We start from the raw sequence: 144,179 nt of genomic DNA, 5'->3' as shown, positions 1-144,179 counted from the left end.
CAAAAAAAAATACTATAGCTTTCCTATTTAAAAAATAAGACTTAGAATACAATCGCTGTCAGGATGTTATTATATAAGATAATTTTCTGCCATAGCTTTGTTCTACGATAGAAAACCTCAACAACTATTTTAAGTTGTGGTTAATTAGAGCATTGGCTAAGAATTTGTCAATGTTATATCTATATACGCATGTAGGTATATAGATATAACATTGAATAGTATCCATCTCCTTTTTCCTCAAAGTAAAATATTAGGTTTTCCTCAAGGATAAATTAGGGTAATTGGATATACCAACGCAATTTTGAAATTTTAATAAGATAATGCTAAGTAATTATAGAATAGAGTAGAATAGACATTTATTTCTGCGTATATGGTATCGAGATCTTAATATAATATAAATAGTTTCACATACGCTACCGTTGTCGGTGTATAAATATGAAAATTTAACGTACATTATGTAGTTATTGTAGATAGGTGACGTCGGCGGTTAGGACGCAGTTGTGAATAATCCTGAATAATGAAGAACCGCGAGACTACACGGCAAATATTTTAGTGGCAGGCGGCTAGGCGGCCATCGAGCGCTCCACAATTAATTCTAAGCAAGTCCGCAGCTACTCAAAAAAGCTCTCAGACTTTCATCATTACTTGCATATTTTTTGTTCCAAGTAGATCGAAAATTTTTTCGCGCGCCCTCGCGATTTTGCCACAGGGTGATTTATGATAAAAGTTATAAGCGGCATTTTTAATATCAACGAGCCTTTTAAACCTTAGCCCTTTGTAGATGCCGACGGGGAGATAACCTAATTAACAAACGTTATATATCATTGGGCAGCGAGCGCAAATATGAGATTTTATTTATTAACTGGCATCGGAAAAGTGGTAATGTATGCGGGGGTTGCGATGCTGGCTCGTATATTCATGGAGGCTTAATTGCTTCTTATCTTACATCTGCACATCGGCGAGATCACAACTTGTATGTATAACCGGCCGGTCCATCTGTCCGCCTCCAGCCGCGCTCCTCTCCGCCGGATACTCCCCCTAGCGGCGCTCGCGGTCTCATGTCTCACACCTTCAAACTACATCAATTACAACAAAACTTATGAATGTTTCGATTCTAATAGCTTTCAATATAAATAAAGTTAGAGCTGAGCTGAGCTAACGCGTGCAATAGAAATGTAAAAATCCGAAACATATCTCAGTATCTAAAACATTTACGTAATTTTATTCTCTTTTATTTACAAGCATGAGTACCTAAAGACCTTAATGTTCATTAGGTAGATAAGTACAAAGAAACAATGAAAAGAGAACATGAAATATGAAACATCTTACGTAACAGCTCGGAATAATATGTAAGCTCAACCACACCATCATATTACTGAATGAAACACTTCTACTCAACTTAAGCACCAACAGTCATGTAAGCAGAATTCGCTCTTACTACCTTCAAAATTAATATGAATATTGCTTGTAGCTAACCCGAGTTATTCACTTTAAACATAAGTTTTATGTTGGCGTTAAAGAGAGTCCGATTATTGTTATTGAATTACATATTTATGAAGAGACTAGCTTTAGCTCGTGACTTTGTGCACACATTAAAATTAATTTGTCTTCTTTCCATGGGAATTTTAGGAAATTCTCTTAGTATTTCAAGGAATTTATAAATATGTCCCATTTTTTATAATAACTGTCATGAAACATACTAAATTATCTAAAAATCAAGGTTTACTTGCGTAAATTAATGCAGAAAAGCTCTATTAGTTTCAAGTCACAGAAGGACGCTTCATCGTGAACAGACGCAGCGACGTCGCGTAGCCTAATCGTTAGTTTAAAGTCAAAGTCAAAGCATTTATTTCAATTAATCCTAAATTAGGCACTTTTGAAACGTCAAATTGAATTGTCCGTCAGTCTGTCTGTCAGTGAAGCTAGGCTTTTACGTGAGTAAACCGTGATTTTTTGTTATTTATGTTACTTTTCTACGACTATTCGTTTCAAGTATGTACTGTTAGTCGCTCAGATACTAGTAATAAAATAATTTATTTGTACATGTCGCAACCAATTAGCTTAAAAAGATATTCAACTAACAGCCTAGCCAGTTTAATAAATGATGATGATGAGTTTAATAATAATAATAAATGATATCGCAGTACAGTCCTAACCTAACCTACCGTTCTGGTAGCCACTCAGTTTTAAGGAAAATTCCTTCACTATTTAACAAACGGCCTGAACAATAAATTCAGTCATTCAGTCAAACAGCTAATCATTTAGGCGGTTAGTTAAATGGCTAATCTTAATTAACCTTATTATATGAATCAGCTTTATTAGCATTGACATATGTACACACATACATATGCCACATATATATTTATATTGATTCGATTGCGTGCACCGGGACAAAGTATAGAAAGCCACAATTACTCAACTCCATTAATTAATAGTTTATCAAATTAGTAAAATGATTTATTGTATTCTTTCGATTTTGTTACTACATGTCATTGTACCGTTATTACTATTTAGTAATACTAGTAAATGCCTATAGAGCAGTTAGTTTGAAGGTTAAATGTATCTTTCTAATAATTTACTGAGAACTTTCATTAGTTTGTGCAATAAAATCTATAGTTTAAGCCTAGATGTTTCCTTAACTGTTAGAAATCGTGTTACTAAGTCACTTTTGTTTAATGTTTAACGAAATGTAACCTTGGTGTTAGTGTGTACAATGTATCTATAGATTGTCTAACTGCACTCAGAGTCTTTTAATGGTTACTTAACCCAGTCCTTAGCAATTGTTGTCGGAACAAAATCGTTACTAAGGAATAGTTTGAGCAATCATTTAATGTTTCTGAGTACAGCAGTTAGTATTGAAAGCCTATTATAATTGTATGGTTTTCTAATACTTTTACACGACAAAGGGGTAAATAGACGCGGACATATTGAACGAAACACCCTGTGTAGGTATGTGTGTTATATTATGAGTCCAATGTAATAAGAGCGCAATGTCACAATCATGAACTATTCATCCTTCTATACTAATATATTAAGCTAAAGAGTTTGTTTGTTGGTTTGTTTATTTGATTTGTTAATTACTAATCGAATCATTATTTTTGTGTTGGATAGTCCATTAATTATTGCGAAAGTTTATATAGGCTATTTTATTATAACATCATGCTACGATCAATAGGAGCCGAGCGGAGCGGGTGAAACCACGCGAAAGTTGAATAATAAAAAGATAGAAAAAGAAAACAATATATTTTTCTACTTAATCCGACAAATCTATACTCGACAAAAATAATCTAGTTGATTAATGACACGTCCCTCGATTATCGTAATTAAAGGAAATCTAAAATACATGCAGATCAAATACCTTGCTTTCTGCTTACCCCAAGATTAAGTTACACATTACACAAGTATAACAACAACGGCACACAAAGCGTGGGATATGTAACTAATATTCTGTAATGGTGTATCATTATCTATTTAGACAATTTGTTAGTCATGAATATTATTATTTTAAACGTGTTTAAGTACATTTTTGAGATTAAGATAAGCAGTATGCATCAATTGCTATTGGAAGTTGCTAAAGGAGATAGTTGCAAACCCTCTGATGTAGAAAAGCATCGTAGTCCAGTACCATCACGGGCTGTTGATAACAACATCACAAGAATAGTATCGTCTCGTTGATCGAGGAGCAATAAAACAATGAAAGAAGACGCAAGAATAACCTCTAATTACATGGGACCGTAAACCTGTACAATTTGTACAAATTACATTTATTCAATACTAGCTGTGCCCGCGACCTACGCGTAGTAACGTTTTCCAGCGCAACTCTCGATGTCATGGGAATTCTGGTATAAAAACCTTTCTTGTGCTCCATACCCTCCTCTTTTACGAAAGTTTGATAAATAACTATGTTGCCTAAGCATAAATTTAAATGAGAAAATTCAATTAAAGAGAAAATAATAAAATATCACATTTTTGAGTCCGGTATCTAGTTTACTATCTAGTAACATAAACTATTTTTTTAAAATATTTTTAATGTACAGTATTAACGCCTCTACAGTTGTATTATACGAGTATAGATAAATAGAACTTCTCATTAACCTACAAACAATAATTAATTTTTTGAATAATGCATTTTGGAAGAAAACAAGTCAAAACAAAAGACTATCCCATTGCTTTCTCTACTACGTCAGAGCGTGAGCGCCTCAAGTTAGTGTTGTTGCAATCAGTGCCCAGAGCCGGACTGGCGTTACTTATGTATGGTGACCTTTAGAACCCCTCGCGCCGTCTGTTGTGAGGCCGCGGCCGCGGACATAAATATATAATATATGAGGAACTATGTTACATACAGTATATGTACACCTGTTTCCAAACCAGGTGTTCTTCATGTCGTAAATATATTATACTTGCATTTGCCAGTGGTTGTACACCCACTTTTCATCATTTCTGTTATTAGTCTAGAAGGCCACGTTGCGGCAAGAATGGGCCGGCTCGACAAGAGTGAAGCCATGGCCTCACAGAACACTGACGTGCAACAACGCTTACGTTGTGTTTCATTGTGTGAGTAAGGATACCGATGGCCCAATTACCCCCTTCCCAATCTCCCCAATCTTCAAATTGCTAATCCCCAAAGGCTGGCAATACACTTCTAACACCGTGTTTCTAGTGTGCATGGGCTCATCGTCAGGAAGACCACCACCATAAAAAAATCCAATTACGTTCATCTTGTTCAACCAAGGAATAACAACTCCATATACAGTAAAGCTACGTGTTAACCTATAACTGTCTACTGCCTGCTCACCACATAAAAAAAACTTTAAACACATGAAAAACAAAACAGTAGAAGTTTATGTTAGTTTTGTTTAGCAGCGGCTGAGCAAACGAAGTCGCAGTCACGTCAAGTCGATTTTATCACGATCCGCACCAACTACCACTAGAAACCATGAAAATATCAATCATTACAATACAAACTCATATTTACCATACATTGCCATTTAAGTTTTAAGTTGAAACTGTACCTTTGAACCAAACCTGTAATGTATACTGAATAATTCGATATTGTTGTTTTCTGTGAAGTTGGCAGTACTGGGCAACGGAAACGGAAGCGCCAGGTTGTGCTGGTAATGAATTTGCGCGGGCGGGCGCCGCCCTAGGAAAATAAATTGCCCCGTAGTTCCCTTGTTTTGTTTTTAAAAGCTTCAGTTAAGTCGAATGAATTACAGCCCAAGGTATGTACTTTTAAAATTAGTGAATTTAAAATTACCATTAACTTAATCGCACAGTTTCTAAACAAAATATTTATACAATAAAATAAAGTGTAATCGAAAACGTAATTTAATAATTTCCCATCGCTTTATGTAAGTCAACAATAACAATCAAAAATGTATTAACTTCAGAATGAATCACGACCGTTATCCGAAATTAATTTACAATGCATTTCATTCTTTTTTGTAACTTGTAACTGATTTATTCTGTCGTGGATTAAGACCTAGCCTTTTTATGACGTTATAAATTTAATTTGCAAGCAAAAAAAATGTAAATTGCTCTTTATGAAGCTAAACAAAAAGCGCGTCACGTGACGTGTATATAAAAAGGCAACACAGGCCGACCGTTACACGGCAATTGTATGAAATTCAATTTGTGTAGTGTAGTGGGTGCCGCACACTCGCACCTCGCCAGCGCCAAACACTAGCGCCGTGAATAACAATTATTGTGTTGATTACCGCGGTGCGGCGCGTCTAATAATTCACTCTATGGCCTAAACTCTGTAATTACGCGGATGGAAACGTCGGCTCACCGTTTGAGATAAAAATCGTAGTGGGCCAGCCAGTGCCGGGCGCGAGCACTCCGTTCCTACCGCCGCCCTCGGTAATTGCGGCCTTTCCTACAAACAACATAAACATTTATTTTGTTATGATCAAGCAAACGTTTTGTTTTACACAGATTCGTATGATATTATTGTGTTGCCTTTGCTAATGTGCACTTGACAGCCGGTTACGAGAGCGCTTTATTTATGTTGTCATGCTGAAAACGAAATGATGCCGCATTTTGAACACAATTTATACGAATGGGCTTTGACGTTTTATTTGATAGTGTACCTAATAGTAATCTTTTACTTAAGAATGAAAGTAGTTCAAGTAAGTAATACTTAATTACTTAATTCCTACTTAGTAACAACCGAATATAGAAAAATCTTATCAATTATTTTATATTATTAATTTAACTCATTAATGTATTTCCTTACCTTAATAAAACGGGTACCTATACTTATCACCAATAAACGTGACGACATTGTTATCATCAATAACGTCACGTTACTCTATCGTTAGACTCTCAAATTAGTTTCGACATAGCAATACGTCAATGTTCCTAATTAAATTAATATTCCGCATATGATTTTAGTCACATACCTAAAATATAACATTTATCAATATAATATGTAATTTACTTTATACATATATACTATAAATTAACGGATATTCTAATAATACTTAATTGCATATTTATCTTTTCCTTGTTATAGGTATGTATTTAATATTAAGTATATATAAATTTGTTTAACGGCACTTAGTAACTAGTAGGTATAGGTAGTCATATGTGTATAATGATGTCATATAGCGTGAGTATATTACCGCAGATACTGATAATACAAGTACATACATAGGTATATTTGAATAAAACCTTATTTAATTAATTAACTAGATTTATCCCGCCAGTTAGCAGAATACCAATATAATTTAGAAATTAATTTATTATAACAATGTAGGTACTACCATATAAGTTGACGTTGACGTGCGCGATTACATAAAACTATTACCGTATATGTCCTTTCCTTACTCTCAAACTATCGTTGTACCAAATTTTAATCGAATAGGTTCAGTGGTTTAAGAGATAGAGAGTCCTGCGATTTTACCACATCGTTTCTGTTCCCGTTAGATTTCCGGCATAATAAATACCTTACCCCCTTTCCAGGGGTTCCTGGGATAAAAGCTATTTCATAATCTTTTTTCGTGTTTTAAGGCCACATCTATACCAAATTTCATTTAAATCGTTTCAATGTTTTAGTAGTATGTATGTTGTAAAAGTTTTCTATTCTCCCCCCCCCCCTTTCTACCCTTAGGGGATGAATTTGAAAATAATTATCCTACCTTAGTGCTACTCTACATTCCGCAAAGAACATTCATGCCAAATTTCAGCTCTCTACGTTTTGGCTGTGCGTTGTCTATCAGTCAGTTAATCACATATGTGATTAATTTGCATTTATAAAAGAAACCCTCTTCGCAAGCTACTATTATTTGGATGAAAAACAATCACAATAATGTATGCTTTGTTTACGTATCAAAGCTTATAAGTAGTTCGTAACTTCAAGCGTATCATAGTTTGTAATAGTTGGTTTCTAAGAAGGCGCGCGGCGCGGCGCGGCCTGTCCAAATTACAGGGGCACAACCACCGCGCTCGGCCCAAATCTACGCTGCCCAAACAATCGAATTAGCTGTAATGACTCCCATGCACCTAGTAGTTTAGACCCCTTTCTGTGCCGACGACTTTCACTTGTAATATCATATCGTTTCTCGTTACAACCAAAATGTTATTGGTGTCAAGAACAATTGATTTACAAATTGTACCTTCTCAGTATTTACCGGAAAACTGTAATCGAAGAGTAACAAAAAACCTATCAAAACAAAACATGCAGAAGATTGTATCATATCCTGTTCTATTTAGGTTTAATTTACATTAATTTAGTTCGAACACCGATACCCAATGATTAATGTACACGGAGCGGAATAAACTACAAGATAAATTAACGTCAATTTAATACCTACTCGCATATCTAACAGACACTGTATACCTACATAAAAAATCCTATTAGTCCGGCCGAGCTCGTCCAAACATTAGACAAAAAGCCGACATCGGCTACATAAATACATATCGGCGGCTAGTCTACGAGACCGCTACCAATAATTACCGTTTATTATAAAGGGTGAAATAAAGCGCATTCCAAACAAACGTGTCCGTGGTACATTCGGTAGTAGGTGTCACAGGTCGTGTCTAAACTCATCAATCTTGTGTTCGTTTAATGTTGTTCATAGAATACGAGCAGCGAGCGGCGAGCGGGCCAGGCCGCGGCGCTACGAAACAAAACACTCGCGTGCACAATGAACGAACGAACAACACCGATGGCGCGCAAATGGAATACGGCCAGCGACGCCATTGTCGATACACAAAAGAAAGGCAATCATTCGACATGAATAAATATCTTTGAATAATGTGGGCCTCACTGCTTATAATGAAATGTTTTATGTATTGAAATTATCGCGTATAAATCGCTTTTATCCGACGCTACACTTCCTAGTTAATGTTCGATTCGCGGTTTTGTTATCATGACAACGTTAATTCGCTGAATGTTTATCTTTTCAAATCAGTTTACAGTATATTAGTTAGCTCAATTGAAATACAGAATTGGTTGTTATTAAAATTGTTGTATAGTTACGACTTAACCATTTATATTTAGGTGTTTACTTCATTATGATAATGATACCATAACACCTGTGTCCTTATAGATAACATCGATTGCGCGTGCTGTCATAAAATTTTGCGCTTGTAATTTTTTAAATTATTTATTATGGAACAGGAACACTTAAAAATTATACCAGGAATGATATAAAATTTATAAGTATCAATGCCTCTCCTAAGTTTTGCTAAAAGTAACTTCTTAAAGTAAAAGCAGCTATGATTTGGGTATTTGTTACATAAATCAAAAGTACGTAAATAGAAACGAAACAGTTCTCAAATTACATCACAATGCACCAGCAACATATAATGACATGGTAATTAATTAAATCCGTAACTTAGAGCACATAAGTAATTATTTTTATGCGTCCATTACAAGCAACAATACGAGTACATAATTACCTGTTCTCAGTAAACAATAGTCATCAACGTTTTTTATTAACTAATTTTATCCCAACATTGTGTTACAAAATTAATAAAGCCTGAAATATGCCCAATGACAGACCTTACAAACTATGACCATGGCGTTTGTGAGCTTTACTGGTCTATCTATCTATCTATCTATCTATCGTCTCGCTTTTTTATCCCCAAACGGGTAGACAGAGGAGCATATTACGGCACGTAATGCCGCTGTACAATGTACACTCACTTTTCACCATCTGGTTATAAGTCCCGTAAAATGTTAGTAAGTAAGTAATAGGGGGTGAGCCTATTGCCAATTGCCATATATACATGGGTGTACCCAAATATTTATCTACTAATAGCAATTCGTTAAATAAAAATTATCCTTGAACGTATGTTAAGTGGTATTGTAAATTAAATGGTATATGGTCGAATTTCGACCACTAGGCGACCACTAGTTAAATGTGCGAATATACCTATATTCGAACACTAATTGTCATTTACGTAAATGGCATTTTGTACAAAACCACAAACCAAATCCGCTTCGGAATGGTCTCACCGACACCCCGATTAGTACAATTAGTGAAATACTTGCATTTCATTGATCTTTAATCGAATCACGAACCGTCTCATCTTTCGTTCACAGCGTCCATCAGTTAATTTTTCCGGTGTGTTTCCGAATCTAATAGCATTAATTAATGGAGTGCGGGAGGGACGGCGGCGGAACGAACCGGGCCGAGAGGGACTGGACTCACGATCCTCCACCAATAAATCAATTTAATCTAATTTAATTTAAAGCGAGCGATCCTTCGGCAGGACGGACCAAGTTTTTCGGATAGTCACGCAACCTTCAACGTGTTTTTTACATTTCCGACGACATCCTGAACTGAGGATAGGAACATCAAACAACATGGCATAGAGGCAGGCAGGCTCATCAGGACTTAGAGGATACGTTGAATAAATTATTATTAAAAATAAAAACTAAAAACATGTTTTTTATCACTGCCTTCACCAGAAGAAGTGGAGATATCTAATTAACTCATACTCGATATATTTACCAGTACGTACTTAGCAGGTAGCCCAGTTCCATCATCACTTACCATCGAGCGAGAAAGCAGCCAAACGCCGACCCATCAAATGTAAAAAAATCCATCGTCAAGCCAGCTCATCTAACCTACATACAATTGCTCCGTTTCATTAAGATACAAGTAAAAATGTGTTCAATACAGATTCTTAGATGTTTATAGCATAGTTAGTTTCAGGTCGACGTAATAAGAGCCTATTCAAAAGTACCTAATATAAGTTTTCCTTGCGGAAGTAGAATAAATATGTGATTTAGTCACCTATTGCTAATAAATTGATGATGCAGCCATGTAAGGTCGTGTAGCTATACGCGATACGTCATTCTGGCGATGGCGTATCGGTTTCGTAGTAGTTTGTAGCCCGTAGCAAACTATACAACCGCAAAGGATAATAGGTGATATTGGGGCTACCTCTCTTTAGAACCGGAGCTGCGGACTACCTAGCGGGTTTACTGGGGCTCCGGGTCGAAAAACAGGAGAAGGAACGGGGTGGTTTTTAGTCAGTAAGAGTCTGACACTCCCTCTCGCCTTGCCCAAGGCGGGAGAAGTCAATGGATGATTTCACCCCCTCAAAAAAAAAACCTCTCTTTAGAAATAAGAGATCTATGGATCGGTATTCTTATACTGAACTAAAATTTGTATCTACACAAATCAGTATGTAGTTTGTTTTTTATTACTTAAAACTTGCTTTTATTCAGAGTTTCTAGAAGCAAGGTAGATTTAGGTTTATTCATTCGGTACGATACTTACCTACGGTTTATTCATCTTAACCTAAACTATACGGGTTATCCCTACTCAAATATTAATCAAGCTGCTGCAGTCATGTACGCAACAGCGTTGGTGATTAACATCTTACCGTTGCCCTAGTAATTAATGTATTTTAATATAATTATATTTATAAATAATCATTTTCCTGATAACGTGCACAGGAAATTGAGTAGCAACAAATTATTTAATGTTCCAGCTACCAGGATGTACGGCCAGACACGTGTGATGAGGTCATGACTGAATACAGAAACGTTTCAAACAGTAGCCCAATTAGTGCACACATTCCCACATCAATCAATACGTACCGCCGGCTACTTGGATACATGTTACCGAATAAATTACTCTCTAACAGTACGTGTAACATCATTTTGCGCTTCATTATAACTGGCCAGGCCCACAATAATAAGACACACATCAATAGCTAATTCAATTTCATCTCGACAAATTGAATTTGTTCTACAGTGTGAGCGTACATTCTTGTTCGTACAAAGAGTATACCAACAATGAAAGGCCGAATACCAACAGCGGCTACCGGGGCGGCGGACGAGCACCGAGCTGCCTGCGAGTTGGCGGCGGCCACACAGCTCGCCGTCACGTTTCCAATGAGATCGGTGCCGCGATGACACCCTTGAAATGTTTTTAATAGCGTGATTTATAGAGCAAATTAAACATTTGACTTGCCGTGAATTTGACGTTGAGTGGATCAGTCACGCACGGACACTGCGCCCGCGCTGCCTCCGTCTCGAATGTACAGTCGAGCACTGTACTACTTCATGTACCTAAATTAAGATTTATTACCTTATTTGTTAATAACTGTTTTCATTATGTATTTGGTTTCTGTGTCATTTATTATAGGTACATTAACGTGACTAACTAAATACCAACTGGCCTCTTTCTGTGAATGAACTACAGAGTACACAATTTTATTAAGTAGGGAAGTCCCCTACCTCCAAAGTTTTATTCTAAAATTTTTATCATCTCGAACTACGCAATAGCGAGTGGCCTGTTTCATTTAGGTATGCATGACACATTTTTCGTGAATATGGTTAAGCATTACAGGGTCGTCTTTTACAAGTGTAATGAAAATTTTACCTTAAATTGCGTCATTAGATACTTCGTAAACAAGGTGATATCGCAGAAACAAAATATGTTAGTGGCGATAACTCTTCAGTCGGCGACAGTACATGAGTGCGCGCGACAGTCTCCCGTCCGGTGGTCGGATCAGATTAATACGCGTCGCATCGCTACCGTCTACGGAAGGTTTTTTACATTGGCAATACCGTGCGTGCGTGTGAGAACTGATTTCCACCGCTGCCGATTTCAGCACCATCTAACGGGACAATATTGAATCACTGGCTGTAATAGAACTTGTAGAACCCACTGTGAAAGTACGAAAAACTAATAAAAACTCGTCTTAATCACGTCGCTCAAACCAACCGTGAAAATACATTTGCAGTTTATTTATCGAAGTGTTTTTATTAACTTAAACTTATACCAACTGTGGCAGCGTGTTGGTATACTTTTGACAGCTATTAACAGCGGCAACGTCCTATCATGATCATAATGGAACTCGAATAAAAAAACTGATATTTAAACAAAGTTTTCTAAGATGACTTTCTTAAGAAACTCTTATCGATATCATATTTAGTTGTGGGTACTTTTTGGTGCTCAAAATTTTCAGTTACAGCACATATATGTATGTACATACCTAGTCTAAAATTACGCGCAGTGTGTGCCAACAGATTAGACATTGATTAATACATCTTTGCTTACCAATAGGACTTGGAACATACGTAAATGATACATAGTGTAGTTATGTAGCATTCTAATATTTTTTTTTATAATATAGACCGGTGATCGTGTTGACTGATCACTTGATGGTAAGCAATAGCGGCCGCCCATGGATCCCGAAACACTAGACGCGTTACAAGTATATTGCCGGCCTTTTGAGGGTTAGGAATTTAAGGGTTATTTGGGAATCAAGGATTGGGAAGAATACGAAGGGGTGTAATTGGGCCTCCGATAATATCACACACACAACGCAAGCGTTGTTTCACGTCGTTTTTCTGTGAGGCCGTGGCTCTCTCACACTTACCACTTTACACACACACCTACCTAAATATTACCATTTAGTCTAATTTAAAAGGGTTTTAAACTCTCACAGGTCAGTAAAGCAAGTAGTAAAGTTGGCGATGTAGAGGAGTTCAATCAGTGCGCTGTCATCCAATATTTGTTATAGGCTGCGCAGCCGCAAGTGTCCATTGTTGATTGTACGCAACTACTCTCAGTCCCCACTGAGTCACTGAGTAGTCACTCGTTAGACATTCAGCCTCCCATTTCTTATTTTGTTTGTTGTGTTTCATGAAAAATATCCTATTTCTTACTAATATTATAAATGTGAAAGTTTGTGAGCGTTTTGTTAGTTTGTACGTTTTATAAATACGTTTACTCAATCGTGTGAAAACGGCTGAAGGCTAAAATTTAGAACAGGAGTACCTAGAGGAAGGGGGAACCGCTGACAAAAGTTCGTAAGTAATTTACATACGAGTACATTACATTACATACCTAAAAGTCGAACAATGTAAGGAAAAATGTTTATTATGGCGTGAATTTGCACGCGACTCATTATCTTTGCAAAACCCGACCTTTTAATTATGTTTTATTATGAGGAAAACGTAGATTTTTCGTAAAAACCTAAATATACGGTACTAGCAAACCCCAGCGCACTCCGTGTTGCCACCAGATGAGCTTTTCTCTTGAATTTTTTTCAGATTTTTTTTTTCTATAAATTTCACGGGTCCCGAGACCTTTGTGCGTTCGTTCTGGAAATATAGTGTCAGGAAGGAAGACCCTACGGATAACTAAGTAAGAGTAAGTATAACTTCCTACTCCTCCAATGATATCTTCTTTGGTTGATTGATTGCAAAATCAAACGCATTTTGAGACTAGAACGCTTCGGTATTTCGGGGTTTGTTAGTGTAATAAATAACAATTTATAAACACTGATAATTGAATTGAAAACATTGTGAGAAGTGAGAATTAATAATTAGTTAAGTGGATACTAGACATAAGTAATTTATTTATGTGCATAAGTAATAAACTCATTTATGATGCATAGGTATATGCATCATTTGTCTTCAGTCGAAATTTAGCCAAATGTGGTGTGGTTTGCGTAATCATTTACCGCCTACTTAATTCGTTCTGTGTTCTGGGAACTAAACTAATAGGATAAGCAAGCTTAACCACAATGAGAAGGTCTTCGTACAGGTAAATAATTAATTATATATGTTTAATATATAATTTGAGACAGAAATCATAATTAATAGGTTTTGAAATTATAATTAATTCAAAATCACACATTGACGGCGAAGCACCAATACCTCCGACATCTTTAATTGGATTGTCTGGACTTTAAAAGAGACTATCTCTGAGTTTGTTTCGGCATTTCTTCTCAGAGTAATCCGATAGGAAATGCCAGCCTCGTCTAGTTATTTGAGAGATTGACGTGTAAAAGAGTTACATTGTAACATATTTGCAAAAAAAATATCATTTATTATTATTTATCCAAACGTTCAAATTTTACACAAATTAAAAAACCTTTCACTTCTTGGGTTTTCATACATTACTTATACAATTTTGATTAATTTCGAAAAAACGTCAGTTAGGAGGTAATTGTACTTCCCCGTTCGACATGTCACCATAGCATAAGTACGAAACACTTCAGTTGCGCAGTGGTACCATGGTGACATGTTACTCGAGGCTTCACTTTTCTGAATCACGTAACGTACCTGTTAACACTTGAATATACATAGGTAACCTCCCCAGTAGCCACCAACTGCACAAAGACCGGGTCCTCCTAGTAGACCAATCCCCGAATCCACGTGGTGCAACGTACGTCAGCCCGCAGGTTATGTGGGACTAAGTCTTACCGATTAAAACCACAGACTTCTTCCTTGAAAACAGCGACCCTCTGGTCGCTGAGTACTCGAGTGAATGAACTCACCAGTGACACTAATTTTATGTTATCACGTCCATGTTAAATTCTGCGGCGATTCGTAACACTTATCGTACTCACCTTATTAAATAACGTACGTAATCCCGACCATGTATAAAATAGCGCTAGTAAAGTTGACATCGTCGGTAAATCCGTCGGATGCAAACAAAAGGTGTTCGGTGGTGGGACCGCCCGGCCTAGCGCCTGAGGGTAAACGGCACTCAATTTACCCATTTCTCTATATTAATTACTAAAACAGCCCCCGGCCCGTTTCTTTAAACATAAATAACAAAAAATGACGGATACGTCACGGCAGTCGACTCCGCTGATTATATTACCACCCCCCTTTTCAAGCTTAAACGAGTTTAAGGGAGGTGATTTATCACACATTTAAAACTTAACCTCGTATATTAATTTTGTAAAATCCATATAAAATGCTTCACTGTCGGACATCACCTACCCTTTAGATTCGGTTAAATAGAGCAGGGTAGATGAATGATTATGTAAACAGCCGCCCCGGTAGGTAGATATACCTACCTACATCAGCTTATGAGACATGAATGTTTCAATATTCTTTTATAAATAAAGTTATAAATTTCATTTTATAAATATGTAGGTGATGTGGGTTGACAATCTATTTTTCATATTTTGAGAGTAACTTGGTGGTTCTGTCTTAAGTAGGCTGTTGGTTATCAAAAATTATTAGACTGTTCTATTGAAATAATTTTATTTAAGTAATAACTTGGCACTGATTAAATAATAACAGAACAAATAACTGAAACAATAAAATTTAGGGACAATTATTTTTAATTGTTGTTTAACAGAATTTATATTTTTTTATTATTATTATATACTTAATTAAAAATATTCATATTTTTTATTTACATTTCTTTCTTAAATAATTTTATTTAAACCTAAGTATTTCGTATGAAGGTAACCTAAGTGTCTACAGTTAATAAAAGGTTCTATTCATCAAATATTTACTTTTAACTATAAAATGATTTTACATAATTTTGCAACACCTGAAAGTATAATTTATAGACCAGTTAGCACTTAGGTACCTATACTTATTTTTAATATATACTAAATACCTATAAGTAAATCATTATTCTAGTAGGTTTACTTTCAGCCCTGAGGAACATCTTAAGTTCATTCTATACAATTGCTCCGTTCCATCATTTTTATTTCACATATTTTATTGTACCTACAATACCTATCCTGTTTTTTTAATTAGTATAAGTAAGTTATATGTGTAGGTATATAGCTTGAAATGTACCAATGACTCCGTCAGCCTGTTAACTATTCTGAATTTGAATTTAACGGTCACATTTAAATAAAATTCACAGTTACACTGAATTCAGCGGTTTCTGGAAGTAATAGTGCAGATTATTGATAATATTCTGAAAGTTCACTGATAACTGGAGGTGGTCCAGGGAAGAGGCAGGGTACATGGAGGGCCACATGGCCGCACTCAGCGCCACCAGCTCCGGCTGGTACCACTCCGGCGCACACGCCGCGCTCCTGCTGTCCTCTACACTCGACTTGTCCTCTGCACTACTCAACAAACTGTCTATAGAGAACGACTTCCTCCAACTGTCCTTTGTATCATTCACTTTACAAGAAGTAGCAGCCACTGGTACATCACACGCTTGCACTGGTTGAGCCCTCATGTTTAACTGGTCAGCTAGATAACGCCGATTGAAGCTCGCCAACGCAGCCAGCTCCGACTTGAAACCATCCTTCTGCTCAGTGTGCAGCTTGAACCTCTTGCGCCTCCGGAGCAGCGAGCCGTTCTCGAACATGTCGAAGGCCTGCGGGTGCAGCGTCCAGTAGGCGCCCTTGCCGGGCCGGTCCGGGCGCCGCGGCACCTTCACGAAGCAGTCGTTGAAGGAGAGGTTGTGCCGCAGCGAGTTCTGCCAGCGCTGCGTGTTGCGCCGGTAGTACGGGAAGCGGTCCGTGATGAACCGGTAGATCTCCGACAGCGGCAGCATGCGCTCCGGGGAGCTCCAGATCGCCATCGCCGTCAGGGAGATGTACGAGTACGGGGGCTTCTGGTCACCGTACGATTCACGCGAGGGTCGCGGCATGTTCGATAGTGCTAAATGCTAATGATATGTGTCGGGGCGGTGTGGCCGCGCAGGCGTGGCGGCGCTGGGCGGGGCGCGGCGAGGCCCCGCCCGCGGCCCCCGCCCGTCGCCTCAGATATGATAACGAGAATGCCACTCTGCAACAAACCACATCTCCCCAGGGACTATCATTACTGCAATGATTGACTGTGCACTTACCTCCTGTTGGTTTAAACGTGCACCACGCTAAATAGACGTCTCCTGATAAACCTCGCTGTAGATAGCTGGGTTTCTTTCTTCTTACTTACCTTAGTAAGTAGACCTCTTTCAATAAATGCTAAGGTATGATTTTTATGGTTTAAATAAAACATGAAATACCTGCGTAACCTAATAGGTACTTAGGTACATCATTTAAATTTAAAACAACGCTAAAGATTCAATTGTTTTAATGTTGGTAAATATAACCAGGTACCTACCGTAAATATTGAATAAATTAAGAAATCATTCATATAATTACGTAATTTTGCCTCAATTTTTAAAACTAGTTCCTAAGTATTATAATCACTTGCGTAGAGTTGTCAGCGCCATCTGTTGTCGGGTAGCTAAATAAGATTACGAAAAATGTAACATGGTTTAAGAATTTTATTTAAAACTGTACCAAATAAATGTTTGGCAATATAATCCTCTGATAAAAATCATATATGTAGAATCTATACGCAATGTGATGAAAAACCTCAATCCCAATTTTATCGTCATCAGTAGGGACAGAGGCATTGTATTATTATTTTCTGCTTTATTTGTTATCATCGATAGATCAGTCTCTAAAAATAAAAATAACATAATGCTCAACAAACCTTACAAATAAACGCCAGGGTACAAATGAAAAGCACCCGTTATTGTAACAATCTTTATTCATACATTTCACTTACACATGATAAATTACTGATCAACAATAAAAAGTTTACAAATCTCGGAGGAGTGTAAAATTCTGTATATAAGAATAATAAAAAGTTTATCTAAAATGGTTGGACTATGTACTTCATTCTTTCTTTATGTCTCAGTGGTTTACAGCTTGCCAGTGAGCTCAGGAACCGCCTTGAACAAATCGGCTACCAGACCGTGGTCACTGACCTAGAAAAAAATAAAAATATTTATAAAAAACATAGAGAAGCTATATTTTGTGAAAACTAACGGGCTTTTTACACGTCTAGGTAAACACGTTGTTGTTTTAATAGGCTTTAAAAACAGAATTTACTATGTTAAATAGTAATTAAAAATGTAAATTTTTCGTACTTTGTATTTTTTTAAATATAATTGTTCATTTAATGAAATGATCGTCTTAATAACCGACTTCCCAAAAAGGAGGAGATTCTCAATTGGGCCGGTATTTTTTTAAAGGGTCTTATCTAAACAAAATAACGTAACAACCAATTTTCTTCCTAAATCAATATAAAAACAATTTGATAGAGCAATCAATCTGCGTTCATTTGTTACGATGCAGATAAGGCACAGATAAAAAACTATACAGCCTTGACTTGTTGACATTTATAGATAACTAGAGTAACGAATTAACTGGCTAGTAAGAATATATAACACACATTTAATTTATTGATTACCTAAATAAAGAAGGCGCATTATTCTGTAAGCCAGGATCTACAGTAGATACAACCATGAAAACACCGGAACACTGACGTCCAGCGCGTCTCAGGGACATAACTGTTTCAGTTATAGTGGTCCTATGTTTTTCAATATCCTTAATATACATAGTAGTAGTTGTTATGAAATTAATGTCTGAAATTAATGTCTTTATCTCTTATTTTTGTAATTAATGTCAGTTATGTTACCTGGAAGATAGGCGCTTCAGGGTCCTTGTTGATGGCGACGATAGTCTTGGAGTCCTTCATACCAGCCAAATGCTGGATAGCACCACTGATGCCCACGGCAATGTATAGATCCTGTAAAAAGGGAATTATGATATCTTAATATACATACTTAACTTTTAAAACATGTTGGATCCTTTTCATTTTTAATATAAATACGATTGATATTGAATTTAATTTGACCTTATCTTAAAAATCTTTACTTACAGGTGCAACAATCTTGCCGGTCTGGCCGATTTGCAGGTCGTTGGCCACGAAACCAGCATCTACGGCTGCTCTGGAGGCACCTACGGCGGCGTTCAGCTTGTCAGCTAGGTCGTACAACAGCTTGAAGTTCTCGCCTGACTTTAGACCACGACCTAAACATAATCAAATATAGTTAAATCTCTACTAGATCCTGCAAAAATCTGGATGCTAATGCTAAATGAATTTAGTTCAGATTTTATATTTATTTTGTGGATTGAAGCTACACAACAACTGCAGTTGTTTATTTACTTAAACTCCTATTTGGAGATGAGTTGTTATGTCTTAAACCTACAAAAGATTTGTTGTTGGACTCAATTCAACATTATTTATTTTATTACATAATGCAGAAATTACATCTTTCATTAGAATTACATAAGGAATTAATTGGCAACTAACAAGTTTCCTATTGGAAGATTTGGCACAGAGTCCTAAACAGATATTTCTATGAGAATCAATGTACAGAAGTAATTTTGATAAAACTGTGTACTTACCACCAGCAACAATGTTCTTGGCACTGGTAAGTTCAGGTCGGTCAGACTTGGCGAGCTCCTGGGAGACAAACTGTACGAGGTCAGTCTTGTAGTCACCCTCTGGTGCCTTGTCCACAGCTGCAGAGCCACCCTCCAGGGGTTCGGGAGGGAATGCTGTGCTACGGACAGTGATCACCTTGATGGCATCCTTAGCTTCCAACGTGAGGATTGCATTACCTGAAAGAGTTCAAGAAAAGATTTTACTCCCAATTCTAATCTCCCTATTGTGGCATGAAAATATACTCTATTTATGAAAACAAAGTCCATCAAATAACAAGGCCAAATGAGAAGTAGATTCTATGCAAAAAAGCCTTTATATAAATTGCAAAAGAAGTATTGCTATTCACATGGAACTATTGTAATTCAAATTTGTTCAATTGTGTAAATGACTCAAAGACTCAAACATGTTTAAATCTATTATGTTACCTGCATAAATAGTTCTGATGAAGGTGTTGGCATCCTTAACTCCAATGATGTCAGTGATGGGTGAGACATCAAGTTTAGCAGCTACTCTGGGCAGAACAGCCTTGCCAAAAGCAGTGGCTGGGGCAAGAATGTGGGTGAAGTTGAATTGTTTCTGAGTGGCCAAGATGAGAGGTGTCAGAGTCTCAGGAGTGAGGCCCTTGAATGCATCACTTTCGGCCACCAGCACTTTGGAAATGCCGTTTGCTTTGGCTACAGCTTGAGCTGCCTGGAAATAGAAACAAAGAATAGTTAATGAATGAACATTTTTAACTACCTACCTACTTTTAAGGGCTTTCAAATGTATGTAACATTATTCTTAATAAGAAACTTACTGGTCCGCACTTGGTGCCAGCTACCAACACAGCAACATCACCACCGATCTTCTTGGCAGCACTCAAAGTGTTCTGTGTGGCTGGCGACAGAACTTCATTGTTGTGCTCTGCTACTACCAAAGTACTTTGAAGACGCCTCAACTGGAAAACAATAAATCCAAATTGATCAATAATTCAGCATGTAGATACCCATTGCTGGGCAAAATATTAATAAATATGACTGAATAATATTTGCATTCATTATTTCCCTCATTTTAGTTATACAAGATATCTAAAGAGGTTTGATTAATGGATACTTCTTCAAACTTTTTTTTAAGAAAGCAATAAACTTATCAATATTTGTGTTGTTCAATACCCTCTGTCTTCATCCTCTCATGCCTCTGTGTACATCGTTAAGCGATGAAAATGAACGTATAATATGTGGTATTAAGCGATGCTCTCCATGCTGATTAATGATTTAGGTAATGATAAGAAAAACAGTTGAAAAACGTTTTAACAATTTTAGCTAACAGCAGATTGAAGGTCACATGAAGTATTCTAGTAAGACATAATTCATAATAAATATCAAATTAAATAATGTGATTTAGTGAAACATAACAAAACTATAGGAAAATAACTTCGTTGGTGTGTAGATGAAGCGAGTCGAAGGATAGAAATAAAACAAACCTGCGTTGAAAAGAGCAAGTGCCTGCTGCTTGGAGAAAACATTTTTGTTAACAATATACTGTAGTATTTCACTGCCTTACTTAAAATTACACTATTTACAATTTTTCTAAAAGGTTACAAAGTCCAATTCACTGTACTTTACTTCTAGACATAGATATAAAAATCTCTCAGATACGTCGACGCGTTTGACTTTGACGTTGACATTAGTTTAGTAATGTCAAGCACTGTATTCTTGAACCTTAACTCTATCTGAGAAAATCATTTTAAGGTAAATAGAATAGAAAATAAAATGCACTGGACTAAAATGACTTTTTATTGAAATTATATTTGTAATAAAAATAAAATGATAAACATCTGCGACTAAATACTAGATACAAATCTATCAAACTATCTTTTGAAAGCGGTCAAGAACCACTTGGCATTGACAGTGACACTGACAGTTCGATCAATACAAACTTTTAAAACACTTGTTTTCTTGTTTTCTTTCGTAGTATAGTTTAATTTGTCCAAGTCGTAACGAATAAACTGCGTCATCGAATTTAAACTTTCAGTATTGAATTGGCTGTTACAAAGAGTAGCCGCCAAACTTGTTGTATTTTGCTATTAATTGAAATATAAATTATTTAAATAAAAATCATGACTCCAACCCCATTGCCGATAGTATCTATCACCCGGCGTGAAACTTTTAGTGCCTGTCACAGGTTGCACAGGTAAGAAAAAGCTTGCATATGCATTACTTGCAGAAATCTGATCTTTGTGTAGGAATTTCTTCATAGTAACATGAGCCATGTTGCACAACCATGCAACAAGTAGGTGTAATGAAATCGCCATCGACGGAACAACGTGAGTTATTCAATTACAGGGATTAGGGGTCCTTGATCCCCTGGGTTATCAATTCCCAAATCACTACTGTATATCTACAATATCTACTGATTATTCATTTTTATTCAGAGCCCTCTTGTACAATTCAATTCTAATAAGAATTAATTTATTTTCCAGCCCAGTTTTGTCTGATGAAGAAAACAAAAAGATATTTGGAAAATGCAACAATCCAAATGGACATGGACACAATTATGTTGGTATGTATCTGTATATCTTGTTCACCTTACAAGTTATAGTCATTAGAAACTTTTAGACGGAAACAATGTTATACAAGAAAAAGTTCCAAGTTAATTTTTTTTTGCTTTACAGTTCTGGTAACAGTGAAAGGTCCTGTAGACCCTTCGACTGGCATGGTGATGAATGTACATGACCTCAAAGAGTACATAAAGGTTGCCATCATGGACCCCCTTGACCATAAAAACTTGGACAAAGATGTTCCATACTTCAAGAATGTGGTAATTAACAATCTTCATAATTAATCACACTAGATATTACACAACATGAGAACAGTTAAATTAAATTATATTTTAATTACCTATACATATTGTCTAAAGTTGTGTAACAATAAGGGCAAAAGGTTATCTCATTTACAACAGATCTCTAAACATTTTAATTGACGAATTTTTTCACTATGATCTTTGATCTCTTTACTATTGATTATAATTGATTTCCTATCAGAATATAATGTAATGATTATGTATGTTATAGGTGAGCACAACTGAGAATCTGGCTATTTACATTTGGGATAGACTTGTGAGTGTGATGGAGAAGCCACAGTTACTCCATGAAGTGAAGATTCTAGAGACTGAGAAGAACCACATAGTGTACCGCGGTGGTAGCACCTATCCCAGGAAGAAGTTTGATGCATCCAAGGTACATCCCAATGTCCAACATAATGTATCTTCTGACTCTGATTAATTTTTATCCAAGAATCTATATTGACCTAAATATATTTTATAATGTATTGCAAATGTTATCGACAATATTTATGGATCTGAATTTATTATCATGTTATTAATATTAATTAAACATTCCAGCTTATTTTCCTATTCCTGTGTTTTATTTACAATTGGGTGTTTATAATTAAAAAAATATATAAAACTTTTAATTTATTATATTCCATCATCACATTTTTCTAAATCACATGGTAAAACTAGTACTTAGCTACTAAACGTTTTACAAAACAATTTGTCTTTTTATGTCAAACAAGTTAACTGTCATTACACTGGTCAACACATAGACATTTATCAGACTTCTATATCACTTGTCATAAAAATGGGAACAGCTTGTTCTAAATTAATACCAGCCCTAACACACTATAGAACTCCCAAATTAAGTTTTTTTTTAATATTTTACTTCACATGTATTTGTTAACAATACTCCAATAGAACTTTATCAAGCATATCTGATATTTAAATATTTTTAATGAATTTTGTTATTATAGAATGATCAAATCATTAGTTTCTCATCGAATTGCTGTCTGACTTATGGACTAATAATCCAAATATTAATAACTGAAAATTTGGATTCAAATTACATGTTAATAAAGTTTACATTCATTCACAAGACAACAAATAATGTCATACTTTTATATAATTCTAGTATTACACCAATAAAATTACTCTTGACACCTAATAATACTTTAATTAAATGTGTTGCACACGACAATTTTAAATATTAATTGTGGCTGTGCACAAGATTTAGATTTAGGCATAACAGCTAGTCATAGAATAAATATTGTCCATGTCTGATAAAATAATGAGCATCAGTGAGGAGCCATCAAGCTACAATGGCCCCCTGTAAGTAAACACAGGCAGCATTTTTCAGCAAAACATACTGTAGCAATATGTATGGACATCTAATTTTTAGACAGGTTTCTAATACAAGCTGTGTTCCACACAAACTATTGAAAGAAAAAGCTAGATACATTCAATCATCAATTACTTGTATTATTTTGTACTACCCACGGTAAAATTTATATTCTAACTGTATACAAAATAAGTAGCTACACACTTAATCTATCCTACAATAATATCTCAGATATATTTGACATCACATTGTTTTAAGTAAATATGTAATAATAGGTACTACTACTCTGAAAACTGTTTACCATGGTGCTATCCAAACATTCTCTGTTCATGACATAATAAAATCTTTTTTTATATATCATATATAAAATAAAATCTTTTTTTTATACAAAAATATGGAACTCAAGCCATATTAATATTTTCCATTATAATAAAAAAGTAAAAATAAATAAAATTCTATAAACTAGGTACATATTAACATAGTAAAAAAATAAATTTAAAAAACTAATAATGAATATTTTTTTTATAAAATATAAAGTGATAAATAATTAAACATACGCATCACAGCGCATTAAAAATAGCAGGTCAGTTAGCATTCATAGAAATAAGTAGATTTTGAATCAGGTTAATATAGATTTCAAAGTATCTACATGACTAAATGTTATCTACTCGAGCCCATTACGGAACGCAATTTACTTCACGCGTAGAAACATCGTAACAATTTCAAATTATTACTTCATAAACATTTCATTGTCATCATAAAAATAGAAAAAATATATTTTTGGCGCAATTTAAAAGACCATTTTTATAGATATGTGCCTACACATTATCTATGTACAACTACATAGGTACACCAATTTTATCAACTGATAAATAAAACATAGGTACATGATAAGTGCATCGACCATCCAAAGTGGAAATCAAACATAAATCAGCCTTCGACAACTGCCAATATTAGATCCAGCCCCAATGAGAACTAGTGCTAAAATGACTAGATTGCTAGATTTTTGTCTGTCTTGAAGGGATGTTTCATGGTTACATATGGTATGCCTAGTTCGAATTCGTTGACTGGCCAGTACTTTAGCTGAGGTTTTTGTTCGGGACTCTCCTCTGTGGCGTTGAAATACGCGAACAGCACGAGGGCAGTGTAGCTTGCGATGAAGATGAGGACGTGCCATACTCCATGCATGTAGGGGAAGTCGATTGAGAGCCACGCGTCGCAGAACATGCGGTCCATCACCCAGCAGAATATCGCCAACAGACTGACGGCGACAGAGCGCACACCTAGGCGGTATACACGCGAACATTTCACTCTGAAACGTAATTAAAAAACCCAATGTTATAAAACTAACAAATCAAAGTAACTGATATTATATTATAACATGGAGATAGGTAGATACTAACACTGATAGCTTATTATAGGTAACAGATAATTGGCGAGTGTTTCCTTAGGTAATTCTAATTAGTACAAAATATAAGCTACTTATAATTACAAACAAAATAATACGTTAAAAAATAAAACGCATCTGTATAGTGGAAACCTGCTAGCCTATTCTGTAACTTTCAATTAAAAAGGTGCGCCACGCCATGTCACTGGATGTAAAAATAATTTCGACAATGACGGCAGAGAATGCGATCGAGCTCCCTTTGAAAGATATTACGATCGAAATTTAAACGAGTACCTACCTAACCAACTCTCCATACATAAATCCAAGAGTCGGCAGAGCGAGTGTCATCAAGGCAAAAGCGTTAGCTGCCGGATGCATGACTAGGAACGCGGTCAGTAGTACCGACGTGATGGCGGAGTAGATGGCCAGGCGACGTCTGAAAATATAATTAATTATGTATTAATTATGTACTACGACTACGACCACTCTACCAAAAGTGTAATGATGAGGCTCTCTAGGTAATAACGATTAGGTACAAACAACATCAGAATCGGAAACAATGTCTAACTTCGAGATTCTACAGATCGTCCTGTATTTTATGTAAGCAAAGACAAAGAAAGATTCAATTTAAAATTAGTTTAATGCAGTGGACCTGTATCTAAATTAAGTAGCATTTTATCCTGTCTACTTTTGCAACTCCTGGGTCATTCTCGCTCCTGATCTGAGTCGCTTCAAAAAAATATAAAAAATATTTTAACATATTAATAAATGATACAGTGGACGGAACCAATGGTTAGAGCTGATAAGGTTGTGCGTAGCTAACGACCTACTAACAAAAAGAACACCCACATTTGGTGCTTCTTATCGAATAACGCTTTGCTTGTAATCGTAACTAACATAGCATGAACATGTTTTTTCTTTCAGATTTTAGTTAAATTCCAACAACCTGGTGGCTACTGGCTGCGCTTCAAATTGATGTTTCGCGAATTCGATTCTTGCAAGGAAACGATTATTTACTGGACATTTATCCAGTTTTTTTAGTAAAAACGGATAAATGGATACCCAGTATTTACTCGGTATTTTTCCATTTTGAGTATTCATCCAAAAAATCGCCCATCTATATATATCTAACTTAGTATATAGGTAGATACGCAATTATTCTTCTATGAATAGAATTGGATGATTAAGATAGAGCTACATTCTACCAGCATATATCACCTAGATATAAAAAGATGAAGCCGAAGCTGATGAGCCACAGCACAGCCTCATGCTGTAATGCACTTAAATAGTATGCACCTACCTACCTACCTACCTACTCTATGTACCTTATTCATTTTGTAGAATCGACTCACAATTCCTACAATTGAAATAAGTACAAAGAGTTGAAATTAATAATTTGTATCAAAACAAACAATAAAAGTAAAACGCGCAAAGTCACTGTAGGCAGGTTGGTATTTGGCTTGGTCACGCAAACATTAATGTACTTTATTCATGATTAACCTACATCTGCAGCAAATTACTAAACTATAACCTTGTAAAATGTTTCAACCTACATGTTAAAGATCCGTTACATATTAAATTCGTACTGAACATTTGTTTACAGATGTAAATAAATAAGAATATTCGTGATTCTAGGAATTACGAGAAATCATAAATTCACATCTTCCTGCGACAGCTGTTAAACTCATAAAATTAAACATTTGTAATGCATATTTCCAGTAATGTATGTAGGTACCTACTTTAGTATAATGGAAAAAATAAACACATAATACACAATATATTATGTTTATTTCGTACTTAAAATGTCGTTTTCTTATCGGGCATGGCCTAACGCAACGGTGGTGTTACTCTTACGCATTTTATAATAAGTACTTAGGTAGGTACACACACAAGTTATCTTACAGTATTACTTCCATATACATATCCTCAGGCTGTATATGTATAGACAATAGTTACCGTATGGTTAGCAAGATGCTAATAATGCTAAGGCACTATGTGGTACTATATACTATTATGGCACTCGTATATTCGTGCATATTAATTTATACCGTGTGGGTACACAAACAAACTGGCATACACACATTTATTTATAAATATTAATCAATCACACGCCTAAGTGGCAGGAAGGACCCACTTGACCCTAGGCCTTTAATACATTGAATTAGGTCAAATCATCCGGTTTCAATAAGGCAAGTAGGTACATACAAATAGAAATTTTGATAGGGTATTGTCGAACCTTACCTACCTACATGTGTTTTACTAGATTTCACTAGATAATAATATGCTCGTAATAGCCACTTTCTCTCGATTTCTAGCCTTTTCCATTTAAAAACAGACTGGAAAGTACCTAATAATCTATTGTCATGGGTCGTAGTGGGGAGAAAATTGTAAGTACCAGTGTTTGTGTTCTTACAATTAATTATTACGTCCATATTCATATCACGCAACTCTATGCAATATTCATTAGGTAGGTACCAAGTTTACTAAAAATGCAATTTTGAAACTTCCATGACGCCGTGGCTAATGGCGCAATAGGCGCTAAAAGTGAACCATAATGTGTTTATACCTAGTTCTTATTAGCGAATTCACATAGTAATTACCTAATTATAGTAAAGTTTGTTAATTTATGCTAAGAAAAGTTAAGTGCCTCTGCACGATTTAAAAAACAAGGAAGTATCAGGTAGCTCCCGAACTTCATGGCCACTCCTATATGTGAATTAAACTTCAGTTATTACGCACTAGTATTATCTAGAGTTGAAACTACAATAAGTTATACAAGAGATCGATATTAGGTACCTAATTGCCAAGGGCATAGATTCGGCCCTATCAACCGTATCAAGGAGAGGAGATAGGTAGTGGTACAGTACAGCCGTACCCCGAAATACAGATTAGATAATACAAGTGTTAATCACTGCGTAACAACAAGAGCCCTAATTCCCCGTTCTCCATATGAATATCACTTATGTTATTATTAAAGTATATTTGGAGGAAACCTCGTCCCAATTTTTGGTACAAGGCGTCAAGTCCAGATACGACTGCTCTAACCGACCGTTCTTAATTAATTCTGGCTATTGATGTCGTCGTTCAGGGCGCTTTGACGATATTGACAATAACCTTCTTTTATGCCGCGGTATGTTGTTTGGTTACAATGTGGAGGCCTCGTAGGTACCTACAAAGCGTGATTACAACTACGCATTATTACCTTAAGCTTCTAATATCACGTATCGCAATGCTTAGGTAATTGGTTTTGTAGTAGGTGACTGGTAGCTGTAATAATGGCTTGCAAGCTGTCTGTAAGTAAACATTGTTATCTCACATACACATTGACACAACCGGCAGTGAGACTAACGTTAGATGCGTCATTGTATTGTTCGGGAAATTAAGTAAATAACTACCTACCTACTGATGGCACTGATTTCTCATTATGAAAGGTTTATTCTGTTTACAAAACAGTAAAAACTAAAAACATTATAGGTGACTCTGAGAGAATTGCTAAAAGGATAAACTCGTATATTTCGCATAGGACAAGTACACAAGTACTTATTTAATATTATTTAATTTATAATCAATCACCGTATTGTATTATGTATATCCTCCATCTATGTATACACCTATGACCAACCATACCATCCTATACCACCTATGATGAACACTACACATCATGAATTTACAATTGATGGGCAGATTACATTATTAACTCTTGTTACTCTCATCTTATGCGCTATGTACGGCTCGTAACCTTATACGACTGATTTTTTGGTAGTTTGATAGAAGACGAGATTTAGGCCTCGATCATTGACAATTGAAACTGGGATAGCTCGCGAGATTCGGTAAATAGTTATGCGAAATTTTACGACTGGAGGGACTTGTATGTAATATGTCCTTACATCATACATAAGGGCACACTCATAGGATGATTGGGAAGGTAATTATGTACCTATAATATACATTAAAACCTTTTTTATGATAGAGATAGACACTCATGTGAGTGTTTATGTTACGGTAAAAGTGAATAATTGAAAATTATTAATAATTATCTACTATTATTAATAATTACCGAAACTCGAGGTAAAAGTGATAAATTAATCACATTTGTCGGTTATTATTAATAATTTTACCCTAGTAGTGATAAATGTAATAAATGGCCTAGATGTAATTTTTATTTCAATTTAAACGGCAATATATTATACTTGCACAACAAATATTTATTGAATTCTATGACAATACTTTTAAAATTTTAATTTGATGCATTTATAGGTGCTACAGAAGATTTACAGGCAAACCAAATATGATTGTTGATTATTGCTTTTAGGATTCGTGTTGATTTTGTTAATGAAACAATAATTGTTCCGTGTCTGTGCTTTTCCTCCCGCCCAATCAGAAACAGGAACCTAGTTACCCAAACTCCCATGTCCGGTAAGCACCTGCGTCAGGCGGTAGGTGAGGACGCCCGGGGCATCTCTCTAGCCCCTCCTCAAACAGGGGGGACTTACCGCTGCAATGACAGCGAGCCCAGATAAATGTAGAAGGGCACTATTTAATATTCTAGTTCAGAATATGTGAATTTGTTGTCCTTTCGGTTTAAAGGAAGTACAAGTAACCTTATTTGTATGATCTCTAATTAATATAATCGTAAGACTGTGTTTAATATTATAAATAAATACCTGCTGGTCAAAAAACATCGGGTTTATATTTATTTTATTACTTTCACCAATATGTGTCGTGAATTATTAATAATTACTACTAAAAGTAATAAATTCCGTCCGATTATTCACATTTACCAAAACGTGTGGTTACTATTAATAATTTTGAAAAATTATTAATAATTTTCAATTAATCAGATTTACCGTAACATTTACATGTTTTGCTGTGCATAGGTATTAATTATTTGTACAACTGTACAGACAGTTAGCAGTATTTGCTTATCGAACAAACAGACATCAGGTGCTATGGCACATAAAATATACACTACCTTACCTACCTTAGTTGCTAGATTAATATTTATCAGTAGATTTTTATGCAATAGTCTGATTAGATATTTTTAAGTGATAAGTTTTATAGCTATCAAAATTATGTATTAATTTTTATTTCAACCAAATATATTAGAGAAAACTTTATTATTGTGACATAGTTTATTTATGAATTTCATAATAATGTGAAGTTTGTATGGATATTGTTTAAATGATGACTAATAAGGTAATAACTTAACTGGTAAAAAATCGTTGTTGTATTAAAAAACTAGTTCCACTTCTTTTTTTCTACTGAAAGGGTTTTCAGTAGAAAAATAGTGATATGATGTTATGTTTTTACCCGACTGCGCCAGGAGGAGGGTTATGTTTTTTTTAAAAAGTTCCTTATCTAAATTAATAAAAAATCATGGCTTTACTCACGTAAATGAATGGAGAATAGCTCTAGTAGAGGCGGCGACATCGCAAATGCTGCTCATGATGAAGAGTCCCTCTGTGACTCGAAATTAGTAGAGCATTTCTCCATTAATTTACGTAAGCCGTGATTTTTAATTAATTTACTAAGTCTCTCGATAGTTATTATAAAAATATAAGTTCCTTACCTGTTTCCATCTAAAAATGTAGGAAAGTATCTCTTAGGCAGGAACATCGCAAATGCTGCTATGAACACCCACAGTATAGCCAATTCATCCATAAGCTGCCCTGAAAAGATAAATACCATTGTTAAAACTATTATTATATTGTCTATCTAAGTTATCTAAGTAATGTCCATTTGTGCAAAAAAAATAGGGGGAACTCTTCTCTTTGTTTTTTGACCCCTAGACGAGAAATCTTCATGAAGCCCCCTTGCCTAAGGTGGATGTAATCTACTGTCAGATAGGCAACTCTGACTCATTTAAACGGATTTATATTTGAATTTATTGTGTTCTAATTAGATTCAAACAGAATAAATTCAACTAGTTTTTATATTGTTACAACTAATCATTATTCTGTTAAATTATATTACAGTGGTTAAGAGATTAATCCAGATATGACCTAGAGAAACATGACAAACAATATTATCAAAACAATCTATGTTATTGAAACTCCGTTTTATGTTGATTAAAAACATCAAAGCTGCGAAACAGTAAATAGAGTCATAAATATGATATGATTTTAAAATGAAATCATAAATTGAGCACCATTTCTAATCAGTTTCTAACATTTTTAATGGATAATAAAACTGGTAAGTCTGTAATTAGGTACTTACCTACTAAACTCAGTGTGGCATGGAAATATGCAGAGCTGATCCCTACTACCATCAACAGTATCCATAGCACATTAATAGCTGGGTTGAAGAACTTGGAATATTCTTGGAAAAGATGAATCAGAACTGGAGGCAACAGGAAGAACAGGACATTGCTAAACTGCAAAATAAAACTTGTTTAGTATAACATATCTACACAAATGATGATACATCGCGCAGGTACGACGACCAATTTAAGGGGCCTGGGTCAACGACCATTTTAGGCAGGCAAGCATGACTAAACTATGGCAAAAACTCACATAACTACCTGCATATAACGAGCATCTTCCCAGTACCTATATTTCTAACAATATTCGAAGGTCAATATTCTAATTAACGTTGTAAAAATATACCGGTTCTTATACAGGTGGAAAACATGTAAGCACGCCAAGAAAGAAAATCCTTTGTCTTTGCTCGGAAAACTAAAAATAGACAATTCAGAATGGGACTTACGGTATTAACAAATTCGGCTATTACTGGTGATATAGAATAATTAGATTCACACCAGTCCACCGGTGAACTTCCACGTTGTAAATGAGACCACATTGTTTTTGTTTCACTAATTCTTTGTTTACAATTTTTCCAATGTAAAGACGCACAAATAAAATAATAAAATTAATATCACAACATGTAAAACAACAAAACCCGAAAGTTTCAATAGAAACGTATTTTGTTTCTCATTTCTCGTGTAATCCCCAAGTCAATTTATACAAAATCTGGTTTTATTACGATAATTTTGTTGACGCAAAGTTAAAACACGTCTCTTTCCCACGAACGAAAATGTTGATTTGAGAATTGACATTGACAATATTGTAGCAAACAAAAACAAATTTTCATGGCATGTTGACACTGACAGTTCGAAATAAAAACGTGACAATTAGTAAGTAGTTCAGAAATCACAAGTAGTAATTATAGCTGATGGGCGATTTTTCGGATAAATACTCAAAATGAATAAATACCTGGCCCTTATTCGTATTTACGCAATATTTACCTCTTATAAGTATTTGTACGAAAAATCGCCCATCTTAAGTGGTAATATATATAGTAATACGCAAGGACGTTGAAAAAGCGGCAAGTTAAAAAAGTGAGTCCTTTTTTTCACTAGATTTTTTCAACGTCCTTGGGAAAAACTCGGGAATAGAGCCTGCCATGGCTTTATAGATCTTCTTACAAAAATACTTCAAGGCAGTGACATATTCTCTATCCGTTCGATTACAAATGTTTACAAATTAACTGTCAGTAAATACCTATAATTCATTAATTGAAATATGCTTTTGTAAGCTTTTTTTTTAATTTCTTAAGACTTTCAGCTAAATTAAAGGTAAAGCTCTAATAGCTCTTAGGAATAATCTTACATTAAACCTCAATGGCCTATCTTTCTAGTGAAGATTCAGGTAAGCATTAGAAAACTAGGCTGGGAAAAAGTACCCTAAAAGTACTTTTCCACAAGAGATTTCTATGCTATGTTGCTGTAGATGCGTTTGGCTTCCACCAATCATATTTATTGGTACACATACCTTAGCACTGGTGGAAACGGACTTAACTAAGCTATGTGTTTTATATGGAATATAACTACTATTCATACTCGAACTACGCATCTTCCTCGCGCAGCTATATAGCTTATCAGTGGAAAGGGTCACATAAGTAGTTTCACAGCTTAGCTATTAAATCTTCGTAGCATAGCCACATAGACCATCTTTGGTGGAAAATCACCCTTAGTTTTGTAAAATATTTACAGATTCTACTCTAGTTGTAACAAGTATGGATTTCGAACGCAATCCTCGAGCCAAAAAGGACATAAGTTTCGAAAAACATTGGATCAATGCGACCATTGAAAGCGAAGTATGGCGCGGTAATAAACTGCGTGAAAAAAAAACACAACCAGATTCGACATATTGTGAACCAAGTGTAGCCAATATCGATTTTTTAGGATCGATCGTGAGGCAGTGTCAGAAAAAGTTAAGTGATACGTTTACTTCTTTTATGTAGTAGGTATAAACCACCTGCAACAATATGTAGGTAGGCAAGTAGCTTCCTTAAGGCCCTTATCGTCCACCCCCATCGTCATCTTGGCTTCAAATGCTTGGCCATCCGTCTCTTAATTTTTACCTGCATTGCCGTTGATGTTTTGTAAGAAGAACCACTTACCTAAGTAGGTAGATTAGTTTTTCTGTCAGTTTGTCAGTCATAAATGGCTACCTTTAACTTGGATATACTTACTTCACAGGCCAAATAAGTACTCTAAAAACAAGACGAGCCCAAGTTCACCAAAGTCAAAATCTCCTCACCGCCACCGACCAACTTCGGCTGATGCCGCTACTATATATTCAGCAGCGCACAAAAATTGCATTCCTAGTACACAACGAGGCAGACTCAAAAGTCCCAAACACAAAAAGTGCCCTATGAGAATAGCGGAGCTGGCTGTACCAACCAAACGACAATGTATTGATACTTGGAGAAACAAATCTGATATACTACCGGAGTTTATGGTACGTGATTGTTTGATTTCACAAAATACGTATCTATATTATATAGCTAGCTATAGTAACTTTAGGAACAAATTTTATTTTATGATTAGGTAAGTCTCCTCGGCTGAACTACTTAGTATCGCATTTCCGTAGGTAAATCCTACAAGTACCTACTACTTACTTTTTAACATCACTTATTGCGATGTTCCAGGTAGAACGATTGAAACAACATGTGTTGGACCAACGACCAATTGTAAAAATACCAGAAGCAATCGTTTGTTTTCAACGGCGAAGCCCATCAACATCAAAGACGTATGTGTAGAATAAATTGTACTTTTAATCACTGAAAAAAAAAACGCATCCCTCTAGATGTATCTTTCAGCAATGCCCAAAATGCCATTAACAGCAGCGCACTTGTAACTTTGGTGATGCGTCCATGGGCGTCGATTGCTTACCATTAAGTTCAGTCTGCTGGCTTGCCACTCTATCATATAGAAAGAAAAAAAAATGCAAATTGTAAAACACGTCACACCGACCTTCGTTCGATCTATACCACAAGTGGTATAGATAATATAATAGATGGCTGTTTGTTTTAAATTATTTTACAGACGCTGTAAGTCGGCTGAAAAGAAACTAGAAAATTATGGAGACATCTCGAAACCCTGTCGTCATATGGATTCAAGAACCTTGTGTATACTATTTGCACACAGAATTACTAAAAGGCTATCAAAACAACTCAATTTAACTTTGAATTCAGAGTGAGTCGGATTCCTAAGTTATGATAAAATATGTTTATTCACTTACCTACCTAACATGCCACACAATTTAGTCCGTTATAGCTACATATATGTTTATTTTCATGTTTTAAAGTGGAGTAATTAAATCATAAGAAATTAGGTACTGGTGTATTACTGAATTACAAAATGTTTGATATTTTCCAGTTTGGAAAGATTATCTAAAATAATTCATGGAGATATAGCGAAGTTACTAACTAAAAGTACTTTTAGCAAAAACACAAAGTATAAAGCAATCCATAGAGATGTATCCAATAAAGTAAGTCTTCTTGCTTGTATTAAAAATATTTTTTTAACAACTTTTAAATAATTTACGCTTTTTACAGATTACAATTTGGATAACAAGTATTTTAGACGATTTATCTCTAAAACTTCTAGAAGAAGATTTAAGAGGTAGGTAATGTTCTCCTTCTAATTTCTTTCCGTCACTTAATGTGATTTTTTTTAGATTTTTTATTGTATTTTTTGTTTTATTATTTTCTTTTTTAGTCAGACTAAAAAATGAGATAAATGCGCATCTTTCCGAGTATTTTGTCACACTCGTGGAAACATTTTTAAAAGAAATAAGGAGAAAAGGTGAAGATCTTGTTTTTGGTTTGTATTGTAATTATTTATGTATCTTATTAGAATAGCTTAGAATTTAATTTATTAATTATTTCTCAATTTTCACAGATCTAGAAGAAGAAGAAGGCCCCGTACTAGACTTTATTGACGACCTATTTGATAATGTTATAGTAAGATAAGAAAATAGCTAAGAATTGTAGATAGTTATATACTCTAACAGTTATTTTTTCATATTTGGAAATATGTACATAAATATTTTATTAAAATTGTATGTTTTAAATTTAGATTATTATAATAAAATATAATTTCAGGATATATGCGAGCCCCCAGTGCACGTCGAGTCAGAATCAGGAGAATCAAACGAATCAGAAACAGCAAAAGACAACGAATCGATAGGACCACCGCTTGATACCGATACAGATATATGTACAACAAAGTTAGAAGAAATATTCAATAGTGATCTACAATCTGAAATTATATCTGATGAAGATTATTTACGAAAAGAAATAGAAAATGTAATAGACAACATTAGATTTGATCCTGCAGATTATTTGAGAAATGAAATTTCCAACATTATAGGCAATATACATAATGAATCCGAAGATGATACAAGTAACGGTTCAGGAGATGTCACTGATAAATTAAATTACATTGATGCAAATACACTACCAGAAGAAACAGAAAGCAATATTTATAAGCCAGCTTTCGATATAAGAGGAAGTAATAAAGTAGTAGAACTACCCGTGAAAATCGAATTTATCGATGAAAATAATGACAGTGATGTAGCTTTCGATGAATTGAACTTTGATGAAAATGTCGATGCCGATATCGACGCTGAAAATGTCGATGCCGATATCGACGTTGCAAATGACGATGAACATGTCGACGGTCGAAATGTAGATGAACAAGTCGACGGTCCAAATGTAGATGAACAAGTCGATGGTCTAAATGTAGATGAACAAGTCGACAGACCAAATGTAGATGAACTTGACGTCGCTCCAACTAACGGTGATGAAAACTTTGATGAACGAGTCGATGAATCAGGACAAAATGATTCAAATGTGAGTGAACGTAATGAAATTTTACTTGAAGATAGCGATGATGAAACGGAAGGCAAAAAAATTAAATTTTCTGATAAAGACTTGGGTAATTTTTTAGTTGAATTTATTTTGTAGTGGATATATATAGTTTTATGGAATTAACGCTTTTTTTTATAATTCAACATCGACAATCAAATGTTATTGATTATGAACAAACAAATAAGTAGATCTTATATTTTCAGTGAAACCTGATGACATCACAGGGCAATATAAAGAGAGGTAACTTAATATTTTATTGATAACTATCACAATTTCTTTAAAACAATATAAATGTATCACGTTACTAATTTGCATACTTATGTTTAGTGACACAATGGATGAATTTGGCAAATACATGCAATCTCATTCTAATAAATCTCTTATCGTCTTTTCTGAACCCAATACTCATTTACTCAGTAAGTATACGACTTATAGTTAGTTAAATAGTAACCTATATAAAGGTGTCCCAAAATTAACGCAAGTTTTCAATTAAATAGAAAACGCCGTTTTTAGTCTGTTGATAGTTATATTTTTATTGACTCGTAAAGTACATAGGATAGGGTTATATATGGAATAACACATCGGACAAATGGCCTCCACGGCTTTGTTGAAATTTGCCATGACCATTCTGCATAAATGTGGCTGAATTTCGTTGATGCAGCGTTGAATCTCCTCCTTTAATGCACGGGTGGTTGTGGGCTTGTTGACATACTTGTGATTTCAAATAACCCCATAAAGAGAAGAATCACACGATCTAAGAGGCCAATTTTGATCACCGAAACGAGAGAGTACACGACCTGGAAATGTCTTTAAAATATTCTTTAATAATGAAGACACGTTGTTCTATCGTGTAACGCTCCATTTTTAATAACCCTATACTGTTAGCTGTCAAATTGCTTTTTTTTCAGGGTTGCCAACACTTCACTGCACAAATGGGGGCAAATTCAAATCTTGCGTTAATTTTGGGACACCCGTTACTTAGCCTAAAATATTTAGATATACCTGCATTATTCTTCCCTGTCCTTATCTCGCCGAGCATTCCTTATTCTAACACGCGGTAGAAACTGTAAAAAATATCCTCTTTTCATGGTCATTAAATAATAATGAATCTAGTTTATCTAGTAACATTTTTACTTCGTAGGTGACGCGGATGAATCATGGCCTGCTGCTTTTGATTCTACAATAAAAATGACTGACAGCGTAAACAGATCAATTTCATCCCTCGGAAATATTATGGAAATTGACGAAATACAAAAGTCGCCACCAAAAAGCGTCAACACTAAAAACCTAGAAACACCAACTACAAACGCAGAAACTGAAAGTTTTCTATACAAATTAAAAATGATGATGAGTAAAGAGGAAGAAGACACAGTAATACAATCATTTGGACCGATTAAAGAGGTGACAGAGACCACTACAGTTGATCCTAATGCTGCACAAAGTAATTCCAAGAAGTTGGATAGAAGAAATGACAATCCTGTTGCGGTTTTAGAAGATTACAAATTTAGACGTATGAATGAATACCTTAAGTACAAAAAGCAAGGGCTCGATTACACTGAATCTGAAATTTTAAGTACTGACAGTTCACTTAGTGGAAGGATTAACAGAAGAGTTAATAAAACTAATAACAGACTACCATCCTATCACAAATCTTCCTCGCTTTCCGATTGTGGCTGGCGTAAGTACCACACTATCACTTTACTCCTTATTTTACTATTTACGTGATACATGCGCGCGAAAAATATTAATTTTATCAACCAGTCAACCACTGCACTAGTCACCTATAAAATTTTCATTTGTCGTACCTTACAATAGTAGTAATTGCTTCATTGAATAAAGCATATGCTTTCAACAGGTGTTCAACTACACACAGCGCCCTCATGGGTGACGTCATGGGGATTTGGCCATGGAGAGCCTAGTGACGAATCTTTACCTACACAAAGTATGTATACAAGTATCATATAGTCTGACTTTTTTTGGATGGGCAATGTGTTCTGTCTGTTCTATAGTATGCCAACAATAATAAAAACTATAGGTAAGCTAGAAATAGATAACCTCCTCCTTTTTGTTAGTCGGTCAGTTCAGAATCAAATCAGAAAGCTGTCAGTTCCAAAATCAATATAAAATAATTTTCAGTAATGCCCCTTCGCGTGACAGAAGCCGATATGCGCAAATGGTGCAAGGATTTGGAAAAAGCCTATGTAAATTTAGAAATGTGGAATCATTGGATACATGACACATGCCAAGAAACTATTAACTTAATGAAAAAAAGAAGTTAGTAAAAATTCCATTTAATTTAAGTAGGAGTAACAAAAGTCATCATATAATTAATATGTCTTTTCTTAATTTAAGAAATAACATGTCCAGTCTTAGCTAAAAGACATGCGATCGATTGGATTAAACTAAAGAGAAATATTCACAAAGATGCAGTTCTTTGGACGAAATTATATAAACGTACTGAAACTAACTTCAAGGAATTAAAATTAAAGTATAATCATGTTCAGGTAAGAATCTCATACGAATTGAATAGAAAAAGAAGGATAGGTACTATTTATTTTTCTTTTTTTTTTCTTTAGTTTTCGCCAAATTATCTAACACACTCCCAGATAGTTAGATCTATTATAGACACAATGGGTGAGATTGAGAACACAAGTGTGGAGTTACATAAAATGGTATGAGAACAGCATTTTAATATTTATAAAACTTTCATACAATAGAATTTTATAAGAAAATCTTTTTTCAGATTGTATCAGCAGAATATAGTGCAGTTTGCACTTGTGACAGAAAGAACAGGGTTAAAAGAATTCAATGAAACTTCAATACAGGAAAGAGAAATTACTTGCAGCAAAATTTACATTATTGCACTCTCTATGTACTTTAACTACCTACTTAATAACAATAATTGCCGCGAAATTAACAAATAAAATAGTCATAATAATAAATGTCCAAGACGAAGGTATATTAAATCTTATACATAAATAGTCTTATTTCATAAGGTTATTATAAGGTTTTTTTTATTTGAAGTGGACATTGATTTGATTAAAATCGTATTTCCGCACCGTAGAATCTCTACAGCCAGCAAATACCCACTTGCCATTGAATGAGAGGTCCCTGATGCCATCACAGTCGGCACCAGTCAGTTGCACTCTGATTTTAGAGTCACCCTCGTCAAGAGTCAACACAGTGCATGTGCCATCTTGCCGTCCAACAACAAACAGTTGATTTGTCAGAACTACCATGCTGAGGACAGGACTAGCTGATTCATGCCATTCTTTTAATAGAGATCCATCTTCAAGATTTAATTTTACTATCTGAAACACATGTAAATATAATAGTTTAGAAACTTGTCAGTATACTGAAAAATTGTTTCCAAAGGATTTAGATATGGAGACTTAGCTGTCATAATTTGTTAAATATTTTTTATTCAATTATGTCGAAATATTACCTTTCCATCACTGCAACCAACAATGACAGAGTGGTCCAAAACAATGATGGTGTTACAAGCAGAATCCAACTGCTTAGTATAAACTTGGGCTCTCTTGGCCACATGGGAACAGATTACTTGTCCACTCTCACATCCCACTACCAGCAATTTGTTATTTGTGCCAACCTGAAATGTTATATTGAAGTTATCACAATAAAGTTCAAATTTGTTTGATTCTGTGGTCTACATACATACATACATATCGTCACGCCTTTAATCCCCGAAGGGGTAGGCAGAGGTGCATATTATGGCACGTAATGCCACTGTGTACACCCACTTTTCACAATTTATGTTGTAAGTCCCATGTAATAGGTGGTGAGCCTATTGCCATATACCGGGCACATTTCCAGACTCCGTGCTACCACTGAGAAATTTTCGAAAAACCGTAAAAAGCCCAGTAATACTTCGCCCGACCCGGGAATCGAACCCGAGACCCCTTGCCCGGCAGTCGCCCTTGCAACTATAAAATTTGTTCTGTGGTCTATGGTTATAATATGTTATCCAAGTGAACTTGTTATGATGTAATAACAGATAGTGTTTACACTGATTTCAGTGTTGAATGTATTTTTTTTCTTCAAATACTCTGATGATTTTTTGTTTTTTTACCTCTCTCTCATTTTCCACCTCAACTTGCTCACTAGTTGTGGAGAGGGCACAGCAGTTGATCTGTCCATGTCCTTCAACAACATTAGCCAGACACTTTGATTCACCAACATCCCATAATTTTGCTGAACCATCTCTGTAAATGTAGGGCATACATTAAGACACAAGCAAAATATCTATACTAATATAGTTAAAGCTGAACAGTTTTCAACATTTGTTGTTTTGTGCATCTCTGCAACTAATGATACTGATTTGAATTAAACAATTATTTTTGTGTTGGATATTCCATTAAGTCCATTTATGAAGATCCAGACATGAAGGCCATAGGCCAAAACCCCTCAAACAATAATAAGTAGGTCTAGAGCAGCAGATGAAACCATGCGAGCATCTAACTAATTCAGAATAAATACAAGGAATGTTTATCTCACTTGCTAACAGATATAACATTTCTTCCTCTTTCAATGATACTGGTGTCACACACAGCCATTCTGTGTCCCTTCAAAGTTACAGGATTAATTCCCGACTCAGCAGACCAGATCTTGCAGGAACCATCAGCACCAGCAGATAACACTACAATCCCTGATGGGAAGAACCTGCATTTGTAAACTGGACCACCATGGCCTTTCAGTTCAAGGTTTACTTCACCTGAAAAATAAGGGACTAGTTTAATAAATTGGATTGCACTCTATGCTCTGTGGTGTGGGTGGTCGAAATTCTAAGCCTTTTTAATATAATACTGTGAATCCGAAAATGTGTTTGACTTTCTTTGAGAATTTTATGGTGTATTTTTTTTTTTATTGGAGATAGGTAGTTGAGAGGCTGGAGAGTGATGTAGGCTCTTTTTCTCCTTTCACCAAGTAAGCTAAAGTAAAGCTGCAGCTAACAGCTTATACTACTTCATTAATATTATACAAAATAAATTACCTGTCCTGCTATCCCAAACCACAAGTTTATCTTGTTCACATGATGACACGGCTAAGGCATTCTCAGCTACCGCTACAGATAACACTCCTTTACTATGTATTTTGTGAGCTTTTGAGGGAGCTATGAACGCCACCTTCAGATCTGAGGGTATATGTTTTAACACCAGGCTCAATGGTCCATGAGAAATGTATTGGTAATTGTCTGAAAATATTATTTTCACTTTCCCATCACTCATACAAGTGGAAAGCTTATCATGAATGCCATTTTCATTTAATTTTTTGGAAGTTATCCAAGCGTTCCCTTTGGGTAATCTGTAAATTCAAATAAAAAGTATAAGATGTGTGTAATGTAGGTAGGTATTTAGGTATATGCAGCAAGTTTGTGATATTTCTGAAAGAGGTCGTTTTACAAGCATGCAAAACCAAAGAAAAGGTTAAGGGAAAAGGTAATATTCATTATGTAACTTATATTTACCTTATAATATCATTCCAATCGCATTGTATAGTTATGACCGGCAAAGGATTAGACATTTTTTATTATACTTGCTCTATTATTTATCTTCAACGTAAAAGTAGACGATAACTATTTTCACTCAATTTATCAAATTAGAAATTTATTTCGTAACTATGAATTTTACAAAAATCATCAATACTTATAAGTATTTGCAAAATAATGAGTTGCTAAAATTACAAATAGTCTATGATTACAAATCAAAATAAAACTACAACAGCTGAGCAAGCGATGACAACTATGACAAGTAATATGCTATGTTACAGATAATTTTTGATGAAGAATCATATCAATCAATAATTATCTGTTTTAAACAAACATAAATGTATAATATTTACTAATATTTATAAACAATATAACAAAAATTATGTAGATATTCTATCTGCCAATTACAATGGTTGAAAGTTGAGAGAGACAGATAATACAAAATGGCCTTCAAAAACAAGAAAGTGATTGTATTTGGCTAAAATCAAATATCTACTTTCATCTAATGTGAACTTCAGTATGTACAAGAGTTATAAGAAACAATTTTGATATAGACGTTGTACATACTACAAAAAGCAGTTCAAGATTAGAGAATTTATCGATATCGATAGTTTATTGTGGCAACTGGCAAGTCAATCCACAATAAATTCAACTGCCAAAGTGCATCTCTAGTAATGTCTTGAATGGATTGTGGGAAAGTCAGTGTTTTGGAAAAAACAAATTAAAAAGTGGGCGATTTGTTACAAGTTTTGTGGAATTGAAAACCTTTTTGATTGTTTTACTAATAGTTAGTTAATAAAAAATATTATGCATAGTTCGCAACAATAAAAATGCATTTTTCTATTCCTGATTTGCAACAATTTCACGACGACAATGGAATCTCTTACACGGTAATTATAATTAAACGTTTATTGTTCAATAAACATTGAAAACTAAAAAAATAAACAGAGAAATATAGATTTTTATTGTGAATTAATATTGAAGTAACTTACAATAAGTTCTTACACTTACATAGCTGAGTACCTATTTGTTTTCATTGGTTCTTGTTAAAAACTTTTGTTTTCCATTTCCTGGATTATTTTATAATGTGTTGGTGTAAAAAAAATATTTAAAAAATTTAATCAAAATTTGCTTTTAGGGCTACAACATACATATTGATGGAGTCTTCCACTGCACAGCTAGATATAAACAGCTGCTCAGCCTACATGAGCAGCTACAGGCTCAAAATCCCTATGTCAAACTGCCACAGTTTCCACCTAAAAAGTTATTTCTTACCAACTCCCAGCTCGAAGAAAGGAGGGTCTTATTGGAAAAGTATATGCAACTAGGTAATTATTTCAAATTTTATTATTTACTTACAGTTTTGGTAATTTCAAGAAAGCTGTGTGCAGAATAGAAGTATTTTATTATCACTTTTACTTAGTAATTATACAAAAGCAAATCTACTATGCGAAGCGAGTTTTTGATTTTGATAGTGGAACTGCATAATAATTATTCTTTCAAGGTCCAGTTACTGTGTTTCCTTATAAGTTATAACTGAATAACTAATGATAAAGATTTGTTTCTTGGAAATATAATTAGGTATAATAATACATTGTTTATACACTTCAGCATACCTAACAGATATTCTTTACAGGAAAATCATTATAAGGTTAAATGTTTGTGTACCATGTTCAGTTAAAAAATGTGAATTGAAACAAATATTGTTTTTTTAGTTGGCCAAAATCCATTGTTCACATCATCAGATCTTCTGGTAACATTCCTGTTCTCTGCTCAACAAGAAACACATGGTGTAAAGATGCATGAAGTGGAGATTGAAATATCACTGATGAATGGTTACAGAATACCATTGTCAGTCTCATCTACTGATTCATCAAACACAATATTAGATATTGTATGCACCCAACTGAACCTGCCAAAGGAGTTGGTAAAATATTTTTCCTTATATCTTTTTAATTGGAGCTGTGCCAAAGGTGGACAACCAGCATTAAAAAAATTGGAAGAATATGAATCTCCTTACATATCTCAAAAGTATGTCAGGCCAGAAGATAAAATTGTTTTAAGGAAAAGGTAATTATCAGAATAAATGTGATAATTGAACACTGTTTTTAAATGTTACATTTTTAATAAAAATATGGTTGTTTTGTTACAGCTACTGGGATCCTTGCTATGATGTCGATTTAATGATAGACAGGGTGTCTTTGGATCTATTGTACCTGCAAACTATAGAAGACTTGGACTTGGGATGGATAACGGCTGACCCACAAATTAGAGACATGCTGTCCTCATACAAATCAAAGAAACAAAAGAGAGAGGTAGGTGAGCATAAATTCTAAAAGTATGTTTTAAATATATGTGTTGGGTCCATGACAAATCCCATGATTCATATATGAAAAACCAAAGGTGATTCACACAACATATGGTTGTGATTCTGACAATATCTTACACCTGACAAACAAATCATTAGCTCCGTTGCATATCAAACAGATTGAATGATAATGAGATACTTACTGTTTACTATTGTTTACAGTAGTGTCTCAGTACCAAAACATTTATTACTATGCCTTTCAAATTTATTTCACTAGTATATTTTGAAGTAACTTAAAAGATTTTTCGCAAACAAGAATAGAATGTGTAATGCAAGAACATTGGTAAATTGGTATGATGCTTTACAGAACAAAATACCTACAATCTTACTCTTATTTTCAATACACTGAACTATTTAAATTTCATTCACACTGATGTCAGTTCAAGTTATCAATAAGCAATAACTACAAGAGGTTATGGTCACAAGTGAGATACAGTGTGCTTTTACTATAAACATCTTTATCTACAATCTTCAAATAATTTTATGTTAATTGAGAGTATTCAATTTTATTTGTTATAACTTTTACTCTGATTATAATATACCAGTACAACCAACATTTATATTTTTATACATTTATTAGCTTCTGTCAGCGGGTAAGCCCGCGTTTTCGTGATTTATAAAATAGCCTATCTGTTATTCTAGACCATAATATACACCTATTCCAAATTTCATCCCAATCCCTTCAGCAGTTTTTTGTGTGAAAGAGTCACAAACAAACATACAAACTTTCCCATTTATAATGTTAGTAGGATTAAAGCACAATCTTCATGGCATTCATTTTTATAGATTATATTCCTATTGTTTAAGATTGATTATATTTCAGTTCATTGTTTTAGAAAATAATTTCTGAGAACTACAAAAAATTTAAGCATTTAATTTAAAATTATAAACAGTAAAGTACCAATGTAGTGCACATTGCACATAGTGTCATCACAGTCTGATATCATCCCAAGTCAATAAATGAATCATTCTCAAATCAGTGTTATGTTACAAATATTTACTAGAAATCAATTGATTATACAATATTCACACTAATTTTGTATTTGCAATATACTAAGCCATTGTTACGAAATGTTACATGATTTATGCAAGGAAAAAATGCAATAGGTTTTTAGTATAATAGTGCCAATTATAATTATGTGCAAAGTAATTATTATCATAAAAGTTAACAGTTGGTTTGAAGTCAGGGTTAGCAAGATTATTTGCATGACTGATTTTGTGATATTTACCTAATATTTACAATACAAAGTATAGGATATTATGCATTCTGGCCAGTCTCGGGACACTTGTTAAATAAGAGATTTCATTTCCTAAATGGAAACACACTTTAACTTGCTCAAACTCCAAAAGCTACCTAAACTGAAGTATAAAAATAGTAGTGCTTTAGTATCATCACTATACTTAAGCTATTTAGTTCATTCTTGTTTGTGTGCTATTTTAATTTTATCTCAGGATTATTGCACGCCATTTTCCTTAACAAGCTACTCTTCTTCCTGCTTATCGTATTATTTTATTAATATGTACTAAGATTAATGTCCGTGAGTGAGATCATCATTCATTCAATTGACATTGAAAAATAAAACATGTTTATTTGACTTTTGAGAAGCGTATTTTTTAGTTTTCGTAGGTTACACAGTCTGCACATTCTGCAGTCTTCTTATTATGGGTACTACTAGGTTTTCACACGCGATTTTGCCTTTGTGAAATTACTAAATAAGTAGGATTGCCTGTCTTTGTTTTGCTTCCGTTTTGGTTCGAAACTATGTAGGTATAATAAATGTCAACATCATCCCAATGCAATAAACCTATTATTGTTACATTACAGTATGTAGAACTAGCAAAGACGTTGCGCCATTACGGGAGGGTACCGGCAGGGGAGGCGGTGACGGAGCTGAGTAACGTAACAGACGGGGCTCCGGAAGGCACGTGTCGTGTTCGCGTGTCGCTGGCTTCGAAGGAGCTCACGCTGCTCAGCCTCACGCCTCCAGGAAGGGAACAGCGGTACAAGGTTACTAGGATGCGATGTTGGAGGATCACTACTTTGCATACTGTGAGTATGATCATGTGTTTTATAAGATCCCCGATCCCCAATGGGGCATGGGGTAGGCAGAGACCAAGTATGTCGAAGGAGTGGAGTCAGAGACTGCAAGTCAGAAGTAATTAACCATTTTATTATTCACTTTTTGTATGTAGCGTTAGTACGCCCTTCACTTGATTGCAGGAACAGCAACTTTTGTTTTATTTTCAAAGTAACAATGAGCTGTTAATTAAAAAGTATACATAACGCATTTTTTACCTGTTTAACATGACCTTTTGTTGCAGATTGAAAGGTCGCCAGCTCAGAATGGTCACGGTGCCCTTCTAGAGGATTCTAACAGGAATTTTGAGTTGTCATTTGAATATCTCCTTAGTAAGGACAACTTGAAGTGGATTACGCTGAGGACAGAACACGCGACGTTCATTAGTGTCTGTTTACAGGTATGTTGGAGAATCTTATTGTTGCGTTTGTATTTAGTAGGTACCTACTAGCAGTTGCTTACGGAACTGGTAGTTGTGAGTTTTAGAGTATCTTCAACCTTACGAAATGCTTATCCGAACAGAATGTCAGTTTCTGTATGGCCTTTTTCAGTAACGGTTATTTAGTAGTGGATGAGATTCGATATTAGGTACATTGATGTTTTGCTCTTGAAGTAAAGAATGTCAGTTTTCGTATGGCCTTTGTTCAGTAAGGATCGTTTACCAGCGGATGAGATTCGATATTAGGCAGATTGAAGTTTAGCTCTAGAAGTAAAATTAATAAATTAGCATTTTTTGTTTAACCCTTTATTTAACTTAATTTCAGTCAATCGTAGATGAGTTGATGCGCCAGAAAGCGGGGGAGGGCCCAGCGTCACCGCGGTGCAATAAGCGAGGCAGCCTGACGTACTTGCGACGCGACGGCTCCAGTCAAGTCATCACACCATCTTCCTCCAGTGATACGCTCAGCTCTACTGTAAGTTTGTAATTGTATATTTTTCTAAGTTTGATTAAACTTCAATAGGTATTAAATTATAATTGATAAAAAGCGCAGGCCTTTGTGTGCAGGCTATCATTACCTTTAATTAATTCTGAATAACCAAAGTGTTGTACCAATCCTTAACCAATCCTTATCATGTTCACAGAACGGAGACTCCGGTACCTCCGGTAGTTCGAGAGAGATATTTTCTGTGCAGAAGTTGACAGAGAAGTTCGCGACGGTCTCCTTCAAGCCCGGCAGAGAGTGCGTCGAGAACAACGCGTTCGAAGCCATAGGAGACGAGGAACTGTAAGGGCTACACCACACTCGAATTTAAATACAATAATGTTTTCCAAAGAAAATTTATCACTCGGAAACAAAGTTGCCAATAATTATGTATAGAGAAAATTGTAAAAATTGTATACATATTTGCATTTTTTCGTATTTTGTACAGAATATTTTTTTATCTAATTGTCTTTTTAGATAGTTTATACATTTTACCTAACTATTATCGACTATGTAGTAAGTACTTGGCTATGAACACTGTATATCAAATTGTACGTCATATCAATATTATTGAACAGTCTACATACTTGCCATATTATGTAAGTGTATTTTCTAGTTACTAAGTAACATTGTTTTTATATTTTTTAATGTTTTGCTCATGATTTCAATAATCGTTTATTGTGTTTTTATGATAAGTAAAATCATCGTTACTATCGGTTTTCGGATATAAAAAAAATTGAGACCGACCGGGAAAATGGCAGTCCGTCCGACAGGTGACTCGCAGAAAGACAAAAACTATAAACTCATAGAAATTAAACATTTATATCATGAAATAAAATAATAAAAATATTTATTATCCCGTCATCAACTCGAAAAATAAACTGATTTTAATATAATTCCTATTCAAAAGACTATAAATATAAGCTTGTTGTTTTAACAAGTTCGACATTCTTAATACTGAGTAGTGGAGATATTTGAATGCATGTGTAATTATTAGTCGGATATCTACAGGTTTTCCAATAGTAGTACCCTGTATTATCGGTAGTGAATTATGGTCATTAATCCGTAATCGTATGCATGTACTTTATAGAATAATTCAAGATCTCGCCCGATTTTATATTACAATATTTTTATTACGTTATCCAATCTGAACCAATATAATAATTACAATGAATATACCAGAGTAGAATAGTTCTTAGAGAATTTAGTGATACAATACATAAGTAATCAGATTAAATGTAACAAATACACAATTATATCGAAATAAATCATAAATCTTTGTTGTAATAGATGTTCTCTTGTTCATAGCATACATTAGACTTAAACTTTAGAATCTGTGAATATTACAATGCATTTTTATTAACTTCTCTGTGTACAAGACTACAAGGTCGTTTTTACAATGGCTCTACTGCTTTTCTAAATGTCTATTTAAATAATGTTGTAGTAGAAATACATAATGGAAGTGTACAGAACTTAATAGAAATTGAATCTTTATTCTTTTGAATTATCGGCTATGCAGAAGAATAATGGATGTAAATGTTACCTTTACTCTAGCTCTCTTCCGTTTATAGTTCACCCAATAATGTCCTCTAAAGTAATTGTACTGTTTGTTGTGGTAATTTGGAGTGTTGAGATTGAATAAGGTTTTCGTCAGACTATACTAATGTATGCTAACATCAAACTATGAATGCAATTATAAATGTAATGAATGAACTAAAAAAAGAATGGACCCATCACTGGACCTTGAGGAACTAAGTTATTTCTTTGAATTCCATTCATAGTTTTATTATTCCAATTTCGAGATTATTAATACTTTCTTTGGCTGGTTCCAATGGCATTTTCTTATAGTATCAATTTTTGTTGAACTTTGAATTAAGTAAATCAATGGCAATAACTTTGTAATAATTATTATTTGCGGTCACATTTTGTTTTATATCAATAAGTTTTAGTTATTTAGTGTACATGCGGTTGTCTAAATCCATATCATGTCTTCATTTTTTTTAAATAGGTCCTTGATATTTTTTATTATTAAAGATTTAATTGGAATGAAATCTCACTTGTTACATGGTAAAACTACACTATTGTATGCTCTTTAATGATCTTTATTTATTTATTATGGATCATAGTGTTTATGATTCAATTTTATGGCAAAAAAGCAATTTGTCGATGAAGTACCAATACATACCAACTAACAATTTAGTCCAAAATTACTTTTTTATTACAATTGATATAAAACTCATATTTGCACAGATTAAATTCACTCCTGTCTAAAATTTCTTTCGGAACTGCGGACTGCCTAACTTAAGGCTCCGGCTCAAAAAGCAGGAGAAGGAACAGGGTGTGTTTGTCAGTAAGTTCGACTCTCCCTCTTTAAAATGCCACGCCCACGGTGAGTCATCCAATGACTTCTCCCGCCCAGGACGAGGCGATTTTCCTCAGGCAAAAATATATACATATAATCAAAAATTTTTTGGAGCTATGTGACAATATCTACTACGTGACAGAAGTCATTCGTTCATAATATATGTAGTTTTTCATTTGATGTACAATTTTATTCTCAACACATTAGTTATTGGTATTTCATCAATGATGTTTATTTTTTATCTAATTTTAATTAAGTACTGTGAAGTGTGTTATGATCAAAATTATCTTCTTTTATATTACTAACAGTAATTTAATAGAACTGCTGCCAACTGTTGATATGAGAAAGTGGAATTTAATTGTTGTTATAAAATGTTATTTTAAAAGGGACCATATATTTATGTACCTAATATATTATTATATTGTAATTGTAATTTTAAATAATCTTTCTAAGTGGCCATAATATATTTTGTTGCCATACTTTCGTTTTTTTTTCTTGAAATTATTCTATTATATTCTTCAAATTCTGTATTTTATTTTGTACTTTGTAAAAATAAAATTGTTTTTATAATACAGGTTTTTCATTGTTATTGAACTGAGGTAGTTTATAAAAACAGGCTTCCTTGTTCCTTCTAAAAATCTTTATAATATTGTAGTTTAAATAAACAACTGCACAAAATGCAGTCCAACTCCTTAGTTTTTATTCTTAAAGTTAGTTTGCAATATAGAAAATTAAATTAGTTTTGTAATAAAGAAAAGATTAGAGAGACAATAGTTATTCAGATGAATCGTTTAATTATTAATGCAGATGTTTTGAAGCAGTAACATAAACTTTGAATAAATAAATTAAAATATAGGGGGAAATTATTTACAATTTGAACGATGCTAAATTTATTTAAATAATAATACACCAAACATTACAACAACTGCTATTTAATAGTTCTTCTCCCAGTTCTCTTTCTCTAGTCTCTCCTTCTTCACTTGGTCTACAATAGGTGTGAGGTAGAGCTGGTCTTCCTCCCATTTGGTCCACTCTTCCTTGGGGAGGATGGTCTTGGTGAGAGACAGTTGCAGGGCTCGTACGATGCGGAAGTTGCGTTCATCAACAACATGTTGTGGGAGGCGGCGGAGTGCCTCCGTCACATCCTCGGTCTCATGAAGGCAGTCGTCACGAAGGAGACCTGGAATGTTTGAAATACTGTTGTTGGCTTCTAACCTTGATATTTACTGGTCATTACCAACACCAAACAGTATATGAAACAATAATGTTTTACTGGGAGAATTCTTTACTTTAATTTTCATCTGTCTGTCATTATTAATGACAGAAAGTTATCTGAAATTATTGTTTAATTTAAATCTATTGCAAAAGTCATTAAGCAGCTTACTGAAACAATTTAAACTTGACAACATGACAAACTGATTATAAGCACATTTACAGACCTGTTTCCTAGTTCCAATCTTTAAATATTCACAATAATTCAAAAACGAAAAATGTAGTTATAACCTTAAGCTTTTTCTAGGGACTGGTCATGTTCAATGGGCATGAGCTTATATTTTAGTCTCATTCATAGTGCAATGAAGATACAGTAAGTCTTTAGGATTGGGCTAAGCTTTAAATAACAAGATTTGTTTAGAAACTTACCGTACTTGTTAAATCCAGACAAGTTGTAGGCCCATTTCTTCATGTTGCCTGAAAATAAGCAAGTTACATAACATTATTGTTAAAGTAATGTTATTGTATAACTTATGGTGATAAATTATGTTCATTACTTACTTCGAACAATAGCGGTGGTTCTGAAAGCCATATTTTTCAAAAATGTGTAATCTCAGTGCTTGAAAATGTAATATTCGATCGAAACTCGACCGTGCCTTTTGCGTACAAGTTCCTTCAATCAAAAATCATATTGACATTAGCACATTTTGTGACATTGACACTCCAGCCAGAGACTAAAAATTCATATACAAGATTGGCAGAAAGACTATAGTTCTAAATTTAACAAATGATTTGAATATCTTTATTAGGCAGTTGTCCCACCGGCAACGATGAACGAGTAACGAGTAGAGCTAGAACTAGCAACGAGTTAGCGAGACGCGAGGAGCGAGTGCATAGTTCCGATATTTGTGTAGCTCAGCTATAAGCGAGTGTGCGAGTGAGGCGGGCGATTACTCGCAATGAAAAATGACTACCTACTGGTTGTTCTCTGGCGTAAGTTCTAATCGCTTGGCGAGTGTCGGCGAGCGAGTGTTATCTTTCATAGCTCTTGTCGCGCAGGCGACAAACTAGTGAAGCGAGCACTCGCCGGCAGTGTGAACAATCAGCGATCAACTGTTTGTATATGCATCTCTTTTGTTTACACGGAAAGTATATCTATTGTACGTTTCTTGAGCGAGAAAATAGCCGATAGTTAGTCGTTTTCTCGCCGTTGGTGGGACAACTGCCTTACGCTTCGTATTTTTTACGGAGTAAACAATACAAAGATCTTTGCGAGATCGAATAAAAAATTAGGAGAACCGTAAACGAACAAAAGTCATTAACATAACCCAGCGGATTAGGAAGCTGCAGTGGCAGTTGGCATGGTACATAGTGCGGAAAACCGGCACGCGCCGGGACGGAAAGGTGTGGAGGTGACGTACTGGCAAGCGTACTGTAGGAGATCCACCCACATGGTGGACCTGACTATCGCAGATCGCAGGGAGTCGCGAGGCCTACGTTCAGCTTACGGCTACAGCTGATATGATAATGATGAAACAGTACAAATGCATAAAATAGTAATAGCAATTATAATATTAAAATTGTTCAACGGGTGTCTGCTAGTTGTCTTCGGCTTCTCGTACTCCTTCCATAAGTCCGGGACTCTGTGGTTCCATGAAGAGAAGCGAGCTCATATTAATTATAAAAATAAGAAGATTGTACTATGCTCTTTGATTGTAAGTTCCCTATTATCCACCTATGATTCTACGCGATATATTATATAGAACTAATAATCCGTTCTCGCCGAAATATTGATACCATACTACCATACTTGCTCTATGCATACTTGCAACCTTTCTGGGGTTATGAGTTTCCATGGACTGCGTCGAAAAGTCTCTTCTGTGCCATCCCATCACCCCATGATAAACAAAATGAAAAATAGCTCGTGGGCCTAGAGGTGCCCGCAGGGTCTAGTCCTACCACTTTTTTAAACATAATTCTATTTATACTAAACTTTCAAAATAGGTAGTAAAAGTGACAGAGGAAACTTCTTACAAGAATGAAACGTGATTCCATCCTCCGTGTGGTACAAAAAACATCTGTTTTCGATTTACAAAATTGCCTGTTTCATCTAAATTGTCTTTCTTTTGACAGTCAGTAGGTAAATTAAAACGTCAAATGTCAGCCAACATGCAGGATATCGTACAAAATGTCAATGTTTTTGGTGAAATTACCAAACAATGGAAAAAAAGTATTATTTATAATTGACAAAAAATTGTCTGTTACCCAGAATACTTCATCATTAACTATATTTCAATAATTAGAAAAGAGTAACCTTGTGTTACTCAAATACACTCCAGCACAATCGAGAACGAGATTATTTTGTAATATGAAATGGTATGTAATAAAAAGCACTAGTATTGTGGTTAGAAGTAACACACGACTTATCTGTTGTAATATTAAATGTCCAAGACAAGTGTGATAAGGTTGTGTGCGCGTGGCTACTTCGTGCTTCTTATCAACTTGTTTGTTTTCTTGTCTTGGACTGAACTTCGAATGACCTCGCTCGACCTCCTAGTTCCCCAGTGCGCTTATCATTATCAGCACGAATAAAATGAGACGGCGGAAGGTATTTCATTTAATTCATCAGATATCGTGGCGCGATCACATACTGTTCTCGGTTCTCTCTCAGTAATCGTTTTTGTAATTTGTTGTCGTTGTACGCAAATAAATCTGATATAATTTCTTGAATCGTATCGGGTTTAGTTTTTGTGTGTAATTGTGTAGTGATTTTTTCGTACATCCTGCATTCAAGAAGAGGAATGCCAAGTGACTGTCGAGACTGTTTGGGAATTCGTTTTCGAATTAATACCCTGCACCAAACGTGGAAGTGGCTGCATCAGACAATCGCACTTCACGAATATTTGATCTCCCTCTCGTCGGCTGATACTGACGCCTGTTGCTCCAAGCACTAGGTTATAACATTCTATGGACAATTTGAACTGTTATTAGTCAATTTATTTAGGTAAATAGTAACAATTAAGTAATTAACTTTTAAAAAAGTGTGGTTATAAAGTTCATACAGAAAAGTATCCGTTTAAGAACTCATTATCTAATTCCAAAAACAAATATAACATACAGAGATGGCTCAATCAATGATGAAGAAGATTGTCGCTAGCAGTGCCTGCCTTGTGGTGGGTCTGACAAGAAGAACCAGCTCTCGCAGCTTGGTGACAGCAAGCAAGACCTTGAATGCTAAGAAGGAACGTGACTTACCGACTGAGGGGGAGATCACCAAGTCTGTGTTTATGTCCCAATCAATGGACATATTTACTAATCTGGCTCTGGAAGATTGGATGTACCGTAACATGGATTTCACTAACCATCATGTAATGATGGTATGGCGCAATGAACCTTGTGTTGTAATTGGAAGACACCAGAATCCATGGTTGGAAGCTAACATCCCTCTTCTGAACGAAAGGGAAATAGCTCTTGCAAGACGCAACAGTGGCGGTGGTACTGTGTACCATGACCGAGGCAACCTCAACATCACTTTCTTCACCCCACGTGAGAGGTACGACAGGAAATACAACTTGGAGCTGATCAAGAGAGCACTCTTCAGAGGTTTTGGAATCAAGTCCATCATTAATGAACGTCAAGATATGATTGTTCGAGATAAATACAAAGTATCCTTTTCAAAGTTAATCAAAACAAGTAGTAAGGTAATGAATGAATGGGTTTGATTTTAGAATAGTAATGGGGTCTAAGTTGCTAATTACAAGGCTAACAGGGAAAAAACATTTGTCATTAAAAATGCCAATGTTTATATTGAAATTAGTTTCCTTAGCATCTATATTATCAGGTATCTGGAACAGCTGCAAAGCTTGGCCGTTTGACAGGATATCATCACTGCACACTTCTAGTCAATGCCAATAAGGCAGATCTCAGCAGAGCCCTTGCTAAACGTGAGGTGAGTAACACTGATCTCCATAAAAGACTGGATACCAAAGGTTCAAGCATGCCTATGCCCATAATACTTCAGCGCCACAGACGGGCGCACTTGTACGCTCGAAACTTGGGTCACGTGATGCACGGCGATCAGAGCATAAGTGTGTTTAAACCTTTTCTGGTTCAAAGAACTTAATATGTTTCTTTCTTTAATTATCTACCTACTTGCTTGCTAATATGTTTGTTTTTTCACTTCTTCTAATTAACTCTTTTGTGTGTCATCTACGTAGTACATTATCAATGTTATTTTGGCTGCTGACCTATTTTTGCTATCAGTATTTTTAGTCCCATACTTACACCCACAGTAACTTATTTCATCAGATGTTGAATTTTAACTGCTTCATGTAAATTGGACTTTGACATAGCATTATCTCGATTTACATTTCCCATTAGTTGACTGTTGTTGTTGTAATGAATTTAAATAATTTAATAGTCAAGTATAACGATGTTTTAGTATGCTGGTACCAAGCAGGCCCAGTATGCTTTTTTGAATATTCAGTAATGTCACAGGTCGTACATGTTGCATTTCATTGTTTACCTGTGAGTCATCACTTTACGTTGCGGGAACAAAAGCGTCAACACTCAATACTGAATTGCACGCGCACAGCAATATTCTATATTGCACAATGTTCTCGACAAATCAAATTGTATTCACAAAATTCATTGTCTTATTAACCTTTTGATTGTTGTTTCTTGACTAACTCTTCTACTAATACTACTGACCTTGACTTGACAACCTCCCCTCCAGTTTATAAGAAGGACATTTTTAATTCTATTTAGCATGGCATACAGACTCAGGCGACTGCATCCACGCGCTCTGAAGTGGCCAACCTGGCAGAGATGGACAACCGCATTACCGTAGACAGTCTGCAGACTGCCGTCGGCTACGAGTTCCTGCGCACAGCCGCCTTGAGCCTGCAAGATGGGGGTACCTCACAGATCTCCAAGCAACGAGGCTTCCAATACATCAACCCTACGGATGATTGGTTCCCAGGTAAGCTCAAACAGTTACAAGATCAAAACTGAATAGCTTATTCATAGGATTTATGTGAATATTAAACTAATCTTTCTATTTTTCGTCAGGTCTTGCGGACATCAAAAACGAGCTCCAGTCCTGGGACTGGAACTTCGGTAGAACACCGGTGTTCACAGTGAGTCGCACTTTCCCCGTACCGGCGGAGTTGCTCGCCCCGTCCAAGGTTTACTCTGCGACACAGGAGCTGGTTATCAGCATGTCGGTGGAGAAGGGTCTCATCGACGACGTCACTCTTAACATCCCCCCAGGACTCGTGGAATCTGGATTCCATGGCGAAGCATCCGTCATCACTCATCTTAAAGGAAAGAGATTCACCTCTGAAGCTCTGAATGCCTTGCAAGACGCTATGCTAACACGTCACGTGGGTAATGACGCCAGAAAGTTGGACGACAAGGAACAGTTTGTCGCTAAGTGCTTCGATCAAGTGGTCAATACTGTGTAAGTCTCGATTATGTACAATGAACATTGTAGGTGCTATCGTTAGTATAAGTCCCGTTATGAAAAAAAACTGTGAAAAAATTATATAAATAAAGTAGATATTGTGTAACAATTTTGTGTTGATTTTAATTGCATAGTCAATAGTCATCATCAATTATTGTCAATATGGAATATATAGGTTTTAATGATTGTAATAATCTTTAAATAGTCTGTACATTGTAGTGATATTTTTATACAACAAAATGTTAGTATAACTAAGATTGTGCTATTTGGCTTTCTTTCTCTTCTAATATCTCCTCAAAGCTTGTACTAATATTCTTATTTCGTATTAACTTCCAGTCTGCTTTGTTACATTTATGTTTTTTTTAGTTTAGTATTATATTTATAAATGTCTATACTGGTAGCGTAATATTGTCGGGACACTACATAGGATCGTGAATCTCCGCGCTACGCAATGTACAATGAAGGCCTGCCTGTTTGCCTCAATATTACGCTACTTGACTAGAGTTTATTCACGCGAGTCGCACCCTAGTGCCGAACGCTACAAGAATGCATCATATCATTTGTTTTAATTAATTAAATTATAATTTTGTTACAGAATTAACGTACCCACGTAATGTTACTTATCGAACATTTGTGTAGCATGTATTACCTACTGTATTGTAATCGGTGTGTAAACTTCTTCGACTAATTTACCCATTTCATAATCCACGCAACCTTGTTTTAACACCACTCCGAAGCGGGGACTTTTTTGTATGAAATGGACTTAGGTTTTACGTTAGTTTTAATTTGTAGCTTTTATATGTTCGGTTTAATGATTGTCCATGATGTTGCTTTGTAATAATAACAACATACCTAGGTTAACGCAGGGTTACGGTTACCGTAACTCATCAGAATTATTTAAATGTTAACGCTTATTGAATTGTGTACAGCTTTATGTTCTTATTATTATTAAATGGGAGATTGGATTTGAAAGTTACTCATTCAAATATAAAGTTATGTGAAAATAATTATGTCGTTTATTTTAAACAATTCATTCTTTACTTTACCTTACTTACAGTGTTCGTTTTCCTTTTTACCTAACAACTGTGCTACGCGAGGTGGGCAATGTGTTTATTTCCTGTGGAAAGCGCAGGAAGTTAGTCATTAATATTAGAATTATTACATAAATTGATAATACTGGTGATTTAATCATATTTTAACGTGACTGCGTAAACTTACCTGTTGTTACTGAAGCATGTGATATAATAAGTCCCAGACGTTTATAATAACAACTCATCGACCGAGGCCATCTCCGTGCAATGTAAGGCAAGGCCTTGTTGCTATCAAACAGATATCTCGCATGTCTCTACACTCGCATAGGTAATCTAAACGATAAATTTTCACGGAAGTTGTGTAACCGGTTTCATCGTATACCTACATTAGGAGGATGGATCAATACCCATCAATGATTTATTTTAATTGGCAAGATATAAATAGGAGATGTCGCGCTAACAAGCTACGCCCACAAAACTGCCGTAGTAGTAGAGGCTACAGTATGCATACCAATCAGTGCTAGTAATGGAAACATGCACTTGTCCTCGCACAACAAAAACTGGCTTGGAGCCTGGGCTCTTCCTCTCGCTTTCTGAAGAACCGCGGTGGTGGTCGGTGGCCGGCGCAGGCGCAGCCAGTCTGCGTTCGTTCACAGAGGCGCGCGCGCATTCGGCGCCATATTGTATTTACATCCGTTACCATGACGACCGCGTAAACACGAACTCGTAAGTTTGGATTGAACTTTACCGGTAAAGTTTATTTGGCGACGGTTCTATTGCCAGACCAAGTGTTGTGAGTCAATAACTTTATGGTTGCTGATTAATCTAGTTTTTAAGGAAGAAAAGTAAGTATCATTATGATTATAAAATAATATTTTGAACCTAGGTATCTTATCTACCCATATTTAAAGTTCACTATTATATTATATAGAATGTGAAGAGGCGAGCTTTTTATACATATAGCGTTTCCGATTATTACTTTTTTAATGAATATAATTATATCGTTTCGAATTGTAGGTACCTAAAATTATTTCAATTAGGCTTTATTTTTCTGAATGAAACATTTCTTTATTTTAATAGATTCAAATTGATAGATACATAAACACTTATAGGTGAATTTAAACACAGTTTATGAAGATAAAACTTACTGTTCGTTTTACAAGACAAATGATAGTCCTGAAAATTATTTTATGCTATCTAATCTATCCTTTATAAATGACAACAAAGATCCTTTTCACATGCGTTCTCCTAACTGTGTAGATATTTATCTCTACTGTACGTAGAGACTCTATTTAGGTATTTAGGTAACTAAGACCATCTTAATATTACGCCGCAGATGTTTAGGACAGGCAGAATGATACTTCCCGCTCATGATAATAGATATTGCTTTAATTATCTCTTAAATAACACATTTTATTATTCAAAAGATTCAAATTAACACTGATCTATTCAAGTGTTTTGAATATCCACCTAAGCCAAAGTTGGAATTTAAATTCGTTTTATTTACTAAATTCGCGATGAAGGCTGGAAAATTATTCGTATTTTTGCACTTAATTAAATGGATTTTTTCTAGCTTCTCTTAATCCAAAAGCCTTGGCAATTTTTATTGTTAATTTATTTAGAAAATGAACCTAATGTTGTGTAAGACTTTTCGACTCAGAAGGAAGATATTGCATTGGAACATAATTGGATGAGGTAAAAAATCTAAAAAATAAGTATTTTTACCTATGTTTATGGTCGTTTTCACCAACCCCCCTAAACTATCTCTTGACTAGAAGTTACTTAAAGTGACGTAGCACCAAACCTAATCCTTAATTTGATAAGTGTCACTTGTAGGTTGGTGAAAATTAAAATGTCACCTATTCACAGGTAGATCTTAATGGCGTGTGTCTGTAAAAATCATTATACATACTTCGAATAATTACGTATCGTATGGTATAAACACATATAATTTCCATTAAATCCCAAATTTGATATCATCTTGGCTGATAATTTGAACACCTATAGAGTATAGAACCTACAACATTACAGCTTTTCCGTGGTCAATGTACATGAAGCTTTATTTTGTTTAATTTGTAATGGTTTAATTTTCGTTTTTCGTTGAAATATTTCGTTGTAGTTTCATTTAAGACATATGATATGAGTTATCTCCATAGGTACTGTATATTAATTGAAAAACTCGATAAGTATTTTACTACTCTACCTTAAAAAGATGATGTATTGGCTGCTTTTCCGCTTAGGAAACTGGCTTCCTCTTCTTCCGACAAAACGTTACCACGATTACATAGGTATTGCAAAACAAAGTATCGATATTAACTTCATATTTGTATTTAAACTGTTAAAACTAACTGATCAATCAAATTGCAATTACACGCGAATTTTCGATGCAATAGCTCTTTTTTAACCAACTGTTTTCTTTTTGTAAAACGTTGCATTAAACTAGGATTTTCTCTTGAGTGTTTACAAGAATTACGTTTCCTGGTTAAATAAAATGATGATATCTAAATAATATTAGTTCTTACCTATAGTCACATCCTGTAGACTACCTAGCAGGTTACCGGGGCTCCGGCTCGAAGAGCAGGGTGAAGGCTGGCTTTTAGTCACACAAGACCAGACAATTGTTACATCTGCCTATCAACTACCTATCGTTACATTGTTGTTTTAGTATTTACTTGATTACTTAACCTATATACATAATAAAGTAGGTCGACATTACATAGGTCATAGTTTAGTGGACAGTTAGCAACAAACACAGGCATGTACATAGGCAGACATTGCACAATTATTGGCGGTAACATCACATTACGTAAGGCTGGACATAGCGGATTCTTCGACCGACCGGCTGCAGATGTGTCTAAGTACGAGTACTTACCTACTTAGGTAACGCCCACTGAGGACATTTTGGAAAATAATTGCTAGCTAATTTTATTTTTAATCGGGTATACCATCGATCGAAGTCATCAAACTCGATAGTAAAAGAATGTATAAAATTGATATATTGGTTCAAAGGTATCGTTTATTTATTTTATACATATAACTATCTAACGTTATGCTAGGTGTGTGCAAACTTAATGCTGCGCAGTTTAAAGAAGCTGTTGTGGTTTTGATCATTCCATAATGGAAACCCTTGCGCTTCATTAAGCCTTAAAGTTGTGTAAGTCCTCTATGTGAATGTGCCAAAGTTCTACTTGGCACAGATACAATGTTGGCAGGTACTAACTGTAACATTGATGGGATGCCAATTCAGATATTAAGGTATCTTACCTTAGACCTTTTCTCCGGAGAAGGAATATAGTACCTACATAATAATATACTGTAAGACAATTCGCTAGTAATCAAATAAAAATGTTTAAATGAACATCGTAACTAAAGCCTCGTTCTAAAAGATAGATACTTAAATCAATAATAATATAGTAAGTACATAATCTTGTTTAACTTTCAAGATAATTCATTCAGGAACAATAGCCTACAGAAGACACTTAAACTGGACATACGAGCTTCCATTACTACCAAGCTTTGCAGTTAGTTGCATAAAGTTTATGGTGGTACAATACACGAACAGTTTAGTGCACACCAGACAATAATATAATTGAAGTCGTTAGAAACTTGCAGGAAGAACGTGCATCGTGCACCGTCCACTTTCTCTGCAACGTCTTCATACACTATCTACTATCTAAGTATTAAACAACTGCTTGTAACAATCATTTTCCTTTTAAATTATACCAGGTATTATGTTATTTAGTATAACAGTTCTTATGTTCTATTTTCTGTTTACTTTTCAATAGGTAAGGTTATTTCCCAAAACAGCTAAAAAATCTCTATCTGAAAATACCTGTCGTGGTCGTGATTTTTGTGTATAAGTAGTACAATGTTCCGACATAATCGATTTGGATTTTTTACTTACCTGCTTCTAAAGTAGGTGATGTTTTCAGATATGAATTGGTATTACATCATCAGGTAGCAAATAAGATACGACCGGGGTCACGAACTACCTAGGTATAATAAGTTCTAAAAGTTTGAGGATATAACTGTGAGATGATGACGTAATAGAATGATAACTCATATATCTAGTTTCCTGATTTATTTCGTTGACGGACGCGCCGGACTTCAGTGTTGCGGTGTTTTCATGGTAGTATCTACTGTAGATCCTGGCTTACAATAGTTGCAGCGGTTTTGATTGTTTGTGGCGGGTTTGTCCCAATAAAAATCTCGTTTAGAGAGATAAATGAATAGTTTAGAGAGATAATACAGGTATAATTATTGGCAAATGATTTCTCACCTTCACCAATCTTAAGCATTAAATTTTCCTTCTTTGATTGTGAGAAGAATTTAAATTATATAGCACCAAAGACCAATTACTACGCTTGCCTTCCGACAATTGAATTAAGTCATCACTTCCCAAATCGTGGCGATGTCATAATGCTAATGTCCGAAGTTTTTGTAGTTCATAAAAACTCTGTTCTGCTTTACTAATGTAAGTTACTGAATGCGCAATGGTCTTGGTCCAGTCACGCGTGATGCTGGTACGCATATGAGATTTTAATTAGTAGTTAAGAAACCGCGCAGTACTTAAATATCAGTTGCATCGTTACCGTTTTATATAATCTGTGCTGGGATTAATTACTTTCCACTGCTTGTAATGCCGTGGGAAATGATTTATTTAGTCCTGAATTTTGTAAGTCTCATTTAAATGCGGAGTAATTCTGCAGTCTAATCTAATGAATATAATTAGTCAGTCATCGTTGCGTCTTTATATTAAAAGCGAAACATTAGTTAATATTTTTTTCATGAAGAAACATATTTGGAAGCATCTACGAAATGGCTACGCAATAACTACGCACGTACTACGCGGTGCTACGCACTTACTACGCGCTGGTTACGCGTCATACATACTTACAGTATCCCTTCAATTAAATAATGCTTTAATAAATTATCAACAACAGATGACACAAAACACAGACAAGCTAAACATTTTTATAGCCAGTGTGTAGCAATACCCATTAAATATTATCTATCCGTGTCAAAATCAAAAGCATAAACTTTGACGATATTTGTTTTCAACCAATAACTATATATTTGCTAACATAATGCACAGCATAGGTAATATATTTAAATAATAAATAGCATCAAGTATAAAATGTTAGATTTTTAACGAAGTAATGGTCAAAGTTCAATGCTAGTTGCGAGTCGGAGTCGTGATGTTGAGACCAGTGTGCAATGCAATCAGATTTTTATAGAGGTTTATTGGTGGCTGTTAACCCGTGAAACTTTATTAAGTGATTAACTATTACGTGACTTTATGATTTTGTTGAATGGATGATTATTTTATTGGAGCCGGTGGTGGTCGATCATTGGTCGAGATTCGATCTTATTACTGAGATTCGTTAAAGATAAAAAAGGTAAAATATCTTTACTAATTAGGTAAGTGTGGTAATTTTTTTGGTACCTACTTATAAACATTCACGTAGGTTGGATAGGTGTAAAAAAACTCGTAAGAACTATATAACTAATCTAGATAAGGTTTATTCATGAACCTATTCAATGTTAAACAGGTTAAACTAAAGCAGTTCTAGACAAAAAAAACATTGATAAATATAACAAATTGTTTAACAAAAACATCAGCTGTCAAGTAGTATATTGATCGGTATTCTTTAATTGATTCCAAGCCAACTTGACATGTCCATAGATGTTTATCTTGCGGCTTTGATAAGCATAATATGCGGTTTTTTGTAGTTTATTGTGACAAATATTAGCTCCAAGTACATAAAATAGTGAATTAATATTCAGTACTTGAATATAAATTAAATAATTACATTATTAAGATATTAAGTTACGTAAATTGAATAGGTATCAATGTCTTAATTAAAATTTAACCTTTATGCAAATGTTAATTTCAATAAGTAAGTATATTATTTTTAAAATAATTAAGTAAGTACATAGGTGTTATTTTGATGAATATGTTGCAATAATGTCATCGTTTGTTACAGAACTGCAGATTGTAGACAAAGGAAAAAAGAGAAAATGGAGAAGGACAGAATTGTATTTAAGGTAAGTTTTACTTTTTATTAGTTTGTCACATTTTTTGCTGTAATTTCAAGAAGCGATTACATTTTGACAGTTTATCTTGTGCCATCGTTGACAAGAAAATGCGTGAAACCGGCAAACATCCGTGTCGGCCGGCCGGGGAGGTTTTTTACTTTTTTGTAGAGTCACATTGAACCAGTCGCTGCGGCCAGTGGCATGGATTAAATTATTTACTGGGACAACCTGGCCACACTACTGTTTTTATTTTGCGGTTTTATGCTGTGATCTTCTTTTATTATTAACCTTTTTAACAAACATTATAACCAGAAAAGCAGTAGGTACAAAAATGTAGTTCTATCTAGCGTTTGCGTGTATTATTTGAATGTTTTTGCATGACTTTAAAAACTGGTTTTGTTTTTGGAAACATCCAGAAAGGAAACCGTATCTATGATCTTTTTGTCTGCACTCTATAATATTATCATTTGTTTGTTGCCTTATGACGCAATCAGGATTTAAGTAGGGATTTCTTGTAAGATGTTATTATTAATAAGGACATTTACCATTTATTAATGTCACTAGAATATATCTATGGCATTTAATATATTTATCAAAAGCACTTAACAGGCATTTGTGTGAACTTCATAAACAATAGAACGGTTTACATGCAAATTAGATTGCGCAAATTATAGGTTTCTTGGATAATGTAACCGTGTAAAGCATGCGTATTCGTGATCGCAATTTTTATCTCACTTATTTATGGAAATTGTGTAAATTCTCACATATACACGTGTGGTCAGCAATCACTGATGTTGCAACAATAGACCGTCTGTACTCCGCACATGTGTGTGACTGATGCTGGGTACGCGACGAATTGTAGAGGCCAATCCTATTAGCGAATCAATGATGAAGAATATTCGATAGTTTCTACGTTTTCTTTAAGAAAACACAAACTCTGAGTTTACTTCCTAGGGAATAGTTATGGTGCATGGCACCCACAGCCTCCGTTGAATTCTTCAATCCACCGTGGTGTGTCATAGAAGGGCATGTCGTGCGCCTGTGACATTCCACTCATGCCATACCCACTCAGCACTCATTAGTTGTCCATCAAGGCTTCGCGTTCACTATTGTTCCTACTGGTCCTGTGCTCGCCTTCATGCGTATTTACCCTAATGTTATTAACCTTCGCGATTTCAAAACAGGCGACGAAGCGGTCAGCGTCAGCATCCGTTCTTATATAGTCTGTATTGTGCTAGAGTGCAGTCATCGTCAACGTTTGCGCTGCAATCAGTAATAGTGGAGTCGTGTTGTCGAGCGGCAAGCAAATTAATTTGTTTCTCACATTTTTGTTTCATAAACTAGATACGGTGAGATGATTGCTGGGAAAGGTATTTGTCCCCATTAGTTTTTGCGTTCCGCCGGCGTCGAAACGAGCGTCACGTCGTCAGTGCGGTAGTTTGCACCGCAGCTGCTAGTGACGTCGCCTTGATGATCGGCTCGACATGTGGAGAGATCGAAACAGGTTCGATGTCACGGCTGTCGACGTGGGTCAAGGTGTGCGTAATCAGGCTCCGATCCCGAATACAAGTTTTAGGAAAGAAGGTCATCAGCTCAATGGTGAAAATTGATGCCATGCCTAACAAAGATCAATATTTCCACTGTCCTTTGTGATTACGAAAATAATATATGAATTAATCATTTGTATTTAATATGTATGAATTTCTTTAGGCTATTTCTCATCGTTCGCTGCCGGCATTATCAGAATCATATTTAACAAGTCATATTGTCTAACCAGATAATGTAGCAATGCATGTACCTAATCATTTAATCGCGATAATAAATCAGTAGCACGCAAAAAGCGGGTGGAATTTTAATGTGTACAGAAGAATATGATTTAACGATTCGTGTAGTTCCGACAGGACGTTTTTGTTGGGTATTATGTTAGAAGCGTTGTAATACTGGGTGCGGTTGGGCAAGCGAAGCGTGATGGTCGGTACGTCATCCGGCAGGCGCTAAGCAGATCGATCACGACGACTGCTTCGTGGCTCCACACTCCACGAGGTAGCCGACACTCGACTGACACACCTTTGACGGGCTGAAGATGACATGACGCGGTAATCGATGCTACCTAGCCTGGCATTACGGTGTTCCAACACGCTGTTACTGTCATGAGAATTGCCACACAACATTTGAAACGTAAAATTTCATTCATGTAGAAACATCAAGCACAACCGCAACTGCGCAATCATTCCCGTCAGATAAATCTCAACTAATAAGTATTTTAAATGCGAAAGTAAGTTTGTTTATCTTTACGCCTTATCTATTCAATTAATCTTTTAAATATTTAAAATCCATCGGTACAGTTGGAAAGAACGGAAAAAGACAGGCTACTTTCCATGGGAAACGTGAGAAAAACTTAATGATCTTTTCTTAAGTCACTGTTAAATGTTTCAGTATTAATATCAAACGTAAAAATGTTTTAAAATTGTTTCTAATAGTTCGTGACAAATAAAATAATCATAGAACAGCCTACTAGTCATTCGTTACAGGGCGCGGCAGTAGAGCACATTAAGATTTTCCGATTAACAAACCGCATATACGCAACAAGCGGAAAATAAATATATCAAGTATAGTTCTTATAGAGAGGAAAATAAATGTAGAACATAATATATTATTTCATGTGCAATATAATACAAACTTACCTATGCATATACCTACTTATAGAAAGTTTAAAACTGCGTGACTAAGAGTTGTAAAATACAGCTAATTGCAACTGTTGTACCTATTTATTTTCGACAGTGTTTTGGGTCCTATTCGCATATTAATTACACGTAAGCTCTAGGTCTATTGTATTCTAATTTATCTAGACTGTTTGTTCGAAGGCTGATCTCGTCACGACTTCGGTGACAAAGTCAGATAAACTTCGATTAGCTACTAATATATGTACACGCAATATGTATTCGATGTATCTGATGTACGATATACATCATTGTGCCAGTTATTATTTGTTGCAATGTATACCTATTGCTGTTTTCATCTAATTCCACTCTCATTTATGTGGAAATGAAGTGGTGTTCCATCAAAATCTAAGTCAAAATTAATTATTTTTAAATAGACCGGGAAGGTACTTTTGAACGTCAAAGCAAATATTACAATATATAAAAAACTAAATGTCTGTCTGTCGGTCAGTCTTCTAGTTAAGCTATTTGCTCGTTCCAAAGTCTTAGAGCTCTCTTTCAATCAGGTTCACAATACAATTCTTGGTTACATTGTTTCGATTGGTGCATCAACTTGCTGCCTGTGCTTGAAATATTAAATTCTGTTTACGTTAAAGTTTTGTTGATTAAGATATAGAAGTAATACCACCTATTTACAATCACGCATGGCTACGAAAAATACTTCTAATTATCTATCTGAATATAAGAGCTTTAGAAGTATTTTATAACATCACTGTTAATTAGAAACATTATGTCCATATTAGTTAACAGTCCGTGAAGATTTGATTCACCGAGCGTCTGTCTGTCAAATCTGTTTACGATTCGGGACGAGTCACGTTTCTGCTATTATCATTTTCAATGTCAGAACACCAGAACATAATAGATCAATGAATTCGGTTCATATTTAATAACAGATTCCTTGTGACTTCACAAAGGAAACTCAACTTATGACCCTGACATTTCAGTTAATTTTAGGTGCATTTTTGCTTGAACGAACACTGGGTATTTCTTACCCTTTTTTGTGAACAATGATGTAATTATTAGTATTGGTGATACGTCGTAAAGGTTATGGATTTATCTAGAATCGCGTCTAAAACGCTATATTAAATTCGAAATTAGCCTCATTGGTCTATTAAATAGAAGCGCGTTTTGCATAACATAATAGTTCCCAGCTAAGGCTAACCAATCAAGCCAAAGGTTTTGACTAACTTCTTGGTATTATTTGGTAAGAACAGAGATCTGAATACCTATCATTTTGATAGTGGTAAGTGAGACGGGATGAGAATGATGGTAATGCATCATGTAACATGAAAACTATTTGGTGTAATGAATATTCGAAATTTTCGGTCAATGGTTAGCATTTATTAATGTAAAATTAACACAATTAGGGTAAACTTCTCACCGTACCCACCCCTATAGGGACGGTAATCAGGGATAACGATTATAACTCAGGGTTTCGGTATCGAATAAACAAGAAAAAAAACATGCCGTGTCAATCCATTGCAGGACTTGTTCTGCTCTTTTAGTTATGAGAGTTTGTCGTACTCTCCGTACTTGGCGAGTAAGAGACCGCGGGCCGATTCATGCATGTATTTTGTTCTACCAAGCTGCCATCATAATCGCATATAATGCATAAAATGAGAGCGAAATCAAAATCCACGCCTTGTTTACATAAAACCTCGTCTTATTTAATTTCCTGTTATCATTTCCTTTTGGCACAAAGTCCGTTAAAAATAAAATACGTTGATAACTGTTATAAATAGCGGCTCGATCTTAATTACTTGGTGATAGTTATATCGGTTGAGAGATCGTTTTATTTTCCGTTCCTTTGTTGAGCAGTTAATTAGCGTGTGTAATAGATAGTGCATTCACTGTTTATGATTTCCTACATCCATATATTCTATAGCTTTCATGAATATTTACAATGTAGATAGTGTATTGTATTGTATTAGTATGTAATGTATGATTTAGTTTGTTACTTGTAGATAGTCTGCTAAGTAGGAGCCATTGGAGGTCACATAAACTCGAATGTAGAAGTATAAAAAATGTTTGGTTTGATCTCTAGAATAAAAATTACGCACGCCTATTTATAATAAATCATCGAAAATGTTGGTAGACTATGGCAACGTAGGTACTTGTTCCCTATAATACACGAATCTCATAATTTCGACCACTTAAAAATTAAGAATATTCTTGGTACATTTCTTACTAATTCTTCAATGTATAAACAGCGCGATATTACATTATGTAATAAAAACAAATCTTCGACCGACAAATAGCTGGATATTTGCAACTCACGTTGCTTTTTATCTGTTTGTTTCATTTTTTATTAAATACCAATTAAGGGAGAATAAAAACTTGTTATTGTATTTACTACACACGTATGTTTAGGTACATGAATTTTATATCTATTGTATTGATATTTATTTTACGTAAGAGAAAACAAAACGTACATAATCTCTGGAAATAACTTTTGTTTTGCAGTATATTCGTGTTAATTAGAAATCATGTTTTTGTTTAATACACTTATTAACTGAATAGGTACCAAATACATTTTATCGTAATTATTACGTTACCTACTCATGTAATTTATGTATATTTCGTATCTTTATATACTTTTCAACAGTTGTGTAAAGTCTCTTTTGCAGCCCAAAAACTTTATATGTCTCATTTCATTTCACTTTCGTTAGTACTGACATGTAACCCTTTAGTAGCAGATTATTAAACAAGTATTGTATAGGAATATACCCACCTATTAACTGTCTCAGCAGCCGTCAAAGATAAGAAAGTGTCTCAATATGAATGGAAAGTCCACTCCGTACCTTTAGCTATTAGTATGTAGTTCAGTACTCCGCCTGATCATATGTCCGGTATCAATCCGGCCTACTTGCGGCAGACGGCCTAATCTGATACAAACTGTTTATACTGTTTTGTAGACCGTGTATAAACGGTTTATTTAATATTGCTATGTTTATAAAAGTCCCGTGTTTTGGTGTAGGTCTGTAGGTAATATATGTTAGGGTGGAAATTTAAATTTTGTAGGAGAGTTTGGGAAAGTAAAGGGTTAAAAGGATTCTTTGAAATTGTGGTATCTATGTAGCCGAGTCTATAATGTTTTATTTGGTATCTGAAACACGGATGTCGTATAGCTGAAATGAAATGACGGGTTCTAGAGAGCTGAGAGAGTAACGAAACATTTAAGAACGTCTTCTTTGAGGATTCTCTGAAATTCCTACGCGGATGGAGAAAACAGGGATTGTGTGGTATTTGTATTGTGGTATGGTTGTTGTATTTGGTACGTGCGCACAAAGTCGCGAACAAAATCTAGTATTGTTATGTAAAGCGATTAAAACAAATATACATACGGCTAGATGATATTAATTCTTACAATTAACCTAAATGTTTATCGCAGCTGATTATAGATTTGCCTTAGTAGGTGCCGCGATAAATTTATCAGTCTGATATAGTGAATATTCTTCTTTTCATTTTACTGAATGTTGATTGAATTGAAATGTAAAAATCATTTCATTTATCTGTCTAATGCTCAAGATATCACGTTTACAGACACGTGATTTAGTACTATTGTTTTTTTTATGAGTTTGGGAATGTTTTCATTAACAGAATAAGAATCTGTATAGATAGGTACTATTCAGTATTCAGTACATTTGTCGCTTTGGAAAAAACGTGTGATATTATGTAAGATATAGAGCTTTTCTGGTTCAAATTACAACATAGTCATTACTAGTCATATATTGAGTTCAGGTGCATGAAACACTTCCACCTGGCGATATTGCTCCATGCTACATACAACGTATAGCGGAACTCTCAGGGACAATGTAATATGTTGTACGTTGTACACTAAATATATTGAGAAATGTTCCCGTTTGTTAACTGCCCATTAGTCCACTAACATGTCACTTATATTAACCAGCTGACAACGTATTTAACCCAATAACATTTGATTTAATGACCGTCCTTCGTGTAATGTGAATTTAATAATTTGCAATTATCGAAGGGCGACCAATTGCACTTTCAAATATACTTACATACAGAAATATAAATTCTATATAGTGTTTAAAAAAATAGTAAAATAATGTACCATTTGGGGTACAGGTAACGGCCGTAAAAGTATGACCCATGGGCTTTAAATGTACCTATAATATTTTTTTTTATCTTATACTTTCTACTATACTTTAATCAAATTTTGTGTTAACTATTTTCTGCTGATTTGATTTACATAAGATGCAAAGAAATCTGGTACGAGTATATAGAGACCACAAAGTTAGTTTTTATCCCTCTCAGAGAGAAGCTGCGGGCGAGGCGTTAGTTACCTAATATTTTCCTAACGTCTGACATTTGATAAGCGACAGAACCCGTCTGTGATTCTCATAAAACTTTCTTCAAGATCTTACCACACGGTTGATTGACAAGCAGACAGCCACTGACTGGACGCCGTCCGGCCACTTTTCCTGCACCACATACATATGTAGGAATTTTGTAATGTCTCTATCACATCTGTCGACAGCTACTAATCATAACTATTAACTCGTTATGGCTGACCATTTCTACTAATTCGGTGAATACATTTAATGCGGATGTCGCGAGAGCTATAAAAGGAATAACTGCCATATTTTTATGATATTTCTTGCTAATTCTTGCATAACATTACTCTCGCAAAGGATGTAGAGGTGCACTTGATTAAGTGTAACACCCACTTTTTGTGCCTTATGAGTGCTATGTAATAGGGGGCGATAATTTCTTTATTACGTAAATAAATTGTATGTTTCTTTCTTATTACTTATTGTATAATAAGTTGGTGATATTTGTCAAACTACTAATTGGCGTGTAACTGTTTCTGGAAATTGTTATTTCGTTTTAAATATGTTGTTGTAAGTCAATAAATTTAATGAAGTAAGTGCGGTCGGTTAAGATAACTTAACAGGCTTTGCTACCTTTTATTGAACCTTATTATTATCGTTAATTAAAGACCAAAGGTCGTTTCTGGAAACAGATGATTGAATAATGACAGCATGGAGTTTTTTATGTGAAGTCTTAACGAATACTGCTTCATTATATCGCAATTCTTGCTTTTAAACAAGGTTGTTAATAAAAATAAGCAATTGCGCTTGCAATTTGGATTAAGAGATCTCAATTAATACTAGGTATATTTAGTCAGTTAGTTCAGATTAATTGACTAAAAGCTAATTATGCGTAATTACTCAGATTCATTACTTATTCGACCAAAGTCGGCGAGCGTTGGTTAAATTTAAATTAATTGATTTATAATAAGTGCACGTTCCGATAGATAATTTCAACAAAAACAAACTTTAATGTGATTCAAAATAACTTTAATTAAGTATATTGCAGACTCAATGCAAAAACAATATTTAATCGTATTTTTAAACCAAACAACACAACGTGGGCGCTTTTGTTTTTATTATTTTGTACCTACTTCGAGTTTTGTTTAAACAATTTTGTCAGCTTGCTATAAAATTTTATCAATCGGTTTCTGCGCATTATATTAATTGTATTTAAATCCTTATCTTTGCTAATTACTCGCGTTGCTACAGATTGTGTTTGGGTTTGAAACCAACGATATATTTTATAACCTAGATTTAATAATAATACTATTCATATTGAAATTAATAACAATTAAATGGTAGTTCCAACATAATTTTACTTAAAATAAGTAGAAGAGTTCTCTGGTAGACCTGATGCTTTAAGTTGCGATTTCCATTTCATCTGCCAATCTTGTATCTTGAGGTGTTCGATTCCAGGCTAAGCAAGTTTTGAAGGGATTTTATAATGATGCAATTTTACAGGAAGATAGACACATTTTACAGCTAGACTAATTTGAAATTGATCACTTTCATAGCAATTGATTGACAGTGCGGTATTTATAGGGCTTGTCCTATTCATAGAATGCCCTGCAATAGGTACCATGCATTTGTACTTTTCATGTAATATTTTCTGATTGCTATAAATTTTCACAAAAGATAACTTTACGTAGCATGCTATTTTTTGCAGTCTGATAGATAATAATTAGAGCAATTGCTGAGATTTCTTATACACATTTAATTATAGTCATCCTGAGTAATCGTGAGTCATGACTCTTGAAATGTTCCCTCGTATTAAAATGCCTTCCTTACTCTCCCCGTAATTATTTTCAGTATTCATTTAATTATTTCCTTCCTTTCCTACGTGAGACTTTCGTTGAAATTCTTGATTTTGATTGATGTTTTCTTTTATGGCGGGGTTACGTAGTTTAATTGTACCAAAAACAAAAAGTTCATCCCAGTATTTGAACTCACGTTGTCGTGCATTTTTAACTCTTCTGCTGTCAGAAGAATACTTTTATAAACTCAGCCCTGGCCAGCCAATTCCTTTGCTTGAACTTGACTTAAAACGCTGCCGCGTGTTTCGATACTATAGTACCTATTATAATTAGTCGTATCTATTCATAGAAGATGAGCACACAAAAGATTTTCAAAACAAGCAATTATTTATTATTCTATTAACTTATCTTCTTAGAGACGGATAAATCGTGTGTGTTACTTTTTCTAATAGTTACATGTCCGTATCGCCTTAGTGAGTCAAGACCCGGCCTCCCGACTAGGGTTATCACACTGATAATAGTGCCCCCGATGTCCACCAATCACTGGACGCGACTCCGTCCCACATAATTGTGTAGGTACTATACGAGACACTTATATCATACCTACAGCTATTTTAAGCATATGTCATTGTAGTACATAACTAGTACTGGACGTTTTCGTAATTGCTTCTTGATCAACCTCAAACATTTATGGAGGATAGTGAAAATGTCACAAAGAGTAACCGTAACCATCAGATTTTAGGGATTTTGAAGCTGTTAATACAGACTTAAAACACTTATGATAGTAAGTAATCTGTCTACATAAAAGTAAAATTACTGCCTGATTCACAATGTCTGCATAGCCGCTATGTACCAGATATATTTGAAAAAAAAAAGAAGGTTATTTGCATGAACTATCTGTTAATTATCTGTAAGTTAATCAGGGACTTGTATAGAGGCGGTGAAACAGTCCCTTAATCTATTAATGAGACCATACAATATTTCTCATCACTTGTAAGTTCCCACGACGAGAATGGAAGACCTTAAACCAGTCGCATGACATTTTTGTCACGTGCGTGTCCTGCAATGTAGGTACTGACTAATTTTATCAAACAATCGGCGGTATAGATAACGTAGCATTTATGTAACTTCAAGTGTTAAGTAACACGGCATCGTGAGACGACACACTTTATTGTTTTTCCATGCGATTGCGTTCAAACTTCGTGTTATAATTGATAATTGGGGTTTATAAATCACATGTTAGATCCACGTCAAGAAACTCAAGAACGCCCGAGGCCTTAACGTTATAAAGCCATAATCTTCATTGGGTAACCAGAACGGTCATCACTCACAAAATTTGCATGTCAACAGCGTCCGTAATATAATATCTGTTGCATGATATTGCAGACTAACAATTAATTAGCCATTTTGTTCTGCAAATTTCAACAAGTCACTTGTTTATAGTTATCGAAGAATGAACGCTGACAAAACGGAAAATCGACTTAATTCGATATCTTACGCGTGTCTATCATAATTTGCTTATATTGTACACAATTATAATCTAATATTGACCTTGGAATAAGCAAATTAATTATCACAATATTATTATTAAAACAAAGTGTTTTACGAAATTAAAATCTTGTATTTTTTGTTTTGTTAATATTAGTGAATTTTGTTTTATTTAAATGTACGCAAAACTAATTAATTTGCAGTCAATTGCATGGATATATTTAATTGTTAATAGCTTCTGCCAGCGTGCTCGCGCTTCGCCCATGTTCCTGTGGGATAAAAGTATCCTATGTATTATTCCAGACCATAATTAATCTACCCCTGTTGCAAATTTCATCCCAATCTCTTCAGCCGTCCACCGATCTAAAAATGTACAAATGACAATAACGTATCTACATAATACTTTCGAAATATCCTCTAATGAGTTAACAGTAACAGATAATTACATTGACGATTAACAATGATGCTATTGGTGCAAATGATTTGGGAAGCAAAAAGTAATTGATGAGCACATGGATCGGATCACGTAACGCACGCTCGCCAGGTTGCCACACCACAGGCTTGCTCAACGACAGTTCCTTGTTACTTGCTACCCATGGACCCGAGATCAATGGACTTACAAAATGTCATCACTTAGAGACACTATTTTTAGGTATTACCTAACTTAATTGTGACATCCCTCTCTAACATCTTCATAAATCACTCCAATTAGGATTCACTTTTTATATTTCAATATTCGATAGTTTGAAGGATAAATGATTGGTCTCAGCACAGCTGCAACATACAAGGTGAAGGGATTTACGATTTCCGTATATAAAATAAGAATGTTAGATGCATATGTTCACTATCTTTTATGTTATACGTTGTATATGTATAGAGTTCGTCCGGTAGTAACGTAGTCACGACCTCCTTGAATGAATTCGATAATAATCAAAAGTAATTACTTAAAAATTGGGGGAAAACAATCAGAATTGGCAGACGGAATCGCAACCAGATAAGTCGTAACCTAGCTAGGTGGTATCTCTCACTATCGCGTCGCGTGCACATACTTTATTTACAATACGAAAACAAATATGTAAGTGTATTATATCTTTCTGATCAGTTCGACTATACATAGCTAGTATCTGTTGTAGATGGCAGATAACAAAAGAATTAGTCCACCAATCTTAAAATATTGTTGTTGCCAAACATAATAGGTACAGATTTTTTGGGAAAATTCCCAACATTATCTTCGCGCCGTGTGCCCAAAACACGATAATTGTGGACTAAAATGGAAGCCCAGACTACTGTGGAAGTGATAAAGTATCTTTAAAAGTCAATATTTATCTGAATGCATGATTTCTCCGTGTGATTATGATGCCATTTTTGTGTTATTAATAAAATGAATATTATTATTTCCAGAATAAGAGTGCTTGACTCACACGTCCTTTACTGACTACGTTTGTGTTTGCACGTAGCGCGGTGCTACGACTGATATTACCGGGTTACTAAACTTAAGAAGTGTATATTTGTTTTACAAAACTAAATCTATATAGGTTAAATATCTTATATGTCTTTACTCAAATAATCTCAAATTTTAGCAAAAGAAGTTCTGTCTGCGTTTTTGTCTACCGTACTTGATATAGTTCGTCATCATGATGCGTAGTTTGTTTATACATATAGTTGTTTCATTATTACGTTGCTTCATCATCATCAACCAATTTCAGTCATTTAATTACAGCTAGCATTAGCTGGCACTGTATCTAGACTTCCAATAACGACCTAGGACAATTCACAGCTCTTCGTATCCAATAAATTTTATGGTTATCTATTTCATATTATTTATTATTTTAAATACACGGAAAGGGAATTTTAGTTAGCGAATAATTGCTTAGATAGGTATAGTGATTAGAACTTAATGTGTATCAGTAATAATCTGCAACTGTGATAACTATACCGGATTTATCTAGTATTGTTGACCTTCGGATGGAACCACGAATCGCTAAAAATCCTTTGCTATTCGTTATCAATGGTTACTAAGCGGTAATGTTTTTATTTAAATAAGTATAATTTGAAGTCACGTGTCGATACTCTATGCTAAGTAAACACAGCGTACACTTATGTGTGTGGGTCAAGTTAATCAGTAACACTTGGCGATAAATAAAAGTAAACTAAAATAAAAATACGCTCATCTGTTTTGTTTGGACGTTAATCTGTCAATAATATTTAAATTTGATAAACAATTCAAAGGTCTAAAAATATATTCAGATTTAAGTTTTTAAACTGACATGGTCTAGAGCTAGTAATATTATTAGAACTTAAAACGGGATATTTATCATTAGACCTTAAAACGGGATATTTATCATGTGTGTGTTTTGTGAGTTTCCGATACTTCGGCACTGTTACAAGCGCCATGATCACGGATGAACTGAACTTAGTTCTAATGATATATTCAAATGTATTGTGCAGTCTATCTCAACTGTGATAGTCTCGACCGATGTGTTATATTTCAAAAAATGACAAAAGACACTATTCTTCACCAGCCAGCCTTGAAATACCTGACAACACATTTAATATAACATAATTGCCGCTTACTTTTTTCAAAATAGCTTCACATTCGTGTCGCTTAGAGTCTATGTTTGTATAGACATTTTTCAGTATTTACGACATTCTTGTGTAGTGTTGCAAGATGCAGGGGATCTGGCTGGGCGTGGCCGGCGCAGGCGCACTGAACTTTGCCTGACCTCTAGTTACTAGTTTGCTCTTCGGTTAGATCTTTGAAACGTACAATTAGCTTATTTACTACACGCGAGACACAATTACGTGTGAGGGCTGCAACGTATAATTACAGTGAATTTAGCACTGCACCGGTTGTAATTAGAGCAATCGTGGCGAATAGTGATATAATGGCTACGGCTAATTTATTGTCAGGTATAAATATGTCATACTAAACCTTATTCATTTGTTGCACAGTTGATTATTCAACGAATGCAGATGCATTAGAAAAATTCACATACATATTATACAGCGGTTAGTTCGTGTTAGTGTTGACAAGGTCTTCGAACCTTGACATGTTACGCATCTAGCGCGTTAGGAGACCTTCGGAGCGCTTCTTTCGATACATTTCTGATTTGCATATACTGGATTTTACGATAGCTTACAAGCATAACGGTAAGTTGTTTTTATAGTTATTAATGAGGTCGAGTTGTGCAATTCGCGTGACCCAGCCAGCCCGGGCGACACAGCACCCTTTGTGGCGGCTGCTGCGATTCGCCACGGGGATTAAACGCCAGTGTCATATGTCACGAGGCTGCCAGTTGCCACCGTTTGCGAAACACCCAAATGTTGCCTAGCTTTAATTACTGCCTCTCAACTACTGCGTACAATTACTTATAATTGTCTTCTCTAACGCAAATGTCAATATATATAATTGCCTTTATCTACACATCTTTGATTGGTAGCATGAATCTGATAGAGGAATTGTGTAAATGGTGAAATAATGGTTTCTTTATTTATTTAGCTAGTTTTATCTTAGTATCGGAATGCAAGTATCGATAATTGCATATTTTTTCCATGTAGCCTCATATACCTATGTAGCATAGTGCAATATCAGTTATTACGGTTGTTACACTAGTTCCCGTAACACGCGCCCCCTATTAGGAAGTAGTTAAAGAACATATCTATCATTATGTTTACATAAATATCGTCTAGTGTTATAATTGCGATTATTCAATGATCGAAAGCTGTTCAGCAAGTTATGAAGACAGAAGTAAACACATACATCACTGAGCTCTCGTTTAGCACATAACTATAACGTACCATAATTGTATGATACGGAGATACCGATCCTTGAAGATAGCATCTTAAATAAAATGTCAGATGATAAATGATAAGTAGTCAGACGACCAGTACCGACGCGCAACATTGCAAACAATTTTTAGCAAATAAATATTCGTTGAGCTTCACTCCACAAATTGCGTAAACTTAAAACCTACATTCGGATATAAATCGTGAGAACTTAATCATTTTGTTCGTATAGATAATTATCAAACTTGAATTATGATTATGAGAGTTATGTGCAGTGGGTACTCATGTTTTATAGGTCAGTAAAAATCTAGATTGCAATTCAGTTAGACAGGTTTGAAAGTCGAAGATCTTAGAAATTGCAATATCTTCCACTTACTTGTCACATTTGACATTATTCATAAAGAGCACCATGATGATTAGTGGCGTCACAGACTAGAGATAAGTGCGCGTATCATTTGTCTCTGTGGTTCACTGTTAGGCTATCGGAAAACTTATTGACCTTTAGAATTTTCCGCGGACTCGTTACTTGTTGGGAAATGGAGAGTTGTGCTGTTACTACGCACTGTTGCAACAGTTTTACTACGTCAACTGAAAGATTATTCTTTGTACGTAGGTCTGTACGTACGTTAATGATTCGCTTTCGCATAAATTAATGTGTAATTCAAAGGTTATCTCAACTAGAATTGACGTTTACGATTATTCTATTACCAACCTAATTTGGATTTTGATGATATGTTATAAAAGTAACGTTTCCATTGAAACCATGGCATTCATTAATGCCCTTTTGCAGTAATTTAACTGCTGTAGGCTCGTAATACGTAGACGTAACAATACAATACATTGTAATGCGTAGTAGTTTGACATTACAATTTAGATTATAGAACGGGGGCACCTTTATTTAGCTTACATAACTAACATAAGATCGATCTTCAAGTGTAACTTGAGTATTATATTACGGTAGAAATGTCATTGTACTGCGAAGTTCCGGGCCTCGTATCTTGGCTACCTATCTGTACACGAGAAAGTGGATAAAGAACAATGGGATCAGGTATAGGTCGTGAAATGAATCGTCATCGATATGTCCAAATGAATATGGATGATATAGATCACTATGATAGATGGCACGCATCGGTTTACATCGCACCGTACGCAATTAATTACGAAACTGTTTCTATTGCATAAATGTAACATGGCCGTGCCGTACCTATACCTACATGTGGCTGCTTCAAACAGGGCTCACTTTGACAGTTACCGATAGGAAGAAGTCATGTTTAAATTGCAGTCCAATTCATTTGCAATCGCTATCGATGTGACATTGCAAGTGTTAAGCAATTAAAGCTAATTTAAGTTGGTAAATTAGTAAACAATTTGGTTTGTTTTTATTATGAGAAAAAATGAAATGACTCTTCATTTCATTTGATAAGTACAAGGTTAAGGAACGTTGAAATTTCTCGATTAACGGATTTGGACTTATTTCTTGGATTATCTTACTTTAAAATATACCTAGGAATGAGCAGCATAAAATTGAGGACAAAATAATCTATTACCACATTTTGTTTCGACCAAGGAATTGCTAGAGCTGCGCCTACTTAGCAGGTGCAATAATCAGAAACCAGAACGTATTTACGATACAATCATTACTCAAGTATGCAATTAATCATTTCGTAGGCGGGAGCGTCTCCAATCGATTGTCTTTGACTGGTTTTGTTCAAATACGTGCCCCAGCTATCACAATTGCATCAAGCAAATCTGATTTCAATTCCAATTTTGCAATAAAGTTGAAAATCAAATAAAGAAGTTAGTATTCTAAGAAGAGACGCCGTCTTTACTTTGAGTGTTCAGTTTAATTTGTAAATGCACTGGACTGTAATTACATAGGTATTTATGTTACACTAAGGTTTTAATATCAATTTTGTTAAGAGGGCCGTAAAAAGGGCTTCGTTTTAACATCATCAATCATCTTCGCTGTTGGTACAAAATCGTTAAGTATATTCTTACTTATTTTATATTGTGAGATATTTTACATGTTTATAATTACGTATATACAGTATATAGAGCAAAAAAGCATTATCTACCTATGTATGAGCTGCAGATATTTGAAGCATAGAAGAAAGCACTTTGAAATCATTTATGAGACGATTCTCATGGAGACGTGTAAATGAATTCATTTACAATCTACTACTACTTACTAAGATACATTACCACGTTCACAAACACCCATACATTATCTTCTCAGTTTAGTAACAATTACAAAACGTAAGGATAAATCAAGCGGTCTCGCCCTTGTGTCATGAATGCCATGACATTTGTGTGCATGCCAGAATGTGGCCTAACCTGCGCTTGCACGAGATAATAGCAACCTTCTTCGAGCACATTGTCGGGAAACAAATGAAGAATGTTATTCATAGTGAACCTACTTTTAGGTTGCTATTACAAATGTTTTATAGAAGGCAGATGTGCTGCCTTCCCCTAAGGGGACTGTCGGGCGCAATGTTATCTATCTACTAATATGTAGTAGTCGCCTGCCTCGTTGGCCGAGTGGTTGCAAGTGCGACTGCCGGGAAAGGGGTCTCGGGTTCGATTCCCGGGTCGGGCGAAGTATTACTGGGCTTTTTTCGGTTTTTCGAAAATTTCTCAGTGGTAGCACGGAGTCTGGAAATGTGCCCGGTATATGGCAATAGGCTCACCACCTATTACAAGGGACTTACAACATAAATTGTGAAATGTGGGTGTACACAGTGGCATTACATGCCATAATGTGCACCTCTGCCTACCCCTTCGGGGATTAAAGGCGTGACGATATGTATGTATGTATATAAATAATCCTCGTAAGTTAGGCTATGCTTAACTTTAAGTAAAAGCATGAGATGAGAAGTTTGCTCTACCCAGGAAATCTTTGCTTAGCAACAAAACACACGAAGAATGAGTAAACAATAAGTATTCAAATGTTTATTGTATAAATAAATACATAGAAGCAGCTTTGTATACTCTGTGATAACTATGCATACAAGATACAAACCACGGGGTCCCTGTTTATTCACATTTCGTCTGCCCATTCTACCTATGTATATTTACTTCCAATTATGTACAGATGATTACGCATCCATGTCTCTATTAGTCCATTATATCAATCATTATAGTATCTATTATGTGTTATTATGTAAAATGTCAGGAATTTTAGCGAATGCATTACAGATACCCATTGAATTGAAGAAGCTAATGAATTTGATAGATAAGCTGAGAGTCACACCACTCGAGTGTACGCACAAGGCAAATATTGGATATTATCCAAACATAATGACCACGTTTCCACAATGTGTTAATTGACGTTTGTTTATATATTAGTCAAAGGGGGCTAAGAATGGAAAGCTACAGAGATATAGATAGTGATAAATAATTATTACAGTCTTATCTCAATTTGTGTTAATCATGGGGAGCGCACGCGGCGAGTGCGTGCGCAATTCTTTAGTGCGTCGCTAATGTTGCTACAACTATACTTTTAATAGGTATACAGTGGTGTATCTAGGCGTGACGTATGTCTACTAGACGTTCTAAATAATATACGATAACGGCCATTATTCAGTACGCATTAAGTACACAAACAGACATTTCAAACATTTCAAATGTAACAACACCCTCAAGAGAGTCAAGACTACAAGATTAGGCACGACTTTTGAGTAAACCTATTACCAAATGATATTGAAAATGTTCGCACTACTAGGGAATGGTAAATAAATGGACTGTTTAGATTTGATAGACGCGGTTTATTGTCTTTCTTATTACAAAAGTAAAGATATCGTGAACAAACAAATCAATTTAAAATTAAACGAATGGCGACTGTCTTCGGTGGTGAAAGCTTCTAGCGCGAAAGCGCGTCTGCCGAGGCTATGTTGGGTTTGATTCCCAACAGAAAATATGTTTTCCGATCTGAAAATAAGAATAAAAATTGACTAAACAACGTCTAAGACAGTAAATTCAACAAATCGTTTCAAATTGTATCAACAAACACTTCGTTACTCGATAGGCGTCAATGACCATTCTGTTGGTAGTAAAGTAGGTGCCTACTCGTATGTACTAGGTACAATAGTCCATCAATTAATAGGTAATAACACAGTTATCATGTGAAATAAACAATGATAATTGTTATTGAACGTCTGGTAATCGTCCACGTATTCATTAATCATAATATTATAACAGTTTTGTTGTGTTCTACGGTCTACTAAATCTGATATTTTCCATCGTATGTTGACTATATTTATTTTCCTCATCCAAACAATGTGTTTTTGTGTATAGCATCGCGTTACTATTATTGAAATTCTTGAAGCTCTTATGTAGTCGTGTACGCAAACCTTCAGTACATTTGTAGACATATAATGTTAAAACAACGTAAAAATTACTTTTTTACAATTTTGTAATGAAGTCCAACTTCTATTGTAGTTGGTAGTTTGTTTCTACTTATTAAATTTGGTCTTGTTGGTATTTGTTAACTTGAACAATAACACAATTCGCAAAGCACGATTAATTGTAACATCAATTGTTTTCATGAAAACACTTTGATTTCATAGATTTTTTATTAGTTTCGTCAGTAACTGAGATTTTTTTTTATTGTGCAATTCAATTTATTCAGAATGCATGCACGTAGGCATTTCCTAACAACGGCCAATCAAAATTTGCCTTACGACCTAAGTTTTGAGTCTGCACACAGTGATGCAACCATGTAGCAATGTTTGTTAGTTATTCAGCTTTACTTGAGCTTACATCTAAGATCTCTTGCAAAAAAGTTTGCAAAGTAAAATAAACTTAATCTATTAAACGTGTAGTTCAAATTGAAATGGCGGAAGCTTGCATTATTTTGACTATTAACCCCGTATGTGCATGCAGGTTTGTGCACGCTGTTGTAAGATGAAGACGCGATGACATGCATTATTACAATATGGATCATTTGAATCACCATTATGTAAGTAGTTGCACCATAAGCTCGCGTCCGCGGGTCGTTAGCCTGCCCGCGGACCTCAGACCACATAATATCATTTTAATGTGAGTTTTATTGAATTTTGTTTCGTATACACCTAGTTATTACCACTTTTATGGTGGCTATAACTATTGTTTACGATTTAATACCATGTAAATGTTCATTCTCAAGAAAAATATATGCAATTTTGAGTTTTGATATATGAAGTGTTATGTAATGTTTATTTGCGTATTATGTATTGCTGTTAAATAATGATACCGGAACGAATTACTATGATATAATGTTTAAAGTATAGGTTTAAGGGCAATAATTTAAATGTCATTACAGCAACAATAAAGGTTACAATAATGTATTAACGCATCTGTGCGCGTGTTGTGAAAACTATAACAATAAAATGTAACCTAATTTATTTATAAGGAACGTTAACCAGTTTCCACATAGCTACTGCAATACTGTTCATAATGATCACCTGTTAATGGGATGTTACGTCTAAAACAACGGATCACAAGTTACTGGCTGTCAGCGGTTGCCCGTGACCGCCATGGTTGCACAACCGTTGGTTATCGGCTACTAGACAACCAACGACGATGGTTAGGTAAAGGTCCTGTAGTTCCCACGCCAAATTATCCATCAAGCATTACACTTAACCTACCCAAAAGCGACTATCTTCGATCTCCAGCCGTTGCTACGGTTCTAATGATCCAAGTCCCGCAGCGAAGAATCTTAATTGTTGCGAACGCTCTTTCAAAAGCGTAATCAATGATCTATTGCAGTTTCGGTTGTAACCTTGCCTTTTTAATATTCCAATATTTATTATAAGGAAGAAGGAACTTTAGTTATGAAAGCGCTCTTTGTTTATTTAACTACGCCTTCTTTAAACCATTTGTAACTTTCAATGTCGGCTTATTGATGAGACAACAACACAACTAATTTGGGCTTTTGGAAGGTTTGTAAATCAATTACAATGCTGTACACAATGCAAGGCTTAGAGTGTACATATTCACGGAATGTTAGCAGGGAGGCTGACTAATGTTTTCCATTTATAACTCTAATAATTAAGTGGGTAATCAATTAAGTTTGTGCACGGAGTATGGGCGGTATGTCAAGGTTATTTATATATTTAATAGACATTATATTATCTAAGACGAGCTTACATTGAGGTGCATGTTAAGGACAACTGCGTCACTCAACGAAGATGCGACCCGCTTTACTTCACACCTGCGTACACGCAGCGTACGAACCTTTATAATTGAACGGTGTAGTTAAGTGCTTAATGACCCTGTCAAGGCACCATTAATTACTTGGCTCGCTACATTGATATTTTCGTGTTAAATTCGGATCGCTTTAATGATTCACTTTATAGAGTTGTCATTTATACTGAGTGCATTGACCTATTTATAAATTTTACTGCTTGGTGTAAAATGTTCGTACCTTAGTTACAATGTATTTGAAGCAGTGTACTTAGTCCTAATACGAATGCTAATATAATTGATTTGGTTATTTTCGTAATCTTATCTCATCGTCTGGTGTAGCGATGCAGTTGTACGGCGGGAGTGTTATCTGTCAATGATCGGAGGGCTCAGGGACGGCCGATGGCCGGCGGCGGCGGCTGGACGGTTATCACGAGCCCCGGCGCGGGGCTGCCCACTGTCCGTCGCACCCGGACCCAGGGACCATTGAACTTAATGAACTAGATAAAAATCGTTAAGTAAAAATTACTTTCCTCCATTCAGTAGGTACGTGAGTGCGTGACTGTCAGCATTTTGCAATCTACTTACGGTTATCAGTTTGTACTCGTGACCCGACGAATTAGTCAGTTTTCCAGAATTTTCTTTAATTATTATTTATCAAGAACTGGTAATAATAGGTAGCTTTTGAGATTATGTCTAAGTTGCTACGGAATAAATGGTAAAAATATAATTGCAGCAGTCTGCTGCCGAATAAATCTCTGATAAAGTGAAGATGAAGTGGTATGTTGCATGCGGTCTAAAGTGGTGTCTATGGATCACTTTCCAAGTGTGATCGCTCTGGTGCCCCTCAGACATAGACATTTAATGGCAATATACATAATTGCCACTAAATGTCTATCATTGAAAATAACAAATATTTACAAACACGCCCGTTTTGGAAATTGGCCCCTATACATACACTAAAAGTTTAATTTTCACATTGAAGTAATATTAGGTATCAAATAAATACGGTAGGTATTAATTGAAAACAAAGAATATGAAAATTCACAAAAGACAGAATAATCTCGTTCAAAGTCCAAGTCACCTCTTGGGGTTTACTATTATCTGTAAACAACATGGATTAACAAAAATATACAAAACCTCACAATGACGTGATAAATATGCAATATGTCCGATAAAGACATAAATGCATAATAACATAACAGTTTTGTGGTCTTTGTACTTGCAAACTTGTGAATTCCCGGAGCTGCGGACTACCTAGCGGGTTTACCGGGGCTCCGGCTCGAAAAGCAGTAGTTTTTAGTCAGTAAGAGTCTGACACTCCCTCTCGCTTCGCCCAAGGCGGGAGAAGTCATTGGATGATTTTCCCACCTTAAAAAAAAAACCTGTGTATTCCGTTACAAAATCCGCTTAGTTACACAATATGATATACTTTTCTCAATCTTGTGCATATATCTTATGTATATGGAACAGATGACCTACCTTAATCTGATTGCTTTAAACAACATTAACATAAAACAAAGCATGACATTTGTATCGCATTCACAAGTAACAGGCTAACAGGTATTATGTATGAGTGCGCCACAACAATACGTGTTAAAACATTTGCCATTTGAATATCTATTAAGCATGATATGTTCTTACATGTCGATGTCGAGTGTACAGGGTGTTGCGAAATGATCTATTGTGGTTGGCGCCACCTGGCGTACGTCAGTCCTGCCCCGCCCCTCTGCCAATATCAGTCTGTTTGAATAGCAACAGGAGCCTTGACGTGTCCATCACCTGATGATGAATTATGGTATTGTCACTTACCAATCACAATGGACACGTGTTGATCGAAAGTTTGTGGTCTAAGTGCCACGCGTGCTCCACACCTGAGTCATTCTAGAGTCTAAATATGGCAAATTGCGTATTGTTGGTAACCGCAAACAAAATGGTTTTTGGGTCAGTTTTATGGGAACTGTAGGGACATCAGATCAATCTTTTGGTTTTTTAAAATAGGTTGACACTATAAAAGACTGAGATTATTCTAGAAAAAAAAAACGAAGCTATCCATTCCAAAACAACACGTAGCAAATTATTTAACAAATCATTGCCTACATAATGTTCTTAAAATGTAACAATAATGTAATTTATTTATCTTTACAACGATGAAACCCAAATAAAACGACTTTTAGATGTTTAATATTCATCAAGGTGGAAGTAAGTTCACGACAGTGTGACGAACGATGATTTTATGGGTAAAGATAAAGATTTGATGAACTAGCAACGGAGTAAAAGCGAAACATACGTTACGTGAGCACATAATTACTACCTATGTGGATGGATACTTCTTTTTTTAGGGGGAAAATCATCTAATGACCACTCCCGTCTTGGGTGAGGCGAGAGGGAGTGTCAGATTCTTTCTGACTTAAAACCACCCTGTTCCTTTTCCTGCTTTAAGCCGAAGCCCCGGTAAATACATTAGGTAGTACGCAGATCCGGGCCTATATGGAAGAATATATTACTATTCCTTACTTTACTTATAAATATTTTCACTTTTAAAATGTAGATTTAAAATTGTTCTACCACAGTATTAGGTTAGATTTATGTCACTTGTATTCATCATTCATTATCTTCTTCCATTTTGTTTAACTATCAAAGTTAAACTAATTAACACGACTTATAGTAAAATAGACAGTGCCACTTATAATGTCAACTGTCAGCGATAATCTCAAATCGTATGGGTACAATAAATGATTGTACCTATAGCACAGAAATAGAACATGTTTGTTTAACTTAGATACAGCATATCAAGAGTTCGGGGCAGGAGATAATTGCTCAATACGTAAATAGGTATATGTTTACGAACAAATATTTACATTCAATAATTACTATAGTAATAAAGTAACGTGTGTAGTTGTCTACTTATATTTAAGTATGACTGTATGTAACTAGGTACAAGACAACGCGGTTTTTTAAGATAAACTTGTTTACGCGACGTTACTGGGGGTCTTCAACGGATAACATTAATTGGTGCCACAATTAAATGATGCTTTTGTGATATTTAAAGTCATATGTTTATTACTAACTTACATATTATATTTGAGTTGACTTTAAAAGTAAAGAATAGCTTGTGTTAATGTTATATTACAGATAACAAATGTATAAATATGCAAAGGAAAAGTTTGAAATAGATTGCGCAGCTGGAATTTGATATGATGGAGCTGAAGGAAAGGTAAAGAACCGAATGGAAACACAAACTAACTGGTTTAAACTGGTAGCAAATAGGATTACAAGTAATTAACATTAATTATCATTGAGATTTATTTGGTACACAACGATTAATATCATAAACAATACTTACATAAAGTTATTTTGTTGTTTAAGAATAATTTGGATAATTATTTTTTATCACACAATTGACCCAGCTCGTGTTTACTCCATCCACTTATCAATCCGTGGAATTTTCCGACATTTAACATTTTGGTACATTGGAAAATTTTGCAGGGTGGTAATAGCAGACACAAATAGTACATTGGCTACTGTAACTGTACTGTTTCTGTGGATGTCATAGGGACCGACGACGGACTTAATGAAGGTGCCAGCACTCCAATGAATTTGAACTTCAAAATTGCATATTATAATTTGTGATAGGGCAAAAATGTTATACAAATTGATGTGTAGACCATAAGTTTGTAGACTATTTAGACCATTAGTAGCCATTTAGTTTTGTTTTCTATAAGTTATTATGATTTTAACGGCACTGGGCGATGTTGTCTCTGAGAGACAAAGTCCTTTAATAAATATATTATGGATTTGGAGATTATGACATATCCCATTACATAGTACTATTTATCTGTAGGCCGTTAAAGATAATGATGTGAAAACATTTTAAGCTGAGGTCCAAGTACTATTTTGTTGTTGTATTTTGGGAACGTAAACAGATACAACATGGACCAATGTAGTGATGTGGTCATTCTATAAATGACACATCTTATTGTACAATGGATTAGAACATACATTACGTAACGTTATGTTCCTTTATTTTCTTTGTATGGAGTCAGTTTCGTTGAGGTGATACAGTGTTTAGGTATCTAGTAGTAGTAACGTATACACTGTGGTAGTAATTTGTTACTAAACCGTACTAGAGGTAAACTATTAGTGTTTTGGGTGTGTGGCTGTGTGTAGTAGTGCATAAATATTTTGAGTTCTATCCCGACGTGGTTTCCAGTGAGTGTTGCGTCTTGAATTGTCGTGGTGAAGTTGTAAAGTTTATTTCAAACGTTGATGTGACTAGTGGAACTAAGTTTCACAAATGTGATGAAAAGCAGTGTTTTATACTTATTATTTTTATAAAATTCATGTCTACTTACCCAGTAGCTATTATTTTTTATGTCAAACTGGTTGTCCACTTTAAAGTTTCTCGTACTAGCAATACAACACACTTGGAAAATGTATAGGTACACGTTTGTGAAGTTATTTCATAACTAATAAATTAACTACATAATCGAAATGCACAAATTCCGCAACAAAAATAATATCTTGGTATCTAATTATACCTAAACTTAAAAGGCCTATTATGTGAACATTATTTTTAGCAATTATTATAAATGAGATGTCAAAGGTTTCGATATGTTTGTATCCTTCGCCTTAGCAACGATGTTTTTTAAGAAATATATTTTATCGGAACCGGAATTAGCATTATTCTTCATTACAAAGGTTATCTAACGTGACACAGTGGTTGGAAAGCCAAGTGTGAATTAACTGACGAGGATTTTGACCAACATACACACATAAAAAAAATATTTAATGTCGTTGCTTGTTAGTAAAGTACCTACTTAATCACCTAATATAAATATTGATTTAGTGCTAGGAGTAGGTATGGTAGTTTGTGTAGTGTGCAAAAAATAGAAGATGTGTAGATGTGGGAGAATGTATGCAAAAATATCCTGATTGTACGTGTATAAAATCGTCGTCGGTAAAAGTCGCGAAATTCTACTCATGGATATGAGCGTCTAGCATGGCTTGAAATTAGTCAAGTTCCTCGTCAAACAGTAACGTGATTGAAAATGTTATTTCTCCAACGGACGAATTAAATGAGGTAGCTACCTATAAATTAAATGCGTTGCGACCACCTATCACTAGGGGATGAACCTGTTGCCAAGTGCAGTGGCAATTCCAGAAACATATCTGTTTGTAATTTATTAGTAAGTTCCTTATACAATATATTCCTGAATGATGAATGAGTGTTAATTTAATTCCAATATCCACATTTCGTTGACCAACGAAATATTGCAAGTTTCAAATATTTAAATGTCAAAGATAGTATACTATGATTATTTATTGATGCTTATGAGAACCGAATAGTTCGGCGCGATATTGCAACTGTATTGTGGGCGGGTAGGCAGATTTATGATATTTGTATTTGCAATTTTTTTATGTTTTATTCATGACTGACTGCTATTTTTATTGCATATTCTAGTCCCAAGTATATCATATCCACTAGACAACGCTTTGCACGCAATTTGTCTTCATCATGTTGAAAATCAGCGAGGATCTCTAGTTAAATAAACCAGATTCGTGATTATTACTCTCATGATTTCGTTAGTAGCATTTCTCGGTTGTATATTTTTTGTCATAACCGTTTAGTTTCCATAATGATGTGATTTTCACCAAATTGTAATTCTACAATGCACATAATGGTATTGGTTTCGATTTCAGTTTACAGTAAGTTATTATTATTACACCACTAAATAGCAATAACACCTACAGATTACAAACGATGATTATAAAGATAGCATCGCTTTCTGTATACTAAATATATGTATGTATATATGTATGTTGTATATTAAATATCGAAATATTGAATATCCTACCGTGGCAATGATTGCTACTTGACTCATTTTATGGTTGCCTGGTACATTGCTTAATAGAAACATGAATGCTAAATGTTTACGAGGCACGGTTGGCATTCAAATTTCTGGTACTCTCAGAGTTTAAGAATAACCTCCTGCCCCTATTGGAATCGTTCACGACTGTGTTTCTATTAGGTATCTGAACAAAACCACATAATTTGCTGAGGTTAAAAAGACTTGCGTTACAGAGCAAACGAACTCAATTTCAAATTGACGGCCGAATCGTAATTAGATTTTTTGATTTTCTAAATTACTGTATGCCTAGACTGACTTCTTACAGCTGTATTTTGCTTACCGAGCGAAAAGTCCCGTAATCAATTTGCCAGTAACCCAGAAATTCGTATAATATTAGAAGCTACAAGTTTAAATATTCTGTAGTGCCTAAGTAGTGTATGCTGCAGTACTCTTTCTTACCTTATTGTTACTCTAATAAGTCCATAATTCAGTCCTGAGATATGTGCTTACTCTTTCTAGAAAAATATGTGATAGTAGGTACATAATAAAATAGGCATCAAAACCAGTAGACTTTTTTATAACAAAAACATATTTACAAATGTGATACTGACTAAAGTACTATAAATAGTAGTATCACCATGAACTCTTGATCGCGAATATCGCTCAGTTTTAAAAACAGTCTCTAAGTGTGGATGCGTACATGACGAATGAATGGAAATTAATGATATCGTAGTGATATAACTTTATGCTTCTTTGTTTAAATAACACACAGTCTTGTATTAATTGTAATAGGTACTATTTTTTTCACTAACTTTATATTTAGCCACGGTCAATAATTCAGTTTTTTGCGATATACGAAAAATCCATTCTTACTTTTCTCTGAATCGAACTCGAAACCTCTGTTGTTCTCCCAACCATTCGATTAATAAATTAATGAAACATTACAATATTAGGTCCAAAACCATCAGTAGTACAGTACAAAGTAAGTAATGTTTGTTTATTAAGTCGTGGATACTAATTAGTCGCACTAGGGGAGTGTGCCAAGGTGAGAGCATTAATCTCGTGCAAGCGATGCGCCTGCGCAGTGCGACCCGACCCACTGACTCATCCCGCGACGTGGCGCGTGGGCACCACAATAACACTGATTGTGTGGTTATTGTGACAGGTGTACTCCATCATCTTGTACACCTACAGCATCATAATTATGATCAAGAAGTCTCTTATCGCCTTTGTCTTAGTGCAAGATAGAAGTTTGTACTGTAGGTGGTCCTTCATAGTTCATCCTTATTCAAATCTTTAATCCATCTACTATGATGCTTAATTAGCTACGCACTTCTTTTTAGATTCTGTCATTTTATCATTAAATATTAAGAGAGCCTTTGCTCTATTATTCGCAAGTTGATTCGCAAGTAGGATCTCAAACATTATTCCTTGTGGTAATTTAGAAAATCTGAATCCAATAATCGAAGTTACCAATTTACCAGGGATCGAGTACACGATCATTCACTAAATGAATGATTAAGTACTTTTTATATACTTTTAGCACACTAAATCATATTCTAGGCACTGTACTATAATATAATGCTATGACTTTTACGGTGATAAAAGTCTTAAACAGGTGTATGTCACAAATGGCATATGTTAACTAATCCTTTTAAGAAATCCCAAAAAGGTATAAGTCGCAAGTACTTACTTATACACAAATAGAATATACATGTATTGATGACATACTTTGCTAAGTAACAGCCATTCAAATGTGTAAAAGATTTTTTGTTAAGAGGCTTAGCACTTGTATTAAAAGTGCCTACGTAGAATTATGCGTAATTGCAGACACGTAGCATTCAAATGTTAAAATTTAATGTCTTTCTTTTTTACTATACGGTTCTATTTTATGGATTTGCTTTGATTTGTCTATATCAAAAATCATCAAAACATTTGAAATTCACGCTACAAAAATAAATTTCATGCATTCCATCATTTGTATTACGATGATTAGTTATAGTATGATTGAATCTGAGACGTTTCCTGTATTTGGTTTAAATCAAAATATTTATTGATTAAAGAACAAAAGAATTGCGGTAGGTAAGTTTGTTTATACGAGTATTTACATCCCATTCGTAAACCGCCTATTGTCTAATTTGAAAATGTCTTTAGTTTTCGAATAAGGAGAGTGTAGGAACAAGGCGTGAAGAAAAACAATAGTGTATGCAGCTCCTACGCGGAAATAAACAATCAATAACAAAATGTAGGATGCACAACAATAGGTAACAATATCTCTTCCGACTCCTCTCAGCCGATGACGTCACCAACGAACATACCGCCTTCCTAACACTATCTAATGGAGATGTACTTAGTTCTAAAACATCTGCGTACATTCAAGGGTACATACAATGTTTATAATTTGTGTAAAGTTATCATCGGGTCGCGACCCCTGCACGGCACACGCGGCTCGACCACTCCACTAATGTGCCGCGTATCACTGTGTTTGGAGATCTAGCGACCTCGGGACATGCATTAGCCATCGCATCACACGACACAATTGTGAAATTGATGATAGATAACAACCATATTGTATAATTAAATTGAATTCAAGTTGGCAATAGTTATCTCTTTAGCTTTAGTGAGTAATGAGTTGCATGTGAACAGTGAATCGTTAAAAGTTTAGCTTGCCGTCTGTTTTATCGAGTTAGGTGACGCGGAACGGCCTTTTCATCCCCATTAAGTGTTGTGAGATAAGATCATGTTCGTCGTCATATCATGCAATGAAGGTTATGTGATCACGTTCGCTGACCACTCCACCAAGTACTATAGAGCAACATGGTGTGCATCATGACGCAGTCTTAGTGTTGACCCGAGTGTGCGTCTTTAGCTAATGGTTCTGACGACTGCTTATGAAGTTGTGACGTCCAGTCAGTTGTTTAGTAGACAATGGTGAATAGTACATTCATGTAGCTTTATAGTCTGCTCTTAGTTACATTACTAAGTTGTAAGCCTATTTTTTCTCCTAGATGTAATTTAAATTCGAACAGTTATTACCTATAATGTTTCTCTCCAATAAAGTTAGTAACTATATCTCTCTTTTGACTTGTACTAAGCACAGCAAAAACTTTTGTATATTTTACATACCTGAGTCTAAAGCATTCTATGTTTACCTAACACTTAAAACGCTACGAGGTTCACAAATGGCCAATCTTCGTAGTATTTCTTAAGTTTTCCTGTTACCTAACTATCAACGACTGTTATTTAATTGAATTTACGAAGAAATGACTATAGTATGACAAACATTTCTTCGTAAAATGCATTTAAACGGCGCCAATGAGGTGTCGGCACTGAACGTCTGACCTTTTCTACTTAATATTGATCTTTTATCGGACCTTATAATACTTATAATTGTTCAGGGTCCTATGTATCATATATTTTTAGTCTTAAATCCAAATATAGGCCGCTTATTAATATTCAATATTATTCAACACGTTTTCCTGTCATCTACGGATTTAATCGTTGTAATTTTATAATTAGGTAGTTATGCAGATTTATTTAATTGGTTCTCACCCTGAAGTTGGTATTGAATAACCGGTACAATATTTTATCTCACACTACGTGTTGTTAACTTGAAAGAAAAGAAAATTAGTGTCGATTTTTTTTTCTTTATTTGAAAAAGTAGATGAGAAGACCTCTATTGTCAACATCATATAAACCGAAATTTTCCATCTAAATAGATTAAGAAACAACTGTTTTCTAAGACAGGTTTCATGTAAAATATATCTGCTAGTAATTAGTACGAAGATTTCTTCTCACACAGAGTACCAGATAGCCTAGATCCTCTCAACCTTAAACCTATTTGCGAACATCCGTTATGTGAGTAATGGGAGCTATTACCAATGCGGTATAAAATGCTGGGCTATTAATATGTCCTTCACACGTTTGTCAACGATGCAGTCACACATCTGTCGGCCTACTGAACTCTAAACTCGCGTTAAATTGGCAAAAAGTTTGTAACGACATGTTCGTAAACTTGTTGATGTTTAGAACTCACGTAATAGCAATTAATGAGACGACACACGCCGCGGCACATTACTATATCCACCTATGTAGGGTTAGAGTAATTGCATCGATTACGAAGATAATTATCTCATTAATTTAATATTATGAGGAATCTCATAATTGCTATGAATGTGTAAGAAAAACGCAAATAATATTTAAGGTTTCGGGAATCGCACGCGAAATAAAATGGAATTAGCCGGTAAACGAGCAGACGGATCACCTGGTGGTAAGTAATCGTCGCCGCCCATGGACACTTGAAACACCAGAAGCGTTAGAAGTGCGTTGCCGGCCTGTTGGGGGTTAGGAATTTAAGGGTTGTTGGGGAATCGGGGATTGGGAAGATTGGGAATTGGATATAGGTACACTACCTTACATAACCTATTCATTTTAGAAATACGTCCATCTTACGTACATAGGTAGGTTTGCTGGTGAATGGTGGACTAATTAAGGAAAGTCATACAGGTTTCCCACGTTGTCTTCCTTATAATGCGGATGAGGTAACTTGCACAAGCTGTGCGTTGGTCTAGGCTTGAACTCTCGACCTGTAGTCGTAAATCGGAGCTGTGATCATTAAAGGGAGTATTTGTAAGGGAATTAAATCGTACTAATATGAGACAAATGCTTAATAAACGGGTTTTATTTCTCTTCTCCAAAAGAAGAGATTATTTTATCCTATAGTCTCAACTCTAGATCTTAGAAATTATACGGTTCGAGTAAACTATTATTGAGTTTGTTTCACATATATGTCTAACAAATACTATTATTTCACTTGTCCGCTTTTTCTTTTACTCTAGAATTCATTTATTAATATTAAGGTAGTTTTTTTGTGAATCGCAGATTCTAACAAATGTTTGATTAATACAATTTGAAGATATTCGTCACCAACCTCTCAAGAACACGGCAGTAGGAGCAGCGTGGTGTAAATAACCAACGAGTCGCACGATTACTCATAACCTCAGGGCTCCATCGAACTACAGTTTGCTCTTTGAATTTATAGCAAGTTTCAATATTATCTTGGCACTGCTGAATTACTATTGCGAAAACTAGTCAGTTTGCCTAGACCTGGTAGTTTTATGATTGAGGCAAAATCAGTCAACTAGATCTTAGATTTGCCTACATTCAAACTGGCACAATATAATATTTTATGCCGAAACAGAATTTAAACCTAGAACATAATTTAATCTAATCTAATAATGCGAAACTGTGTCGCAATATTTAACATGCGTGCTATTACACACGTTTATCATTTGCAGAATAATTTTCTCAGGCGGTTCTAACTATTGCAATGTTGGTCGACATTATTTAACCAACCTCGGCGTACCTTTTTGATCTATTTGTACCCAATCCATTGCAGCGAAAGGCTTGATGTACAAAGATGCGTTGTACAAACTAGGTCAAAGTATCTGTTGTTACATTATGTAAATATTACATTCTTGATTACGTCTCGAGAAGGTAGCTAATAACTAGGTATCTTTAATAGAGTGTTGAACTCTGTGCAGCCAAATAGTTATATTGCATGACTGCATGCAATACCACAATTTAGATGCAGACACCTACTTCCTAAGTAGTCTTGTTAAGCTTACTTATGGATCATTGAAATAGGTTTAATCTGGGCCAAGTACTTGTACAGCGTTTGTAAAGAGCTGTCCAAATAATACGACTGCAGCACCGAGCTGATGATCCAGCAAGTATTCAAGGATTACATCACGGCAGAATCAATACAGATGAAATTAAGCTTTAATAGTCACACAATGAAGTCGCTTTCAATGGGTATTGAATAGGGGTTCTAATAAGGTGCACCCTATGACCTGCAGGTCACATCGGCTCGTGTGCTTCGGACAGTAATTGTTCGAATACACTGTTGTGGGGATTTTGCTCATACGATAAATGAATAGGGCCGGTATTCATGCGAGGGCACGCGCGTGGTTAACGTGATCGTGTACGAGATGTCTTGTGTCTCTAGTTATTAATGATGCAGAACCCAGTAGGTTACGGCATTCTGGAGGTGTCACAGTGCACATTGCTCACGACTGCGTTACAACCAATTTACATGCAAATAACGTATTGTTGTTCCAATATATACGAACAAATAACACGCTGATAAATGCCAATATTGATTTTAGTGTTCAATAAAACTTATATTTTGAACAAATACTATTTTCAGTACCAATGAATTATTTGCGTGGCGACTGCAACTAAGAGGTTGTCGAACTACCTTCAGCTTCACGAGATTAAGGAAATTCTTGTATTAAGGTTGCCAAAAATTCGGATATGGGTGCGGTTGGTGACAATTAAAACCAATGTCATGCATATTAAGTAAAGTAAGTTATGTAGGTGCTGAAGCTTTTATGTTGTTTATGTTACTTATTAACAACTTGTGTTGGAGATGTTTTTTTTGATACGACGTCTCTTTTTGTCGTCGCATCGTGTCACCTGTGTCGTGTCATGGCCTGAACATTTGCGCAACTGAGGCGCTGCCGACAGCCGAGGAACGTAAAAACGTCCACGATGTTATTTTAATTGATTGTGTAACACGGTGTAAGGGAATAAAATACTCGAATAATATACACAGCTTAACCTGCAACTGCAGTATGATCTTATGTTACCGATAAACTCTGTTTGTTGCTACTGTTTGTGAGTCACCCGCTGTTTCATTGAAACTTTTATTTCCTTTACGTGCGGTGGGCAGTTCTTTGTCCTGTAAGTTGTTTTTAAGTATTTAATCTTATAATATGACATCTGTCCTTAACCCGTATTATACCTTATTAAGTTAGAAAACATAGGAGCTAAAATTACAAGTAGATACACAAAACAATGACATTGTTAAAGATGTATCTGTAATGTACTTATGTAGATAGGTATATGTATAATTTTCTTCAGGGCGATCAAGTCGTAAAATTATCTGTGTCATTTAATAAGCGATCCTTCTTATAATTTAATAGCAAAAGTACTTTACGTAATTATTGATAAATAACTTTTGATGGTATTTTGTAATTATATGCATTTGTTTAAATGCGTATAATCACACATAATTATTAAACTTTGGCATATCGAATACTTATTTATCTTTGTATTTTAAATCAAAGTGACTGCTTGTAATAAGGATTATATCATTGTAACAGTTATTAGTATTGTTAGTGGATGGCAACAATTGTAGTCGCGTGGCATCATTCGTTTGGCAGCCAGTGTCAGCCATTATACTGTCATTTAAAATATTGGCAGTTATAGGCACGTGAAGGTTAATCCTCTAACTGTTTGGGCCTCGAATGCCAGCGTGCATAATACCTGGTACTGTGTTGTTGCAAAAATTAAGCTTATACAACGATTACATTTATGATCCGCATCGCCTCTCTTTGTGCATCCCACAATACAAGCACCTTGAAATCATTGTATAATATGTGGATGCATAAAATAAATACTTGAAGGATACCCATTACATAGTATTATGAATAACTTATATAACTTTATGACACTTGTCAGCAATTAAAGTTTATTGTAAGTAAGTCCAGGGTTTCTAAGTTGTATGCAAACGAAGTTTATTATAAGAACAATTACCTCATTGTTGTATTTATTTAAGGTCTTAAGGTCATACGTAGAGTTCAAGTAAAGAATTTAAAGTGTTAAAATTTATGATAAATTCAATACTTTCGCCAAACATTGGCGTTTAGCCTCCGTGTAGGTCAAATGAGTCTCCTTCGATTTTTAATTATATTTTTACGATGTTGACGTAATTTTTGCAGTTGTCGGATTAATGTTAGCGGTTAATATAGGGTCCATAAATGTTGTTATTTATGTGTATGGCCTGTGTTGGTACTAGCCGGATGTTATAACAAGTTGACCTCAGATGCCATGATGCTTTGCTCTCGTTTATATTGTAAATCACGACTCTTTGTCCATTCCATTCATGTAAATGGGTTCTGTATGTCGTGACCGATGATAAAAAACGCTGCATAATCTTAAGTAGGAGTAGGAGTATTTGTTATTGGCTACTATACTTAAGTATACTTAAGTATATCTAATACCTACGTATTTAGATATACTTAAGTATACGATAAACTTATAACTGTACGAAGGTCTAAAAAGAGAAGTTATGCAGATAATAGATGTTTTAATTTTTTCCTTCAAGGTAAATCGATTTGATATGATGTTACATTTCAACAGACAAATCTAGATTACTAAAACATGCCTTTCATTTTTCCATTTAGGAATGTTATTCAAGACCAAAACGAGTTACTGATAGAATGATCATCTAGTCAATCTAACAATACATAATACAGGTATGAGCTAACTTCAGTCATCAGATTCTATTACTCAAGTCAGCTTAACAAAGATAAATTGACCGAACAAATAGTTTAGTTAGTGCCCCAACTGTACCGTGACTGTGAAGAAATCAAAATGTAAACGTACGTATTCTTGTCAACAAAAACTTTTTGAAAGACTTGATCACAATTCTAAGGTGGTTTGTCAACGTGTTGCATGCCATAACAAAGAGTTTCGAGTCATCTTTTTGTTAAGTTCACATTTGAATGAATGCAATACTTAATTTTAATGTCAATGCAGGATTTTGTAATTGACATTAACTGCAATCAGATTCGTGATATCGATAGCTTTGTTGTGCTAACTATGCTTTGAACGTATTGCGACAAATTAGCTGTGTAGTGTGTAACTTGGAGTCTCACATGAATAATATTGTTAATTTTTATGAATTTCTGCCTGAGGCTGCTTTGGTCTAAGGGCAATAAGCAAATGTTATTGGCAATTAGCGGTTGGATGGAGAAGGATTCAATATTTCACCAAATACGACAGAAAATCATTTATTAATCTGAAATATAGTTTTTAATATAGCCTCGTGTGATAGCAGCGATTATTGTCGACTTAATTATCTTAACAAGGCACGAATAGTTTTCGGCAGTATAAATACAAGTGCCTGTACATGGATCCTTATTTTAATTTAAGAAAACAATTGTACTGCACACCTACTTCTAGTTAATTCGGCTTCCTCATAGTTCATGCAGTTAGTCATATATATAGTACATAGGTACCTACAGCTTTATTGTTAACCTAAATATCTTATGCACATGATGTCATTCGGTCAATGTCGCATGTCGCATAGTTTCGTTAGATATACAAAAATAAACGTCGACTATTACATTCTATAGAAGTTTAAACTACAAAACAGTGTTATTATTCTTTTACGAGGTAAATACTCAAGGCTCGAGTCTATACTTTGTCATAATTACTGGAGTTTATTATGCGGTGAGCCGGTCGTGGTGGGAACAAATAAGTTCTGCCGATGAAACATGAAATGGCTTTAATTTCGATTTCACTCAGACAACTCAGACTAAGGAAATTATTATTATAAAACGTTTAATTATGCAAATTCTTAAGGCGGCATTCTTTACAGTGTAACCTGGTAATCAATAGTGAATCTTACAAACTGTGCAGATAGTAAATTGAATCATTTGTTACCTCTATAAGATTGGTTTAAGCACACACGTTTATCTAAGATAATGTAATGTACACCCAGTAATTTAGATATTCATCAGGCAAGTATGTCTGGGTTCGACTCCCAAACAATGCGGACAAACGTTTCGTATTTTCGTCAAGCACAAAGTTCAAGCTTAACTAAAGAATTCGTGTGTAGCAGAAATGTCAGGCAAAGGTCGTAAGATGATCGGGTGCTATTGTCGTAATGTACTGATAGGTGCAGGTTATTAAAATAACCTCGTGACTTGTCGAACAATCGAGATTGAACGATTGAAACTTCATTTGTGTATACACTTATCGATAATCGTAATTGATGTTTGATGTTTTAAAACTGGATCGAATCAATCATTGCTTCAAAGTCATCGCGATGTAAAAGTTGTTAGACGATTTATCAATTTTTTATGGGTATGTCGTCCTCACTTTGTAAATTGCGACCTTACGTTTATGTGTTGTTTATTAAATTGAGTATTTGCAAGCGTGACTGCGAACATAGGTTTCAATTCTCAGGTTGCGCAAAGTATTTTAGTATTTTTTAGTTATAGTCAGCAAGCAAGCAACAAGCTTCTCATAAAATAAAAAATGAGTTTTAATTCCCTTGAAAAATGAAGGAGTGTCGCCGTTAATGTTATTTATTTACTTGATACGAGTATGACGCGAATATTGTTACAATGTACTTTGATAACAAACTGGTCAAAGTACACAAGTATTTTGTTTACGTATCGCTACAATTATTATAATATGTACTTTATCATACCTATACATATAAATACCCAATAACCTATAGTGTACGTATATTTCATTTGTGGGTCAATATTATTGTGTCGTTAGTATTTTTCCAGAGAAACATGTATTCGGTATATATCGGAGTTAAAAAAATGTCCACATCACTATCACACATTTTTATACAACAATCTTGTTCCTATAATTATAATATATTCTGGAAGTTAAATAGAACCCTAGTTATAATTAATTATAAATTAATGATATAATTAAGACTATAAAAAAGCCTTCGGAAATCACGAAGTTCACGAACCAATAAATTCCTCTCTAACACAAGAGCTAAAAAATCTACAATATTATATATTAACACATATGTAGAAATAATAAACCTTAATAATATACTATAAACAAGCATACAATTACCATCCTCAGTAAAGTTTTGGAGAACACTATTTACGTAGACAGGGAACGCGATCCTCCTCTTCCTTGAGGGACCCAGGGCGGGAGGTTTGTGAAATACCGACTCTCACGAGTCGAGATAGAGCATATTTATAAGATTACACCACATTTTACAATAAATAATAAAAGCTTGGTTTTTCCAAAAGCTTTGTAGAAAACTCTGTCATTATACATGCAGCTTTATGATTATAGCATCGTGACAATTAACACCTACTGACTATTGATGACCTTAATTCCGCATCGTGGAATGTTGCCTTACGGGATATTGTCAATATTATACACTTTGAAGTAAACAGGAACACTTATTTCACTTTATGACTAATGGTAGAGGCATTTAGAATTATAAAATAAACCTGTAAAGCAGATTATAATATGGAAGCTGTATAAGCCGAGATAGTTACTATATAAGCCTATCTAGTGTATCTGGTAGAGGTGATATTACAAGCTCGGTAATTAATTATCATTTTAATGAAATTGATTAATGTTAGAAGAGGTTGTGAGTGCGACTACCGGGTGGAACTCAGAGTCGGTTAGACGTAGACTGCTAGTGTATTGTTAGTTGGGTGGATTTACAATTTTTTAAATAAGAAAAATTAGCATATTTTTAATAAGAAATTTTGTCTCTGTACAGCCTATCAGGAAATAAAGTCTGTAATTTATAGTACCTACTTACAAGTTTTAAGTCATTACCAAAATAGTAATTAACCCGACATGTTTTTAACATAACTAATGATTTATGATAAGAAGAACAAGAAACTGACTACATTACATACCTCAGAAACACCAAAAGCAAAAATAAAAATATTTATGATTAACGATTTCATAATTATTTGTTTAGGATTTCAAAACAAATAAAACCATTTGGGTGTTAAAAAAGCGACACGATATGATTAGCATGTCATTTTGAGACGTAGTAATTTAATAATCGCGTGTTTGTAGTGAAAACTACCGGCGAACTCCGGCGCAGCTTCCGATTACATAAATATCGTAACGGCAACATTCTAGTCCGGTACGGTAATGAATATTTGACTTTTGACATTGTCACCTATTTTAAGACGACGTTGTTAGTTAAATTTTCTATTCCGTGTCGAGTTGCCATACATAAACAAGTTGCGACATTTGTTTTATATTTGCTACTAAATTGTTTTACCTTTGTTTTATAACATCGTTACGACTTTTAGTTCCCGATACAATGTACACCCACTTTTCACCATTTGTGTTATAGTCCAATGTAGTATAGGGTAAGCCTATAGCCATATACAGGGCACAATTCCAGGCTCCGTGCTACCACTGAGAAATTTTCGAAATCCCGAAAAAACCCAGTCCGGCCTGGGAATCAAACCCGCGGCCCCTTTTCCGGCAGTAGCACTTGCGACCATTCGACAAACGAGGCAGTCAGAGGTAGAGGCAACTTTGTTTTGTATCTTAAATGTCACATTTGAATTATGTTTGTTGTGATTATGATTGTTGTTTTACTGGTCTGTAATTCTTTTGTTTGTTTGACGAAATAAAACGCCTACAGAGGATTGGCATTTTATAAAACATTAATAAAAATTACGAAATAAAGTCAATGTGAAACTCTCTAAATATATTGAATTGGTCGGACTGTTCTAAATAATTTATTAAACAACAAAATTATTTATAAAACAACTGAACTAAATAATTTAAGATAACATAAACGACATGACTAATAGAATTAAAGTTTAAATCTTCGGAAAAATATAACTTTACCTCATTATAAAAAAATTAAGTGCCCCGGTTTTAAGCTTTTTGTGGCAGTTTAAAATCAATGATCGTGAAATTACACGCTGAAGTGTGAACACAGTATTTTCGATAAGAAGTTTATTTTTAAACCGTGATCGCGTGTGATAGTGGTGTGTAAAGCCCGATCATAATTACTGGCTGAAAGTTGATGTTGTTTAAAAAAGGAGTTCAAAGAAAGGTTCTATATTTAACCTGTCTGTGTAATCGATGTTATGTGTCGATCGTTATTATTTCTCGAACGGATAAGGAGACATGTACACGTTCAATGTAACTTCCACTAATCATCTACAAAGTTATAAAATCCATATATTTGGGACAATTTTAGACTCTTTTCTAAATAAGGAAAAAGATAATACAAATTAATTTCGAATTTAAAACTAAAATAATGGTTGAAAAGGTATCATAGGATGGCTCTATAAATGTAACCTCATTATAGAATTTTGTACAAGCAAAGCTAACAACATCAAACGCCGTTCCATTAAACATTCTCATTTTCATCCGAGCTCTACTAATTTGGTTCAATCGAATAAATCAGTAGGCTGTCACATCAGCGTATCAAGAATCCATTCGAGTGTGTGTTGTGGAGCTTATCTTAAGTAATACGCGGGTGTAACCGGTCTGACGCAGTGATGTATTGGAGATGAGGAGGAGACAAGATTAACGACTCACGAACGTAATTCACACATTTATACCTCATCATTAGAATTCTCCAATCAATTATTTAGCTTACGCAACATGCGTTCCGCTTATTTATGTTTCTATTATAATTAAACATCGAACAAATTATTTTTGTTAATTTTAATGTGTCATAATATTAGTGTGTGTTTGTCTGATGGCTTTATTTATATTTGGAATTATATTTTTTATTTTTTATTCACGATGGAACTGATTAGTTAATATTTAATTTGGTTTCGTTTTTAATGTTCTGTTGATTCAGTTTGATTACAAACATCGATTTAAAGCGTTTAATAAATCTGAATTAAAATACACGTGTCTAGTACATAGGTTGCGCGACGTGTCCGCGTCTGCGCACGCTGCTCATGATCAAGAGTCCCTCTGTGGCTCGAAACTAGTAGAGCTTTTCTCCATTAATCAACGTAAGTAAATTATGATTTTTAGTTAACGTGTAGTACGTGTTATTGGATGTTTTTTATTAATAATAGTAGCCAACAAACCGTAAAAACAAGTAAAAACCGATTCATTATAGTTATTCCTTAATCAAATGTGAAATCCCTTGATTGAAGGTTACAATTGCGAACATACCTCATCATTAGCTTTGCATTCATTACAATACATAGATTCAAAACAAACCTTATTTAATGAACAGTAAACTTCAAAATATTTTACTCAAAATATAAGTACTTAATGAAAAATGAACAAGAAAATGTGTTACGCAAAAACTAAATTGAATAGTGTAGATTTAGTTTCGTGTAACATGTACCACATTTGATATTAATGGTGGCCTGTGGTATCAAGTTTCCGTGTGGCACATCACCAGTTGTTATGATATATCGAAGCTGCTTTTTCTATAGGAACCGGTAGAGTTAGCCACGTAAGTCGCTACTGTTTACGATATTACAACTAATATATTACTAGCTTAGGAGTTACAAATTGATTTAGTAAAGAGTAGGCTCAATTTATTTGTTGAGGATTAAAATCAATTTGTGGGCTTATGTCATAATGTGTATAAGTTAAGTAGTCAAAAGCCCTAGTGAAATAAATACGGGTGGTCGTATTAAAAAATATTACTTATTTATACAACTGTACGCTTTAATATTAATAGCATTCTCTACCGTACAACAGTAATTCTTAAGGTGGTGCAAAAATGTGCGTGGTAGGTGGAAAGACGCCAAAGGTAATGGTTGGTGATGGTATAATTATCGAAAACGTTACATATCAATGAAACCGAACGCTCCCAAAAACGCTACAAATTATTTTTGTTTTTATTATTTTAATCGTTTTTGTTTTCGTGTTATTTATGCAACATCACAACACAACATTAAGGAGTTGATTACAACGATTACTACATACACATTAAATTCGTTAAATGTTGGAAAATAAAACAATTTTTTACCATTACCTGTTTTTGGCGTTTATAAACAGACAGAGTAGGTAAAGATTATAATCTGGGGGCACGCATCTTTTCATCTAGTATATTAGTTACCATATCCATGGCCCTATTCTAGAAAGATCTATCTTTTTCACATGACAATTAATTCCCACACTTAAAACACATGCCTAACTGCAACTCGATATTGCACAAAAACAATTCATTTTGTAAATGTTCCATAGTTCATACCAGTGTCAGTATAGAAGCATAATTAAAATAAATTAATTGCTTCAGATCTGATAACATTATTCACGGTTTTGTCTGGAACATAGACAATGGATGTACTTTGCTTTCGACCTGCTTGCAACATTCTGCAAGGGTCACGGACATAGACAAAAGGATACGCGCAGATGTCACTGTGTTTAGAGCCTTTGTTTGAATTTAAATGTTTAATTGCAACTACTGCGTGAGTTCTAATTAATAATTAGTTGGTTTTTTAATGTAACTCACAGTATATGTACGGTAGTAATAAAATGGTTGTTTCCATGAGTATTCCTTTTTACCCGTCTTTTCAAAGAGGAGGAGGTTCTCATTTCAGCCGGTATGATTTTTCTTTTGGGATATAAATACATACTTTACCACACTCAGTAAAATTATCCTTTCCATCTCTTTGTCATTTATTTCATTCCTGCCACAATGAATTATTCAATTCCCAGAGCTATTGCTTTTCTTAAAACTGTTGCATAGGTTTAACGTTCAAAACTATCAATAATAAGCATTCATAAAGTTTACCGATAACTTAAATAGGTTACAAGCACAGCGAACAAACACTCGTCGTAGCCAAAAATGACGCAACACGCGCGTTGATGTCTTTTGTTCGAGCACGCGACAAGTGTAGTAACTTTTGAAGCATTCTTACTGCACATGCGTGAATCTTATGTAGTTGTTGAAAGCACGCGTCGAATAGCTTAGTATTATTGTAGTACGTGTTAAAATGATTGATGTACATTTATATTATGTACGTATGTTGTGGAGGTTGTGTACCATTTACAAGCAATTATGTAAACTCGTATTGCGCTTTGAGTTTTACTAATTTTATCATATTATGGTGTAAACTTGTATTAAGGTCTTATAAATATTATGTGTTAAACTGTTATGTACGACCGTACGTTATATTATTTAATTTAAAATTTGAGTTGAATTCGCAGTTACCAAACTATAATATTATTATTTACATAACATTTTCTGTGTTTATTAGCTACAGTACATGTTTTTAGCAAAAAGTAAACTCTTTTATCTCTGAATAAATAATGTTGAAGTTTAATTAAACTGTAGGTAGAATGAATCGGGCACTTAATCTCGTGCGACCATTTCGTTTGCAAACCGAAATGTGTTTCCATTCCACATTCAAGGTATTTAAATATTAGATTTCTTCACAAAACAAATCAAAGCATTTAAATTGAAATGTGCACTATGTGCAATAGCGGATGTGTATTGCAAATCAAATAACAAAAAACATAAAACTTTAATGAAAGTTGCAATCCTATCTACTTACAAACATTCCAGACAAAAGCCAATAAACAATGCGTGAAAAGCAATCTCGCCATTGTGAACAAAGTGCCAACAATCAGTAATTCGCTTCGAAATGAAATCATAATTTAACATAAAGTACCGTGACTACGAATGTGCGTTGTCGAAACATTCACATTCACTTGCACTTTGACAACGCATGTCATTTGTTTTTGTCATTTTGAGAACGTATGGACCGGAATAATGAAACTGATTGCTTATATAGTATGCAAGCATTTTACTACAAAAACTATGTACACACAACAACACATGGAGCTAGACAACCAGTTTATTATGGTCTCACTTTGTATGATTTTTCCGCACATTGGACCGTCAGTTTATACTGGTCTTGTATAACTTAGTGTGCAACCGTGTGTATGTAGATATAGACAGTAATATATTACGGCGATGTCGAATTAATCTCTCGTTTGTGAATAAACGACAAGTTTTTCTGAAATGAAATCATGTCTGTTGTGAATATGTATCGGAAGCCGGTGTGCAATGGACACAGTTCCTCTATGGGAACTAGAACATGTCTTCTGAGAAACAGTGTCGTCAATTGTTTAGAACAGTTTTTGCTTGTATGTAATTATTGTTGTAATGTAGTGTTATGTTCAGTGCTTTGAACATACGTTTCTGCATTCATTCATTAGGTGTTGTAAAGATTGTGTTAAAGACGCTGTTAGAGATTGGAGATTGAATTCCTCCTCCCGCCCAAGATGAGGCGAGAGATAGGATCAGATGAGAGATAGGATCTTGGTTATCATGCAACCCCGGCCAGTAGACAGTGGCTTGCAAGTATTTTTGAACTACCTGTGTCTGGTTTTCATAATGTCCTTGGGCCGTTGTCACATTTATACTTATTAGGGAGTTTAGTATAAGACAACACATCTAGTCGTATCTAAATCTAGCCTAGTGTTTACAAGCACGTACATCCACCAAGGTCAAAAGTCGAAAAGCTAAACTCATACAATTTGCTTGTTACGAGCAGAGTGCAACCTTCAACTCCCATTAAATATTTTCCTTCAAAGACCATTCCGAGTGGTTACAACAATAGTTGTGTTACCATTTAACCCGAGTGAGCAATAATAATCGCACTCTAAATTATCTAGTATCTTCTGTGTATAATGGGTTGCGTAAAATGTATAGTTAGCGGGTTTCCACGGTTGTGTTGACAATGCGAGGTGGTGCAACGGTGGTGGCTCATCTGGTGGAGCGAGTCAGTCGTACGCGCAGCCTTGCACTGTCAACTGCACATACCAATAGCTCACGAGTCACGCTGTACTTGCTGCACCAGTAAGCTATCGGGAACGAACAGTGTAACATTACTAGATACACACAGTTTCATAACAAACAAAAAGTGCGCGTTGTTTTGTTTTCCAAGTGTGGTGTTCGTGTGTTCGGTAACCAGATGTACATAGCATGCTGATTGTTTGTTTATTTTGAATTTGTTGTGTTGATCATTTGAAGCCGTTAAGTATTGATATGTATGTTGACTTTATGTAAGCATACTTCTGTAGAAGCTCTTGGCTAAAGTTATTTTGTTGTGATACGTTGAGTGGTAACTTTCATATTGATTGAACTTACGCTTCCGCGGCGGGCGGGCGAGTTTTAGGCGGGCGCGTTTTGGGCGGACGTTTCGAATATATGTATCAGAGTTACAACCCTGGCCTCTTTTTTATTGTAACATGTATGTATATTTGACTTTGCCCTACATTCAGGGGAACACATTAATTATTTTTTAAATAAATGTACTAACATACTGCAAAATACTGGTATACAATATTTTTGTTTACTAGACTGAACTTCTTACAAATATTTATTTAATTATATTCATATTAGTGTTCATAATTACCCAATTATCCACAAGTGAGTACTAAACGTTTGTTAAAGTCGTTGACCGTACTTCGATTTCTCCTGAAATACACAGTATTACCGCTAACGGTCAAGCGTAATGCTAATTGAACGTGTCACAGTTCAATGCTCCAATAACTCCGAGAATATCAATCAGACTACAACAGTACTCTAATCATACGCCATGCACCAACCCCATGTGTGACAAACGTTGGCGCCAACATTGCGTAACGTAACATTCCAATAACAGTAACTTATTGGCTGTGTTGGTGTTGGTTATTGGTCATCATAACCATGAAAGATAAGTCAGCCGAATAATAGTTTTTTTTTGCTACGTCCTTGTAGTCTGCAATTTACTGTAACATTTGATTCATAACTGGGGCGAGGACGACCATTAAGCAAAAAATGGTAAACAAAGAAAACAATTGATTATATAAAATCTTTATGTAGACGTCGTTCAATAACATTATCTCTGAAAAAAATAGCCAGCAGCGGAAACTATAAAAGACTAATCGGACGCCGTTTTTTTCTGTAATAAGAACCTCATTACTATTTAGTATCGAAATCATGTGTTAATAAATTCAACAAGTCAATTACCATGTCCATACATTCCGGCAAGCAGTTGTTTAATTTCTAATTAGGCTCGTTCAGTGATAATGTGTAAGGCTCGGTACACACGATCGCACGCCCGCGGTGTGCGCTGGCTCATGACGACTGTGCCGTATGAGTACCGCTACGCATTATGGACTGTTTGACGCCAAGCGTACTCTTTGATTCACCCGTTAAAGACAATAAACCTATCATTACTGTACACATTAATATTTATATATTTTGCAATATGAGCCTTATTATAGGAGCGTGTGAGTAGAAAACTACTTTTATTTTATTTGTGTGTCAGACATGTTTCGATTTTAGTGTGGGGTTTAGTGTGGGATGAACTGAAAGCTTCTCAATTAATTCTTTGCAACTTTGTTGAAACAATAATAATTACAGCCAGATGGGTGTATGTAAGCAAATAATTGAGGTACTAGGTAAAATAAATAATTAATTAAAATATTTTTTTCGGGGGTTTACATCCAATCTTATTCACGTAACAGTAAAATTAATATATTTATTTATCATATTAATGGAAAGCTTTTCTGTAGATATATCAACTTTTAACAATAATTTTGAAATCTTAATCTCTTTTGAAAATTCAAACATTAATGTGTACAACAATGTCTTAAAGTTAGTATCTATAGTCTTGTATCTGTCTGGGAAACTACAAGATCAGAATGGGCCATTCAATAGGTTTCCATATTGTCTGCTGCCACTGTTCTGTGGTTTAGTCATAAAAATACTATTATTAATGGTGCAACATTTGATTCGGTACAATATAATGAGACATTAAATATCTTGCACCACATTGTGAATTTGTATTGTTTCAAAAATGGCCAAGAACGAGTTGGTCTCATATATTTAGGGTCTGTTTGCTTACAAGAAATGCGCAAACTATGCGTAACTGTTGCGCTGCTAATGATGAAGAGTCCCTCTGTGACTCGAAACTAGTAGAGCTTTTCTACATAAATGTACGTGAGTAAACCGTGATTTTTAGTAGGTAACTATCATCCCACATTTTTTTGGTTAATCAAAGTAATTGAAGTTATTTGTTTGTGTAGACGACCCACCTAAATGAACGTAGTATTTTTGATGAGTCAATCAGCAACAGTATGTTTTGAACACAAACCTCTGACATTGAGACTCAATGGAATTCTATTGTCTTTTTTATCACAACATTCGTAGACAAACTATTCATATTACTACAGAGACTAAGATTGGTGTTGCTAACTTTGCAAAACGATTTATAAACCCACCATTCCTCGCAGGTCATCAGATAACACCAATCTTTACCTCGACATTTAGGAAAATTCGAATCCCATCTTATATTCAAATCGTAAATAGTTATTTTTTCCGACTCGTGTACCCAAATTACGGTTCAAAACAACATTCAAATGCGAACAAAGGAATGAACTTTATGGTGTTGGAATTCTCAATGGAGTCTGTAGGGTTAGGTCACAGATACAATGATAAAATACCATGAGACGATCCGACGAACTTCGACTTGGGTTTGTATTATAATAATAATAGCTTACGAAACACACGCTTGCCTACACATAGATCAAGGACTAGGTTCGTCATTACTGATGTTACAACGCGGCCGATTATATCAATTGTAGGGTCTTGTCTTCCATAATTATATAAGTGCTAATGGAATTTACATTTCGACAAATATTTTATTTGCTTGCTCATTGCGCAGGCGCTCGCGTTTACTGCCGTTCCCTCTCACTGACGGATACCTTAACTGGTATATCAATCTGGACATCATCTTTAATCAATTTGCAGTACTTAATGGGCGTGTCGTAATCGCGACGTGAGACGTGAATTACAATACTTAGTGACGTTAATGTCTTGTTCGAAGGATCGATTTTATAGTTTAGTAATCTGCAACTCATATAATTTCCTTTGCGACTTATTAAGGCAAGTAAACGAATGCTAGAAATATTTTCGTGAATGTGTACAATTAATCTTTGCGTCACTGCAATTGGTAACTCGAGTGTGGGAGCTGTATTATAGCATTTTTTCATATAAGTGCCTATTTTACTTGGTTTAGAAACAGTAGAGCCAATTAAAGCTTAATGCTACTAGAATAAACTGGTAATTTTGGTTTGCCTCATGTTTTATTTTTTTCGTTTTTTTAACTTAATGATCTTGGAAGTTTGGAACCTTTGACACCTTGGTGGTATTAAAAGCCTTAATTAAGATTAGTGTAATCTTATGGAGACATCTGTATTGCGCATTGCATCAGCATTGTTGCAATACATGTCCATCTCATAGGTTCACAAATGCCGTTGGTATCCATTCCACTTTACATAACGTCTTCTAATGAAGAGGAGAAACTATTTCGCTGGTATGGTATCAGGAAATACTAGTCTTGTAATAGATGAACCGAGTTATCAGTGCATCTGTACCATTAACGGCACATCAGTTGCATAAAGTACTGCGACTAGTTGCACAATCGCAGCAATTCACTCTCGTTGCGTGTCCCGCGGCCGCCATTGTCGCGCACGCGCTTTACTGAGAACGTTCCCGCGTAAAGGGGGCAAAAAGCGCGGGAACTGCGCCCAAACAATAATGGCCGACATAACGCTACGAATGTTATCTGTAGCTATGTACGTACTGTGTACCTGGCAGGCGTTTACAACATAGCGAATGTTCTCATTGCTTATTTCAATGCAGTAGCTCCACATTAAGAACATACTTAAACGTTCACTTAATGAAGCACCTTGATAAAATACTTAAATCAGTTTGTAATAACCCACCTGACAAAGGAATAGGTACAAATTCGTAAATAAAACACTCACAAAGATGATTACCAAAATATTTGTCTTGATAGTGCTATTGATCGGCTCGTTTCAATTGACAAACAAAAAAACAAAAGTAACAGAATACTCTTCATCCGGCCATTATTCGCATATTCTGTTTAATTGACACATATTTAACGGTTAAAGAATTCCACTGTTTCGACAAACAAACAAACAAACAATCAGCATTAGTAATAAGCAATTTCATTCAAGCTCAGTGTGTGGAGTGTCGCCGGCAACGACAGCTTGGTAGCACTGTATAGTGAACACGAGCTACAGTTGCAATCACTAGTGGCATGTAGTACGACCACAATATTTGCCAAAAATATGTTTTTGAGTGAAGTGTATATTGTACAATGACTTTACAAAGTGAGGAAAACCTACCTTAAAGTTTTGTTGTTGAGTGATCAAACATTTGTAAAAATGGTGAACGGTAATTACGTGCTGTACGGCGACCGACCGTCCTCAGAGTCGGAAATAGTCGATGACCATGTCCATTCACGATCAAATGATCGTAAAAATAAACGAAAAATGAATAGAACAGCGAACGAACTTCAACATACATTGAACTTAGCGCAGCTAGACAACGAGACCGACTCTGTGAAATATGAAAAGAAAATAAAAGAGCCGCGGTTACTGCGCTATGTACCAACCACGGAAGTGGAAGAGAATTTCGTCACCGAAAAATTCGAGACATATGATTTGAAACCGACAGAGGAGCGTCCGAGACGGTACGCATTTACCAAAAAACCAAAGAATCCGTCGGACGGGTCGGTCAACTACGCTTACTCACGCTCGAGCAGTAGCTGCAGTTCGCCGAATGGTAACCTACCGACCATTTCGGAGCACGGAGAGCAGTACGGCACATATCGGGTGCGCGCTATGCCCAGCCCCACCGTCAACGACCTCATCGCTGGCTACGACACCAAGTTGGACAAGTACTTCTCCAAACCCAGAGATGTGAAACCCTTCTCTTCCAAGGTAGGGTACAACGTAAGTGTAGTCAACATGTGTCTCTACTCACAATAATTTAAAAGGTCTTTTGCACATTATTTAAAAATGAACAATGTCAGTAAACTCGCCTCATTATAATAAATCATATGCAAGAAACCAATAAGTATTAATTATGTTAAACATTAATTTATGTACTGTGAAATTCTTTTATTCCATTTATATTAATGTAAATAATAAATTTCCTTTTTAAAACGATAATTATGAGTGCGTGGTTCGGTTATCTAATAGAATCATTATGTAAATTTGTTCTGTCTTATATCGATAAGTAACTTCATATTTTTAGTTCGTGTCTCGAGTCGATCACGAAGTAATAATAAAATAATCGATATCAATCTCTAATGACATTAATATTTATATCCGTGTACTACAATCTTATAGACATGGCCTCTTAGATATATGTGGAAATAAATTCATTCGCTTGTTATAAACAAACGGGGCTTGATATCTTCATTTCACCTGCTTATCATTTAATTTCGACTAATCTTGTGATAATCTTCTTTGAAATTGGAATATTATTAGAAGCTAATCTCCAAATATTTGGATACTTAAATTTATTTATCATCAAAAACATTTCAAGTCTATTTTAGTCAATAATTTTACAATTTAAACATGCTATATGATAAAACTAATCTTAATTAAAAAGCAAGCTTTTCATATCCGCATTAATTACACATGCAAAAACGACTTATCAGGCTCTAATCACCAAGCAGGTCAATTAAACTATCACATGTACAGGGTTTTAATGTAGTTTAAGTATCAAATACCACATTTTATAAGAGGCTTGGCAATAAACTAATTATGATAGTCGCTGAAAGTGGAACATGTATGTTGATAAGTGTCGGCGTAATGTTATCACAGCATTCCTTCCGCGTCACTACACAACTCCACCCTTTGCGAACCCATAGCTTGGCTGGTACAGTATCTTTAATCCCAAATTACTTTCGACTAACAAGAGATCAATAGGGACTTTTGATACTTTATTCTTAGTGGTAAATTAAATTTAGCTATTCCTTAATTTATGTTTTTTACTCCTATTTGATGCTTAGCAGACCAGAAACAAACAAACAAGTAAACTGTCAAAACAATGCCAAAAACAAATTGGCCCAAATTCTTAAATCAATATTAGTCGGCAGTTATTTAGTTATTTAGTCGGCAGATATTCACATTTGCATTCGCGAATGTTTTAAAAATGACATTACATATTGAACAAAGCGTGTAAATATTCCACATTTCGTTTCGTTTCTTACAGTTATTTTGTTGTGTTTGATGATAAAGGCATTCTTTTGAAAAGTATTTTATTGTTGTGCTTGAAATTTCTAAAATTACTTGCATGATATTTATCCATTAGATTATTTACATTCTTTCTTTATTTCCTTATAAATAGTACACAACTATTCGATGAAATGCAGTCATTGTCATAACTTTATTATTGAGCTTAGTACCTGCTCCTAATTCAGATAGAAAAGATGTGCGTGACTTCTTTTTTTTTGTAATAAATACATCGTGAGATTTGGATCGACTCCCTCCCTCGCTCATAAATATCGTGAGATATATGACGGGACTTTTTTCCATTATTTTTGTGATCATGAAATAAGACATATTTTAACCTGTGTGTTTTAGCTTAACGGTTGATAAAAGCTACTTGTAGAAAAAAATAGTCTAAAGAATCTTAATAATGTTTCTAGTTCTTTCTAAAAAAAATCCTTCACGTTCGAAAGGTTGGGTTGAAGTTTGGGTAATCTTAGTAAATATATAATAATTGCGGTCAGTTCCAATGGCGAAAAGTGAGAGTATAACTCAACTCTCTATCCTTCAATGCAAAACATCGCAATATGTGCGACATCTTGTGCAATATATTTATTTGGAGTAAATCTGTGGTCACCAAAATTTACAAGTGTTATAATAAACTTATTTAATCGCGACAACAATCATAAAAGCGAATCAAATGATTCATCGCTGCAATACTTTTGTTATTTAACACCTCACAAAGTTACCGATTTGTTAATAACTTCGCCGAATAATGTAATGCCACAATACTCGATTAAATAATTTTAACGATGTAACAAAAACTCAGCAATGACGTTTATCCAGTCATCGTACACGCTTGTGTATAAACTAATAATTTATTGTTCCGGAAAACGATAATGGATGACGTAATATAAATTAATATACCAAAACGGAAGTATTTGTTTGTTTGTTTATTTATTTGCTCGGATATAGGCTCGGAAACTACTGGACTGATTTCAAAAAATCTTTTATCATTAAGGAAATAGAGGCCTGTTGTCACCATCATCTCTTAAATTTAAATAAAACCCCTAAGCTAAGATAGATGACACTTAACTTCTTTTGGTTTTCACCAACTTATAAGCTAACAGAAAAGGTAATAATAGGTTAGCTTAGCTGCCACGTCACACTAAGGGACATATAAATAAGTGACAGTTTAAGGGTGATTAATGAAAATGCCTGCTATTATTTAAGTATGGGACATGAGCAGGTTATTTTATCCTGACTATAGGAGATGTATTGCTATCCATGCTGAATCTTTACTTACTTGCGAGAACTCTTTATATTCCACGCGGGTGAAGTCGCAGGAAGAAAGCAAGGAAGAAACCAGATGAACAAACGTACAGGATTGAATAGAAAGTACTTTGTTTGTATTCCTATTGTTTTCATAGAACTGTGTGTAGGTACACAAACAGTGATCACTAGTCAGTAGCACCGTAAACACACTTTATTGTTTGTTCATTGATTTGTAATTGTAACATTTGCTACATTTGAAACTGTCTTTGTTTATAAATATCTGTAATTAAATTGACGTGACAGTGATGAATCGTGTACACCCTATTTATTTCTTAATGGGAACAAAATCATTATTTTATTATAAAACAAATAAGGATGTAAGTAAGTAGTTTCTAGTAAGACACTAACATTATAACTTCAACACTCTGTAGAAACTTCCATCTGATAAGGACACTTCAATATCCAACGCTTTCTAAACTCCTAATAAGATTCACAACAGATGACAAACTAAAACATAATTAATATGTAAATGGCATATCTTCGAGCCGTAAAATACCAAACGTTTTAATTGGTATATTGCTTCACATTAATTCTATTGAATGTTTATGGCATTCATTTGAAGTGTAGCCCGGTAGCTTGCATATATTTCCAATGAACATTGCGATGGACGAACTATTTCATTCAGACAGCTACTTAATGCGTGATTTGTATGGATTAAGACGACTCAGCACCGCGGGGGCTCTCGTGCTACACAACCATTCCACTCAATATACTATTTTGATGTTTACCAATATTATTTGTGGCTCATTTCATATTCATAGTCATTATATTTCTGAATATGTTTAGATCTTTATCTTCCAAACTTATACAGACTACAGTGCATAACTCGATAAAAATGCAACTTTCTTTCATTAGCAAAAAATCCAGTTTAAAAAATGCGTTCAGTTACAATTTATTATCCTCAAAAATGTTAACGGCGCCCATAAATCAGAATCGAATTACAATCGATTAGAGAAATTTAAATACCGCCCACATTCCTCAGTTCTTTATGATAATAATGTGAGATAAATTAGCTTTTGGTCCATAACTAGTTGTTATTAATGTAAGGGTACCTACTGACGTTTCCGATATTACAAAATTGTCAACATAATAATATCATTCGTACCTACTATGCATACATATGAATTACATAACTTTCTAAATGAAAAATGAAGTTGTTAGATAATAGCTAATTGGTGGAATATGTATGTATTAATATTGTATTAATCAAAGTGTCATCGATCACGTGACACGTGTTGACTGCATATTCATAATGATTGTTTTATCTGCAACATCGGTGAGCGTGTATAACTTCCTTGCATAAATTATAGCAAGCTTTATACGGTACTTACTTAACAAAAGTGGTGTGCACACGAGCGGTCACTTTCTTCAATTTAAATAATATAATAAAATTTTTATTCGACTCGAGCATCACGTAACGTTACTCGGACATGTACCTACTATGTTTTGTTTTGAATAAATATAGTTAATCTGCTTGATACGTGGGTGTATCAACAAATGCCTACATGTTTACCCATAAAACTCTTATATTTTATTACTATGCGTTCTCTCACAATTCCGTACATCCATTAAATCATTATTGTTAACGACATGCGGATTTTTTCTCATAATTTAAACTGCTTGATGATACCCATTTATTGAAAACTTTCAACTATCAATTTTATTAAACGTTTAATGCAAACTATTGACCATTTACGTGAAGAAATGGTTTATGCAATTTCTTAAATGTAATTTTGAGATAGTCGACTTTTCCCGTTTCGATGTTTACTTACTTTCCATGCAAGTACAGACAGTGGTACAAGAATGTACCTTCATTGCTTTGTTGAAATATTTATTGAATGTAAGATACAAAGAAATAAGATTGTCTGACTATCCTTGCAATAATAAAGCATAGATACAATAGCTATATAATACATACAATTCAACTCCCGTCTTGTATTTTCCAACATTATACAATTAGTGCGGATTTTTCTTCTCTTTTATTCCCTTATTATATAATATAATAATTATTTACTCTTTAGCTTTAAAATGCGAAATAAATTGGTATAAGTAATCCCATCAAAAACATCCTGTAAAAAACCCAAGTCTCGCAGCTCAGTCTTTCTACCGTCAAAAGTTGTGAGATCCATGTAATACCAAGTCGGTTAATCTATTTAGTGTCTACTTGAAGGACCTTCTGTCTTAAGTTATTACATAAGTTATTATCATGCCAATATTAAAAATATTTAACGTTTTAAACAAATAGATCGACTTGGACATCGCTTGATTTGATTATTAGTATGTATCACACTACACAGCACGACGGGCCAGCGACCAACAGGAACGAGAGTTTCAATCGCGTGAGGCGCGAGAGACTAAAGAATCTAATATAATATTGTAATATTCATTTTGTTTTCATGCGATGTCCAAGTCGATCTATTTGTCTAAAACGTTAAATATTTTTAATATTGGCATGATAATAACTTATGTAATAACTTAAGACAGAAGGTCCTTCAAGTAGACACTAAATAGATTAACCGACTTGGTATTACATGGATCTCACAACTTTTGACGGTAGAAAGACTGAGCTGCGAGACTTGGGTTTTTTACAGGATGTTTTTGATGGGATCTCACTTCTTTTTGTAGAGCCTTTCTTTTTGATACCATCTACTTCTAACGAATTTTGTTAAAGGTCTTATGATATTTTCTTATTTTTATATGTTGTCAGTCATAGAGTAAAATAGAGGCCAGTCTGTCTGTAAGGAGGCTAGTCGCGCTAACAATTTATATATAACAGATTTAAATTATAATATATTGTTTTATTAGATTTTCGTACTTCAAGACATGTCCAATCATGTGTTTTTCATTACGTCGACCATTTTACAAGTAATAATGTTGTTCAGTTTCATGGGCTAAACACACCCTTACCCACCCTATACCCCCTCCCTTGCCTCATATGGTAGGTACCTATCTACACCTATTAAATTTATAACCACCACCAACCACCAACTGCATAAATAACTTTGTAATCCCATATATTTATATGGGATTACAAAGTTATTGATGCAGTTGGTGTTTTTGGAAAACTGGACCGAAATTACAAAATATTTAAGTTTTCCCATGATTAAGACACTAAACTCTATATGTATTCCAAATATGAAGCTTCTAAGTCTGCTAGAAGTGCCTTGGACTTTTGATGATCGGTGAGTCAGTGAGTGACAAAATTTAGAAACTTTAACAAGTTGTCATTCTTAAACTACTGGTTCAAATTGACTGAAATTTTAAATATTCCGTGTTTATACAATGCCGGATTAGTTACTGAAGATTCAGGTTTCTTGCTTTATCCACAACCGAATTATAGGGGGTCGAAAAAGGCCCGAATTGCTTCGAGAAAAGGATGGTACGGCCGTGCCGCTTTTTTTTGCTCGACTTGGCGGGGGCACTGCCGTGCCCCCAGAAACAAAGCTTTGTATCTGAAGCTATACAACTGCTGAAAAAGTACAAAGTTTTCTTCTCACTCTAAGAAGAAAGAAGTATTAATATTGCCGACTTTTAATAAATGTGTACAAGGGTGGGCTTAATGCCACATACATTCTTGCTAGCCAAACTTTTAGAGATGTAGGTAGGCTGATCACGACTATCAAGGTTATCAATATAAACCTTTTTTTAATGATGTCCAAGTTTATTAACAGCCCCTTATGTTTTATCCTCAGGGTTCCCACCCGGACAGCTTGTATCGTGTGGCCACGGACGGCAACACTGGCGCCAGCAAAGTGACGCGGGTGCTGCGGGTACTAAGATGGCCAGTCGCACTAATCGCCGTGTGCATCGCCCTCGCTATCTTCGTATACTTCCTTATGCCTGGTAAGTAACCATTGAATATAATATTAAATAATAAATTGTGTATATGTAATTGAGAAAATCTTTTTGTCATTGATCATTATTTTAAGTGACCTAAAGTTGACATTTTTTTGTGCTTAGGTGTTTAGGTTCTACCCTATTCAATTCAATCAACTTTTCTTCAGTTTTCATTTCCATAATAACCCATTCAGAATAATAAATAATTCTCTATAATAGATCAGTAAGTTTAAGTAGGTAGGTATATGTATAAATGTACCAAACGAATATTGTTTACATTCTTTGTGGAAATATCAAAATATGAGCATTATTATGTGTAATCTGACACTCGATTTGCACCACGAATAAATCATAATTTTAACTTAACAATAATGATTAATTGAACATTCAGAACAAATTAAATTTTATATTGTTTATATTACGGCAATAAGTCAAGGGAAAGCGAACACGACAAACAAAAACGAAAGCTGAACTTCTTACGCACATCTATACATATAATAAAATCGTAGAAAAGTGCTGTCTGTACATTGAAAATAAAAAAAAAAATATAGCAGGGGTTATTGTTATGTCGATGTCGAACCCAAAAATGTAATTAACTTTTTTTTTGTCTGTTTGTCTGTTTGTCTGTTTGTCTGTTTGTCTGTTTGTCTGTTTGTCTGTTTGTCTGTTTGTCTGTTTGTCTGTTCGTCTGTGCGCGCTAATCTCAGAAACGGCTGATCCGAGTTGGATGCGGTTTTCACGAATATATTGTGGGATGCTTAAATTTACATTTAGTGTTTGTTTCATGTCAATCGGTTAATAAATAAAAAAGTTATGTCAAATTAAAGAATCACGTCGAACATTCTATGCTTATACCATTAATCTCCGCAACTATTTGACGGATTTGGTTGAAATTTGGTACAGATATAGTTTAGAACCTTAGAAAGGACATAGATATATTTTTATTTCAAAAATCAAAAAATAAAATAAAAATAAAATAAAAATAAAAATAAAAATAAAAATAAAAATAAAAATAAAAATAAAAATAAAAATAAAAATAAAAATAAAAATAAAAATAAAAATAAAAATAAAAATAAAAATAAAAATAAAAATAAAAATAAAAATAAAAATAAAAATAAAAATAAAATAAAAATAAAATAAAAATAAAATAAAAATAAAATAAAAATAAAATAAAAATAAAATAAAAATAAAATAAAAATAAAATAAAAATAAAATAAAAATAAAATAAAAATAAAATAAAAATAAAATAAAATAAAATAAAATAAAAATAAAATAAAAATAAAAATAAAAATAAAATAAAAATAAAATAAAAATAAAATAAAAATAAAATAAAATAAAATAAAAAAAAATAAAATAAAAAAAAATAAAATAAAAAAAAATTATTCCGGACATACAGCGCCATCTATTGTTCAATTTCGTACATATAGTACGGAATTGAACAATGTCGGGCTGTTCCTATACTCCGTAGATAGATGGCGTTGAACGCGCAATGGTGTAATTACAATTGTTCAGTTCATGTTATTGTTTTGTTATTGTTTTGTTATGTTATTGTTTTAATTCATTGGAAATTTGTTTTTACAAAATAGTAAAAAGCAATGAAAAATATAACATAATACAACTTTTAGTACAAAGAAAACGCTCTAACGGAGTATAGATAATTCTATGTCGATCGTTACACGACTTCGGTTCATGTTATTGTTTTAATTCATCGAAAAAAAGTTAACAAATAGTAAAAAGGTATCAATATAATTAAACTTTTAGTACAAAGAAAATGCCCGAACGGAGTATAAATAAATAATCCAAGTTGTCTTTATCCTCGATAGATGGCGTTGGGAGCGAAATAGATTGCGCTATCAATGGTTTTGTTACAATTATTTGGTTGGGTATCGGCCGAGCGCTTCGGTACTATTGTAGAAAATGTGTATTATCAGTCGTATGATTATTTGTCTGTAGTGGTCCTGCTGTTTCGTATATTCTAAATTGGTTTCGTTGTATTTGTCAATTAATAAGTTTATTTGTTGGGTTTTCCTGGTTTTCTGGTTAAACTTTTTAACGTAGGTTTAGTTTGATATCGATTATTAGTAGTTACTGTAGTTAGTTTTTTTAATAAAATTGTAAGTCTAATTTATAAATTAATTAGATTAGATTTAAGTCGTTTCTTTTAAATTATTTAGTTTAAGCTTGGTTATTATAGCATAAAGGATAGGTTCTAATATAATTTCTTTTTTAATTATTATAAATTCGTAATTCGTAGCTTTCTTTAGTTTTAAGTTAGTTTTCATCTTAAGTTCGGAAAGATTATAATATTTCTTTAGTTAAAGTCCGTTTTTAAACTATTTTTTCAATGCCCTAAGTGAGTATACATCTATTAAATTCAAACGCAGAGCTCATTATGTTGATTTTTGAAGAGTTCCCTGGAATATCTTCCACATCTCATTTTTGAAAAGATCCCGCGAGATCGGGAACTCATCATCATCATCATCAGCCTATAGCTATGGGAACTATGTGGTTAAAACCAAAAATTTGCCGGAAGTCACTATTCCACGCGAACGAAGTCGCGGGCAAAAGCTATTACAAATATATCGTTGACATTTTTTTACTAAACTGATGAAGTCGTTATCATACAATCGTATCTTTTTGTAACAAATAAGTTTGTACACCTTTTTGTGATTTATGTAGGAACTACCTTTCTATACCTTTCACCCGTTTACCTATTTACAATCGTGAGCAATTCTCCTCTTACCTTTCTTGTCTGATCGTATCTCTATATCTAAGTATAACTTGATTAGTTTCAAGGTGTCTTATTTTGTAGATACTACAAACATAAAACAAAGTTGACTCGCTACCCAAAAGGTTACCACCAATTAATAGTGCAAATGAGCCAACATTTTTAATTCAACAGTTTTTAGACAATCATAATACGTAGTTATCAAAATTGTTCGAAGCTATAAAAGGAACAGAATTCCGATTAGCCGAAGTTATTCTTTGAGTGTGTACATATATGGTGTACACAAGGCTTTGTTGAATTGGTCACGTCGGAACTTTCAATTTCCCAAACGTAATGCTCCAATATCTGCAGCTTTGCATCATACCTCGCATATTTGTATCGTGGGTATTGCTTGAAAGCTGATATTGACACCATTGTTGTTAATGACACCACATTCGGATGTATCCAGTTCCCACAACTAAATCACCGATGTTTATGGACGAGAGACAGCACAACCACCATTCTAAACCCATTTATATTTTACAACTGTTTTATTATATCAATGGTTATGATTTCCGTCGAAAGACCAACGCTTTTACCCTGTTATCTGCTTTCATTGGTACAATATGGTTATTAGGTGTATCAATATAAAGCGCGTGTGAACTCTCGTGAGAATGTTAACGCGATACCTTACAATCTGCACCTTATTAAATGCCTTCAGTATTCGTTAATTTTATGTTTTTATATTAAAACGTGTCCGATCCAACTAGTTACGATAATGGGGCAGTGAAAATAAAGATAAGGTGGTATCGTAGATCAGTGGAAGTTAATTAACATCTGAGAAGTTTTTGACATAATGTCGGTTATATCAGACGCTATTTGAGTTGATCGAAAGTCGTTATTATAATGCGATAGAGTTCACTCGGGTTCCGGTGAAGACGCGCCGGACGGCACGAGCGATGTCAGAGGTTAAATCTACACGTAACACAGACACGATTGTAGAAATACCCGCACAAATATGGACTTGGTAACAAATAGCTTTGTTATATCAACACCTCATACAACTTGTTGACAAAAAATGTTTAGACAGCCAACAAATAATTTAGCAATACACGTATCTATCTATCAACTCGTAATAGAAATTTATTACTTTTATTATCTAATAAACGTAATTGGATTCTAGTTGACTAAACTGTTATTGACGAATCCATCATATGTTTATTCAATCAATATTTTATTTGACTCCTTTATCGCCGTGACCTGGTCTAAAAATAAATGGGAATTTGCATATAGAAAGTGTGTAATGTTAATTTTTGCATTAAGATCAGTAATTGCCCTCGATGTGGAAGCTGAAAGACATCGTAAAATAACTTTCAAAGCAATTATAGTCCTTTTCATGTGCAAATTGTACTTTGATAAGAGCACGAGGCTCTCGAAACTTTTGATCTCTTCATAAATATTCAGTCACTTTCACATCTCACACGCAAAGGGATTTTTAATAACAGATTTTTAAATGGTAAAGTAAAATTGTGGTGAGCAATAATTTGATTGCGTGGGGTGTCCCACCGACATGGTCGTGGTGCGCCTGCGCCGCGCCGCGAGCGACCGGATGCGCTCCAGTCTCCTTTGTTGCTCTCATATTGTGTTTTTATTTTGCGAAGGATACGTAAAAACGAAAGTTGACCTCGCTGATACTTTTGTGCATCCATAAAGCCATGTAGGTGAATTTATTTTTATACGAGATCCACTTTTTCGCATTTCTTTTCCTTTTTCGATAGACAAAATGTATGCTCGGCGTCGTGTCGCAGTGTTTTATGTAACTCGGATAATTTTGCAATGCCTACAATGAAAGTTAAAGAAATCATCACATAAACAAGAGCACTTAAGATGGCGTACGAAGTTTACTATTTCTCTTCCGTCGTGTTGTTTGTTATTGCTAGAGATCTATTCAAATGTTGTGATTAGAATGCAGCGGTGTCTGTATAATCAATAACAACAAAATCAACAAAGACTAAATGAATCGTTGTTTAGTCTGGATTCTAAACAGACACTTGTTTTTTTTAAATGACTTCAAAAAAAAGGAGGTTCACAGTTTGATTTGTGTGTGTTTTTGCGCTTTTATCTCGCGTTTGGCTGAACTGATTTTGATGCGGTTTTCAGTCTTAGGAGAAGGTTTTAGGGTTATTACCTACTTATAAAAATTGAGGCGGTAAAAATACTTTTTACAAACAAAGTTATTTAGATTGTAAAATGTCATGATATTTTTTTTCTCTAAATTACCAGAAATGTAACAAACAATCCTAATTTTCAAAGGAAAACGTCCAAAGAAGTATTATTAGCTTTTAGATAAAAAAAGAATTAGTTACTAACCACACACATACACCAACACATCTTTGTGCTGACACCCACGTTACATACAATCAAACTTATTATACACCAATACAATCCATTCGGTACTTTCTGTTAATTACAGTATGCAAAACGTGAAGACATACGCGTGTAATCAAATGCGGATTCACGCGAAAACAATTACGAAAATTAATTGAAGGTTGTTGTTGCTATCTGTTGATGCTAATGAATAGGTACTTTAGTGCTTCCAGTATCGATTTAATAACCGTATTGTTGCAATCATTACATATAAAGTATGAATGTATGATTGAATACAATAAAATTATTGCGGTTTCCAATTATATTTCGGAGAAAGGAGGAAGTTCCCTGTGCTTTTGAAGCATCTGTAGCTTATAAGAGCACTTTAAGGCATCGCAAGAATGGGGAACATGATGTGTTTGAATTTGATTGAAAATGAACCTAATAATCAAGATAACTGTAAGTTTAAAATCGATAGTTAAGACCTTATATCTAAACACTTATTGATTCTTAAACATGTAGGTAATGTCATTAAAACCATTACATACATCTATTAAGTATTTACCCATGTTCCATTCGATTTGCAAAACAATTTATTCGCGATGGAATTAGTTACTTATAGTTGTAATTAAGGACGTTTATAACTAGTGGAGCTACGACAGTTGATATGTGTTGCCGAGGTGTGGCCCCTGTAGGCTGGGACAGTACCGCTTATCTATGTGTAAAGCAGTTATCTACTAAATTACCTAATGACTCCTCGTGCAAGGTACCCGGGCTAATAGTCACCAACATCGACACAGCACTAGTTCTCAAATTGCACTGCATCCAACACGCCTTACAGCGTTATGTAACATGCAATCATTTTAATTACTTACAAAGTAGGATACGTGTTACAGGGAGCCTAAACTACATCCCGTACATCGGTTAAGTCACACTTCTGCGAAACTGTTCGGTGCGTGCCGTCGAGAAAATGAGCGGAATTCAACTCGATTGGTTACGAAAATATTTTGGTTATCTAGTTGTCCCTGAAGTTATATCATTAGGTTTATCATAATATCAGCAGAGTAGGTAAATTAGGGTCGAAACAGACATATTTAGACACTTAAAGATAACTTTCTTTCACCTGGATTTTCTCCAATTTGGGTTACAATATTCGAATCTAGATAGTAATCTAGATTCGAATATAACATAAGTAGTTCAGCAGTTCCAATACCAGTGTGAACTAACTTCTCTACCACATCTTTGAGCTGACTCGTTGGAGAATTAATATTTTACTGAATTATGGTATTCTGTACTTTCATCTTCCGACAAAATAGATTTATTAGAATAACAGTGTTACAAAATAAACTAGTGTTTCGGTTTAAACACATTAACAGACGTAACAAAACACAGTCGTGAACGGAAGTCCCAGTGCTCACCTATGACACTGACAACGGGAGCATTATTTACCCACCGCATTACTTATGTATGTATATTGTGTAACCGCGATAAGGATTAATGACGATACTAGGCTGACACGAGGAGTGCCGTGACATCTTGAACCAAGCTTTCTCCGACACGCGGCTTCGCTCTCAATGATACTCGAGCTTCCTGTTACGATGGAATCAACTTTAATGTACATAGCTAATATGTCTACTTTGCATACTGAAAAAAAAATACACTGATATAATGTTTATTAAACGCTGTTTTAATTGAAACAATAATATTAATTTATACATGTATAAATGAAAAAACGGCCGCTTTGTAGACTAGATAAAACTGCTAACTAGAATCTAATAGAATGACAGGAATGAGTAAGGCTAAGATCATCAAAGATGGCATTATAAACGAGTGTCTAAATAACAAGATGATAATAATAAGATGACGACGTAATATCTGTTACACTGTTATTTAATGTAAGAGTCTGCCGTCTAGCTACCGGTCACCGCAAGCACTAGTTAGCATTGCCTTCGTAATACAAATGATGTCATTATCTTTACAAAACGATGTACCTAGGTATTGAATAATTCAGCATTAAAACTGCATAACTTTTTGGCCACTTATTAGACATTGAAGTATCTTACAACGAATCTGAAGTACGCAATATTTATTTATTACATACAAGATTTATTTTTGAAGCAGTTTATTATCTACTGAAATTGAATAAAATAAGTACCCAATTAAGTAGTAATCATGTCTCAAAATGTATGTTATTAGTGCTTAAATTGCATACAAAATCGTAAATTAGAAGGAAACTATTAGAATCAATGATTTTCAATATCGCTGATTTAAATTCAATGTATCTGCGTAGTACCTATGTCTATGAGTAGATATTTCAATTTATTTTAGTAATTCTCGTTAACGTTTGTAGGTTTTTGGCACGCGTCAAAGTTAATCTGGCTATTCAATCGACGGTATATAAGTTTATTGATTTATAGCTACCTGGTCTGAAATTAGAATGTCGGCTACTATCAAATAAAAGCAGTTCAATCTCCTAAATTGCTTAATATTCTGTAGGATGTCGTTAAACCTTTATGACTTTAAAGTCATCAAAATTTTGTTCTTTTATGTTTTATACTTATGTACTATTATCCTACTTATACATAAATGTCAGTCTTATTTATTTAGGATGTGATTTTAGAATAGAGATTGTACAAGGAAAAAAACGGCGCCTGTTAACGGTTTTGAGCAACACAAACGAAGAACGAACATTGCGAACATTTTGCAGGAACTTAATATGTTTTTTAACTAGTTGTATTTTTTTACTAAGAGCTAAGATTAATAGTATTTTATTTAACAGACTACATGCTTGGTGACCTGATTAGGTGAGCAGGTGCGGGCTTGCTTTTCGATTCTCGTTTGGAATTTTATGTGATCCACAAAATGTTATTCCACGAGAATGGTGAAATAGCGTGTTTTTACATTAGATGAAAATGATTTTATGTAATCGGTATAAATTACCTTACCGTACTATAAAAAAATAAATAAAAAAAATTGTAAAAAAAATCAGGCGCAATACAATTTGCCTAATCATCTTCAAATCATATCTAAATATAGATTCATGCTTATCCGATCATTAACCTCACAATTCCAGACAACTTGGAGACGGCTGGGGGTCAGAACGGGACGTACTGGGAGCCTGTCGTGGCCGGACACAGGCCTCGTCACCCAGTCTCGGATCTACAAAGGGAACATCACAAAAAGAAACCAGTGAATGAAGAACGCGGTAAGGATTATAAACTTCATTAGTACCAATAACTATAACATCATAATATCGTATAATTAGTTATAGTGTAGTTATACGAAAATCCGATTTTGGGCTCAAATGTTACAATTCACCAACCACACAAACTATATCTTAGCTAGTTTTCTATGAGAAGCACTAATTTTTGTTACATCACAATTGAATGTTTTATGTTGCCCACAATACACCACACAATCTTACCTTCGATATGTGGGACAATTAACCATACATGTGATGTGTGTACCGTGTACTTGGACTAACTAAACCACACCTATTCTCACAAATATTTTCCAATCACATAATTGCAGGTTCGAAACCGTCGGAAATAGATTTCTACGATGCCGAAAACAATAAAAACACTGAAATAAGTACAGTTCAAACGAATACAAATACTATAAGAAAACTGCCCATATTTCCCGTATTCCCGACCCATATCACACCTGAAGTTCAATACGGCAACGAAAAAGCCGATTCCAACAATTTAAGAACACCAAAACAGTTTGAAGAATTCGACGATAATGACGATGCCACTGACTCTACGTCGAAGCCACATATCACTCAAAAGCCTGAAAAACCTATAGAAGTTTATTTCAACGAAGCGTTAAGCCCGACTACAGAGGTCATAAATAGAGCTGAAACTATAAATGATTTCACCACTCATGAGCACAAACAAGTGACCAATAAGTTTGTGGAGCCTCCCGCGTCTGTGAAACTGCATCAGTCTACCCACAAGGAACACAAGGAACACACTCAGCCAATCCTGTACACCCGCGAACGCGACAGAGACCAGCGTGTGCCGCTCGAAGTAGAAGAGTATTACAGTCGCCGCCCAAATACTGACGACGTCAACTTCACCTCAGGTCATTCAAAGCTATTTGGTATATCTATAGAGGATGCAGAAAAAATGAAATCGACAACACAAAGCTCTTTATACAACACCAGAGTGTCCCCCACGCTCCCGACGTGGCGTGACGGAGATGACACAACCACTAAAAAATACCCGTCCAATGTCTACTCAGAGGGTAAGTCTTTAATGTTTATTTCGAGGGGCATGCGGGACCATCTTTATAAATGAAGAAAATGGTATGTAGGGTACTGATGATAACCTCACACCTTTCACATTGTTGTACCTATTTGTAGCAATAGTGGGGGCTTCAGAGTACTAATGTTTATCGTGAATGAGTGTAACTAATACCTACTTTTGTTTGTTTCGTCGCTGTAATTTAGGAAAATACTTAGAGAGCTATAGTACCACCTTGTTCATTTCTTTTTCAGTTCAGTGTCGGTCGACTCGTTTGGCTCTGTGTCGAGGCATCCTACCGTACGACCTAGCAGGAGCGCCAGCGAAGATTGGAGATATGGAAATCACATCTCTCCTGCCCCAAATCGACTACTTGGTGTCTACTAATTGCAGTGACCGTATCAAGCACTTCATGTGTGCCCTACTTGAACCTGAATGCAACGCCCCACCTTATCCTCTGAAAATGCCGTGCTACAGTCTTTGCAAAGGTAAATTAGCTCACTGAAGGCAATTCATTATTTTATTTATGAAGATTTACGTAAAGCAAAATATCATGTCCAAATTTCAGCAATCTTTGACTCGTGTGACGGTCAAATCCCCGCTGAGTTAACTCCGGCTTTCAACTGCAAGCAGTACGCGCGCACTAACTGCGTGGATGCCAAGGCCCCGTGCTACCCTCGTGAATTCGGCTGCGGCGACGGGTCCTGTGTTCCAAGAGATTGGATCTGTGATGGTACCAAGGATTGTTCCGCCGGAGAAGATGAAGCTACATGCGTTCAGTGCGAACAAGCCGAATATCGGTAATTATATTGAAAATAATATTCTTGTTGTAATACATACATAAAAGTATTAGATCCGTTAGATCTTAAAAGAGTCAAAGAAAGTTTAAAGACGAAAATATGTTTTGTTTTACAGCTGTAGGTCAGGTGGGTGCATCCTTAAACGTTGGCTTTGCGATGGCTACTCGGATTGTCCTGATGGCGACGACGAACACATTGAAACCTGTGGCACGCCGAACCAGCATACTTTTATTGCCGACACACTGGAACCTAGTCAAGCGCAACCTGGCTCCGATATTCGCGAGCCAGGTGAAGAATCTGCAGGCTCCGCTCCGGCACCAGCCATCCGGAGACCAAACAGAGTGCCTATTGGTCAGAAGGTCTCCGGTCACCGCGGTGGTAAGCTTTAACTTATTTTTTATAGTGAAATAATTAAATGTCTCATAATAAAAATAAAAGTAAAATTGCAATGTTTTATGTCTTTTATATCTCATTTTACTTTAATGTTTTTCTATTAGAAATTGATAGCAGCAAGGAACTTCTTGTCACGAGCGACAGTACCAATGGTTTGAGAAGAAATTACACGCGCCGACCCTTACCTCCAAGGTTGTCCCATTACCATCATAGCCATTTGCGAGGAAGACACCAAGAGACCAACAAAGAAATTACAACAGAGATCAACGCAAAGGAAGTTGACATGAAAAAGTCTGAAGGAGATAGAACCCCGCAAAAGACCTCAGAGAACGAATCCATCGAAGACGTCAACATGGGAGATCTAGGATTTTTCGATGAATTTGAAAAGGAGGGCAAAGAACAACCTCGTAGTGGGGTTGACATAAAAGTAGGGCCCCGCGCGAAACAAATGAAGTTTGGAGTGCCTCCACCCAACCCGACAGCTCTCATAGAGGCAACAAAGCCCACTCGTTTGGATAAAACAGCCAACAATCTGGATAGAGTTATTGATGGCGCTGGTCTTTTAAGGGTAAACATTCTTATTACTTATGTCTGTCTGTTGAAAATATCAATAAATATTTTAACATAAATACTAATTTAGTAATTTTATTAATATTGCAGAAAGCACAAGCTGCACAGGCGGCGGAAGCAGCAACAGATGATTCCTCTTTGAACGAGACCTACTCATATGCGGATAAAGACGACACACTTATAGCGCCTGCTGCACCTAAGCGCTACCAGCCTCCTGCCGCGGGAGCAGCCCAACCAGCTAGTGCAGACGGCAGCGGGAAGACTACGCCAGGCGGCGGTGACTATAGCAGGGGAGAATATTCACGTGCGCACACCTCACCTTGCCCGAGTGGTGAACTGCGCTGCGTGGACGGTCGCTGCATCACACTAGCACAGCTCTGCGACGGCACCATAGACTGCTCTGACCACGCCGATGAAGACAACTGTTACACGTGATCGTACAGCCGCCCTCTAGCGGTAAGTTAGGTTGTTAGCGAGTGTATCTCACTCAAGCCATGACGTTATTATCCCAGTGACTGATCAGAGTCCAGTGACCAATATAAGTACTGCCGTTTTGTTTTGATATGTAATTATTGATAGACTAAATAACTTTCAGTTTAATTGGAAGATGTTAAAATTTGATATGACCTCAGTACTTAGTCGAAAAATATAGGCAACGAAACGTTACCTACGATGCAAAATTAACTGCTCGGTTTGAAAAGTCATTAATAAAATGGATCCTTAATGGAGCTCACAAGCACTGGATAAATACGTCATTGGTATGAACCACGTGTAACGCCCTTAAGTTATGTTTTAAAATAGTATACGCTGTGATAAAGCAATGCATGAATAAAGTGGAACATACTCACATTCTGCCGGTGAGGCGGAGTAGTCTCACTTGTGCTACCGTCCATTTTAGTAGTTAGGTATTATTGTAAGTACCTGTAGAACTAGGATCTATATATTTACACGTAGAAAACATTAAATAAGATCATTGTGAATGCTTTGATTAACATGTAAGTAATTGTCTTTTGAAATTAAACTAATAATGATCTGTATTAACGTAGGTATATCATTAATTCGGTATATTGTAGTACCTAATTATTGTTCTCTCTATATCCGTCCGTGAATGTTTTTAGACAAATACTAAACGAGTATTTTCATATACTAAGCTTTATACTGCCATAAAAATCATTCTCATTTCATTTCATTTTATTGTAAATATAGGTACATACTCTTTCATTTACTAATATAATGAAAAATTACATCTTTCTTTTAAAGTTTACTCGCATACTTTTTTTGTAAACTTAACACATTCTATTAATTATTATTACCTACTTGTATCGTAGAATAAAGGGGTACGCATTTGTAAATAGTACTAACAATGAATTATTTATAGTAATAAGTATTTATATGAAGAAAAACTTATTGATTAGGCTTAAAGAGTTAATGCATTGTTTTATTTTAATGTAAGTTTTGTCAAATGTTGTTCTAACACTACCTGTGTAGTGGTTCGCTTCTCGCTTAATGGTATTGCTTCAAAAAGAACTGTTTTTTTTACAATTTTTGTAAGTCTAAGACAAAAATGAAGTTTGTTTTATGTAAAAGTAATTATTTGTAACTATCTAATAAAATAAGTATTAGATAAAAAGCCTCAATGACGAATTTATGATTTTTATATTGTGTAGGTGTTATGTATTTAGGCATAGACAAAACAGAAGAAAATGTAGATAACTAAATTTTAAAAAGATGAAATTATATAAGTAATAATATGTACCCATCTTTATTAATCTCATTCATCGAATTTAAAAGTAATGTTTTTCTAAGAAGACCTACTTTTATTTGAAATTTTAGTAAAGTATTTTTTTGACCACAAATCCGAGACTGTTCTCCAGTTCAGATCAATGCTGTATTTACCTAATAGTTCAATTCGATACCTATTATAATGAGTAATCCGCCCATAATATCTTTAATTAATAAGTACTTTTAACGAATAAATATAAGTAGCTATTAATATTGTGTATTGCTTCGTATTATCCAAAGTAATGTCATAATAAAAATAATTACTTGCATAACTCAACGTTATTGAGATTCCCTCCATTTTTATAATTAAATAAGAAGTTAAAGGAACATATTATGTAAACCAATTTATATTAAAGTTATGTATTGTTTTTACTGTACTGTTAATGTATGAAAATGGTTAGAATATAAGGTTATCATTTTTATGATAATAAATAATATGCCATGTTATTCTTTATTCGTTTTATTTCCAATATATATTGTATCGGTGAGTATCCTTAGGGCTAAAAAAAATCATACCGGCTGAATTGAGAACCTTCTCCATTTTGGAAAGTCGGTTAATAAAACCAATGTTGTCTTACTAACTCGTCTAAGTACCTAGTCAGTAATACAGTGTCTGGGGAAAAAGCTACGTAGAAGTAAGATTGTTTTAAGTTACTAAATAAGGTGCGTTGGGGTAAGATCGGCGCACGGGTAAGAACGTACAAATCAAATATCTCACTCCGTGTTGACCGGAGCGAGTGGTGGTCACCGCGGGACCGAGCGGAACTTAATGACGTGCCACGCAATGTGATCAGCATTAAAAAATATAGCCAAATAAGTGAGATATTTGATTTGTACGTTCTTACCCCTGCGCCGATCTTACCCCAACGCACCTTAGCCTGTCTACAGTGGCGTAGCGTGAGTGTCGGCCGCCCGGGGCGGAAGACAATTTTGCCGCCCCCTTATTTAGGTATTTTAATTTAATGTATACTACACATTACATACATTTATAATAGAAAACACGCCGACCTATGTCTTAGTAGGGTTAAACTGGAACAAATTCAGTTCACCCCAATCTGAGATTCTCCGCAAAGAAGTCTCGATTTCAGACACAAGTCTGTTTCGGTTCTCGATGACGTTTTCCCGAGAAATGTTAGCGCGGCCGGTATAATAGGCATCACCTGTACTGTCATCCGCATAACAATGAATGCTGCTGATTTGCAACATATAATGATATGTTCCTCCTCCATATCAATGGATATGGAGGAGGAACAAGGTAGGTGATAGCACGCAGCCTTGAGGGACACCTGCGTTTACAGACAGAGAGTCGGAGCATTCCCCGTCGACAACGACCTTAATGCTTCTGTCTGCAAGGAAGCAGTAGACCCATTCGCACAATTTCTCGGGAAGACCATAGGAAGAAAGCTTCGAAAGAAGCGCTTTATGCCAAACCCGGTCGAAGGCTTTCGCCACGTCCAAGCTAACTACCAACGCTTCCCCCTTAGACTCGATCGCCTGTGCCCAACGGTGTGTCAGGTAAACCAGAAGATCCCCAGCCGACCGACCTTTACGAAAACCGTATTGTCGGTCACTGAGTAGCTAGTGATCCTAGCTAATGGATTCCATTATTTTCGAGAAGAGGGAAGTTATGGCTATCGGTCTGTAGTTGGACGGATTTGTTCTATCGCCTTTTTAGGGTTCCGTAGCCAAATGGCAAAAAACGTAACCCTTATAGATTCGTCATGTCTGTCGGTCTGTCCGTCCGTCCGTCCGTCCGTATGTCACAGCCATTTATTTCCGAAACTGTCGGGCCTACATAGTTGAAACTTTGAAGGTTGATGTATTTCGGTAACCGCTATTTGAATTTTGAATAAAAATTAATAAATTTAAAAATTAAAAGGGGGCACTCCATACATGGAACTGATTTAAAAAGAAAAATCAGCTAACATATCCATAATGGGTGTCTATGGATAGGTCTTTAAAAAAGACATTAAGGTTCTTAAAACTATTTTTCGTCAAAATTAACCGTTTGAAAGTAAGACGCTTCTAAAGTGGAAAAATGAGTGTCCCCCCCCTCTAACTTTTAAAATAAAAGAAGAAGAAAACAAAAATAAATATATGCTGTAGATTTCAATAGAAACTAACAACGAAAATTGGTTTGAACCAGATATCATTATTAGTTTTTAAGAAATAAAACATTTTCAAAAACCGCAAATATAACTTTGTCGTTCATACAAACACTATGTAAAACCAAGTTATTATATTATGTCATCTACTTGCTGTTACGGAATCCTTCATGGGCGAGTCCGACTCGCACTTGGCCGGTTTTTGTTTAGGGATCGGATGGACCAAGGCCGTCTTCCATGATTTCGGGACTACGCCTAAAGAGTAAGCTCATTTTATTCGGTCCAAATTTGTACAGTCGACTCTATCTAAAGGTTCCCTCTCGGGGCAGGAACACTCGTTAAAGGTTCCATCCCCACTATCACTACTTTCTCCGATCTCTAGTTGCGAAAAAAATATAAAATGGTTGAAATATTTACAAAATATTTTTATTATTTATTGTTTAAAATTTGCCGCCCCCTAAAAAGTGCCGCCCGGGGCGGGCCGCCCCTGCCGCCCCCACTACGCTACGCCACTGCCTGTCTAGTCATCAGAAACAGGATTACCAGCCCATTAATGGCATAATGGCAGACTAATTGTTATTGCATACACAGCCCCTAAAAATAGTGTACATATAGTCTATCTCAATGATAGTTGGTGGCGCTGCAGTGCGCACGTAAACAAATAGTGCCGCGTATTTTAAATTTTAAAAATAGTAAAAGTGCATCTATCGCCTTAAAAACCCGATAAAAGTTAATACATAACAACTATAAGTGTTTAAAAAAGTAGTTCAAACGAATTTTTGGAAGAAAAGTGATAAAAACTAAGAATTTGTGTTTACGCCAACGAACTTTTTCAAAAATTACGATTCAAAAATTAAAAACAGTCAAGTGCCGGAAAAGTGTAAATTATTGAACCACAAGCTACGAACATATTCAAGAAGTATTAAAAAGGTATTAAACAGCTATTTCCTTATAATATATTCATAAGAAAAGAAACCAAAATAAAATTACTATAATCAAAAACACAAACAACGCCATCTAGCGGCGAGTAGCAAAAACAACTGCGCCATTTTGACAACAAGACATTCCTATGCGATTTATCGAAGCCAAGACGCTATTACACACTAGAGGGCAGTAACTACAAAATCTCTAGAAATGGCAACTGTGTGCGGAGGATGTCAACAAGATTTGCCTAACTTAGAAAACCTTGTTTGTTATTTTTGCAAAGACAAATACGACCTACAATGTGCAAATATTTCTATAATAGGTTTTTCATATTCATATTCATATTCATTTATTTGCTTTCCACAATGTATGTACAGAGATGTTCTTAAAAGTAAAAGTAACAATTATGGACCCAGTTTGGGCACAGCAATTTTAAAGATATAAAAATTCAGGCTTAATAATTATATAATTTTATATTATTATAGTTTATCTTAGTTTAAAAATGCTTAAATAATTATAATTATTGAGATCTTAAAATTATACTTTGTAGGTGATTACTTATGTGTATGTGTGTGTATGCGTGTGTGTGTAAGAGAGAGAGAGAGAGGGAGGGAGTGTGTGGATGGGTATGTATGTGCGTATGTGTGTGTGTGTGTGAGTGAGTGAGTGTGTGTGTGTGTGTGTGTGTGTGTGTGTGTGTGTGTGTGTGTGTGTGTGTGTGTGTGTGTGTGTGTGTATGTTATTTTTTTATTGATTTATCGTCCATAAACTCTTTTATTGAATAGTAGCATTTGGAGTGTAAGAAAGTTATTAATTTATTTATAAATACAGAGGTTTTAGTTTCATCTTTGAGCATTCTAGGCAAGTTGTTGTATATTTTTATTGACATAATTAACGGACCGGAAGAGTGTATTTTTAGGTTGGATGTAGGTAGATTTAATCTATTCTTGTGTCGTAGACTATATTTTTTTTGAATATCTTGTCTGGCATTATAGAATTCTGGGTGAAGTCGGACGAATTTGCATATTTCTAGTATGTATAAACAGGTAAGTGTGAGAATTTTATGTTTTTGGAAATGTGGTTTGCAGCTGTCTGTTTGTTCGATATTGGTTATTATCCGGATCAGTTTCTTTTGTAAGGTAAAGATGGTATGTGTATCGGTACTATTTCCCCATAATATGATGCCATAACTAAGCCACGCTTGGGCGTAGGCATAGTATGTGACTAGTGCAGTTTGTAGGTTTGTGGTTTTTTTGATTTCGCGTAATGCGTATGAGAATTTTGAAAGTTTCGCTCTAATTTTTTGTATATGTACTTTCCAGTTTACATGTGTATCTATTGTTATACCGAGGAGAGTGAATTCGTTAACTTGTTCTAGTTTTGTGTTATTATAAGAGTAGTTTAGTTTTATTGGGGCTTTTTGATGGGGGTGGAAGGTAATTAATTTAGTTTTGGAGAAGTTTATTTCTAAGTTATGGTTTTCCATCCAGTTAAATGTTGAGGTAAGTAAGGAATTTAGTTTTTCATTTATATTTTCGGTTACTTGGCACGAGGTGAGTATTGAGATATCATCTGCAAATAATACACATGGTCCATTTATTGTTTTGGGAAGGTCGTTTATGTAGATGAGGAATAAAAGGCATCCTATGACGCTCCCTTGTGGGATTGACGCGTTCACTGCTTTATGGTTAGATCTGATTTGTTGTATTTCGTTGTTGTTTTTATTAAAGTACCGTAAAACATGGCAACTTTACCATATTTTGGAACAAAAATCGAAATATATTTTTAACCATAAGACGCATAGAAACCAAAACTATATATTTAGAATTGTAGTCTATCTGGCTCACTTTACCGTAATCGTCATTATATACAAACGCTTACTTTAGCCGTAGTAAAGAAAAAACAACATAAAGATACCAAATTTTTGGCAACTTTACCTACGCGCCGTATTCATCGTGTATTGCATATTAAAGAGTTGTTGAGGTACAGAGGGCTTCATCTAGGACCTCTTCGTATTATAATGCAAACAATATGAGGAAATCTATAAAGATAACGGCTACACAGACGTTCGGGAAAGTTGCCACGGGTTTCATCGTAATTTACATACAAATAATTTGTTACGCTCGGGGTTGTCAAAAAATGAGAATTATTTTTATGACATGTATATTTAAAAAAAAAATTATTAAACCTTAAACCTAAAGTAAAAAAAAGCATAAATATCTGACATAAATATTGTTCTTTAAACTAAATTAAGTTCTAAAATTTTATATTTATGTTTAAAATTGTAAAAAAGGCTACAAAATAATGTTTAATCTTTTGACTTTTTAATTTTTTGACTTCACTATCTCCATAGCTAATTTTAACATTACTTTCGTATACTTTTTATATTGTCTAGCTCTGAGTTTTCTGCGGTTTTGTTTCAAGCCATTTCTCTAAAACAAAAGGTATTATTAAATACATTATATTATCATCCAGGATATTCACTATTATGATGGGAAATTTAGGTATTCGAAAATGGTTACATACACACAAACAAGGAAAAAAACATTTATTGCCAACCCTAACTGTATAAAGTTGCCACAAAGCAGGCCGTGGCAACTTTACCTAACCTGTGTCAACATTACCGAAGCGATTATTTATCAATAAATTAAAGAAAAAGCGATTGCTGACATTACAACAGTAATTATATTATACATACAAGATCAAAATTTCACTCACCTGTGACAAATAATTTAGGCTCTGTGAGCACAATTTAGGAACTACTAACTTTTAGCACATTTTCACGCATACATTGTGACGGCCATTACTGGCATAATAGCAGTCTTACGTCTACGCAAAATATAGTAAATATTTCCTTTTAAAGTCTAAAAAATACTACTATTACAAAACAGAATTCTAGTGGGTTAGATTTTTAGATAAATGAGTTTATACCGAATACCTATAGTATGGTAAAGTTGCCAAGGGTCTGGTAAAGTTGCCATAGTTTACCGGTACTCTATTTCTACTATTTGTTCTCTATCTTTTAAATAGGACTCAAACCATTTTAGAGCATTTCCCCGTATCCCGATCCCGTGTAATTTATTTAAAAGTATTTTAAATTTCACCTTATCGTAAGCTTTAGTCATATCTAGTAGTATACCTATTGCGTAATTTCTATTATTTATTATATTCAGGGCTTCTTGTACGTATTTGTAAACTGCTAAAGCTGTGGATCTATTTTTACGAAAACCATTTTGACAATCGTCTAGTATTTTATATTTTTCGCAAAACGAATATACACGGTTGCTCATTGCCTTCTCAAAGATTTTTGATGCCGTAGGTAGTAGTGCTATGGGGCGGTAGTTACTGGGGTCTGTTTTATTGTTTTTTTTATGGATGGGTTTTATTAAAGCTATTTTTAATTCTTTTGGGAATAGTCCTTCTTCGAATGATTGATTAATTAAAAGGTAAAAGGGTAGTGTAAGTTCGTCAGCGCAATGTTTGATTAGCAAGGGGGGTAGTTCGTCAATACCATGGCTTCTTTTGTTTTTTAGGTTTTTAATAATACGGTTTACTTCGTATCCGTCCACTGGGCTGAGAAACATTGTATTTTCTGTAGGACAGACTACCGGAGCTCCCATTGGTTCGGTTCCAAAAGGGTTGTTATTTTCTCCTATAGATACAAAAAAGTTATTGAAAATGTTTGCTATATGCTTAGGTTCAGTAATTGCGTTATTGTCTATGTTAAGTTTTAAATTATTTTTTTCTCTTTTTATTGTTTTGTTTGTTTTTTCGTTTATTATGCCCCACATCGTTTTAGTTTTATTTGTTGATTTGTTTAATTTGTTAATATATAGCATTTTTTTTGATGTTCTTACCGTTTTTTTTAGTATTTTTTCGTACTGTTTATAGTAGTTTGCTAGGATGGGTTCATTAGTTTTCGTTGTTAGAATCTTAAGTAGTCTTTTGTTTTTACACGCTATTTTAATGCCTTTTGTTAGCCAATGTTTTTTGGGATTTGTTTTTAGTTTAATTTTTTGTAAAGGTATACACTGGTTTAAGTTTTTTATTAATATGTTTTTAAAGTTAGTATAATTTTCATCGATGGTTTTATTAGTTGTTATTATGTCCTGCCATTTATGTTTTCCTATTTCTGATTTGAATTTATTTATGTTATCTTCGTTAAAGATTCTTTTTTTAGTATACCAGATTATCTGTTTACTGTGATTGGTGTTCTTTATTTGCATGTGTAAAATTGTTGCACTGTGGTCAGAGAAACCTAGTTCTTCAATGGTAGTGTAGTTGTTTTTGTTATTGAAATTGGTAAATATTAAATCTAGACATGTTGAAGTTGTTGTAGAAATTCGTGTAGGTGATTTTATATGTTGTATGAATTTGTGTTCTAACATGAAATCTAAAAATAGGTTAGTTTTTAAAGTATTATCTAAAATATTTATATTTAAATCTCCTCCTATAATAACATTGTACTTAGAGTATTTATTATTTATATAATGCATAATTTGTTTTAGTTGGCACATAAATATTTCTTCTTCTTTTTTGTTCCAATAAATAGTTACTATTAGTACATTTTCTTTAGGTAGTTCTATTGCACATGTTTCTATACAATATTCTATAGACATATCCCTAATATCACATAGTTCCTTACATTCTATATGTTCTTGTAACAGTATGCAGACGCCGCCGCCTCCTCGAGTGCGCCGGCAGTAGGATGCTGCAGTTGTGTAGCCGCCGATGTGTAGGTGCTCTAGTTTCTCCTGGGATAGCCACGTTTCAGTTAGACATATGGCGTTATATTCAGGTTTTTCGTTAATAAAAGCTTCGAGTAGGTGTTGTTTATTGTTTATACTTTGTATATTTTGGTATAGAATTTTAAATTGTTGTTCTGTAGTTACGAAATGTATTGTTAGGAGGGGCTTCGTTGTTGACCGGTGTATAGTTTATGTTCGTGTTTTGTTGAATTGTTTTTTCTTGTTGGTTTGTTTTTAATGTTGAAGTTAGGTAGATTTCTTTATTATCTTTTAGTGTAACTAGTTTTCCGTCTATAAATAGTCTGTTGTTTCGAATTATTGCATATTGGCCGTTATTCCGTGCTTTCATCATTTCTTCACGAAGTAAATTTCTATGTTTTCGCGCGTTTTCATTTAAGAATTCGGTTATAAATATCCCTTTCTTTCTGGGCGATACCCTATGCTCAGCTTTCTGGGCGATACCCTATGCTCAGACGATAAGGAAAACGATACTCCTACTAATCTTTCCTTTCAAAATCTGAGTGAACTCATAATGCAAAGATTAAAAGAAAACAATAAACATATAATTTCCGAAATAAAGAACACGATTGAGGACGAAATAAAAAAGGCAATATTTAAACTGAAAGAAGAACTAGAAGGAAGAACCAATATACTATCCAAGAAAAATGATGAAAGAGCGTTAGAAATAAAAGACATTAACAAAAGGATTGAAATTTTAAGCAAACAGAATGAAACCTTGAAAGCGGAAATTAAAGAACTACATACTATGAAAACCACACTAGAACCTAAACACGCAGAAAACAACTCGAAAAAAATTGTGATTTATGGCTTCTCTGAACAGCACAACGAATCCGAATGGGAACTACACAGCAGGCTAATAAATATGTTTCATGAAGTACTTAATGTAGACCTGACGGGCTATATTGAAGAGACCTATAGACTAGGAAGGAAGAATACAAAAGCTCGACCTTTAGTAATTGAGCTCCTAAGTAAAAGAATGTGCAAGTACATAACTGAGAACGGTAACTACTTTCAAGGAACTGGGATATTTATAACCGAATTCTTAAATGAAAACGCGCGAAAACATAGAAATTTACTTCGTGAAGAAATGATGAAAGCACGGAATAACGGCCAATATGCAATAATTCGAAACAACAGACTATTTATAGACGGAAAACTAGTTACACTAAAAGATAATAAAGAAATCTACCTAACTTCAACATTAAAAACAAACCAACAAGAAAAAACAACTCAACAAACCACGAACATAAACTATACACCGGTCAACAACGAAGCCCCTCCTAACAATACATTTCGTAACTACAGAACAACAATTTAAAATTCTTTACCAAAATATACAAAGTATAAACAATAAACAACACCTACTCGAAGCTTTTATTAACGAAAAACCAGAATATAACGCCATATGTCTAACTGAAACGTGGCTATCCCAGGAGAAACTAGAGCACCTACACATCGGCGGCTACACAACTGCAGCATCCTACTGCCGGCGCACTCGAGGAGGCGGCGGCGTCTGCATATTGTTACAAGAACATATAGAATGTAAGGAACTATGTGATATTAGGGATATGTCTATAGAATATTGTATAGAAACATGTGCAATAGAACTACCTAAAGAAAATGTACTAATAGTAACTATTTATTGGAACAAAAAAGAAGAAGAAATATTTATGTGCCAACTAAAACAAATTATGCATTATATAAATAATAAATACTCTAAGTACAATGTTATTATAGGAGGAGATTTAAATATAAATATTTTAGATAATACTTTAAAAACTAACCTATTTTTAGATTTCATGTTAGAACACAAATTCATACAACATATAAAATCACCTACACGAATTTCTACAACAACTTCAACATGTCTAGATTTAATATTTACCAATTTCAATAACAAAAACAACTACACTACCATTGAAGAACTAGGTTTCTCTGACCACAGTGCAACAATTTTACACATGCAAATAAAGAACACCAATCACAGTAAACAGATAATCTGGTATACTAAAAAAAGAATCTTTAACGAAGATAACATAAATAAATTCAAATCAGAAATAGGAAAACATAAATGGCAGGACATAATAACAACTAATAAAACCATCGATGAAAATTATACTAACTTTAAAAACATATTAATAAAAAACTTAAACCAGTGTATACCTTTACAAAAAATTAAACTAAAAACAAATCCCAAAAAACATTGGCTAACAAAAGGCATTAAAATAGCGTGTAAAAACAAAAGACTACTTAAGATTCTAACAACGAAAACTAATGAACCCATCCTAACAAACTACTATAAACAGTACGAAAAAATACTAAAAAAAACGGTAAGAACATCAAAAAAAATGCTATATATTAACAAATTAAACAAATCAACAAATAAAACTAAAACGATGTGGGGCATAATAAACGAAAAAACAAACAAAACAATAAAAAGAGAAAAAAATAATTTAAAACTTAACATAGACAATAACACAATTACTGAACCTAAGCATATAGCAAACATTTTCAATAACTTTTTTGTATCTATAGGAGAAAATAGCAACCCTTCTGGGACCGAACCAATGGGAGCTCCGGTAGTCTGTCCTACAGAAAATACTATGTTTCTCAGCCCAGTGGACGGATACGAAGTAAACCGTATTATTAAAAACCTAAAAAACAAAAGAAGCCATGGTATTGACGAACTACCCCCCTTGCTAATCAAACATTGCGCTGACGAACTTACACTACCCTTTTACCTTTTAATTAATCAATCATTCGAAGAAGGACTATTCCCAAAAGAATTAAAAATAGCTTTAATAAAACCCATCCATAAAAAAAACAATAAAACAGACCCCAGTAACTACCGCCCCATAGCACTACTACCTACGGCATCAAAAATTTTTGAGAAGGCAATGAGCAACCGTGTATATTCGTTCTGCGAAAAATATAAAATACTAGACGATTGTCAAAATGGTTTTCGTAAAAATAGATCCACAGCTTTAGCAGTTTACAAATACGTACAAGAAGCCCTGAATATAATAAATAATAGAAATTACGCAATAGGTATACTACTAGATATGACTAAAGCTTACGATAAGGTGAAATTTAAAATACTTTTAAATAAATTACACGGGATCGGGATACGGGGAAATGCTCTAAAATGGTTTGAGTCCTATTTAAAAGATAGAGAACAAATAGTAGAAATAGAGTACTTTAATAAAAACAACAACGAAATACAACAAATCAGATCTAACCATAAAGCAGTGAACGCGTCAATCCCACAAGGGAGCGTCATAGGATGCCTTTTATTCCTCATCTACATAAACGACCTTCCCAAAACAATAAATGGACCATGTGTATTATTTGCAGATGATATCTCAATACTCACCTCGTGCCAAGTAACCGAAAATATAAATGAAAAACTAAATTCCTTACTTACCTCAACATTTAACTGGATGGAAAACCATAACTTAGAAATAAACTTCTCCAAAACTAAATTAATTACCTTCCACCCCCATCAAAAAGCCCCAATAAAACTAAACTACTCTTATAATAACATAAAACTAGAACAAGTTAACGAATTCACTCTCCTCGGTTTAACAATAGATACACATGTAAACTGGAAAGCACATATACAAAAAATTAGAGCGAAACTTTCAAAATTCTCATACGCATTACGCGAAATCAAAAAAACCACGAACCTACAAACTGCACTAGTTACATACTATGCCTACGCCCAAGCGTGGCTTAGTTATGGCATCATATTATGGGGTAATAGTACCGATACACACACCATCTTTACCTTACAAAAGAAACTGATCCGGATAATAACCAATATCGAACAAACAGACAGCTGCAAACCATATTTCCAAAAACATAAAATTCTCACACTTACCTGTTTATACATACTAGAAATATGCAAATTTGTCCGACTTCACCCAGAATTCTATAATGCCAGACAAGATATTCAAAAAACATATAGTCTACGACACAAGAATAGATTAAATCTACCCACATCCAACCTAAAAATACACTCTTCCGGTCCGTTAATAATGTCAATAAAAATATACAACAACTTGCCTAGAATGCTCAAAGACGAAAATAAAACCTCTGTATTTATAAATAAATTAATAACTTTCTTACACTCCAAATGCTACTATTCAATAAAAGAGTTTATGGACGATAAATCAATAAAAAAATAACATACACACACACACACACACACACACACACACACACACACACACACACACACACACACACACACACACACACACACACACACACACACACACACACACACACACACATGCATACTCACTCACTCACTCACTCACACATACAAATACGCACATACATACCCACCCACACACTCCCTCCCCCTCTCTCTCTCTCTCTTACACACACACGCATACATATACATACACATAAGTATTCACCTACAAAGTATAATTTTAAGATCTCAATAATTATAATTATTTAAGCATTTTAAACTAAGATAAAATTTAATAATATAAAATTATATAATTATTAAGCCTGAATTTTTATATCTTTAAAATTGCTGTGCCCAAACTGGGTCCATAATTGTTACTTTTACCTATAAGAACATCTATGTACATACATTGTGGAAAGCAAATAAATGAATATGAATAATATGAATAATACATATAGGTAAATGTGAATACAACTATTGCGTAGAATTATTTATAGGTAGGTCTCTACGTAGTGTTGCTTTTCATTTACGTAGAAATATAAACTTATTATACTAAAACAAAAATATAGGTATTTAGGTACCACGGAGGTTTTTCTAATAATGGAAAAAAGATTCGAGTACTGGCAGACATGTAAAAAAATCCAAGGATGCCATTAAAATATATTTTTTATTATTTTTTTATTTCTATCTAATGACAATTGTTGATTTTTTCAAGAATAATGGCTAGTACTTATTTCTTCTAGTAGCTTAAACTACGGAGGTTTTATTCATGATAATAAAATACTTGTAATAACCCATACCAGCACCTATAAAATACCTGGCCCTGCTTACCTAGGTACCCACAAGGCATCCTTTTCACAGCGCCTACAGTTTTACACTTGCATTTCATTATACGTGCAACTTTATAAAAAAGAAATATCTATCGCAAACTCGTGTCTCGTATATCCAAAATAAAGTTCTATTTGCCTTGGAAAATCGGGAGAAACTCAAGATTTTTTATCAAAAAAAAAATAAAAATTACTAAAATAAACGATACAAATAATCTGAAGCTACCATAAGAGTTTTTTCATTTATTTATGGATGACATTCTGTATAGAAAGAACATATTTTTGGACCTTACCTAAAAAATGGTTAGCAAAAAAATTATGGTCAAGAAAAGATTAAATGCAAAATATAAATAACTGTTATTTCTATTTTTCTGTTTTTTGTTGATTCCACAACGAAGTTATGACCATTTTTCATAAGCAAGTAACGTACCTAATTAGAAAAAAAAAATACTTTCAGT

At 34.7% G+C, this 144,179-nt stretch overlaps 11 protein-coding genes across 20 annotated transcripts; 6 read left to right on the top strand and 5 right to left on the bottom strand.

Moving 5' to 3' along the window:
* Positions 1-15,461: 15,461 nt before the first annotated feature.
* LOC118275166 (fork head domain-containing protein FD4-like) lies at positions 15,462-16,873 on the bottom strand. The gene has a single exon (XM_035593036.2). The coding sequence runs from the start codon at positions 16,836-16,838 to the stop codon at positions 16,098-16,100; it is 741 nt and encodes a 246-aa protein (XP_035448929.2). The 5' UTR covers positions 16,839-16,873; the 3' UTR covers positions 15,462-16,097.
* Positions 16,874-17,710: 837 nt separating this feature from the next.
* On the bottom strand, positions 17,711-21,106 carry LOC118277287 (electron transfer flavoprotein subunit alpha, mitochondrial). The gene is made up of 7 exons (XM_035596014.2): positions 20,937-21,106; positions 20,271-20,411; positions 19,900-20,164; positions 19,435-19,650; positions 18,905-19,056; positions 18,662-18,772; positions 17,711-17,948 (listed from the first exon to the last, which is right to left on the bottom strand). Exons 1-7 carry the CDS (start codon positions 20,976-20,978, stop codon positions 17,883-17,885), a joined length of 993 nt encoding a protein of 330 aa, XP_035451907.1. The 5' UTR covers positions 20,979-21,106; the 3' UTR covers positions 17,711-17,882.
* Positions 21,107-21,377: 271 nt separating this feature from the next.
* Positions 21,378-22,867, top strand: LOC118277296 (6-pyruvoyl tetrahydrobiopterin synthase). The gene is made up of 4 exons (XM_035596022.2): positions 21,378-21,646; positions 21,936-22,015; positions 22,128-22,273; positions 22,527-22,867. Exons 1-4 carry the CDS (start codon positions 21,573-21,575, stop codon positions 22,734-22,736), a joined length of 510 nt encoding a protein of 169 aa, XP_035451915.2. The 5' UTR covers positions 21,378-21,572; the 3' UTR covers positions 22,737-22,867.
* A 47-nt stretch (positions 22,868-22,914) lies between these two features.
* Positions 22,915-32,047, bottom strand: LOC118277350 (alkaline ceramidase). The gene is made up of 5 exons (XM_035596109.2): positions 31,720-32,047; positions 31,231-31,387; positions 30,584-30,683; positions 25,313-25,450; positions 22,915-24,939 (listed from the first exon to the last, which is right to left on the bottom strand). Exons 1-5 carry the CDS (start codon positions 31,810-31,812, stop codon positions 24,618-24,620), a joined length of 810 nt encoding a protein of 269 aa, XP_035452002.1. The 5' UTR covers positions 31,813-32,047; the 3' UTR covers positions 22,915-24,617.
* Positions 32,048-32,211: 164 nt separating this feature from the next.
* Positions 32,212-39,047, top strand: LOC118277303 (uncharacterized). Of its 6 annotated transcripts, none has more exons than XM_035596051.2 (18): positions 32,212-32,587; positions 33,005-33,224; positions 33,494-33,755; positions 33,946-34,046; positions 34,343-34,492; positions 34,676-34,787; positions 34,855-34,921; positions 35,018-35,122; positions 35,201-35,262; positions 35,404-36,238; positions 36,375-36,411; positions 36,499-36,587; positions 37,313-37,849; positions 38,027-38,113; positions 38,308-38,445; positions 38,524-38,675; positions 38,748-38,843; positions 38,915-39,047. In XM_035596051.2, the coding sequence occupies exons 2-18, from the start codon at positions 33,028-33,030 to the stop codon at positions 38,981-38,983; spliced, it is 3,096 nt and encodes a 1,031-aa protein (XP_035451944.2). In that variant the 5' UTR covers positions 32,212-32,587; positions 33,005-33,027; the 3' UTR covers positions 38,984-39,047. The 6 variants fall into 6 exon arrangements, 5 of the variants coding, with proteins under 5 accessions (XP_035451944.2, XP_035451937.2, XP_035451928.2 ...); XM_035596044.2 differs by having other exon boundaries at positions 32,212-32,660; positions 35,018-35,104; XM_035596035.2 differs by having other exon boundaries at positions 32,212-32,660.
* LOC118277342 (proteasomal ATPase-associated factor 1) lies at positions 38,447-41,932 on the bottom strand. Its single transcript, XM_035596096.2, has 6 exons — positions 41,657-41,932; positions 41,183-41,493; positions 40,687-40,903; positions 40,262-40,394; positions 39,617-39,781; positions 38,447-39,482 (listed from the first exon to the last, which is right to left on the bottom strand). The coding sequence occupies exons 1-6, from the start codon at positions 41,710-41,712 to the stop codon at positions 39,186-39,188; spliced, it is 1,179 nt and encodes a 392-aa protein (XP_035451989.1). The 5' UTR covers positions 41,713-41,932; the 3' UTR covers positions 38,447-39,185.
* Positions 41,933-42,176: 244 nt separating this feature from the next.
* Positions 42,177-49,978, top strand: LOC118277332 (sorting nexin-17). Its single transcript, XM_035596085.2, has 8 exons — positions 42,177-42,567; positions 42,816-43,005; positions 43,393-43,747; positions 43,830-43,992; positions 45,871-46,095; positions 46,368-46,523; positions 46,888-47,037; positions 47,207-49,978. The coding sequence occupies exons 1-8, from the start codon at positions 42,508-42,510 to the stop codon at positions 47,351-47,353; spliced, it is 1,446 nt and encodes a 481-aa protein (XP_035451978.2). The 5' UTR covers positions 42,177-42,507; the 3' UTR covers positions 47,354-49,978.
* Positions 49,979-50,281: 303 nt separating this feature from the next.
* LOC118278790 (cytochrome b-c1 complex subunit 7) lies at positions 50,282-51,351 on the bottom strand. Its single transcript, XM_035598147.2, has 3 exons — positions 51,182-51,351; positions 51,050-51,097; positions 50,282-50,588 (listed from the first exon to the last, which is right to left on the bottom strand). Exons 1-3 carry the CDS (start codon positions 51,210-51,212, stop codon positions 50,341-50,343), a joined length of 327 nt encoding a protein of 108 aa, XP_035454040.2. The 5' UTR covers positions 51,213-51,351; the 3' UTR covers positions 50,282-50,340.
* A 2,070-nt stretch (positions 51,352-53,421) lies between these two features.
* On the top strand, positions 53,422-53,604 carry LOC118270516 (uncharacterized). The gene has a single exon (XM_035586120.2). It carries the CDS (start codon positions 53,422-53,424, stop codon positions 53,572-53,574), a length of 153 nt encoding a protein of 50 aa, XP_035442013.2. The 3' UTR covers positions 53,575-53,604.
* A 112-nt stretch (positions 53,605-53,716) lies between these two features.
* On the top strand, positions 53,717-57,091 carry LOC118278772 (lipoyltransferase 1, mitochondrial). 2 transcript variants are annotated; one of them, XM_035598136.2, is made up of 4 exons: positions 53,717-54,285; positions 54,462-54,569; positions 55,400-55,601; positions 55,691-57,091. In XM_035598136.2, the coding sequence occupies exons 1-4, from the start codon at positions 53,743-53,745 to the stop codon at positions 56,083-56,085; spliced, it is 1,248 nt and encodes a 415-aa protein (XP_035454029.2). In that variant the 5' UTR covers positions 53,717-53,742; the 3' UTR covers positions 56,086-57,091. The 2 variants fall into 2 exon arrangements, with proteins under 2 accessions (XP_035454029.2, XP_035454011.2); XM_035598118.2 differs by having other exon boundaries at positions 55,388-55,601.
* Positions 57,092-57,698: 607 nt separating this feature from the next.
* Positions 57,699-131,345, top strand: LOC118278749 (uncharacterized). 4 transcript variants are annotated; one of them, XM_035598109.2, is made up of 10 exons: positions 57,699-57,960; positions 63,103-63,163; positions 117,891-118,041; positions 126,183-126,314; positions 126,641-127,354; positions 127,608-127,841; positions 127,922-128,153; positions 128,269-128,531; positions 128,651-129,114; positions 129,207-131,345. In XM_035598109.2, the coding sequence occupies exons 2-10, from the start codon at positions 63,137-63,139 to the stop codon at positions 129,549-129,551; spliced, it is 2,562 nt and encodes an 853-aa protein (XP_035454002.2). In that variant the 5' UTR covers positions 57,699-57,960; positions 63,103-63,136; the 3' UTR covers positions 129,552-131,345. The 4 variants fall into 4 exon arrangements, with proteins under 4 accessions (XP_035454002.2, XP_035453995.2, XP_035453979.2 ...); XM_035598102.2 differs by lacking the exons at positions 57,699-57,960; positions 63,103-63,163 and adding an exon at positions 110,827-111,597 and having other exon boundaries at positions 126,641-127,192; XM_035598086.2 differs by lacking the exons at positions 57,699-57,960; positions 63,103-63,163 and adding an exon at positions 110,828-111,597.
* The last annotated feature ends 12,834 nt before the right edge of the window (positions 131,346-144,179 follow it).

The sequence above is a fragment of the Spodoptera frugiperda genome, chromosome 15 (genome assembly GCF_023101765.2).
Source record: "Spodoptera frugiperda isolate SF20-4 chromosome 15, AGI-APGP_CSIRO_Sfru_2.0, whole genome shotgun sequence".
In the NCBI taxonomy this organism is placed as follows: domain Eukaryota; kingdom Metazoa; phylum Arthropoda; class Insecta; order Lepidoptera; family Noctuidae; genus Spodoptera; species Spodoptera frugiperda.
This window is presented reverse-complemented; position numbering and strand designations above follow the sequence as displayed.

What these genes read in the sequence shown, in the direction of transcription:
- LOC118275166 (XM_035593036.2), bottom strand. Translation starts at nt 16,838, where the DNA reads ATGCCGCGACCCTCGCGTGAATCGTACGGTGACCAGAAGCCCCCGTAC.
- LOC118277287 (XM_035596014.2), bottom strand. Translation starts at nt 20,978, where the DNA reads ATGTTTTCTCCAAGCAGCAGGCACTTGCTCTTTTCAACGCAG. An exon ending in ACTTGCTCTTTTCAACGCAG is followed by an intron (nt 20,412 to 20,936) that starts GTTTGTTTTATT and finishes ATTGTTTTCCAG; the next exon opens with TTGAGGCGTCTTCAAAGTAC. An exon ending in CTGGCACCAAGTGCGGACCA is followed by an intron (nt 20,165 to 20,270) that starts GTAAGTTTCTTA and finishes TTCTATTTCCAG; the next exon opens with GCAGCTCAAGCTGTAGCCAA.
- LOC118277296 (XM_035596022.2), top strand. Translation starts at nt 21,573, where the DNA reads ATGACTCCAACCCCATTGCCGATAGTATCTATCACCCGGCGTGAAACT. An exon ending in GCCTGTCACAGGTTGCACAG is followed by an intron (nt 21,647 to 21,935) that starts GTAAGAAAAAGC and finishes TTTATTTTCCAG; the next exon opens with CCCAGTTTTGTCTGATGAAG. An exon ending in ACATGGACACAATTATGTTG is followed by an intron (nt 22,016 to 22,127) that starts GTATGTATCTGT and finishes TTTGCTTTACAG; the next exon opens with TTCTGGTAACAGTGAAAGGT.
- LOC118277350 (XM_035596109.2), bottom strand. Translation starts at nt 31,812, where the DNA reads ATGTGGTCTCATTTACAACGTGGAAGTTCACCGGTGGACTGGTGTGAA. An exon ending in TAGCCGAATTTGTTAATACC is followed by an intron (nt 31,388 to 31,719) that starts GTAAGTCCCATT and finishes TTTATTTTGCAG; the next exon opens with TTTAGCAATGTCCTGTTCTT. An exon ending in TGCCACACTGAGTTTAGTAG is followed by an intron (nt 30,684 to 31,230) that starts GTAAGTACCTAA and finishes TTATCTTTTCAG; the next exon opens with GGCAGCTTATGGATGAATTG.
- LOC118277303 (XM_035596035.2), top strand. Translation starts at nt 32,633, where the DNA reads ATGGCCTATCTTTCTAGTGAAGATTCAG. An exon ending in GTGAGGCAGTGTCAGAAAAA is followed by an intron (nt 33,225 to 33,493) that starts GTTAAGTGATAC and finishes CTTACTTCACAG; the next exon opens with GCCAAATAAGTACTCTAAAA. An exon ending in ATAGAGATGTATCCAATAAA is followed by an intron (nt 34,788 to 34,854) that starts GTAAGTCTTCTT and finishes CGCTTTTTACAG; the next exon opens with ATTACAATTTGGATAACAAG.
- LOC118277342 (XM_035596096.2), bottom strand. Translation starts at nt 41,712, where the DNA reads ATGTCTAATCCTTTGCCGGTCATAACTATACAATGCGATTGGAATGAT. An exon ending in GGTTTGGGATAGCAGGACAG is followed by an intron (nt 40,904 to 41,182) that starts GTAATTTATTTT and finishes CTTATTTTTCAG; the next exon opens with GTGAAGTAAACCTTGAACTG. An exon ending in AATGTTATATCTGTTAGCAA is followed by an intron (nt 40,395 to 40,686) that starts GTGAGATAAACA and finishes CTACATTTACAG; the next exon opens with AGATGGTTCAGCAAAATTAT.
- LOC118277332 (XM_035596085.2), top strand. Translation starts at nt 42,508, where the DNA reads ATGCATTTTTCTATTCCTGATTTGCAACAATTTCACGACGACAATGGA. An exon ending in CAAAGAAACAAAAGAGAGAG is followed by an intron (nt 43,993 to 45,870) that starts GTAGGTGAGCAT and finishes GTTACATTACAG; the next exon opens with TATGTAGAACTAGCAAAGAC. An exon ending in GTGATACGCTCAGCTCTACT is followed by an intron (nt 47,038 to 47,206) that starts GTAAGTTTGTAA and finishes TCATGTTCACAG; the next exon opens with AACGGAGACTCCGGTACCTC.
- LOC118278790 (XM_035598147.2), bottom strand. Translation starts at nt 51,212, where the DNA reads ATGGCTTTCAGAACCACCGCTATTGTTCGAA. An exon ending in AACCACCGCTATTGTTCGAA is followed by an intron (nt 51,098 to 51,181) that starts GTAAGTAATGAA and finishes GCTTATTTTCAG; the next exon opens with GCAACATGAAGAAATGGGCC. An exon ending in GTCTGGATTTAACAAGTACG is followed by an intron (nt 50,589 to 51,049) that starts GTAAGTTTCTAA and finishes CAAACATTCCAG; the next exon opens with GTCTCCTTCGTGACGACTGC.
- LOC118270516 (XM_035586120.2), top strand. Translation starts at nt 53,422, where the DNA reads ATGCCAAGTGACTGTCGAGACTGTTTGGGAATTCGTTTTCGAATTAAT.
- LOC118278772 (XM_035598118.2), top strand. Translation starts at nt 53,743, where the DNA reads ATGGCTCAATCAATGATGAAGAAGATTGTCGCTAGCAGTGCCTGCCTT. An exon ending in TTGTTCGAGATAAATACAAA is followed by an intron (nt 54,286 to 54,461) that starts GTATCCTTTTCA and finishes CTATATTATCAG; the next exon opens with GTATCTGGAACAGCTGCAAA. An exon ending in TACGGATGATTGGTTCCCAG is followed by an intron (nt 55,602 to 55,690) that starts GTAAGCTCAAAC and finishes ATTTTTCGTCAG; the next exon opens with GTCTTGCGGACATCAAAAAC.
- LOC118278749 (XM_035598086.2), top strand. Translation starts at nt 111,028, where the DNA reads ATGGTGAACGGTAATTACGTGCTGTACGGCGACCGACCGTCCTCAGAG. An exon ending in GTCCAATGTCTACTCAGAGG is followed by an intron (nt 127,355 to 127,607) that starts GTAAGTCTTTAA and finishes TTTCTTTTTCAG; the next exon opens with TTCAGTGTCGGTCGACTCGT. An exon ending in GTGCTACAGTCTTTGCAAAG is followed by an intron (nt 127,842 to 127,921) that starts GTAAATTAGCTC and finishes TCCAAATTTCAG; the next exon opens with CAATCTTTGACTCGTGTGAC.